The sequence below is a fragment of the Episyrphus balteatus genome, chromosome 1, assembly GCF_945859705.1.
Source record: "Episyrphus balteatus chromosome 1, idEpiBalt1.1, whole genome shotgun sequence".
Classification (NCBI taxonomy): Eukaryota; Metazoa; Arthropoda; class Insecta; order Diptera; family Syrphidae; genus Episyrphus; species Episyrphus balteatus.
In genome coordinates this window covers 134,681,242-134,791,999 of record NC_079134.1, presented here as the reverse complement: position 1 = coordinate 134,791,999, position 110,758 = coordinate 134,681,242, and the positions used below count along the sequence as shown (strand labels likewise).

General features: G+C 30.6%; 3 protein-coding genes across 5 annotated transcripts; 1 reads left to right on the top strand and 2 right to left on the bottom strand.

Moving 5' to 3' along the window:
• Positions 1-1,503: 1,503 nt before the first annotated feature.
• On the bottom strand, positions 1,504-83,980 carry LOC129921456 (SPARC-related modular calcium-binding protein 2). Of its 3 annotated transcripts, none has more exons than XM_056003289.1 (10): positions 83,496-83,978; positions 52,385-52,900; positions 14,116-14,272; positions 13,526-14,049; positions 13,256-13,370; positions 10,285-10,545; positions 9,399-9,771; positions 9,207-9,335; positions 9,008-9,147; positions 1,504-1,821 (listed from the first exon to the last, which is right to left on the bottom strand). In XM_056003289.1, exons 2-10 carry the CDS (start codon positions 52,469-52,471, stop codon positions 1,757-1,759), a joined length of 1,851 nt encoding a protein of 616 aa, XP_055859264.1. In that variant the 5' UTR covers positions 52,472-52,900; positions 83,496-83,978; the 3' UTR covers positions 1,504-1,756. The 3 variants fall into 3 exon arrangements, with proteins under 3 accessions (XP_055859264.1, XP_055859263.1, XP_055859265.1); XM_056003288.1 differs by lacking the exon at positions 1,504-1,821 and adding an exon at positions 2,055-2,442 and having other exon boundaries at positions 83,496-83,980; XM_056003290.1 differs by lacking the exons at positions 1,504-1,821; positions 10,285-10,545 and adding an exon at positions 2,056-2,442 and having other exon boundaries at positions 83,496-83,979.
• A 4,386-nt stretch (positions 83,981-88,366) lies between these two features.
• LOC129921237 (sulfhydryl oxidase 1) lies at positions 88,367-109,909 on the top strand. The gene is made up of 2 exons (XM_056002968.1): positions 88,367-90,118; positions 109,038-109,909. The coding sequence occupies exons 1-2, from the start codon at positions 88,679-88,681 to the stop codon at positions 109,518-109,520; spliced, it is 1,923 nt and encodes a 640-aa protein (XP_055858943.1). The 5' UTR covers positions 88,367-88,678; the 3' UTR covers positions 109,521-109,909.
• On the bottom strand, positions 95,440-96,328 carry LOC129921238 (uncharacterized). Its single transcript, XM_056002969.1, has 3 exons — positions 96,116-96,328; positions 95,834-95,996; positions 95,440-95,765 (listed from the first exon to the last, which is right to left on the bottom strand). The coding sequence occupies exons 1-3, from the start codon at positions 96,261-96,263 to the stop codon at positions 95,450-95,452; spliced, it is 627 nt and encodes a 208-aa protein (XP_055858944.1). The 5' UTR covers positions 96,264-96,328; the 3' UTR covers positions 95,440-95,449.
• Positions 109,910-110,758: the final 849 nt, after the last annotated feature.

Genomic DNA, 110,758 nt, shown 5'->3' with positions numbered 1-110,758 from the left:
TTTTTCACTTTGTGTACCAGGGGGTCGATTCCCGATTTCTGAAACTGTGAAGTGATAAGTTTTATCACGTTTTAATAATAAATTCTGGATTGATAAAAAATTAAAACAAACTTCAAAAATGTATTAAAGAATTTAAATCAAACTTCAAAAATTTTTCATATGAAAACTGAAATGATGAACTTTTTATCGCTTCATAGTTTCACAGATCGGGAATTAACCCCCACGTACCTTTAATTTAGGTCTTAGAATTTTTTTATTTTGGATCACAACTATCAAATTTGAAGATAACATTGATTTAGTTATTTAAGCTGAAGGCTGGAGTTCAAGATGAATACAGGCTGGCAAATAGATTGACCGATAGACAGGTAGTGCAAGTGCCAAATTGTCCGATTTAGACTATAAAACCAAGAAAGTTCAAAACAAGTCGAAATCGTCATATTTGACAGGACCTTGCCAAGGACTGTAAAAATTTAAATAATACATATAGGTAAGGTTCCTTTTAGTTAAATTTTGGGTGTGAGAAATAGCAAAAGCTTATTGGTATTTTTGAAAGGTCTTTAAATTGTCTTTATTGAGTGTACAAGTTTTGCAGTCGCTAGTGGGGGCATTTGGAAATTATACTGCATCAAAGATGGAGTTTTTCAAATAATAAAAGTAAACAAATGGCTGGCCCTTTCTTCTGCGATATCAAAGTTTTTTTTTTAGTTGTGAAAAATTTAAGTTAACAATTGCTCTAAATTGCTCCTTTCTGCACACAACAAAGGAAATTTAAACGTTTTTCTAGATCATTTGAAAATGTACCTACCAAGTTTTGTTTGCAGAATCGAAACCTGTCCCGATCTATTTTTTTGTTTAAAATATAAAGAGTTGGAGAGTTAAAGTTTATTCTATCGGACTTCTTGATCACATACCTACTATTATCAAAAGACTATTCACACAGTAAAGAAAAAAATAAACATTTGTTTTGTTTTAAATTATTTACATCATAAAGAGCTTAAAATTGGTTTTATTTTTTTTTGTTTTGTTTTAAATGTTGTTTTCTACACACAATTTTATAATCTTAAAATTAACATGGAAATGTGAACAAACATGTTGGACATATATAATTATTAAGTAAAATTATCGACTACAAATATTATAATATCTACAACATAAAATTTATAATGACTTAATATTTATAAACATTATATTTATATCTTATAAATAAAATTAATAAAATCACTGGTTATGAGTTCTCTCCCACTCTTGTTCTATCTCAATTTTTTTTTTGCAATTAAACATTTTTTCATTCCTTATCAATTTTAAATACTATTTTATAGCATAAATTAAAAAAAAAAAACATCAATCTTTTCATACAATTTATAAACTTCACTGACAGTTAAAAAAAAAAACATATAATAAACTTATAAAACTACGAGACCTATACTGTGCTTTACAAAATTAATTAATTTTGTTAAATTCGAAGATTAAAAATTGTTTTAAAAAAATTAAATATTTATAATATTATGAATGTATTATGTATAAATGTATAATTATAGTTATATTAATTTATTGTACAATAAACACAACAACAATAAAATGGCACAAAACGCACACGATGAGTCGAATAAAATACTTTTTTTTTCTCTTTATCATAATTTAAATTATAGATCAGAAATAGTTTTTGTGAGTGTCGGTGAAAGCAGTAAAAGCGGCCTTTGTCTGTCATGGTTATGAGTTGCTACAAATTACTTTATCTTCAGAATCCTTTTCGTTCTTATTGTAAGTATATTTCTAATGGATTCGATCCGCTTAGCTTTGATTTATTTGTTATCGCCTCGACTGTAAAAGAAAAAGAACAATATTTCATAAGTTTTTTTTCTGAAGAAAAAAATAACACGTATACGCCATAGTGAACCACAACCTTTTATTTTATAAGATTCAAGGATATACTTAAAACTTAATTTTGAAATATTAATGTAGAGATAATTGTATAGAACAAGGAAAGTTTTTAGAAAATGACAAATATAGATTTTTTAACTGTTGGAGTCTTTTTACCCTCCACATTTCTTTTGTACAAAAAGACAAAAAAGACGAATTCTGATTAAAGTGTTTTAGATTTTCTAAAACAGCAATTATTTATTTTTATAAATGAAAGGCAAAAACACGTTTTTTAAAAATCATTCAGGAACTCAATACAACATTTTTCAATTAGTTATCAAGCATAAGATTAATTTTATTAGAATTTGAATCCAACAGCTTCTTTCTAGGAGGCGTTTTAGAAGTACGGCATGTATGGGGGCGAGTCTCTCAGTTTTTCAATGGATGCGGACGATATAAAACCTGTATTGTACTTGAAAGATTTTGCATTTATCTTCGGATATTGTGACATGCTTTGGAATGATATATCATTATCCAACTTTATTTCCATGGTATTTGCTGTTTGCTCCTGAGAAACATCATCTGTAAAATGTGTTATATAGATGGTGTCCCAAAAATTAACGACAAGTCTAAAAAAAGGGAGGTAGATCAGGTTGTGACAGTTTCAGTTATGTACATATAAAAGTTATTCAAGGAAAATATTGTTAAACTTGGTACTTGATGATTTGTAAAAAAATACTGTGACCTATTTTCTGTTTTTGTTGTTTTAAAATAACTTTCCAAAGTAGAGAAAAATCTATTCGGTAAGGTTTGAGCCATAATAGCAGATACTTAATTTTCTAATATGATGATATTTTCTTTTGAACATTAAAAAATAAAAATGTATTATTCACAGATATATTATCTGACAGTTAAAGAAAAATGATAAAAAAAAAACAATACAAAAGAAATTTGATAACTGTCACAACGTGGGCTATCTCCCGTTTTTCACTTGTTATTGCTCGTTAGGACATCCTGTTATCTATAACGCGATAAATGTATGTAGAAGAAAACAATTAGACTTGTATACAATAATATAACTAGACACATGCACAATAATATAGCGAACAAGACAAACAACAAGAAGCAACACAAATATAAAGAAGTTTAACGTTGTTGTTTAACTTAAACTGGAGTTTAGCCAATGCGTCAAAAACTCGTTCCAAACGCGTCCCAAACGCGTCCAAAACTCGTCAAAAACGCGTCCAAAACATGTCCAAAACGCGTCTCAAACGCGTCCAAAACTCGTCAAAAACACGCCCAAAACACGCCCAAAACACGCCAAAAACTCGTCCCAAACGCGTCAAAAAAGCGTCCCAAACGCGTTCAAAACGCGCCAAAAATGCGTCCCAAATGCGTCCAAAACGTGTCTAAAACGCGTCCAAAACGCGTCCAGAACGCGTCCATAACGCGTCCAAAACGCGTTGAGTTTTTCTTAAAAGCAGCTTAAACAGTGTTTATGAATACGCCCCAATAAACTGTATACCATTGTCTTTATAAATATTATGCACATAGCCGTATTTAGGGGGGGGGGGGGGTTGGGTGTTTAACCCCCCCCCGAAATTTTTTTTCAGAAAATCAAAAGATACCTATATTATAAACATATACAAGTCTAATATGTGCAGTAGGGTGGTCCAATTTTTTGGTTTTTACATTTCCGTTGTTCCCCACTCAAAAATTGGTTGCATATGACGTGTTTTGTATTACACACGTGAAATTTCAGCTTTTTAGGTGAAGTGTAAGTGGGCGCTCAACAGGCTCAAAGTTTTTGCTCAGATGCTGGTATAGCTGGGTCCTCATTCCTAATAATGAACTCTTGTTTTGATTTATCAAGTGAATTAAGTTATGATGTGGCAAAGTTTTTCATAAAAAACCAATAGTTAAGTGATATTTTCACAGATAATAATTTTTGTTCATTTAAATTCGTCTGTAAGTATTTTTTGCTTAAAGTTATCAAAACAGAATTAATCAATGAAATACGAGCTAGTGACTCAAAACCAAAGAAACGTGAAAATCATTTACTTGGTTGTCGGGAACATGCGTGCTTATCATGTTTAATCCAAATTGCAACCTCAAGCCAAGTCCTAATACGATATAATCAGATATTAAGGGTAAGGTAAGGGTAACAAAGTCTAATATTATAAAGCTGATGAGCGCCCTCTTCCTTTTAGTTTTGAAGGCTAAAACTTTCAGCATATGTTGGTATTGATGTCTGTAGCAAAATAATGGGTGGGGAACTAATGAACTATATGGTTTATTTTTTTGCCTTATAACGTGGACCACACTAATGTGCAGCACTAAATGATTTGTTTTTGTATTTTAGTGATTTGATTACCTATATGAAAATCTCCCTTAAAATCACTACCAATTTTTCATCGTTGCAGAAGCTGTCGATGAAGTTTGTATAAAGGAAAACAAAAATTGTTTGGTCCATTACAAAGAGTTTTTATCTCTTTGACCATTTCCTTAAGCACTATGTACCTTAAAATGCTCTTTTAAGAACCCTTTAAATACCACAAGTACTTATGCAGGGTTTTTGGTGCCGGGACTAAACTATGCTTTTTCAAAGGGTTTCGGTGGCCGAACTCGAATCCAAAGACGGACTTATTCGATCACATCTCGTTTTTGAAATATTACCCTTAAATCTATTTAAATCTTTCAGACATCTTTTCTACTGTCCGAGATATCTTCAGTTGCTTATTACCCACTTTTGTTCTATGTTAACCTTAAATCCAGTATGTAAGGGAAAATAAATGTATCGATTTATTCAGAGACTGTAGTACCTACCAACGCTAGGAAATAACCTCGAAAACTGGTAAAAAGCGGGATTTTCGATTTTCTAACGGGAATATCTCAAAAACGCGATGTGATAGAATTTTTCTGAGTTCGGATTCGAGCTCAGCACATAAAAAACCTTTAGAAAAGTATATCTTGGTTTCTGTAACAAAAACCTTGTTGGCCATACTCAAAATAAAAAAAATGCGATTATACTTTTGCAATGGAAGAAAAACTTGTTTTTATTTCTAAAAATTATAAGAGAAAGTAACGGGACATTTTGTTCTTCTCAATATTCTTGTTTTTTTGATCCCCTTTAATAAAAAAAATAGTAGGGTGTCGCTGCAATACTCGGTTTTATATAAATAGCATTTTTATATGGTGCGATTATACTTTTGCAAAGCACTGTATTTACAACATTTCGTTATTCTTTTGTTTCAAATTATAAAACTAAACAATTTCAGTTTATTGTTAAATTTCAAAGTGAAGTATAACACTGGTCAACAAAATTAAACTTCTTTTTTGTTACAGAAACCAGGGTATACTCTTCTATAGATTTTTTGTGTGCTGAGCTCGAAACCGAAGTCAGAAAAATTCGATCACATCACGTTTTTGAGATATTCCCGTTAGAAAATCGAAAATGCCGCTTTTTACCAGTTTTCAGGGTTGTTTTTTAGCGTTTGCTTATTTTTTTTTTAATTGAATTTGTAACAGTTTCTAAAAGAATTAAGTTTTGTCTCTCTAAATCCGTTTAAATCTTTTAAATATCTATTTTCTTCCTCGAGAAATCATAACTTGAAATCAAAGTGTTGGGGGCATCTCATATTTATTTGCTTTTAATAGCAAATATCGAAAAGTTCTGTACCAATCGCTTTCAAAATTTGACACAATTCTTTTAGAAACTGTTACAAATTTAATTTAAAAAAAAATAAGTAAACGCTAAAAAATAACTTTGAAAACTGGTAAAAATCGGCATTTTCGATTTTCTAACGGGAATATTTCCAAAACGTGATGTGATAGAATTTTTCTGACTTCGCATTTGAGCTCAGCCTATAGAAAAGTATACCCTGGTTTCTGTAACAAAAACCTTGTTGACCAGTGTAATTAGCTCATGTCAAACAACTTGGATTATTTAAAATTTTGGTTTTTAAGTATTGCTAATTTCATTTAGAACTCAATAGATAGAATGTACCTGTCAATTTTCTGCTACAAAATTTCAGTGCAAGAAAAAGTCCATTTTTCAATGTTTTATATATTAAATTGTACGAAATAATTTTTTTTATAAAGCCTTAGAATGGTTAAAATTTGTTTCTTAAAAAAAATTTTCTTGCTCGCTAACGCTCGCAATTTATATCAACCAACTTATCACTCTTTGTACCTAAAACTAGAGATGCTGCTGAATATTCGGCCATTTTTAAATTCGTTTACCGTAAGCAGGGCTTTTTTAAACTTTTAACTACGAATTCCTCTCCTAAAAAATACTTAAAAAGGATATTGGCAAATTTTTCGCTTCTACACAGTTCAAATGACTATTTGATTTAGCGGGATTTAGAATCGACTGCAGTTACATATAGTTGATACAAAGTATTGTGATTTCTAAAAAAAAATTTTGTTTGGTCTGAGCTAACCCCCCCCCCGAAATGAAATCCTAGCTACGGCTATGATTATGCATATAATTATGTATTATAAATTTTAAATACTCGTATTATATATATGTTTTTATTCAGTAAATCTATGGCTTCTTGTACCTTCACAAAATTGATTAGGTAGTGTCTAATTTTAAAGAATATTGTATTGTCTTTCAATTTAACGAAAACCGAACCAACAACGAACCAAGATGTTGGTTCTTTCCAACTCTTTACGCACAGTAGATTGACTAATAAAAAAATTATTTTGAGACTTTTGAAAAAGATAATTGCAAAAACTTATGATATAAGTTTGTAAATCCAAGTATTCGTGCTTGAATTGATAAATATCGTATTTGCAGCCTAGAATGGGCTTCCTTATCAAAGCGACAAAAGGAACATTTTTTTAAAGTAAGGAAATTCTCTTGGATTTTGAATAAAATCGTTTTAAGTATAAAAAAAAAAAAAACAAACCGTTTAACTGCGGTTAATTTGAAAATAAACTTAATTTTTTTTTAAATGAATATATGACGATTTACAATATTCACATATTATAAACACAATTTGGGTCAAATACAATAGGTAAAACAAAAAATGCTTTGAAGGCAATTGTATAAATTTTATACTTCTACCATAACAAAAACTACAACAAATACAACTCTCTCCAAAATAAAATCCTGGACCCACCACTTCTGTGCTTCTATTCTTCTATTTATATCTAGTTATACAGGGTGTCCCAAAAGTAATGTATCAAACGAATTATGCTGATAGGCCAACCTTAGGGCTCTCAGAATTTGGTAACTTGTTCATTCCAAATCCTTACGGTTTTTGATTTAATGCAGTTTTTGTCAAATTTCGAAAAATACCGACTTTGCAACAGTATTTTGCTTCCTCCTTGCTTCAAAAAGAAATAAACAAACAACAGTCAAGAAAATGTGTTTATTTTTTATTTTTTTGTTATTTTTCTCTGAAAAGCCCTGTTTTGTGGCTTTTAAATTGTAATATCTTTAGTTCTAACTTCAATTTTGGAAATTTTTATACATTTTTGAAAACTGCAATAACCGCAAGTTTTTAAAATAATAAACCTGTACCACACCATACAAATTTTTTTTCAGGCTGTTGCTCTGAAATAAAAGTAAGAAATTGAGTTTTTATAAAACATGGAACTGTTAATTAATTTGCAGCAAAATGGCGTATGAAATAAAAAGTATTTTGATTAATTAATTCTTACTTACGATTAGGCAATGTTTTAGTGAAAGAATTGTAAAAAACAAAAATCAATTTATGAGCGGAGGAAGCAAAATACTGTTGCAAAGTCGGGATTTTTCAAAATTTCACAAAAACTGCATTAAATCGAAAACCGTAAGGATTTGGGATGAACAAGTTACCAAATTCTGAGTGCCCTAAGGTTGACCTATCAGCATATTTTGTTTGATCCATTACTTTTGGGACACCCTATATATTACATTCATATTTGGCCCTGCGATTTTTAAAGTTATAAATTTCATTTTAAATACACTCCTGCTCAAAATTAACGCACACTTTTTTCTTCTTTAGCTATACCCCTGCATCTTATTTAAAATGGCTTTAAAATTATTTGTTGCATTTTTTTGTGTTTGCTTATTGTTTAGCAAGTCAGAAAAATGCTAAACTGAAACAGTATTATCAACCAAAAAAAAAGATGAACCAAATTTAGCAATTCAAGGTCTGAAAACTGATATTAAAATAATTTTTGTTTTTTAAGAAAAAAAATGTTAAAAAATGGAAGCGCGTGACAGTTCTTTCCAATAATTTTATTCAATACTTGGCATTGACTCCTCTAGCGCATATGATAATTTGGAGTTGTCTATTCATTCCACAAATTAAATTTTGAAGGTTTTGTTGCAACTTTTTTTTACTGCAGTTTTCCGTTGATCAAGAATGCTTAGAGGTGGATTTCGGCCGCAAATGCATTTTTTTCAACATCTCCTAGACATGTTCTATTGAATTGAAATCCGAATATCTGTGTGGTCATTTCAAAGCTGGCATATTTTAACCTTGAAGATATTCACAAACCAATCTAGCATGCATTATCGTGCATCAGACTGAACTGTGGACCAAATCTAGGGGTGATTGGAACCGGATGCTGTTCGAGGATATCAGTCAAGTATCTTTGGGTACTTAAAGTAGGTCTAGGAGACCTCACTAACTCCGTAGGTGTTGTAAAGCAGAGTTTACTCCAATAAAATTTATGACTCATCTCTAAAAGGTTCGCGGGTTGACAGATAGACTTCAGCATACCGCTCCAAATCTTCCCCACAAACATTTTATTCCATACATTCAATTTAAGCTAACTCCTGTCTTATTTGAGAAAATAACCACGATACTGTGAGATAAAGTAATAGTAGGACTTTTTTGTAAAATAAATATGACGTGCGTTAAATTTGAGCAGGAGTGTATAAGAAAACTCAATCATTCAAAACTAATTAGTCAGATTAATACTGTCCATGCGAAAGAATACATTAACTATTGTATTTTTTGTAGAAAAAAGTTACGTATACACCACCGTGACCCACAATTTGTTCGATTTATCCCTTGAATGATATTCTTGGGGGAAATTTTCATCGAAACCTTACTGTTACCGAAAAATGATATAGGTACTAAAATTTATTTTCTAGATTGATTTTTTTATATATGTACCTAAATATATGTAAAGGACCGTTACTTACCCTTTTCAGTTGTAATTATCTGCCCATCGTCATCCAATCTTTGTGCATTTAGACAATTGAGCCATTCGGAAAGTGTTATTTTCTTATCGCTATTCACATCACAGTATCGTGGCATTTTCTTACCACATTTTCCAAGTGTCCTTAAAAAAAAAATAGAATATTGAATAAATAAGTTTTAATAATGTAATAGAATATTTACTTGTTAGCTGTAACAAGTTCTCGGAAAGTCTTCCATTCCTTTCGTTCCCATGACTTGTTTTTATTCTTATCCAGAAAGACAAAACTCAAAGTAGCAATTCGTTCATCTTCAGAAGTCCATTTTGTTGAGCTAGACATTGTTGATAATTTATATTCAACTGATAACTATTAAAGTGAATATAAGTCAACTTACCTTGTGATCGAATTTGAACCAATTTGTTCATTCAAAAAGTCTTTAAGATCCTTCAAAAATTCAGTTTTCCTTGGTTCCGGACATCCTTTCATTGGCCTTGAAGTTGGATATATCGAGTCACATTGTGGTCTCTTATCTTTCAACGAAGTTCCTGGAATATTCTTGCCCGTATCTTCATGGACACACCAACAATAGCCTGTCGAACGATAGCACTGTACTCGCTGATAACGTCCATCCGGCGTACATTCTGGAACATAAAGAGCAGTTCCACCATTTTGTTCATCTAATGCAACACGGCGATCAGCTTGGCAATCATAATCTCCATCTGAGTCACGAAGTGCTTGTTCTGAATCCTGAAGACTCGTTCGTAAAACTATAACGCAATCAAAAAAAGTTAAGTTTTTCTTTAGCTTTTAGCAAGATTTTTAAAGAATTTAAAAAAAAAAAGTCACATTCTATTTGAAAAGGTATTTTTGGTTATATTAGTAAAATCTAACAGGTGAAAATAAATTTTGAAATTTTGATGACATCGGTTAGTATTTGGATAAATTACAAATCTGATTATTATCAAGGCCAAAAGATTCTTCAGTCAATATAGAGAGGGCGTGTGTTAGTAGTTTTTGGTTCGATTTTGTTTTATTTTGAAAATGCAAAATGAATTTTGAGTAAAATAAATGAGCAATCCAAATTTTTGAGTTAGTACAAATTTTTTCTTTGTAACAAAAATTTTCTTTCATCTTTTTCAAGAAAGGAAGTAGAAAAAAAACTATATTTTTTTTTGTTTCTTTTTCACAAACACAAAACAAAAACAAACAAACAAGAACAAAAACAACAAAAAAGAGAAAAAAGAAAAAAAACAAAACAAAACTAACTATAATATACGTACTATCTTTTACTGTATCACTGATGTTATTATAAGTTGCATTGTCATCATCGCTATCGTATTCACCGGAATCGGGATAGTCATCAAATGGTTGACTACTTTCATTGTCATCCTCACTGATTGTTGGGCCTTCCAATGGAAATTTATGGATTTTGTGATTTTGATTTTGGATTTGATGGACAGTAGGATTATTTTTATTTTGAGCTTGTTGAGTATTGATAACAGATGGCGTTTGATATCCAAAACCACTGTTGTGGAGATGACCTGTGTATATTATAGTATATAGGAATAGTATCGGTGTGGTGTTGAGCAAAAAAAAAAAAACGACTAACCATATAAAACTTTTACATAAGAAAAAGAAACAACAACAACAAAAACAATGGAATGCCAAAAATTCAACTCAGCTTAACTACAATTTTTACTCTATATTTGTGTATAAATGTACATTGACTGAAAAGTGCTTGTTTTTTTTTTGTACAGGAAGTGTGTATAAAACATTAATAGTTTTTGAAATAATTTTTCTATAAATACCAGAAGAATATTTGATTGTGGTTTAAATGTATAGAGTGTAATAGCAAATAAATATTGTGAAGGAAATAAAAAGCAGAAAAAGTTATATTAGTGCAGTTGCAAGACAGCCAAAGAAAGTGTTCTATAAATACAATAAAAACCATGGAAAGTCACAAAACCTACCGTAAACAGTTAAATGTCGATAATGAAATATTTTTTTTTCTTTTTTGGGCAAATAGTGACTTTTCATAAAAAATTGTATATTTCCGTTTTCGCTGTATATAAACCTTTTGTTAAGAGTTGCTGGGCAAGTTGGGCACGAAGTTAACATTTTTTCCATGATGGAAGGAAGAAGGATCTCATTTTCTTTTTAGCCTACTTTATAAGTTTTTAACCGACTTCCAAAAAGAAAGAGGTTATATCGTTTTTTTTTTTTTTTTTTATGTTTGTTACCTCATAACTTTGGGTGAACCAATTTTTGATTAAAGGATTTTTTCGTACAGATCCTGTAGTTTTCCATAATTTATCTGAAGATGCTGTGATAATAATAAATATGGTCATAAATATGTCGCAATTCAAGCAAACGATGCCAAAGAATATTTGATTTAAAAAGTAATCAATCAATTTACAAGTTCGTGTGTTTGAGAGTTGCTGTTAATTTTTCGATTGACCATGACTTTGAAGGTCCGTTAAGAGTACACAAATTCGTTCCCTTCAATCAATCTTAAGAACCTCGCAACAATAGGCGTGTTTTTTCCACAACTCAGTAGCTACTCATTTTTTTATTTTATTCGAAAAAACAATAAAAACAAATACTTACTTGTGTAATTTTTATTATTGTTTTGCGAATAAAATGAAAAATGCGTAGCTACTGAGTATAAGAAAAAACACGCCTTATATATGTAATTTTGTATGCATTTTTACTTTAAGGCTATATTTAAATAAAATGCACGACTTGCTCTTGCAGTTCAAATCACTTTTATGTTAGTTTTCTGGTAGATTTTAAGAGCTGCCTCTATATAAATTGTAAAGAAATTTTGTTGATGTTGGGGAAGACATTCAGGGCAATTTTTTTTTATAATAAAATAATTTTGCAACCGCTTTTGAATATTACGTCTGCAAAGTTTAATCAAAATCGTTAGAGCCGTTTTTGAGTTATTTGGTATAAATTGAAAAATTTGTATGGGAGGTACACTTTCTAAGCGAGATATAAAAAAAAAAAACAACTTTCAGAATTTCATAAAAATCATCTGCACCAAATATGGCTGTGGAAATGTGTAGATACAGATGGACGCACAGGCGCACAGACGCAAGGACGAAATTGCAAGACCCACTTTTTTTGGAATTCTCCATCATCGTAATTTTGGTTTTGATAAAAACCTCAAATTTTTTTTTCGACACGAAACCAATACTTGCCCTGTTAAGCAAGTAAAAAATAACTTCATTAATCAACATAAATACGCTATTTCAAATGAGAAAAAAACTTTAACCATCATAGGGCGCCATCTAGCGTCAGGGTTTTTTTTTTCAAATGGAGAAAAACAATTCATTAAAAAAATTATCTTAGTAAAAATCATTTCGCACTGTCTTGAAGTCTTAAAAAAGATCTATAACGTTTATCGAGTTTTTTTTTCTCCTTGAACCCATAGAATGCATTCAAGGACATGCCCAGGAAAGGTTATAGCAAAAAAATCCATCTTTAAACACTATGGGGAAGGTTAAAGAGCAAAGTGGTTTTTATAATTTTTCTCCAAACAACTAAAATCATGTAAGCCCTCATCAAAAAAAGGAAGTTAGGTAATTTGATAAAACATAAAAAAAAAATTAATTTTTTGTCACCGTTCCGCTAATTTTGACGGCCAGTGCAGTTTTTCGAAATACTAATTTCGTTCTAAAATTGAGCATATTAATATCTTGCATTTAAAAATCTGGTACCTAAAAGGGGACAGTTTAGTTGTAAAATTCTTCATGAGACAGTCTTTCAAATGATGCCTAATAAAAATTGCTAATTGACTTGAACTTCAAAAATAAATACCTATTAGAACTTCCGTACTGAAATTCAAGGTTCATGATATAGCTGCCCTCTCAAATACATAATACATAGACTTAAACAATAATCTGTGAATTATTAATTACAAAAATTGTGTTCAGTAATAATTTTAAAGTGGATTTTAACTAAATTAAAAAAAAAAAATCCTTCTTATAATTAATTTTATTGTGAAACGTATTATATTAACCATTTTAATGTTTTACCAATGAGCAATGAAGTGTTATTAAACAGACAAACAGAAACAAACAAATTATATATTCCAATCCAACAACATAACAAATATATAAATAGCAAACCATAGAATTGCCCAGAACCTCAATTAATCAAAATTGATTTTGATCAATTTACAAAAAAAAAAAAAAATCACTAATACAAAACATTCAACATAAATAAATCAAAAAAGCTAACACTTACGATTAATGCCATCTTTGCTAATGCAATTGCTCCATTCCAGACGCGAAAGTTTATCATCATCATCGACATCACAGAATTTCCCAAAACCTCTGCTACAACGTCTTGGTTTGACAGCCTTCAGTTAAGAAAAAAAATAAAAACAAAAAGAAGATGTTTCAATATTAACATGTCAATCATATTCGGAGGAGATGCCCCATTGAATCAAGTTCAAGTGCATCTAACTTTTTTTTATCATCTCTCTATCTCTCAATAATATGTTTATAGACTCACCCTCTTGACAGCCTTTTTAAGTTCCCTATATTCACTCTTGTCCAAAACACTATTTCCATTTGTATCAAGATTAGTGAACTTCCAATCCATAACAGTTCGGTCGGATGGAGTGGAGGCATCTTTGTGCACACCCGATCGCAAATATTCATTTTGATACACTTTAAGTAGGTTAACATTGAAGAGGCTTCGATCTTCTGCAGAACATGGACGACGTCCTAATCCTCCACGTCCACCGCCACCACCTCCACCCATTAAACCAATACCACCTCCACCGCCACCATTAAGATGGCGTGAAGGTGAACGCCGAATGTTGGCTTTGTTGAATTCTCGACATCGTGGCTTGCCTATTCGCACGGAAGTATTTTCAATCGGCTTGCCTGTGATGTCAGAACACCAACAACCACTATCACCCAAACACTGAACGGGTGCATAAGTTCCATCACTTTTGCATCGTGGGATAAATTTTGGCGGACTCTTGCCGAAGGCTTTGTGTTTGAGAGCATATTCACGTGCTTCAATACAAGCTGAAAATTTCAAGATGTCTATATAGATACAAAAATTTGAATATATCAACTTATAAATGTACATACCTTTGCATGGTCCTCGATATTTTAAGCTGACTTGATGTCCACTGCATTGTACTCGAATCAAGTGACATCGAGTTGGGTATGTCTGATCATCGGTGCCACACACCGGTCGACCTTTCGTTTCATCACACTCGCCTCCCTTTGCTGCACATTCTGATATCTACAAAAAAAAAAAAAAGATACAAAAATATTTTCATCATCAGATTTCAATTTAGCTTTGTACATTTAGAGAAATAGTTTTTGTGCTAGGTTTTGACTAGACTAACAAGAAAATTTGATAAAACCTCTTATCCATCCAAAAGTTTCTCAAGTTCATTTAACTGCGTTGACGCACTTAGGATATGTTCAGTAGTTCAGTAACTAGGTACAAAGGTGACTAGCTCTAATATGAGATTTTTCCAAATTTTTGAAAAAATGCCTTTCGCTAAAAATCGTGTTTTTTAACAATTTCTGTCAGAAATTAAGAAATGTTAATTTAAAAAAGTTGAAGAAAATAAAAGATCTACAACTTTTACTCAAGTCATTTTTATATAACCTCAACAAAAGTAAGAAAAATGCAAAAATATGATTTTTTTGGATTTTTATTATTATTTTAAAAAAATAGTTGGTTTAGAAATAAAATTCACAAAAATTTTGTTTTTTGAAGTTCAAAATTCAATATCTCAATAACAGAGCAATTCTGATACTAGATTCGAATTCAGAAGTTCGAAGTCCATTTGAAAAGTATAATTTGGTTTCATGGCAATATCTGGCGGGCCAATATTAGTGTAATTTACGGAAAAATCGGTCGTTTTTTTTTTTTTTTTCAATTTTTCCCAATATTTTCTTAATAAAAGGCATAGTTTTTCTACAAAATGCAGTCTTAAATAAAAGGTTTTAATCTAAGACATCCAAAACTTGTTCAAATTTTTTTTGTTGACTTTTTTGATTAAACAATAGGCCAGTTTTTCAAATTAAATTCGTCAAAAATATAACAATTAATATTTTTAAAGAAAGGGAAGAATATAAAAAAGTAAGTTTTAACCAGGGTTTGCTAAAATCCGACTAAATTTTTGTAAGAGAAAAAAATAAAAAACCAACAAATCACATTTTTCCAATTGTCTCACTATTTTTGAGGTTATATAAAAAAAAATGATTTGAGTAAAAGTTGTATAATATATTTTTATAACAACAACTTTTGTATGTTTAACTCTTTTTGATAGGAGGTTGACTTTTGACAGAAATCAACTTTAACAAAAATTGTAAGAAACGCACGATTTTTTACACCCACCCCACTTTTTCGCCCATCCATCCTCTTTCCCAAAATTTGTTTGCGGGCTGTTTATTTTCTTCCTTTCACATACCATTTATCCTAAATTTTCCCACCACCCTAATGCTGCTCATAATTTTTTCAACTTTTGCCCCCTGAAAACCGGATTGCCACTGGTCTAATAGTACAATAACCTTATATAGATTGTGCGTCAAATCCAGTAGTTCTGATTTTTGCTACAGTTGTTCATAATACTGACTCAATGTACGTGCTAAGTTTTCGAATACGAGTGACAACGGAATGTTTCTAAAAATGCAAAAAAAAAGCTCAGAAAATATCCGAATTTTTTTTCCAGTATTTTGTTGATTTTAGCTCTTAAACATTTATTTTTGGAAAAAACTTTCAAGCACATAAAACTTTCAATAAGTTTGAGTCAAAAATCATCTCTTTAAGGCTAACTGTTTCCAAGATATTGGGTTCTAAAGGAGAATGGGCAAATTGGTCCAAAAAAAATAACGCTTTATACATTTTTGGAGTCCCTTGAACTAATAAATTGAATTTCTTTATTTGATTTCGCAAAGTGTTTTTCATTTTTGTTGGTTTTTTATTCTAAGCATCTCCCAGTGGATCAAACCAATGATCCTAAGATTATACACTCTCTATTACCTGCTTGTTTTCCTAGATGACATTTGTGTTGAGTTGTAACGAAATCTCTCAGCACCAGATCCATATAGTAACCATACCACTAGCTTTCGCTCGCTTTTTTTCGCCGTGAGTTTAAGCGATATTGTACACTTATATTTTGATTTTATGGTATCTTGGGCCCGACATCAAGTCGTGTTCATACCGCCAGCTTTCAACATGAATAACGTTATTCTTGATGATACTATAATTTAATATAATAAAACTCTACTTTGTTTATTCGATTTCGCAAAGTGCTTTTCATATTATTCGGTCGCTTATTTTATCCATCTCCCATTGTTCTCGACAAAAAAAATATTTGAATGTGGGTATACTCCAAAGCACTAAATTGTTTTCATAGGTGGCGTTTCTGTTCACTAGGTGGACCAGCTCCCATATATTTTTGCCCATTTTCCTTTTATAAAATTTTAACTTTCTCGCTGTAATTGTCTTGACCAATCAAAAAAAAAAAAACCCACACATTATTTTTGCCAAATTTTTACGAGGAGTATTTTTTTGGAAGAAAAATGGTGTATAATAAAATAAGCAGTGTTTTCGTGACAACTAAGCAAAATAAGGCACATTTTCTTCACGAAAACGCTTCAAAGCCCATCTAATTTTAAAATTCTTTTTGTATGGATGTTCCACATTGTCAACTTCTTCCAAAAGAATTTATCTCAACTCATTTTAAAAAGGTAGAAAAAGGGTATTGTAGTTCATAGTAAGTTATTGTTGCTGGGCTAGATTAAATTTTTACTGCCTAAACTTCGATTTAAACAAAGCAGAGAAAATCATGGTTAAAATTTTTCGGGTTATTCTTACATTTACCTGCTATATTTTTGCATTTGACAAAATTTAAAAATTTTTATCCTGTCTTCCCTAATGTTGCAAAGTTTTTTTGAAGTGAAAACTTCTTTAGCATCGTAGTGATTTGAAACAAGATGAAACGAAAACGCGACACGAACATTCAACTTGTTATAACTTTTGTTTTAAAAGACAGATGAATGAAATTCGTTAGGTAATTGAATAAACTATAAATGTACAAAATTTCAATTAATTTCATATTCAAAATTCTGAGATAACGGTAAAAAGATGTTCTTTTTCTACACACGTTATATCTTTTGATCTAGTGCACATACAAATTTGATTTAACTTTAATACGCATGCTAATAACATAACCTTTCATTTGATAAATCACAATTAACTGTACGAGCTCTACAAGTTACACAATCTTAAATTGAAAAACTTGAAAAATACCTCAAAACACCTGTGGAGATCTGTTGACAGTGACCAGTGTAGGAAGTACCGTAATATCAGCTTGAAATTTCGACATAGTTGGAAAAATTTTTTTTAAGGTTTCACTTCTATAACGTGTGAATTACACACAATTTTTTTTTTTTTTTTCTTAACGAGGGTTTTAAGAAACCTTTAACCTGATGAGGAACAGTGGCTCTTAAGTTGCTAGTATTACCAAATAAACTGACACTTTCCGTATGAACAAAATGCACTTCCTCACCATACTGCAATTAAAGTTTAAAAATAGGGTAGGGTTTTATTTTTACATAGAAACTGAAGTTTCTAGCATTGAAAATTTAACGAAATAATTTCGAACAAACAATTTTCTTTCAGTGTACTAAAAAATCTTACTGAGACTTTGCCAACTTACATCGAAGACAACAGCATTAAATTAAGTGTCGACATCGATTACTTGTTAAAGAGACACTTTGCATTTGACGTTTCTATTATGATGACCCCTGCTAGGTTTTTCTATAAAAGGTCGCCTACACACTATATACTACTTCAAGTGACTGGCATTTTTTTTTTTTTTTACCTGTTGGACATTTTTCTTTTGCAAAATAAGTTCATGGCTTGAGCTGATGGATAGCCAATCCTATCTGAAAATCTGTATTGTTATTATTCCTACAAGTTGTTCAAAGGTTTATCTATATTTTATGAGTCTATATCTCTATAGTAATTGCTGTCGCCGACTCGATGGGGGGTATCCTACCTGTCGACAGACTGTCACATTGTTAAATTATTATCCATCTATTTATCTTTAACCGTATATACATATATCTACTTTGGTGTAGATAATACAACAACATATTGCAAAAGGCATTAGTTGTTGATGAAAAACTTAAGCCATTAAAATGTAGTTATGTTTGTTTGTTGTTGTTGTTGTTATTTGTTTTTTTTTTTTTTTTTTTTGCAAACGTTCATTTACTCTCGTTAAGGAATCTTAATTGATCGCCCGCAATGTCTCTCTCTATGTGTTGGAATCTCCCCGAATGACATTTTAATGGATTTTTTCTTAAAAAAAAAAAAAAAAACAAAATAAAAATAAAAATGGAAAAAATTATTAAAATAGTGACAGATATCGATTAATATTTTATTTATGGCTTGAATAAATGCTACCATAGAAGATTAACGGGAGAAGTATTCAAGAGATTTTGACAACCTTGTTTTACAGAAATATTTTTTTTTTAATTTAATGCGTCTACCTTTATAAGAAAATGTTATTTACGAGCATGTGGCGCAACATTTAACACTTTATAAGCGCATTTGTGGTATTTCTTACAAGATTACATATTGCATATCCAGGTTGTTTTGGCACAGTTTTTTTATGAAGAGTGGAAGTTATGCATTTGGAATATAAATTGAAATAAAAATCATCGTTATCTGGAACAGAAGTTCGTAAAATGAGTTTTATTTTGTTAAAACGTTCTTCGACCAATATGTAATATACTATGTATTAGACTGATTTAAAAAAAAAAATTTTTTTTTTGTTCATAGTTATATCGAAAATATTGTTAGAAATGACGAAAAAAAATACTGTAAAAGTTACAGCCCTTAATATTAATATTAAGTACTGCCGCATCGCAAATTTCTATTTCCCATATGATTAACATGGAAAAGATTGTGTTTTTGAGTTTGGAATTTTATAACTTTTTAATGGCTCATCATTTTCTTGTATAAAATTGAACGTTCGACAAAAATGCATTTATAAAATTTTGAAAAATTAATAAAAATAATTTTTAGTTGGAAAAATGAATAAATTGAATTTATTGAAAAATTCTAATTTAATAGTATTAGGAGTTTGACAGTTAAATAAAAGGATTTTTGAAACCAAAAAACAACATAGAAAACAAAAAATTCGAAAAGTTTGCCAAATTTTTGGAAAAACCTAATAATTTTGTCAAAAATTTGAAAAAAATGAAGAAAAAATTACATTTTATATTTTAAAGTTGAATAACTTCGAGCGTTCACTTTTATACAAGAAAATGATTAGTTTTAGCCTTTTTGATGAACCATTAAAAAGTTATAAAATTCCAAACTCAAAAACACAATCCTTCCCATATGTTAATCATATGGGAAATAGAAATTTGCGATGCGGCAGTACTTAATATTAATATAAAGGGCTGTAACGTTTACAGTATTTTTTGTTCGCCATTTCCAATAATAATTTCGATATAACTATGAACAAAAAAAAAAAATTTTTAGGTCTACTATGTACCTATAGTGTATTATGTATATAATAAAATGCATGCCCTGACTAAGCCCCTAGGCCTAGACAAATGGTTTAAACCTGTTTGAAATGTAGATAACAGAGTTGGGAAGTAATGATTCGAAAAATTTTTAATTACAATTACTTGTAATTAAAATTTGCAAAATTTTTTTCAATTACATGTAATGGGTAATTGAAATTCTTTAATTACCCATTACATGTAATTGAAAATTGTCAATTACTTGTAATTCAATTACTTTTATGTAATTGAAAACAAAAGTAATTACCAAAAAAACAGTAATGATTACTTTTTTAAGTAATCACTACACGAAAATGTAATTAATTGTATGTTTTTTTCAATTACATTTCACGAGATAATTTGTAAATGGTACGGAATTAATCTGTTTTGTCATAAGATGTTATGAATAGTGTTAGAGTGGCTTCAAAATATCTTTAAGAGGTTATTACTTACTACTTGGGGCCTATTTCAGAGCTTAATTCATTGTTTACATCAGCTTCATCAATTACTTTAAAAATTAATTGCGGCGGCCTGTTGGACTTTTCGAAGCAATTTTTCAGACATTTGCACTATTTAGACCTTTACAAATATTTCCCGACTTTCAATCGGACTCAACTAATGATTTTCTAGGTTGCTGATGTAGTAAAAGTAGTTGAGGTAGTAAGCTCTGAAACACGCCCCTGGTAAGTGCTGAAGATTAATAAAAAACTGCACTGAAAGAAGATTCGAAGAAATTTTACATTTTTCAAAACTTAATTCATGGTATGAAATGACGACTCCAAATTGTCATATCGTCGCCAGAGAATTGTTTTGTCTTAATGGAATTCTTTGTCTTTTGGAATTCTGGAAAATCGCATTTTAAGGTTTTCGTTACTTAAAAACACAGCGAAGAAGTTTTTTTCAATGTATAATAGATTTTTTTGTTGGATATCTTATTTTTTTTTTTTTGTCAATACTCTCTTAGGTATTTGTTTTGGTGTTCAAATTATCTTAGTTTTCATTCAAAATGAGTCTGTCGTAAGTAAACTCATTTTTTACGAGAAATCAATACTAACATCAGTGTTCAGAGCATGTTTTGTTGAATTGTATTTGTTCTTTGTTGATAAAACAGAGTTTTATTTTTGTTTGTGTTGAAAATAAAATATGTAGTTCTTACAATGGAATGCATTTTATTTATTTAATAAAAATAATATAACACAACCCAACACACACAAAAATATTCCAGAACGTTGTCAACTTGTCAATCATTTCAAACTAAATGAAGTTTTTTTTTATTATTATTCAAAAATAAAAATGCATACAAATTGACAAATTTTTTTCAATTTTAGTACCTGAACCGAAATACATTACATTTGATAGAAATTTTTCCAGTACAACTTAAAAACATATGTGATTAAAAAAGGACAAAATATAAGAACTCCCTCAAAATGTGAAAAATTAAATAATATCTCCAAAATTAGAGCTCTTAGAAAGGAACCAATGTAAATTTTAAGCGCACTGAGTCCAAATACTTTAGGTTTGATATACATTTTTCTGGAACATTTTTATGAACGCCTAAAACACACGAAACTTAAGAACACGAATGAACATGTTCCCAAATGTGAAAAACTAAGTATTTCAACTGCTGGAAGAAAACCAATGCGAATTTTGGGGATTGTGAACCCAAATCCATAAAATTGTGTATAAATCTATGTGCAAAATAAACAAAAATTAAAAATGTTTGGCCAGTGTAATTAATAAAAACATGTAATGAATTACAATATAAGTAATTAATTACAGAAAAATGTAATTAAAACTGTTTTTCATTTCAATTACTTTCGAATCCATTACTTTTTTCAATTACATCTGTATAGTAATTGAACTTTTTCGATTACAAATACAAGTAATGGAAGTATGTTTTTTTTTTCAATTACAATTACCTGTAATTGTAATTGAAAAAAGTTCAATTACTAATTACATGTAATTGAAATGAAATCTGTAATTAATTACAAAAAGAAATCATTATTTCCCAACTCTGGTAGATAAGCACTTTTACTTTAAGGCTATATCTATTAAATCGCCTCAAAGCCCATTTCAAATATGAAAACACTTTAACCCTCTTGAGGCGCCATCCATCTAGCGCCAAATAAAAATTTTCGAAAATTAAGGGTTTTTTTTTATTATTTTGAAATAGTTTTTCCACTTGAATCTCGAAAACCCGTAAATAACGAACGCCCTAATATACATTGGAATGATAACCGTATTCATCTGTTTATTGTTACTGATAAATATTACTGGTTTACAAGGGTATTGTTGCCGAAACAAAAACATTACTCCTCAGGATCCAAGTTTTTGACTAATAAGATATATTGTTTTTTTCAATCTGCTTCATCATCTGAAGAAAAGATATACCTACTCGTATGTACAGATTTTCTTTTGAGTATTAAGTGGCTCTTCTAAGAATTCAAATAGCAAAATACAACAACTTCGTGTAATAATAATAAAGCTTTAATAATTTTCTCTAAAAGGGATTTTACGAAAGTTTCTATAAAAGAAAAGTAATTAAAAAAGCCATTCAACCCAATATTGCAGCATTATTGGCAATTTTTTAAGTTTAAAATTTCAATGCAGAAAAATGAAGCCATTAGGATCCATTTTTTGTTTTATACTTAATTGAAACTTATGGTATCTTTAAACTGTTCTTTTTTTTCAACAAGTACCTTTTTTTTTTTGACTTCAACTTAAAAGTTCCATTCAAAATTCAAAGGAAACTCAAGGTTGAATATGTTAAAGTTTTCTGTACTCTCTCATCATACCTACCAAAACCAAAAACCGCAACAAACTTCTTCATGGAAATTCATTAAATATCGTTTGGATAAGGTTCTTTTATGAATCTTTTTAAATTAAAAAGGGGAAGCATTTTTATAGCATCCCCCCCATCCATGTTTTCAACATAAAGTAGAGAGTTCGCGCGCTATCCTTATATCACATCTGAAGACTATGTTCCCATTTTACCTTTGTTTGCTTTCATGTTATCTATTTGCACCACCCGGTTCACGTTGTTCTCTTCTTTAGAGAAACATTTACGTCCAAGGTTAGTTCTTTCATCTCATTTATTAGACAAGTTTTTTTTTGTTTTTTTGTGCAAGAAAGAAAAATATAAAACAAAAAATACTTCAACTGCACAACACGAAATTCTCATAAAAATAGAATAAATACAGTTTTTCTCCCCTTTAAAAAAAAATATAAAGTACATTCTTCTGAGGAAAATGCACAAAACTGACTGCACTATTAAAAGAAAGTTAAAGAGAAGGGGGATTTTGTAAAGGCAACCCCTCTTGAAAACTCAAATTGCAGATAATGTAAAAAAATATATCTCTAACCATTCAAAGAAAGTGGTGGTTAAAAGTGAACCTTTTTAATAAGCACCTTCGAGAATTTAAAAATTAATGTCAAACATTTCAGCTGCTTGACTTCGGTTCAAGTTTTTGATAGTTGAATCTTTTAAACTTCTGTTGAAAAATCACTTAACTAGTTTTACCGTCGAGTAAATAGCACTTAAATGTTTAAGATTGGAAATTTGTGTGATGTTTTTTTTTTTTGTAAAATGTGCACTGGCGTGACGAGCTTATGAAAACCCGAGGAGATTTTTACAATTCTTAACTATTCCGTCAAACTGATTTGCAAAAATGGTTGAGACCTACAATTTTCTACCAAACTCTAGTGAGATTCACTTTTTCATGGCAATGATACTCTTCAAGACCTCGACAATCCCTCCCAAGAGGCAATCTAGGTGTTGGGGACTGAGTTTGAGCGCAGAAACTCTCGTGTGACAGCCCATCGAACTACCCATTATACCACTGAGTACAACTTTGTACCGCCTTGTTGTCCAGTAACAAAATTAGTTGTCTTGTAACTCCTCAGCCGATCTGACTGCCTGAAGTTTAATAGAAATATATAAAAATATAATATTTGTGCAATTCGTGTGGGATTTAGGGCCTAACCTTGTACTCAGATGGTCCTGTCTGTTTTTAATTCATGGATTTAAAGGGGTCTATCTTAAATTTAAAACCAAATTTGAACAAAGTGACCATTCTTTTCAGCGAAGTTAAAAAATTGCTTCAGTATGTCTTAGAACCAAAAGTATTATTGATCTATGAAAACAAACAGACCTAAAGTCTTCCTGTCAAATTGATATACTATTTTTAAAATGGCCACTTAAATGTTAACCCTCTGTAGGCACACCTCTTTTTTGTGACGTGATAGGCACACGTGTGCGAATTGGGTTTATATTTTTTCATGTCGCTAGAACTTTTTTCGGTCACAATATTTTATAGAGAATCAAGTATGAAATTGATGTAGAATATTCCGAGGAATTCGAATATTGTATTCACAATTCCGAAAAAAAATATTTTTACCCTTATAAAGAGACTTTTTTGTGACCGTTTTTTTTTGAAAAATCGTAATTTTTTTATTTTTGTAATGCCAAATTCGCACCCGTGTGCCGACAAAGGGTTAATTTAAGCCGCACACATAACACATATTTTTGTTTAAACTATTGGAAAGTAGAAATTTTAACGAACAAAATGCTCACCGATTTTTTGAAAAAATCTGATATTTTGACACGTGAATTGACGATTGAAAATTAGGGTGTTTTTTTGGTATTAAGTCAAAAAAAAGGTTAAAAAATAAATATTTTTAATCAAATAAATTACTGTGTATTCGAAACATAATAAAGTAAGTTTTTACCAAATTTCGTAGAAAAAAACATTTTTTTGGAAAAGATAAAAATAAAAAACCAAAAACTCGGTTTTTTGAATTTTTCACATAAGTTTTGAGGTTATGTGAAAAAATTGTCAATGCATAAGTTGTAGATCTTTTTATTACCTACATTCTTGCCATACAACTTTTTTCCATAGAACTTGTAGTTTTGCCGGAAATCGAGATATACCATTTTTTACCATTAAAAACCCAACCCTACCACTTCCCGAACTCGGCTCGCCCGTAATTTATTTTTCCCTTCATTTTTATCATATTCACCTCCTTTTGCAATGGGTTTCATCCAACTTTGATTTTTTCTTACTTTTTAACGTTTTTGAAGGCTTCGGCACTGGTCTATTATGATTCATAGTATTCCATACAAAAATTCAAAAATTTTGAAAACAAAGTCAAAACAGTGCCAAATTAGTAAAACCTATTTTATGACCTCTTATAACGGTATTTCATGGATTTTTAGCACAATTTTGGCATCGCTCATATTTATAGTTTATACAAAATTGAATATTTAGGGGTGTTGTGATTGCCAACTACATATGTTTAAAGTAAATATAAAAAAAACCTTATGTAATGAAAAATTTGGATTTACTGAAATCAACTAGAAAAAGCACGAAACATAAAATAAAACCCAAAAAAGCATGCATGTCCTGACTGAACCTCTGATCCTAGAAAAATAGTTTATACTATTTTGAAAAACGCTGTTTAATGTAGATAAGAACGTCATCTTTTTTCTTTCTTAAAAAATTACATAATAAGTCATCCTATACCTATTTCAAAATTTAACCATCGTGGGAAGCCGTCTACATCTAAATAAAAATCTGAAAAAATTAAGGTATTTTTATCAATAAATATTTTTTTGTTTAAACAAATAAGGAATAAATAATAACGGATCAAGTTGGGTTTTTTGTTTATAGAACTGTGTTATTATTTGGCAAACAACGAAAGTAATGGATATAGTCCTCTAAATTTTCTACAATACAAACAAAATTTAGCATGCATATGCATATATCCTAAAAAAAATTACTGCCTCAAATCAAAACGTCATACTACTTCAGGCTAACAAGGAACTTAAATCTAAATACTGTAACCTTATCCCATCTTAATGGTACTTAAGGACACTTATCGAGTTTTTTTTTGTTCTCTTCTGTTTCTTGTTTTACCTGTTTCTTCTACTTCTTTCACACTAAAGCAAATACAAAAAAAAAAAAGAAAAAACCGGAGCAAAAATTTAATCACACCTTTGGTTAAGCGGGAGATGTCTCAAAAGCCTTTAAGGTATTGGACGTCGTATTATGTAGAATTATTTATTCGTTCAGAAAAGTATGGTGTGTGTTGTTTTATGTTTCAAGATAAAAAAAAGTATCTTAACTTCGATTAACGAAGCATAAGAAAAGAAAGAACAAAAAAAAAAAAAGAAGCATAAGAAAACAAAATGTAAAACTAAAAAAAAAGAAATAAGAAAACCAAGATCAGACGTGTGCTTTGCCAGACAATTTGTAGCCATAATGAACGATAATACCAAGAATATTGAAGTGTTTTCTTAGGATTCAACACGACACTTCTTTTTCTTCTTCGCGTCTGGTTTTCTTGGATATATTCATTTTCAAGCAGATTGTTGTTTTTTTGTTTGCTCTTTTTGGATTGATTTAATGATGCTAGTGTTGCCATCTGTTCGATTTGAAACTTGAAAAATACATAATACTGGGTTATTATTTGGCAAAAACTAAGTTTTTTGATTTATTCTTTTTTTATTTATAAACTGAATGAATATGAGACTTAAGTGGAACTTAAGAAGTCAATATTGATAACTTCTTTGAAACACATAAATAGATCATTTCAAGATAGAATTAAGAGCTTCCTAAAAGGTTTAAAAATTAATCGAAATTATACTAACATCAAATACAAATACATTAGCTGCGCAAACAAACAATTTTTGATTTGAGTTCCATTTTCCATAATGTAGTTACACTCAATACTCATTAACAAAATAACTCAAAAATAGGTAAACATAATAAATTAAATAGGTGTATGCAAGTTCTCCAAACATAAATATCATAATCATTATCGTTAAATACCCATTTATCCATCCATTCCTCCTTGACAATCTTGTTTATTTATTTAACAAATGCATCGATTTCATATCTACACCAGTTTGATTGATTAATAAAAGTCAATTTTTTTTATACACAAAAAGTTAATTTTGATGTTTATTTGACATTAAATTGACATTTTGATCATTTGATCTAAGATCGACTCGAGTGTCTTTTGAGTATAAATAAACTTTTACCTTGATACTAGATACTTTTTTTTTTGTATTTATACTTATGTTGGGGGTTTTCTTTTATTTTCTTTCTAGATATTTATTAGTTTAAGTTGACTTCTTGAAAAACCAGTAGTCAAACTGCATTTATCAGTCATTATAAATTATGTAAACTGTCAAGACTTATAAGATTGATTGAATTGATAAGCTGTATAATGCAATACGAATTCGATGATGGTTTGCTTGCAGTTGTTTGTAGAGTTAAAAGAAACTTATATATGCGTTGAGAGTTTGGTAATGGGATATGTAGCATTCTATGATTGATTTTTAAATAAAGCTATAGAAATAGATACTTGAATATTATGTTATGTCATTTGGATATTCGAAATGTTAAGTTTTTCTTTTATGAAAATGGGTTTCGTTAATTTTTTTTTAACTACGCATTGATTTATGTATTTTTAACGATTACACGGAGACAAAAGGGTACCTTTAAACAATACGATTTTCACTTAAAATAAGTGGAATCCGCTTAAATTTTATTAATTTTAAGGTGGAATTTATTTCATTTTAATGTTAATTTTCATCTTAAAAACCGACAACAGTGCGATAGGAGTAGTTGTAGGATCGATTTCCAGTGACTGCAAGTAATTAAAATGTGTCCTCATAAATTAAGTGGATTTCGGTTAAATTTTCGCATTCAAGAAATTAAGAAGACTTTTCCGCTTAATTTAAGACAGTTTCACTGTGGAAAAAAAAGCATAAATTCGCTTATTTTAATACAGAATCCGCTTATTTTTAGATGAAACAATACGATTTCCGCTTAAAATAAGTAGAATCCGCTTGAATTCTTGGATGAAGATAGAAAAGATTTTGTTTGGGTTTACACGGAAAAGTCCTAGTCTGCTAGATAGCTGGGAGAAGTTTCACCTTATTGATAACACTAGTTTACAAAAAATAAACAATTTTTGGACACCAAGTGCCGTTATACTTTTCATATAGATTTGAGTCCAGGAAACTCGAAAATCTTATCTGCAAAAATGTTTATGGATAGGTTTTCGATAAATGATTTTTCAAAGTTCCTTGTCATTTTTTTTCAGCATACTTAGTATTCGAGATATGCCTTGAGTACTTAACAAGCAACCAACACTGGAATAATTTTTTTTGGGTCACTTCAGATATTTAAGTGCAAGGAAATTTTTGCCAAAAAAAAATTTCTTACTGAAATAAAAAATCTAAGTCTTTCGAATCCTCATAGTTTTATTTTTTTTATGTGTTGTGCACTTTCTGGCAAATATAACAAGATAATTTTCTTCAAAATATTTGGATAAGTTATAAAGATATGATAATTTTTGTAACGATCAATATTTTAGACTTTTTTTGTTACTTTTTGCGTTTTTGTCTATAACTTGAAAAGGAAGCCGAATTTGAAAATTTGTATTAAGTAATTTTTTGTAGATAATTAAATTTCCTATCGATGTTATATCCTTTTGAAATTTTTAAAAATTAAAATATTGTACAAAACTTAAGAAAAACTATTCAAAAAAGAGAAAAAAAATTACTTTTTTGATGTTTTTACTAAACACTCTAATTTTATCCTTTGAGCAGTCCAGTCTCTTTTTTATACGTAACTACATATCTGTATCTTTAAGTTCAGACGCAGCTGGTCTCATTCTTTAATGAATACCGCATTTTGAAACAAATCTGTTCACTTGACCTAAAAGTATTGAAAATAATAACAATAAAGCTGAATAGGATGTAAATACCTTTGGTTTTCAGGATTTACCGATTCAATTAGCATATAAAAAAATCCCCAGACAATTGTCGTTTAAAAACAATTCAGTGCAATAGTGCCATCATCGATCGGTGCTATGTGCGAGTGTCATCAAAATGGTCATAAAGTAATACTCGTGTAACAAAAGTTTTTTGTTTTTTTTTTTTTACGAGTAGATATATATCACTTTATCACACACCTAAGCCACTCCTTTTATAAAAGTCCATCCACACAAATAGATTATACTCGGAATATCAAAAAATGTCAATTAAAATTTCAGCATGCACACAGAGATGCCAATCACTTGATTTGGTTATATAAATTCCGCATTCATCAATGATTTTGTCGATAAATTATACCATCGTTTGGAGTGTTTTGCAACTATTTATCGATGGCTCTCTGTGTATAGGATAATAGTTGTATATTAAAAACAGGAGGCGCACTTTAAGATACAATATATTTTCTTGGAAAATATTATTACAAAAAAAAATGACAAATGTCCAACGTCACGTTGTTGTACTCGCGCGTATGGTTGTTGTCAATGCACTTTCAACAAAAGACCATGGATTTGATTTAGCAGTTTGCGTCTCATTATAGGAGTTTGTGCTAGATTAAGTTCTTAATGGCAAGTTAATAAGCCTTGAAAGTATATGTAGTAGTCAAAGATAGTTTTTTTTTTTATCTTCTGTCAGTCTTATTTCACTAAAAAAAAATTGTCTCAACTGTTTGCCTTTTATGTAACAAGTGTCTAGTTTGTGATGACTGTTTTTAAACAGGGTGCGCTAAAATATTTTAAGGTATTCAGTTGGTCTGAAATTAAAGTTTGTTAAGAATGGAAGGCAAAGGAATAAGAAAAGAGAAACAAAGTAACAAACTTTTTTCTATTTTTTTCATAATAATATCTACGCCAATCTTCTCTAACAACTCATTTGGCATATAGATACCTATCGAGTTTTCAATATATTAATTTGAAATCCAATTTGCTTTATCTTAGTTTTTCTTATCATATTTTAAACTTCCTCATAAAAAGAAGGTACAAAAAACATAATACGGAATGATTTTTCTTCTATTCCTGTTTCCAGTTACATATCTGTTTGCCCGCTTTTCAAGAGATTACCTACAGGATATCACGTTTTCTTTGAGCTCAAATAGGATCTCCTTGGTCATCAGAACTTCCGCCTGAAGACATTGAGGGAGAAACTAAAGTTTAAAATGAAAAATGTAAAAATGAACGTTCAAAAGTTTGTCATAATACCAAGTGAATATTTATTCATAGTTGGAGTGACAAAAAGTGGCATTGGTCAATGGGAAATAGTTCCAAGAGCAGTGATAATGAACGCGGACATTCTGCATCCTTTCACAATAATTTGTTACCAGGAGAATATTGCTAACTCTCTCTTATACCTACAGTTTTTTTTCAGATATTGTTTAAAAACAAACTTTGGCACTATATTCTCTTATTAACAGGAAAAAACTCAGGCCTTTTTCGATGCCCTGACTCACTGATAGATCATCAAAATTATGGACAACTTTCCGTAATCGTACAAGCTTGCAATTTGGCACAGTGATTAATTTTGTAGTATATACATATACAAAGGAAAATTCGAAAATTTGAGATTTTCCGTTCATAAGGTGGGATATCCACCAATTTCCAATGAATAATCATCAAATATTATATCGTACTTCTGACCATCGTAGAATCTTGAAATTTGATAGAACGGTAGAGCTCAAATCTCAACAAAAAAAATATATAAAAAGGTTCCAAGCTCTCCAATGTTGAAATTTAGTCATATCACACACAAAAACACTAAAATATTAAAATATATATTTTGAGTGTTTACTTGGCAAGTAAAAAATAAAATGAAAATTGGTAATACACGGAGAAAACAGACAACATACATAGAACTAAGCGGATCGCACCTTAATTTAAGAGGATTTCTCCATGTTTTTTTGCTAAGATGACTTGAACTTTCTCAGTGTTGGAAATAAGCATGATAAACTGCAACTTAAGCTAAAGTTTATTTTTGGTCGATTTTTTTAAGAAGAACATTCACATTAAAATAAGATGAAGTTAACGTTGAATTTAACTGAGTTTAAGTGGAATCACCTTATTTTAAGCACCTTATTTTAAGGTGGTGAGTGGTAATTTAAATTTAAAAAAATAATTTTTTGGTTTTTTGAAACAAATTTTATTTTTCTTTTTTTTTTTTGAAAATCAAGTTTTCGATTTTTGAATTTTTGAGTTTAGGTGTTTATGAATAGTTACTACAATACAACATACAAACTTCATGTGAAATTATAATTTAAAAAAAACTATCTATTAACCCTTTCGGACTCAGCGTTACTCTCATGTAACACATTTTTAAAAATTCGTAAGAAATATTTCATTAAATATTTTTTTTAGGTTTCGATGGCTTAATTGAAAGATAATAATGCCTAGTTACTGAATTATTACAAAAAGTTGGTCAAATATTATACTTTTAATTTTTTTACCGAAAAAGGTACTGAAATTCACATTTTTTTTTTTGCAAAAAAAATTATTTTTTGTCATAATTTTGAAAAAAAGATATAAAAAATGTTAATCCACAAAGTGTTTTGTTTTTTTTGGCTAAGAAGAAGTAGCATACATTATTGTTCCATAAAATGTTATTTTCTCAGTTGTCCGACTTTTTTTGGTTGTCATAAGCAGTGCAAGTTTCTTACATGTAACATGAGAGTAACACATTAGTTTTGCTGTTTATTATTTTGGAAAATAACTTTTTGCTATTTATACTTCTTAGTTGTGATGTTTTTGACACGATAATACTGAAAAAAACATTTTTTAATATTGATTTTCATAGCTTGGGTTCGAAAGGGTTAAAAGGGAGATTCTTGGGTTTTGTAACGTCAGTAGTCAACTTTGATATACCTACTTACCGAAGCTCAAATTATGAGTGGGCAGTGCAGACATCAAACGAAGTACTATGTTTTTAACCAATAATTTTATAGGTCTGCAGCTATGTTTTATTAATCTTAGGATGCTGTAGAATGAATCAAACAACATAGAGCAACAAACTTTCTAACACATGGCAACCAAGATATTTAAATTACATAGAATATTTGGAGAAGAATTTAAGAGAGCTTCAAAAATATATTTTTTTACAAGTTGCAAATTATTTCGGCAGACAAAATTTAAACTTTAGCTATACATATTTCTGGCTTTTTTTCTGTTTGCTTTGCTTCCAATATTTGAACACACTCTTTTACCAAACACCCTGTTAAATTCTTTTGAAAACATATATTTATCCATCTCAATTGAATTTTTGTATTATATTAGCAACCAAAGAATTTATAAATAAATAAGTCATAAATCTGCAACTAAACAAATCTACTAACCTATTATTTTGAAATTAGACTGGTTCTAAGGTTTAATTTAACACAAGACTTTCAAATTGATTGATTTGTAAGGTGAAATGTGAATTTCTCAAATATTATACAAAGTATATTAGTTAAATATCTTTAATCAGTCGATGCAGGCGCCATAGTTTCTAGACATCCAGTGACTTTTGAAAAAAAAAAAAAATGCAAAAAAAAAGACATATATAAATTAACCACTGCACAACCACCAAGTCCGTTGCATTTTGTAATCAGCAAGCTTCGATGAACTTGTTTTATTTTTTTTTTTTCGTTGTGGAAGTGGAAGCTTGGTTTGGTGCAATTGATATATAGCCTTAAGCGTGGGTCTTCTGATTTATGGCTGAAAGGAATACCGACTGTCATATTTGCATGATAAATTATTTATGTGAAATCCATAAACACCTCCAGAGAATTGCTCGCGCCAGGTTGAACGTGTCGTGTTATTCGATGAACCAATGATCTTTTTAATCGATGGTTTTGTTAATTTAAATATTTTAGTTCTAATATGTAGGTTATCCTTGTTATGAAATAGTTGATTTCTTCACCTACAGGCGCTTTACTGACGAAAAAGGCCACCTTATAGGAAGGTACTAACGAAGAGTTCGTTCAACTTTTTCTATAGATTCTAGAAGAAACATGTTTAAGAAAAATTGCACTATCCCCTCTAAGAAACAGAACATAAAATTAGACATATGCGATACCTTCCTAAGACCTTTCGAAAAAAGCCTTTTCAAAGCTAAGTCCTTATCAGTCTTATCCATCATAAAAGTAATCAGATTAAGTTTTAAATCTACTGTCTAGATGACTATTGTAAATCATGGGAAATCTCAAAACTTCTAGACGGCTTTTATTTATAAGAATCAAGAATCATAAAAGTCTTATTGAAACATTTGCGTGGGCATCATTCATTCCGCTCAATTAGCCTGTTGTTGACAATTAAATTAGTTTTGCCGCATACCACCAGTCATGGTTTGACTTAATTTGTCCGGAAATTTCAATGTTTTAACATTACACTGTCAGACGCGTTTATTCCTCAGTCATTCACTTAAACAAAAACAAAAAATCTCTTAACTATGTATATAAACTTCTTGATGCAGCAAGCCAGTTGGCGGCAGAGGCGAATAGTAGAACCTAAATCATCAAAGAGGCGTTAAATTCTTTGCAACTTTTGAGTGGCACACGTTATATACTCCTACTCAAGACAATAAAACAAAGCTAATCATAGAATGAGACACCGAGAAGGGGCGACTTTATAAGATTCATCCACGTCAAGATGCCCAGACCTATCAGACACTATTATTTATCTCTCAGAACTTCAACCGACACTGACTGCAACTTATCTGAATTTCTTATTAATGCGATTATCCAACTGCTGTTTATAATATTGAATGAGCTACTTGTTTGATTTCATGGCGCATATTCTTGGTCATTAATCACTTCATTTCATTTATAAATAGTTTTTGCTGCGGATTCGCAATGTGAGAGTTGACTAATTAGTCCGGATCGATTGATAGGGTTGTCGATGTCAAGAACTGGCGCTTGTTACACCGAAGTTTATATTCATAGATAGTGTATCTTACATATATTATATATATATAAAAAAAAAACGTATCTAAGTCACGATCTTCTTAGACGTTAAGGAATTTTTCGTGTAGGCATGCGTCGCGTCGTTGCTGTACGTCCATTGGTCGCCGTAAGTCTTCGTGTGGTTTGGACTTCTTTCTTTTTCCTCATTTGGTCCAGATGCACATCACAGCCTTTAGATTAGACAGGTCTGGTAGCTATTTTGCTAGTTAATTTATACGTTTTTTTTTTCTAAGAAATCATTAAATTAAATATATTTTAAATTTATAAAGTTTTGAAATTTTAGACACAATCTTGATTTTGGTGGGCAAATACTTGTATTAACACTCTGAAATATTTGATTATAATTGCATGGTTAAATGACAAATCACTTTGCAGAAAAGAAAAAAAAAATCAAACACTCAGTTCTACACTTTCATTATACACACTAACAGTTTTTATTGTTTCTTCCCAACCTTGATTTTCTTTTGAAGTTTTATATCATATATCCTCATCCTAACAGTAAATTTTAACTCTTCAATGCTTCCCCAATGCAATATTTATATTGCATTGGGGAAGATAAATATTATCTGGGATAATTCATAAAATTATTATTGTTTAACTAAACGATCTTAAATCATGTAAATAATAATAGTACGCATACGCCCGAGTGTACCTGTTAAAAAATTCAGTCATGAAATAGAATTTTTCGTGGAAGAACATTTTTTTTTTATAAAATATGTTTGGATATATGCGTATCTCCCCATTATAAAACACAATTTGTTGGGACGATGGGAGGACTCGTAACCTCAAAAAAGTGGATAGTTCGATTTTCATTGTACATTGAATTTCATTCAACGGCTTCGCTTAAAACAAAAATAATTTTCACTAGGTACTTTTAATTTGTTATTTAATTGTTTTCTTGACTAACGTCAAATATTTTTAGCGTAATTGTAGTTAGTAAGGACAAGGACAGCCGAAAACCTTTTTTAAGTTTGAAGTAGAAAAACATATACATTTTCTTCTGGCATATTTCATCCAATGTGAAAAGGTCCAATAGCATACGGGAGGGGAAATTATATTAAAAAACGACTAAAAATTAAAAAAAAATTATTCAATACTTTTTTTTTTAAATTTTAAGTCGTTTTTTAAACAAGGTGACCCAAAATTAATAGTTCTTTATGCTGATAAGCCAATTTAAGGGCTCATAGAATTGGGAACAAATAATAAAATTAATCAAAACATTTTTTATTTCCTTCGTCATTTCACTAATATTAGTTAACAATTCGAAGTTTTAATAAAATTCAATTTGTTACTATTATTTGAGAGCAAAACTTTGTATGTGTTTTCTCTATTGTAATAGTTTTCTAAGCTATTGTAATGGTCATTTTCACTATTTTCTGTTCAAAAATAGTCATTTTTTGAGTTGACTCGGGGTTAACTTTAACTCCACACTAAAAATTGGTTCCAATCTATTAAATATTATTAAAGTTTGGTTTTGTGTACGTTCGCTAACCGGCCACACCATCTGACTTATTTTCTTATTTTTTTTTTAATTCAAAGAGCCATAAGAGGAGATGGTTTAAGGCAAAACAAAATTTAATATTTTATAGGGTAAATAGGGGTAACACGACATTGAAAAAAGAGGCTATTTTCTAAACGGTAAGTCGTAAAGAGTTGAATTTTTCTTTAAATGATATTGAAAAAATTTAAAGAAAATTCAAAACCAAGTTATGAAGGTTTTTTTTGCAGTTATAGACCTTCGACAAAAGACTAATTACAGGCACGCAAAATTTTGCACAGAAATTTGAGTAACACCATTAGAAAGATATTAAAAAAAAAATTAGGGGTCTAATACGGATTTTTTTCATAGGCCCTGTATTTTAAAATACTAATTTTTGAAAAACAACTAATTTTGAGGGACATTTTTGAGTAGTCTTTTATTTTTCTGGAGTTTTTAAAAGTCTGCAAAAAATCTCAAACTTATAGGAAATATACATAGATTTTAATCATGCGCATGAATGAGTATTTGGCATAGGTGAATATTTTTAAACTCATTTTATGAACTTTTCAAGTTTTGATCCTCCTTATCATTTGAAAATTAACTAATTACAGAGTCGAAAATTAGAAATAAATACAAAAAATGGCGGAACGAAGTCCGCCGGGTCAGCTAGTATACCTATAAAATAAGTATGACATATACAACCTTAAAACTAAACTAAGCATTTTTACTGCATATAAGTACTATGCATTGCATATGCGTACATACATATTTTTTGTTTGCTTTCTCTATAACGGTTATTGGAATTAATTTTTTTTTTGCCAAAAATTACGTTCATCAATATATTTTTGGGAAAATTTACGTTAAACAAAAGGCACCCATGATTTTTATAGGTGTTGAATAGAATTGCCAATTCGTATCAGTTAACAATTTCAAATAGTCGAACCTCAAAACCACGAATTTTTGAAGAAAGCAAAAGCGGCGAAAAAGAAAACACTCAAACATTTTTGGGGAACAATTTATTAATTAAATATTTAATACTTTGGTGGTTGATTTATTGAAAATTTAAAATTTTTGGCAACTAGAAAAAATAACAAGATCAATATGCGAGAGATAAGAGTTTACCTACAGAAATTTTACCAAAAGGCAATTGACCGTTATTATTATAAAAGCAAAAGTTTGTCACAAGGGCACAAATATGATAAGAAACAATACGAAAGAAACGCTAGATTAAATACTTTATATTTGAAATAAGTATCTTTTTTGGTAACTTTAAAATTGAACTACTGCACTTAAAAAATATAATTAGAATTTTAGCTTTACGTTCGGTCTAATGACCGTATTTGTCGCTCTAGATAATCCTTTAAATGCTCTATAACATTTGAACCCCGTGTTGTTAGCTTTCTGAAGGTATAAGATTAAGCCATTTTTGAAAATAACTTGCTGAATAATAAATTAACACATAAGAAATCACTTATATTTACATACTTTCTCTTGAATGAATGCGTAGTTATTTAGTTTTTTAAGACACAATAACAACAGAACAAAGAAAACAAAGCTTCAATTTCATTATTAAGTTAGCGATAAAGTTAATCTTATTAGTATTTGGGGTTTTACGTAAAGGGTCACTGTGGTGTATGCGTAACTTTTTTTTTTTTAGAAAAAAGCTCAAAACAAAAAAACATTGAACAGTCTCTGGCTTCAATGGTTTTTTTTATCAGTTTTTCTGATTAAAATATATTATACAAAAAGTGACATTAATTAATTGATTCGAAGTGTTACTATAAGTTGATTATTTTATTGCAAGGTTTAGTCTTTGGCCTATAAATCTGACATGGAATGGAGCTTCTTGGCGCCTACTTTGAATTTCTGAGGAAAACCGCAAATATGTGCAAATGAAACCTGTAGAAATTTGTATTTTATTTTTTTTTTTAATTTGTTTTTGTTTTGTTTTTATTTTGAATACTACCCGGATTCTTGCAGTTCCAAGTTTTAACGTTGTCGTTGTCCAAACTAGTTAATTAATTAAACAAATTTTATTTAACACACAAACAAAATAAAAAAAAAGAAGATATTTATCCAAACGTATGAGTAAAAGAAGCAGGTTGATTGGACCAGACAACGACGTAATGTATGAAACTCGTGCTGTTAATCGATCCCGATGTAGTTTTTTTTTTAGCGGTTTCTACTCATAATTTTAATTTTTATATCTTTTCGTTTTTTTCTGTTTTTTGTTTTGTTGTTTTTTTGAAATTTTAAATTACCTACCTACCTACCCATATGTCTTTTTTATACTATAGTATGCCATCACCGTATATTTGTGATTAAACTAGTTGATTTGGTGGAGTCGTTTTAATTTGTCTTTTTTATTGCTAGCTAAATGAAATCGGACAGCGATCGTAAACAGTCGATAAAATATTAATTTACAAGTTTGGGAATAATTTGAGGTATTAGAATTGCTTTAAGTGAGACATCATAAAATTTTATTTTCATCTTAAAAAAAAAACACAAAACAAAGCATTTATTGGAATCAATAAAAATTAAAACATTTAAGTTTTGAAAATGATCTTAGACAAAAAATAAAAAGAAATTTCCAGGATATAAGAATGAGGAAATGGTTTTTATGTTAAAATATATTATAGAAAATATGAAAGTCGTTAATGCCCAAATAACTTTTGGAACTATTTTCGAATAATCTGATACACCTAGTACAAGAAATAAAAATTGGGTTTGGTCATGACGTCTGTCGTGCTTCGCGTCGCGTCGGCGTCCATCTATATTTTATGCTGTAATTTAATCGGCTTGTCAAATTTACTAGAAATTTGACACACATAATATAATTTTTTGACAATTTCCGAGGTTGTTTTTTTTTTGTTTTTAATATGGTATACCTTCCATATAACAGTTTTGAGTATAGTAAAATAGACCAGTGCCAATCCGGTTTTCAGAAGGCAAAAGTTGAACAAATTATTAGCAGCATAAGGGTGGTGGGAAAATTTAGGATAAATGGTATATGAAAGGGGAAAAATAAATTGCCCACAAAAATATTGGGGGAAAGGGGGTGGGTGTCAAAAATCATGTTTTTTACGATTTCTGTCAAAATTAGACGTCCTATCGAAAAAAGTCAAATACAAAAGTTGTAGGTAGTATAAATGTCTACAACTTTTACTCAAACAATTTTTTTCTATAACCTCAAAAATATTGAAAAAAATGAAAAAATACGATTTTATGATTTTTTATTTTTATCTTTTACAAAAATAGTTGAATTTTAACAAAACTTGGTTAAAAATTACTTAGTTATGTTTTCTATATATTAAAAATGTTTTTGATTTTTGAAGAATTTAATTTGAAAAAAATAGCTTATTTTTCAATCAAAAAAGTTACCGTAAAATTTTTGACTTTTGTAAAGTTTGAAGTGCAATTATTTAGCTTAAAACCGTTTTTTTAAAGATTGTGTGGAAAAACTATACTTTTGTTTTAGAAAATATTGAGAAAAATTGAAAAAAAAAAACGATTTTTAAGATTGATTTTTCCTTAAATGACAGTAATATTGGCGAGAAATAATTTTCCATAGAAACCAAATTATACTTTTCTAATGGTCATTGACCTTTTTAATTTGAATCGAGTACTAGAATAGCTCTAACGTGCAAAGTTTTTGAGATATTGAACGTCCCAAACACTATTTTTCTGATTTTTTGCATGATAATACATATGTCAAAAACGTGATGTGATAGAATTTTTCTGACTTCAGATACGAGCTCAGCTCACAAAAAACCATTAGAAAAATATACTTTGATTTCTATAAAAAAAAACTTTTTGACTAGTGAAATTGAACAAGGCATTCGATTTTTACCGACTTCCAAAAAGGAGGAGGTATTCAATTCGTCTATTTTTTTTTTTTTTTTTTTTTTTTTTTTTTATGTTTGTTACCGCATAACTTTGGACTGAGTCGAGTGAACCAATTTTGATAATTCTTTTTGTATTGGAAAGCTATTGAAAGCAGCAGTGTAGTCCCATTTCAATTTCGTTCACTTTAAGCCATAGGAACTATTTTAAAAACCATAAAACCCAGTTTGATCCATGGAAGTCGGTTTTGTTTTTTTTGCTAAAAATGATTATTTTATTTATTGAGTTCTACTTGAAAAATGAAATAAAAAATAAAAAAAAATCAAGTCTTTTATAACATAAAATAATATATTTTTCAAGACATCCGTCAAAGTCAACGGATTCGTTTGGTCACAAAATTCCTTATATTATTAAAATTGAGATTTCGTGAAATCAGCCTTTATTTCGTGTCATATTTATTTTCCATTTCTTCCCCTTTATAGGAGATATGTACAACCAATGCTTATTGAACTGCTCATCCTGATTCCATGAATTCTGTAATAGAAGATCCATGATTCATCTGAAGAAAATCCAAGGGGAACTTTCAATTGTTTTCAATTCTTAAAAATTGAGACCTATTATTTGATATAAGTCTTAAACTGCAACATGCACATTGTTACGATGACAAACTACAATTTGACAAAATTCTAAGTCATTCTCCCAGGTCAAAATTATATCTAATGACAATAACAAAAAATATAATGAAAATTCAGTTTAAGCGCCTCTGTGCTCATTCAAATGAACAATGTAATTAATTTCTTAATTGAAAACAACATCATTAATCAACAAACACACGATATGGCGGCATCTCCTGCATTGTAATTGAGCTTAAACAGTGTGGGGTTGATGCGGTGGTGGACCCGCCTGTGACGCTATCAGCGCTTTAAAATCTCTCGCAAAACCCCGACGACGACGATTACAACTACAACTACGACGACGCTAAACTAAACGCCAACCACGATACAACGACGGATGACTTAATTCACCGAACGGAATTCAAATCGGATCCGAGAGCGGTCAACCAGCAGCAGCAGCAGCGGTAGCTCCTTCTCAAGCAAAAGTTTAAGTATTTATGATGCGCAAACTATGTCTGATTGATTAATCTGGGGAAGTGGCGCCGTCGTCGGTGAACACATTTTTATCCTATTCCGAACTGAAACCGATTTGTATCTTATACAGAGTAGTTATATTATATAGTATAAATCGGCGCTTTATTAGAGGTGCGTGATGCTTGGAATTCTATTTTGATATTCACTGACGGAAGTACACAGCATAATAGTGTGGCACAAGTGTGCCGAGGTCTCTTGTCGTCATGTAGTCGCTTCGATCTTAATCGAGAGATGAGTTGTTGATGTTTTTTTTAGACTTAACATATTATTATATATTAGACTGATTCAAAAAAAATTTTTTTTTCTTTTGTTCAAAGCATTGTTGAAAATATTGTTGGAAATGACGACAAAAAAATACTGTAAAAGTTTCAGCCCTTAATGTTAACATTTAGTACCGCCGCATCGCAATTTTCTATTTCCCATACGATTTGTATGGGAAAGATTGTGTATTTGTGTTTAGAATTTTGTATCTTTTTAATGGTTCATCCAAAAGGCTTGACAAAATCATTTTCTTTTATAAAATTGTCCGCTCTACAAAAAAGCTCCTATTAATTTTTTTGATTTACCCCCGCGTTTCGAAGTTATTCAACTTTAAAATATAAAAAGTAATTTTTTCTCATTTTTTTCCGATTTTTTGACCAAATTGTTATGTTTTTTCAAAAAATTTGGCAAAATTTTCGAATATTTGTATTCTATGTTGTGTTTTGGTTTCACAGATCCTTTTATATGACTCTCAAACCCCTAAAACTATCATATTAGATTTCTTCAATAAATTCGAATTATTCATTTTTTCAACTAAAAATTATTTTAATTAATTTTTCGCGTCCGTTTTTTTTAAATTTCATAAATGCAATCTTGTAGAGCGTTCAATTTTATACAAGAAAATGATTAAATTTAGCCTTTTTGATGAACCATTAAAAAGATACAAAATTCTAAATACAAATACACAATCTTTCCCATACAAATCGTATGGGAAATAGAAAATTGCGATGCGGCGGTACTAAATGTTAACATTAAGAGCTGAAACTTTTACAGTATTTTTTTGTCGTCATTTCCAACAATATTTTCAACAATGCTTTGAACAAAATAAAAAAAAATTTTTTTTGAATCAGTCTATTATATATACGGGGTGCTTTAGTTTAGATAAATTCGATTAATAAATAATAAGCTTTGAGTGTTGATAGACATGAGAATTTTAATATTCATTTGTGATTACAGATAGTTGCATTTATAACATAACCAAAGTAATGCCGGCGATGATGAGATTACATTTGCATTTATTTAATACATATACAAAAAAAAAATAAAGACCCAATGAGTTTCGTGTTCGTGATGTACTTATAAATTATTATTATTGAGTATTTTTTTTTTGTGCAATTTGAATTATATGAAAGTTTGATGCCCTAATATAGACAGAAAAATAAATTAGATGTTAAATATACAGTGTGTGTCACTATAGCTCTAGGATTTGTTTCTGTTCAACTGACCACTGTTAAGAGCTTTCAAACTACCAACAAGCCAAAGAAATAATAATATAATATATAAATAAATATAAATATAAAAATAAATAATAAAGGAAATGATAAGCAGGAAGAAATTGTCTTTTAAGGATGTGTGAAAATGACATCAAAAGTCACCGCTAGAAATGGAATTCAGAAACTGCAAGAAAGAAGTGAAGAAATATGAGTGCGCCCAAATTCAATATGGTAAACTTGTACCAGGAGCTAAAAGAAATATCTACCTTAACTGGCCATGGTATAAAAAGACAAGGTATGATCATTAGAGCCGCCATCTTACAAAATGGGGTAATAAGGTTTTGACGTTTGGCATTTGGCAAAGTCAAAAGCAACAACAATTTCCAAGACAAATTTGTTTACAACAACAATTTCAATGGGCTGGGCTGTCAAAACCTTAAGTAGCCATAAGTTTTGACAGTTCTCGATACTGAGTTTTTTCTAATGATCATACCTTCTCTTTTTATACCATGTTAACTGGCGACTTTAGTCGCTATTAGCGACCTTTTTGAAGCCTTAGCGACCAAGCGACGACTTTTTATTTAAAGCGACCTTTTCACTAATTTCATAATAGCTACTTTTTTTTTTCTTTCTAAAAATTGTATTTCTTTTTTAATTCTGAACATTTAGAGCTTCAAATTTGTGTTTCTTTTTTCGTTCTGAACGTATTCTGAGCTAGTTCAGAGCACCATCGATGGACTCAGAATAAAATAACTGAGCAGACCGAGTTGAAGGCTGAACACAAGCATTTAGCAAGTGAAATTGAAAAAAATTTCAAACAAATAAAATAATGGCGCAAGAGTGCAGTAGTCGTTCTAGTTTTTTATTTTTATTTAACCCTTTTGGACCCAGCGTTACTCTCATGTAACATATTTTTAAAAATTCGTAAAAAATATTCCATTAAATATTTTTTTAGGTTTCTATGGCTTAATTGAAAGATAATAATGCCTATTTATTTATTTAATATATTAAATGCTTACATTAGAAATAAACTTAAATACTAACAATGGAATTATTAAACTACTGGATTATTACAAAAATTTAGTCAAATATCATACCTTTAATTTTTGTTAATCGAAAAAGGGACTGATATTCACATTTTTTTCTTTTTTTTGCAAACATTTTTTTTATATGGTCATAGTTTTGAAAAAAAGATATAGAAAATGTTAATGCAATGAAAAAAAAATGTTAATTTTCAATGAAAAAATTTAGTGAGCACAGCATTTTGAAGGCAATTTAATCTTCTTTTTTTCTTTGGAGCAATGTGTCTATCTCAACCCAAAAAAAATGTATAACTAAAAAAACAAAAAAACTCAAAAAATCGATTTTTTTGATATTTTTTTTATGATTGTTTCGACTATTGTGGTATGGAAATTTTTTTTTTTTCAATTTTTAAAAAACATTATTCCAATAGGAAATTTAATTCTCTATAAAAAGTTTTATATGCAATATATCAAAATTTTGCTTGGTTTACGAGGTATATTGAAAAAACCAAAAAGGGGGCTTTTGCACCCCTATCTTCAGTTTCCACCCTCTCATTTAATAGCACTCCGCGATTTTATCTTCTTTTATAACCCATTCAACGATTCCTGCAATAAAAACCCGTGAACGTCTTAGTTCCTTTCTAAACTACATAATCAATAGCCTATTAAGATCCTAAAATGAAGACTGTTTTTTTTTTAGTTTCTAATTTCGTTATTGTTAATGAAAACTTTGTTTCAAGACAACTTATGTTTATTTTTCTATGTAAAAACATATGAAAATGATTTAGCGACTTTTTTTTTTAAATAGCGACTTTTTCGACAAAAAAACGACTTTTTTTCAATTTTTCAGGTTAGCGACCTTTTTTTTCTGAAAGCGACTTTTTTAGCGACCTTTCAAAAATTTTCAACGGTAACGCTGACTGGTATTGGTATCAAGGGGCACGGTAGTGCCCAGCCAAGTTCTCTAGCAACTTTGGCACTACACCCTTATTTACAGGAAACAACTCAGGCCATTTTCGACCCCCCTCTAACTTCCACACCAAAGATGCTAGAAATTTCAAACTCACTACATTTGTTGAGCTCGTAAAAACCAAACTCCTCACAAAATTTCAGCCTCCTACGATGAGTAGTTTCTGAGATATAGGGCTTCAAAAATCGCAAAAACCGTAACTGACTCACTGACTCACTGACTCACTGACAGATCATCAAAATTATGGAGAACTTCCCGATATCGTAGAAACTTGAAATTTTACACGGTGATAGGACTTGTGGTGTATACAAAGGAAAAAATCGAAAATTTGAGATTTTCAATTCAGGGGGCGTGGCATCCGCCCATTTCCGCTGAATTTTCATCATATATTATAGAGCACTTCTGATTATCGTAGAATCTTGAAATTTGGTAGAATAGTAGAACTGGTAGTTAATACAAAGGAAAAAATTTAAAACTTGAGAATTTCAGCCAGGGGGCGTGGCAACCGCCCATTTCCGCTGAGTTTTCATAAATTATTATAGAGCACTTCTGATTGTCGTAGAATCTTGAAATTTGGTAGAATGGTAGAGCTGGTAGTTTATACAAAGGAAAAAATTTTAAATTTGAGAATTTCAGCCAGGGGGCGTGGCAACCGGCATTCCCGCTGAATTTTCATCAAATATTATAGAGCACTTCTGATTGTCGTAGAATCTTGAAATTTGGTAGAATGGTGGAGCTGGTAGTTTACACAAAGGAAAAAATTTAAAGTTTGAGAATTTCAGGCAGGGGGCGTGGCAACCACCCATTTTCACTGAATTTTCATCAAATATAGAGATTTTATATTCTACAGCCATACCTTGCAAAAAGTAGTGAAATCACAACAAAAACATTACTGTTAAAAAAAGAGCCAAGTTCTCTTATATTGAAATTATGCTGGCACAAAAAGTACTGAGATGTAAAAGTGTACCAAGTTCTAAAGTTTGGGTTCAAATTCGTATCAATAAAATTTTGATTGTTTACTTGGCAATTTTTGAAATAACTTTAAAAATCGATAATTAAGAAAAATTGTCAAGAGAACAATCAAAATTTTATTGATACGAATTTGAACCCAAACTTTAGAACTTGGTACACTTTTACATCTCAGTACTTTTTGTGCCAGCATAATTTCAATATAAGAGAACTTGGCTCTTTTTTTAACAGTAATGTTTTTGTTGTGATACTATTTACGGCCTACGACAAAAACATGAATAAGGCACAACTATTTCAAAATGTTCGCCCAAAGAAAGGAGAAGATTCGTTTGCTAGTGTTTATTCATTGCTTGAGGATAGCTTCTACATTTGAAAGTCAATGAAATTCTTCACTATATACATTCCACTAGCTTTACATTTGAAAAGATTGGAGATTTCAGGATTAAATGACGTAATCGAACATCTTTTCAGTGGATCCTAAATTGTTTTCTTTTTTCAAAAATAATCAACACAAGTCCTTTTAGTAATCACAAAGTTCTTGTCTCAAAGTGCAATATGCATTTAGTTTGTTTGATCATTATCTGCATCATCATTGAATTTTCGGCTAGTATTCCAGACAGACAATACATAATTGAGGAGTGACTTTTTATAAAAAGGTAAGTACAATTTTTTTTTTCAACTGAGTATGCAGTACCCATTTAAGCCACTTTAAACCTAAGAAAAGTGTACTTAATCCAAAAGAAATTGATCTTCGAAGAAACATTTTCTGATTTCGGATTCGAGTTCAGCACTCCAAAAACCTTCGGATTCGAGGTCAGCTCACTCGAATCATCTATAGACGCGATCTGATAGAAAAATTCTGACTTTGGACTCAAAGCATCTAGAAAAGTATTCTATTGTTCCCGAAACAAAACCACTTTAAGCTAGGCAAAGTAGCAACAAATCGATTATTGAGATTTTGTAATCTCGAAAATGTGAGATTATAGAAAATTTTTGCCTCTGGATTCAAATTCAGCACTCCAAAAACCTTCGGAAAAGTTCATCAATCTAAATAAAACAAAAGCCTTTTTGCCCAGCGTTATCTATCACATTTTAATAATCGTATTTCGTTGAATAGAGACAATAAGGGTATTCACGTAAAGAGATAATTTTCTACTTTGCAGAAAAATAGAAAATTTCGCAAAAGGTTTAAATGAACACCCCAGCAGAAAATAATTGCGTAAACAAGGGAAACAAACAGCTGTTTGTTAAACGTCAAATTGAACTTATATAAATCATTTTTATCAAAAAACAAAACCGACTTCCATGGCTTAAACTGGGTCAAGCTAATTTTGCAAATACTATGCAACAATTAAAGCTGCGTTCCTTTGAAAATATTTATCTACATTTTAGTACTTAAAGCTGCTTTGAACTACTTTTTCAGTATAGCAAAAGTAGTTCAAAGTAGTTTTAAGTACTAAAAAGTAGATAAATATTTCCAAAGGAACGCAGCTAGAAAAAAATGTAATTTGCTCAAATAAAATAATATTCTCTTTTCAATATTAACATATTTTATTTGTGGTTATCTGAATAATAAGACATAAATCGCATTCAAAAAGATATTCCAGATACGGGTATCCCAGATAGCCTATCCGATAGGTGATCGAACACACCTAAAGTTTATCAGATTTTTTTTTCTACGGTTTCTGCTTCAAATTTGTGAGATAAAATTCTATGATTTGCAAAATATTTTTCCCATACAAATTTTGACAGCTCATTTCTACCGATAGAAAATTCTACGGTTTCTACGGTTTCTATGGGTTTTCCGCGTTTACGTGAATACCCCTAATAAATGACACAAAGACAATAAATAATAAATAAACAATAAATAAAATAAACTGTCTAAATTAAGTTTTGCAAAAAACTATAATAAACCTTATAGGCTATTATGATTGCAAAAAAGGTGCAAAAGTCTAAAATCACTCGAAAATAATATAGCCTTACAAAGACTATTTAAATAAAAAAATTTACATAAACTTATGTTTTTAATAAAAACTTAAAACATTGGGGCATATTCATAGTTCTTGTTTAACTTAAACTGGGGTTTATCCAATGTAATTTAAATGGAATAAACTTGAGTTTTTCTTAAAAGCAGCTTAAATAGTGTCTATACTCCTCTTAGTGTATACTCCTCTTTAAAAACGTCACTTCTCAATAAGGGTCATCCAAGAAAACATTATTAGTTAAAAAAGTTATAAACGGATTTTTAATTTCAGTTTAAAATAATTGAATCATTTATTTGCAAAACATGATAAGTCCATGATTTTAAATTTTCCAGGAGAAGGAAAAAACGTTCTATTTTCTTTTGATATGCGTAGAAAAATTTATACAAAATATATTCTGTAGAACTCTTGCCTAGCTACAAAATACCGTTTCGTTTTTAATTTTTGGAGCGATAGCTCAAACGATAAAAAATAAAAACGCTTTTGGACTTATCATACTTTGAAAATAAACGGATGTGAAATTAGTTTTTAAATGGATATGCAATTTTGCTTTTAGCCCCAGTCTATCAAACAATTGTATTTGAGAATAAAATACAATGTCCGGACTGCTTATTTAACTTTAAAGTAGCTTAAAACTTAAGATTTTCAGCCATCAATCTAATATACCATTTACACAAAAAGAAGCTGTTGTTTATTTTCAAAAGATGATAAGTCCGGGACTTATTCTGTTTTTGATACTAAAAAAATATTTCGCGTAGCTGTAAAATCGGATATAGATGGAGTAGATACTTCATATTTTAAAGACAGACGTGGTTATCCCTGGAGTACAAATTTAGTAAAAAAAACGAATTTTGAAAAAAAGTGGACTTATCATGTTTTGCAAATAAATGATTCAATTATATCTTTCAACAGGAATATGTTTAATATAACAAAACCTATAATTGTCGTGTGCTCTCATATCATTCGCAGGTATAATGAAGCCAATGAAACACTCTATCCCCAATACAAATCTATTAATATCAAAGTCAGTAGTTTTCTTCAAGAATGATCAACAATAAAATCCCAATAACTCTTCTCACACAATTCCTTAACAAATTGTAACAAAACAAAAAAAGAATAAAAACAGAAATAAAATATCCTCCCCATCCATAATCAAATAAATTATTCTGTCAAGCCATCGAAAGAAGACAAAAAAAAAAAAAATTTCCAATCAAAATTGATTCAACCAAGAAAAAACATCGAAACCTCAAAAACAACCCAACCAAACACACCTGTGCACTTGATAAAGCAGAAACATTAAGAATCCCCAGCATAATGGCAAAGACCACTTAAAAAAACTAACCAAAAAAAACCACAGGAATACCCAAACGTTAAAAAAAAAATAATAAAAACTATCTCAACTGAAGCCACGATGTCTACGAAATTTCTTTAACTTTTTTCCAATACCAAAGATTCACCGAATGAATATAAAGAACAAAAAAAAAAAAAACCCCGAACAACTCTAACCGGATAAAGTGCCCTTGTTCAAAACCTTATAACACACAAAAAAATGACAACAAAATCCCAGAACAATCGAAAACGAACAAAAAACTATCTGAAGAACCACTTGAGAACAGAATGATGACCTGTGACCAAGAAAATTCCATTTAAATCCTTAATAGGTAAAGATGAACAAACACCGACAGCAATAATTAAGGTGAGAGATCTAAGCCGAGAAGGCTGACAGAATATCCCAACAAAGAAACCATGAACATGGTGATGGCGAACGATCAGAGAGGAAGTGAAGTGAAGAAGGAGAAGGAGAAGGAATCTTACTTAGACAGAAACCAGAAACCGGCAAAATCCTCAGCACTTTTATAAAAAGACTTCCAGTTGTTCGACATAAACCAAACGTGGGTAGGAGACTTGTGCGCGCGGTGGAAGACCTCTTGAGAGCCCATAAGCCCAGCCAGGCAGCCACAAGGTCTGCCACTGCCATGTCGCTGCCGAGTGTCGAGTCGAGTCTACTATATGGACTGATGCTGGTGAGAACCTGAGAATCTCTTGGGAATTCCGTTTCTTCTCACCACAAAGCACACACCTCTGCTGCCAGCAGCATCAGGATCATTTAACCATGAAAGAGTTGAGGTAGAAGTAGGTATATAACAGAGAGACGAACAATATAACTCTGTGGCTAAATGTTTTCGGACATTCGACTCCTCAGAGTCTTGAAAGTCCGATTTTTTTGATTTATCTTTCCCGGCTGGTTGTAGTCGTCGTCGCTGATCGTTCGGCAAGTTGCGACTTTGCAAGTAGGTATAGGAAAAGAAACGTGGTGTTCACAATACAAACCAACAATAGCATAGTCATTTGATATGGAATACCATATTGGATGGCGTGGTGCGATGTATAAAAGTTATAAGGCATATGTTTGCTGCACCTGAGAAACTTTAGTTATATGTGGAATGCACAGATGTTTTCTGATCGAATTTATGGATGTTTTATGGATTATTAACCAAAACGTATTGAATTCGAATTTATCTGATTTTACTGTTGGGCTATTAGTATGGCGATGGGGACTTTCGGGAGGAATAAGATGGGGGAAATATTTGCTTTTAAATGTGACGGTGAAGTGATTAATATCTTATTAGCTTTTATTTTGGCAAAAAAAAAAAAGGTATTTTACGTGTGAAAAGATTTTCGAAATTTGAGGTTTTTTTGCGTGTTATTTTGTTCGTTTTTTTTTCAGGTCTAGATAGGTTCGAAATTTTTTGCTTATGGGGTTAATTTTTGTTTTTATTGTGTAAAGTGAACTAAATAAAAATAAGGGAAAATAATAAAATGAATATTTGGTATACAGTATACTAGTTAATAAAAAAAAGTACAGGTAAAAAAATTAAATAAATAAAAAATTTATAAAAATAGCAGATTAATGTCGAAAAGAGCCTATTTTGCAAATTAAGGGAGCCTGTCGGAATATAATGATCTTTCGTTCAATAAAATCTTTTAAAAGTTTTTTTGGTACGAAAGATAAGCAAGTTCAGTCAAAAAGGTCCAAAATTATAAAAAACAGTTTTTATGACTTCGATGCAATAATGCATGTAAGGGACAGTGGGACACTTTAGGCCGGGGATTCCTTTGAACGAAGCCAACATAAGTACAAAAACGAATAGTTAGTACAAAATAGTGTTTTTTTTTTTTAGTTTCTTTAATTAAGTAGTATTTTTCGAAAATAAAATTCAACATCGTTAGAGACGTTTTTTAAAAAACAATTTTTTTGTGAATAAGTTTTTGAAAAATAAATAAATAAAGTTGGTATGCAATTTTGTATAGTAATATTATTAATCAATACTTTAAATCAAAATTTATATTTGTTTGTTTTGTTTTTAACAATGTTCTTTAGAGTGATCCCATAAAAGTACGACTGACTTAGATAGTAATTTGTAAACTGATTTTAGATATTCAATTGTTGTACCATAGGCAGAGGCGTACACACCATTGGGGCAAGTGGAGCGGTGCCCCGGGGCCCCCAACACGATAGGGCCCCGTAAGAAGACAATGCAGAGAAGGCAACTGGTTATAAAAGTATCGAATCAAAAAGATAATATATTTGACATGAATCACTTCGGAAACAAGGGAGACAAATTAAATTTTTCAGTGAATTGGTAGCCAGCCACATAATATTTCATCTAAAAAAAAATATTGCCTCAGCGGTCCCAAAAAAATAAATTGCATTTTTGGAAGAAAAATTACATATTATATTGGGGCCCCAAAAAATATTACTTGCATAATCTTAGCGACCAACAAATGATAGGTACATCAGGGTCCCAAGAAAAAAATTAGTGGACGTAAACGTACTTTTTTATTTTTTCTTATTTTCTATATCAAAGGGGCCCCAAAATTTAGTCTTGCCCCGGGGCCCCGACAACTCAACGTACGCCCCTGACGATAGGTGACTAATAAGGTGTGTGTTAACTAAAAGGAAGAGCCACTTTATGAAGTATTCTCTCAACCCATAAAATTATCTAGTCCTTGATGATCTAGGGACTAACAATTTCAAGCTAAATTACCTATTCCTACTGGGCTTTGTTATGAAGATGTGAAAAATCGACGTTGATATCGTGTCCGCGTTAAGAGTTATAAGGGTCAAAAGGTCACGAAAAGTTTTTCGCAAATATCTCGCGACCTATTGATCGGAGGTCATCAGAGGTCATCAGAGGTTATATAAAAATTGATGGTCGTGAAATTATCTACAAGATGAACCGTTTCGCGAGTAGAGCGCAGAGAAGGTGACTAGATTGCACTCACATACGAAAAAATACATATTTTTGGTTTATTTTGCTCGATTTTTGAAGTTTTTATCGAAGTAGCTCAAATTTTTTTAGTTTTATCAACTTATCTTATTACGTAAATACGGATTAACTAAAAAAAATAAAAATGTACACATTGGGATAAAAAATATTATGCTAAAGGGGGAACCACTTTTTTTGGAAATGTTGTATGTTTCCCTCTTTTTAACAATAAGCGCCTTCATTATTAAGAACACACTTTTTAAACATTGTTCAATTTTAGTTTTGAGCTTGGTATAAACCTTAAATTACCATTAAGCTTTTTCAGCAGCTAATTTTGTACTGTTATAAGGTATTCTGCAAGTTTTCTCTTGAGAAGCTCCAAACGACATTTTCTATGGAATTCATGTTTGGAAAATTGATAACAAGCTCAAAACTAAAATTGAACAATGTTTTAAAAGTGTGTTCTTAATAATGAAGGCGCTTATTGTTCAAAAAAGGGAAACATACAACATTTCCAAAAAAAACCCATATTTTTCCCATGTAGAAAAAAGGTAAAGTATAAAATAGCCTAAAACTGAAAACTTTCTAGTTCATATTTGAACTATTGTTTTTGTTTGAATGAATCTATATTTTTTAAATCGGATTCAGTTTGGCAAATATAGAGTATTTTTAAGGAGACGTATCGTCACCTAAAATCATAAAAAGCCCTATATCTTTCTTATAAGCTTCTCAAATGAGAATCATTTTTAGGAATCAATGATTTTCATCATCTGTTATATTGACTTGGACCATCCTGTATATTACATGCAATTCTTACCCTTAAGTTTATATTTCGCCACACAAAAAAGTTGCCTTGCCTTGTATTATAAGCGATGATCTTTAATCAAGAAGTCATCAGACAAAGGCCAAATTTTATGATTTGGCCTAATGCCACACACCGGCTTAAATGTACATAATTTTATCAATATCTCAAGCCTCACCATGCTTAAATTGTATGAATATTTTTAAATAAAATATAATTTTCTTTAAAGGTTATATTAATCGTAAAGTCACATAGAATTAGTCAAACCCCATTTAATTACCCACCAATAAAAGATTTTATATTGCATCTTTTTAATTTTTATGGGCTATATTTTCTTTAATGTGAAAACACTAAAATCCCTGTTTATATTGCATTGAAGTCTTAATTATTTGATATAATTCAAATTCGATGTTTGCTGAAATGGCGCTTGCACGATTTCTACATTTTTCACTATATTAAAAATACCTTGCAAGTATGTTAATTCTATGTAGATGAGTAAATACACTAGAGATATTTCTAAAGAAAAAAAACATTTAAATATTTCGTTATCAATATTCAGTTTCCAAGTTGAGCTGTGCCGTGCCTTGTCTTATACAGGTCAATCGTCTTTTTTTTTTATATGCATGTATATTTGAATTTTTCTGTATAGGTGGTATACAGAATTACCATGAAATAATTTGGAAATTTATTTCTTTTTATTTAAATTCTCAGCTTGGCGCCACAAAATTTTAATCTTAAGGTCCACAGTATAAATATTTTATTTATATTTTTTAAACATAATTTTTCTACTTTTGACATATAAATGCTTTCTTGATGGTAACTTTAAGGGGTAAGTAATGTATTCGTAAAAAAGTTAGAAAAACTAACTTTAAAATTTTTGAAAAACGTTTCAAAAAGCCTTATAGAAATGTTATATGAGTAATGTTATTTGGGAGCATATGCGCAGTTACATACGACCTTCTCGTAGGTATTACATTTTGTTTTTATTTATTGTCAATAAACCTTGATAAATTAGGAAAAACACCCAATATACATAAAACGACACATTTTAAAAAAATGTTTACGATAAAAAATTTTACAAACTTACCGTGGGTTCTTGTCTATCCTTGGCAGGTGTCGCTTGAAGTCCCGATATGATCAATAGCAGCAGAAAGAAACAACTTCTTAAAATCATATTTAAAGATTTTATGTTTGTTACTTTAATTTTATTTTTATATCCCCAACTTATCACTTAAGGAACTTTAAATTATTCAAAATATTTAACCGTTTGAATATTTAAAATAAATTTAAATAATCACACACTTTATTTTAAATATATTTTATATTTTATACTTTAAGCATTAGATAGCAATATTGAGCAGCGAAGATGCCCAAAAACCAAACAAACAAAAAAAAATACAGAAGAGTCACAAATTGAAATCAAATAACTAGACGGATGACCTTTTATTTTATTTTTATTCACGCTATCGGTTTTGTATTAAAACATGATTATGGTTGTTGTTTTGCTTTTTTTTATGGTTTTGACGGGAGTATAATTAATCTTTCGTCAGGAATTTTATCTGCTTTAGCTTTGGTGAAAGGTGTGTGGTATGTCAATGCGGATCTAAAAAAAAAAGAAAATAACAAAATTAAATTTATACAAAAATGTATATAAATATTATGACAGATATGAAAGACGTTAAATATAAAATTAATAAAAACAAAATATGGAGGAATTCGATAGGATGGATCAGAGAGCTCGTTATTGATAAATCGGGGTTTTTTTTTCTTTTCAAATGACAGATCCGGATTGATGTTCTCAATATTTTTTTGTTTTGTTGTTTAATAGCATTTGAATGCATTTTTGAAAAACAGTCTTTTGCAGTCGTGGAAGAATATTTTCAATCTCTTGTATTTGTTGCTTTAATATAGACAAACGGCTCCATCCGGTAACCGTGCGTCGTAGCGGGAAATTGTATGATTTCATAGGAATAATTTTTTTTTACTTCCTCTATAGGGCAAGTATTGGTTTCGTGTAGAAAAAAAAAAATCGAGGTTTTAATCAAAATCAACATTACGATTATAGAGAAGATAAAAAAGTGGTTTTCGTCATGCCGTCCGTTGGTCTGTGCGTCCATCTGTACATCGAGTTAGGGCTTAAACGGATGGATGGATTTGCTTGAAACTTGGTACAGATGGTTTTTGTTTAATTTCCAAGGTCAATTTTTTAAATTTTTTTAATATCTCCATTTTAACGGATATCTCCCACATAACGTTTTCGAGGTATTGCAATTTTCTCAAAAACGACTCTAACGATTTCCATTAAATTTGGTGTACGTAATAGTCTTATTGATTCTAACACAACTGCGTTTTTAGTTTTTCTCAAAAAATTCGGAGAACGGAAATATGGCGTTGCCGTTTTTTTCAAAAATTGGCATATTTTTAAGTTAATATATTTCATCAAAGCATAAGTAAATTTTATTCAAAATTTACAGAAATCATTTTGAAGTGTAAAATTAAAAAAAAAGTAAAAAAAAAATTTTTTAACTTTCGATTTTTTTTTTTTTTAATTTCCAATAGACATTTAAGATAAAAAAAAAAAAAAACTTTGAACTACAAGAGCACGTACGTGCGAACCAGTCGTGCATTTTATTTTAGGTGTGCTTCCGAATTGTATGATAAAATAATATAATTAAAAGAAGTGGTCCTAGGTTGCTTCCTTGCAGCAAATCTTATAAAAATAGAGTGAAAAAATGAATCAGACCATTGATTTATTTGCGAAACAATAATATTTGTTGTAAAGCTAATAAAAACAATGATCTCATCCGGATCACGAGGAAAATAAAACACAGCTAATATTATCAATTTTCGTTTGTAGCACTGTTGCAATCCTGCATTTTTGAACTCGCCCCATCTTTCACTTTCAATTTGAAATATTCTTAAGCTCGATGAGTACAGCAGTAAAAATGATAATTACACTGTCGTACGAAAAAAAATTTTACTCTGGGTCACTGAAACCGAATCTGAAGTTAATTTTTTATCAGGTTTTCTAGATGACCTCAAAAAAATTTCACAGACATTCTGAAACGAAAACCTTTTCTGAGGTTATGTTAAAAATCCGATATGATGGGATGAAATGAATTTTGGATTCGATTTCATCAGCGACTTCAGCTTCTGAAAAAGGCCTAATATCTGAACACTAAACTAGGCGAGCCCTCGAAAATTGAAAAAGCGAAGAAACATCGATGTTATTCAAAAAAGAAAATTTGTTCGGCGGTCTTTTTGGATTATGTAGTATCATCACAAGTTTTCAACATAGAGGCTTCAAATTCAAATGAATACAATCTATAATTCTTAAAGAAATCAAGAAAACAGAGTTTTGGGAGTATCTAAACATTGAAAAATTGGGACTAGGGTACAACAAGGTAGGGTTAAAAGTCCAATTTTCTAGCTTTTGCTAAACTCCTAATGAAAAATGTTATTATAACATAGAATATGCTTATAGAACGGTCACAATAATTCTGGACAAGACAAATTTATTGCGCGATTTTGAGTATAACCTTCCAATTCCATGAACTGCTTGATAATCATAGCATGATCAGAAATTTTCCAGGGAAAGCTTCAATATACAATATAAATTATACCTATATTAAATACGAGAATTATAAAAAATAGACTATCTAGTAGTAAGACGTGGTTTTAGCGACCTAACTTTCCTATGAACATGCATTTTACAGTGCCTTTTGAAGATTTTACAAATAGCCGTGGACAAAAATATATCCTTTATTTAATTTTGCTTGGAACAAACAAAAGCGCAGTTGTTTTAAAGTCTCTTTCAACTCAAATTACAACTAATAAAGTAGAAATTTGTATGAGTTTGTGTACCTATTTGTTGGAATTTTGTGTAGGTACCTACAACTTCATGAAAATCTAAATCAGTACCTAGACGTACCATTTAAAAAACATAATTTTCTTTTTTATTCATTTAACCCTCTACTGCATACGAAGCCAAATATGGTTTTGTCTGTTTGTATGCACTTTTCTCTTCTCTGTCACAAAAAAATGGTAAAGATTGAATACAATCCTCTTCTTTGTGTTTCTGAGAACCCATAGAGATAGTTTTTTCGTGTGTCCAAGGTGTATTTTATGATCACAGGTGAGTCGATCAGTCGTGTGCATTGAAATCGAAAGTGTAGAATATATTCATACTTTAAGTGTTAATTACTGCGTTTGTTTGGAAAGTAAAGTGGAATTAAAAATTTATTTTTGATCGATTGTCTAATTGTGTATGCTATGAACCAATTTTTATTGAAACAAAATTATTGGCCTGGTCTTGGGAGGGTAAAAAGTAAAATTTTGTTTTTTACATTGTTATTTTGCTTGGAAGCTATGTTTTACTTCAAAAATGGAACCCCTTCGCTTTTAGAGAAATTTTTCTCATGTTAACCCAATTTCCCAGCGGCGTAACCACAAAAATTTTAGGGGGAGGGGGCTCACCTATACACCCAGAGAAAAAACGCATAGTAATTTTTAATCCGTTCTACATTGAATCAATGGTGAAAAATATATTCATTAATTTTCTAAAAATCGTCCTATGCTTAAGTTACAGTTTGTCACATCAATTTTTATAAGTGAGATGGCACAGTGGTAAAGCACAAGCTTGTCAACCCAGGTATAGCTGGTTCGATCCCCAGCGGATGCCAGTTTTACTTTTTTTTATTTTTTTTTAATGTGTGAACAACTTAGATTTAAAGTGTGCTACTTTGATTCAATCATTTTCCACTTTAGGCTAAAAATTTAGTGATTTTCCATTGATTCAAAGTGTTTCGATTGATTTTACGTTGTTTTTTGGCTCAGTGTAATATTTTTCAATCATTTTATTACTTTTTAGTTTTTTTAAGGTCTGGGAGTGGGTGAAAATCAGGGGCGTACACTCCCTTGGGGCAAGCGGGGCGTTGCCCCGGGGCCCCCGACCAACCCCAGAGCCCCCACCGGAGACAATGCAGAGAAGAAAACTGTTAGCATAAATTGAGTTACGAAGTAACCAGGGAGACAAATTATGTCATTCAGTGTAATGTATAATGCATTGGTAGCCACACAATATATGTATATTGATTTTAAAAATAGTTTACCCCAGGGGCTCCAAAAAAATAAACTGCTTATTTAAAAGAAAAATTATAATTTTATCTTAGGGCCCCAAAAAATATTACTTGAAAAATCTTTGCCACCACAAATAATACAAAAATATTATTTGAGGATCCTCAAAAGGGGTTCAAAACAATCAAATGGAAAATTAAATATAAATTCAGGGGCCCCAACATAAATACATCAGGGCCCAAAATAAAAACATTACGTTATTGGTGGCATTCCGAATATTACTTCAGAACAAAGGCCCCAATACCCATTAATTCTTGGCTCCAAAAAAATGATATTATATTTAAGGGGCCTTAATTTTGAGGCTCTAAAAATAATTTTTCAGAGGCCCCAAAATAAAAAAAAATATGTGCGATGATGGAAAATAAAATATGTATTTATTACTTCAGAACAGAGGCCCCAAGAACTATCAATTCTTAGCTAAAAAAATTTTATTTTAGGGGTCTCTAAATATTTAATTTTGGGGGCCCCTAGTACAAGTGCTTACTACTTTTATGAGAGACATTTTAAGTAAGTATGGCAAAGTACATTACGAACATATTAAAACATTAAAATTAACCTAAAAATAAATAAGCCATACAAAAAAAAACGTATGGCGTATACGTAATTTTTTTTTGTAACTAAGGGGCCCCAAATATCAAAGGGGCCCGAAAATTTAGTCTTACCCCGGGGCCCCGGCGACTCAACGTACGCCACTGGTGAAAATGTTGGAGCAAGACTTACTTCGACAGTGGAAAGAATGTTAACCAGAAAAAATATATATAAAGGACAAAAACAAATTGCTTTTCTCGGTTCCATGTCTTAAAATGAGCTAAATTTGAATTAATTCTTAACCTTTTGTAATGCAATGTATTTATTTTACTTTATTTTGTTTTTAAATGATAAATATTTATCTTTTGATATTTTTAATCGAATTCTTTACATAATCTGAATAAATAAAATTAGTCAAATTTCTTACCCCTTAATGCATGCGAAGCCAAATTTGGCTTATAAACAAATTTTTTAAACAAATTAATTTAATTTTTTAATGAAAACCGTTTTGAATCAACCCAAAGAACCCATGTAAAGCATTTTTTTATTTTTTCGTCCGCTAATATTAATTCATGCAGTAGAGGGTAAGCAAGTTCTCAAAAAGATTTGAAATCAAGAAACAAAAGTTTTGTTTTAATTTCATAATTTCCTTTTTGGTATAAAATTTGTAAAAGTTTGATCAACTACTGCATTATTTAATCACCTACTTTTTTCAATGTTTGGGTGGAAATACAACCAAATAATGATAATGGTTATAAACTCCGCATACACTATTTTTAATCTTATTCCTACTCTTCATTTCTTCATCGACAATGTGTCATTTTAATTATAAAAATCAAGTTATTTCATTCGGTCTTTTCCAATACCACGTCATAAATTATTCAATTTAGTTGGGTAGGTAGGTATCTACCTTATGTTTCAAAAATTATTCAACAGCTAAATGAATTGAAAAAAGAAGAGAACAAAAGATAAATGATCATAATCATAAATAAACATCAAAACATACATTCTTATGTACATGTACCTGTACCTGAAAATTAAAAAAAAAATCTCTATCAATATTCTTTTTTCTTTTTCACTGCTCAAGAAGTGTAAAAGAATCTTTACACAAAAATACAGAAAAAAAAACAACGAAAGAACTATATTAAAATGAATTCGAATTATGTACATAAATATATGTAAAATCACTTATATATGTAAGAAAAAGAAATAAGAAAAACAAAAAAAATAAATAATTCACGAATGCCGTGTGATAAAATCCACACCAACACATCCCCATGTCCTTTTTCTCACTTTCAAACAAGACAACCATCAACAAAAAAAAAAGATAAACGTTCCACAAGATTGTTGCAGCAACGAGCGTAAAAAAAAATTAAAAGAATCATAATATCTTAGCTATACAAGAGGCATAGATAATGCTATCAGACATAATGACAACATGCCTTGAAGAAAAAAGGAAAAAACCTTCTTGAATGGATTCGGTAGATGGATGGATGGATCGGCATTGGATCCTCCTCTCATGTCTTCGCTTAAAAAAGTAAGTAGGTATTCCTATTCGGTATTCCTCATGTGTACCTCGATACAATGCGGTGAGCGGCTACTCCGGGATTCCGATTCCGATCTACAATTCTATTGACCAAGCCAGACAATCTGGCGTGAATGCGAGGAACAAGACGAGGCATCAAAGATAAAAGAATACAAAAAAAAACATAAAAACAAGTTAACAACAACAACAGCAACACATGCCCACTCTTCTTCTACACCAATTGATCCCCCAAATACCTGCCAGACAGAGTGACGCCAAAGATACCGCGTATATGTCTTGTATAGAGCTCTTGGCTGCAACGAAAGATATGATGAAGACACGCATCTCAGGGTGTTTACAGTCGAAAACAGACCAAAAAGTCAATATTTTTGAAAAAGAAAAGTAAATGTTCAAAAATAATATGACAAATTTTAGGAGTGTTTAACTAATAAATCAATACTTGAAAGATGGTGAAAACTGAAAATTAACGAGAATGAAGGTTTTGTATTTTGTTAAGAGGTTGAGATTAGCTTGTAGCCACCTAGGATTCTATACAACTGCCACATAAGCAGTACAGAATTAAGTATTCTAAAGTGCATCTAACATTCTTCTTTAAGAAAGATTTAAGTTCATTTTAAGAAGATGAAAGGGACAAGTGGGCGATCTGATAGAAGAAATTAAGTAAGAATACCAAATAAAGAAGGAATAAAGAAGTCATACACGAAAAACCTATTTAAGAAAAAATAAAGAATGAATTAAAAAGTGTCATACGGAAATTAAACTATCTGGGCAATGAGTTGTCAGGAGAGGCTTGAAGCTTGATTTTTTCTTTTTCGTTGTTTGCGCTGAAATTCTCTAAAAAAGGGTGGATCACACCAGAAAGATCATGAATTTCCTGCTTATCACTGGTTTGTGATTTTCTGAAGCACACAACTTGGATATGTTGATCCTGATACCCTTCCAGTTCCAGTGAGTGTCGAATTCAAGGGAAAGCAAAAGTCATCTGCTCCAGAGGAAATCAGCTCAATGGTTTTGGCGAAGATGAGGGACTCCGCTGAGACCATCAATTTGGGTAGAGAAACCTTCGAGCCCTTTCTAAAAATCGATGAATTTTCTTTGTTCGAAGTGAAGTCGGGAGCTAGTGAGATACACTTGGGATGTTAAGACTTCGATAATATAAGCTTAGTGAATCATTTCGCAGAAGAATCCAAGCGCAAATACAAGAACGGTCTGAAATCGATTACAAGAGCTCTTCGTCGCTTAAGGACAGGCACTGAAAGAATGAATACTACATTTGTTAGGAGGAATTGACTTTTACACTAAAATAAGCCGAGATCTTTTTTAAGACTCTGGAAAAAGCCTTGAAGAATGCTAAAATTGATATTGGTCAAAAGTCAAATCCACGATATTTTGTTTTTTAGGTAAGGTACATTCAACTTGACTGGCATTCCACCAGCAAACAATGCCGTCTTTACCATAAGGGCACAAGGGGCCCGTGCCCAGGGCCCCCATTCTCAGGGGGGCCCCGAAGGAACGCAAATTTCTCTCACACATTTATTCTCAAAGCATTTTTGTCGGGCAGACCATCTACCAAAAAATTTTAGTTTTTATATGGCAACCAAACAATCAAATTAAGTTTTTTCTACACCAATACTTAAAATGTATGTTTTCAAAAAGAAAACAAATTATGTGGCGTTGTATGCGGACAAAATTTTAAATTCAAACGCCCAAATCCAAATTCAATTTTCAAAAAAAAAATAAGACAATAATATTTTCAAAAAAAAAGAAAAATACCTATCTTTTTTTCCACTCTAGTTAAGATTATTTATTATTTATAATAAAAACAACGAATTCTCTTCCATTATTTTTTCCTTAAATAATAATTTCGTTTGAAGTTTGCAAAACTTTCAAATTTGTAGTGCGTGTTAAAATCAAAGAATCAATTCGTTGGCAAAAAAACATCAATACTTTTTTCGTTGGAAAACGTTTAAGAAAAAACTTTTGCCGGCTCGTCGACGGTACATCAATGTTTTGGTTCAATAGAAAACGCCATGGTACAATGGTTGGCACCCTTTTTACTTGCTCTATAGGGCAAGTATTGGTTTTGTGTAGAAAAAAAAATCGAGGTTTTAATCAAAACCAACATTACGATGACGGAGAAGATCAAAAAAGTGGTTTTCGTCATGCCGTCCGTCGGTCTGTGCGTCTGTGCGTCCATCTGTACATCGAGGTAGGGCTTAACGGATGGATGCATTAACTTGAAACTTGGTACAGATGATTTTTGCGTAATACCCTAGGTCCGTTTTTGTAGTTTTTCAATATCTCTTTTTTAACGCATACCTACCTCCCATATACCGCTTTCGAGGTATTGCAATTTTCTCGAAAACGACTCTAAAGATTTTGATGAAATTTGGTGTACCTGCGTTATACTCTTATTGATTCTAACAAAACTGCGTTTTTAGTTTTTCTCAAAAAATACGGAGAACGGAAATATGGCGTTGCCATTTTTCAAAAATTGACATTTTTTAAGTTCATATGCATATTTGATCAAAAAACAAGTCAATTTTAATCAAAATTTTAAGACATCATTTTGAAGTGTAAAATGTAAAAAACAAATTAAAAAAAAAAAAGTTTTTAAAATTTTTTTTAAATTTTGGATTTTTTTTAACTTTCTATTTTTTTAAATTTTTATCTATAGATATTTAAGATAAAGATACTTTGAACTACAAGAGCAAGTACGTGAGACCCAGTCGTGCATTTTATTTAATTTGCATTGCGAATTGCTCTTGTATTTAAAGACTGACACATAAAATTCATTAAATAACTTTAAGAGAATTGTTTTTCAAAAACAAAAAATAAATTTTTTTTTTTTAAATCCAAAAATCATTTTTTTTAAAGTTTTATATCAGTATAAAGGCTTGGCCACGCCGGAGGGTACGCGGTAGAGGTACGGGTAGCGGTAACGATATTTGTATGAAAAAAATTCCACATCTGAACGTTGATATGTCAGTTTGGAATTTTTTTCATACAAGTACCGTTACCTCTACCCGTACCGCTACCGCATACCCTCCGGTGTGGCCAAGCCTTAAACCTTGTTTTTGTCAAAATTTTCATTAAAATCGGTTGTGTCGTTTACATTAATAAATCGGTTCTATTGCAAGTAGGTACCGTTAATAACGGTCAAAAAAACTATTTTTCTTCTTTCAAAAGTGCGGCCTTATTTGCAGCATTACATGTTTTTTTTTCAAAGCAAAATCGTTATCCGTTTTTGAGAAAATTGCAATATCTCGAAAACTTTATATTGGAGATATCCGTTGAAAAAGAGAAATTAAAATTAAAAGACAAAAAAATAAAAAAACCGCTCTTGGAAATTACGTACAAATCGTCTGTACCGAGTTTTTAACAAATCTATCAATCCGTTTGAGCTCTTTTTTTCCAATTCTTCAAACTGAAACTTATAAAGGGTACAGGGTATAATTAAACTGTGCAAGTTTTTTGAAAAATTTTTTTGAGACAGGTGCGCGATTAACTGTTTTGCCCTATTTCGGACCCGAGAAATCGATTGGCGTCATTAGTTTTTCGATTTATCGGTACGACTTCGAACAAAATTTTTTATGAAAGTTTTTTCAATTATTTTGAGAGTTTCCCACTGTTTTTAGTCATTTTTCAACCAAAAACAATATTTATATTGCTAATAATTCTGCTCAAACGTTATTTGCTACCAGTAGAAAGACATTATAAACAATTTTGAATAATTTATTTGAAAATTTAGTGTTTTTTCATTTGAAAAAATTTTAAAAAATCGAAATTTTTTACATTGTTAATCGTTTTTTCGCTGTTTTTGTTCTCTTTTGCACAAATACATTGCATGTTTTCCATTAAAAATTAATTTAACTGTTAATTAAGTGTTGGTTAAACTTCGACAGTCTATCGATAGCATCGATAACCAAAAAATATCGAGTATATCGATACTTCACAAAACTATCGATAGTTTCAATACTTCCAAATTACTTTACCACAAGATTACCGATACTATCGATAGTTTTTTTCTCAAAACTATCGATACAATCGATAATGGAAACTATCGATATCTACCAAACACTATGTTAATTCGTTGTTTTTATCCAATGTCAAACGAAAACTCAACTTGTAGTTCAAATTGTGTTTAATTAATTTCAAAGCTATCGATAATATCGGTAGCCTTGTGGTAAAATAATTTGGAAGTATTGAAACTATCGATAGTTTTGTGAAGTATCAATATACTCGATATTTTTTTTGTTATCGATGCTATCGATAGACTGTCGAAGTTTAACCAACGCTAAATTAACAGTTAAATTAATTTTTAATGGAAAACATGCAATGTATTTGTGCAAAAGAGAACAAAACCAGCGAAAAAACGATTAACAATGTAAAATATTTCGATTTTTTTTTAATTTTTTCAAAAAAAATCTTTCTACTGGTAGCTAATAACGTTTGAGCAGAATTATTAGCAATATAAATATTGTTTTTGGTTGAAAAATGACTAAAAACAGTGGGAAACTCTCAAAATAATTGAAAAAACTTTCATAAAAAATTTTGTTCGAAGTCGTACCGATAAATCGAAAAACTAATGATGCCAATGGATTTCTCGGGTCCGAAATAGGGCGAAACAGTTATTCGCGCGCCTGTCAAGAATTTCGACTTGCACAGTGATTATTGGCAGTATAAAAAGTACAATTATTGGCAGTAGCAACGATTGATGTCTCAATGCACGTATTATTGGTACCCCCTGTCAATGATAAAGACACTACACTGATTGAAAAGCCACCATAAAACTACGTAAAATCAATGAAAACCACATTGATTTAACTATTATTGGGAATGATTTTGCGTTGAAGATGAACATTTTAAAATCAACGTGGAAAAAAGGTTAATTTTTGATGGTTTCGTATCTTAAAGTCACATAAATCAAAGTAGTTAATCTTTCAAACAAAGACGTTTCAACTTTTATTTATTTTTTCCCTCAGTGTAGGTACTTTATATGGAAATATATATTTGCACCCCTTTTTACCCATAACTATTGCCTTTAAGCCAACCGTTGTACTTATTTTACTTTCCAAAAGGGCCCCAAATTCTTGTGTGCCCAAGGGCCCCCGGATAGTTAAAGACGGCCCTGCCAGCAAATCGTGGTTTTAAATTTGAATTTGTTGTATACCTTCAAAAACGGTGTTTTGTCTTTGGTCGTAGTTGGTGTGGGAAAGCCTTTAAGCTCTATAGTTGAATGCTTTAGTTTGGAATAACAAATGTTTTCTGCCTTTTTTCCACTGAAAAATTGTTGGTCTTTCGGCTACGGACTTATGATAAGTGTAGAACCTAAACTACTATCTGCTGGTTATATAGTGTTTTAGCATTGAAATATGCTTTTCTCAAATCATCTGCCAATTTGTATGACTTTTACTTAGGCTCTTATTGATGCGCTATTTTCTTCGTGCATCACAATGCTGACTCGTTAAATCTATATTTTGAAGATTGTCAAAGGATTGTAGTCGATTCCGTGAAACGAATTGGGAAGCTGTAGGTGATGAGTCTTCCAAGTAGAAGGTCTTCCAATATTTTGCTAAGGTATCGGAGGAGAGGGACAGTGATTTTCGTTCTTTGGAATATAGACAATTTTTGAAAGTTTTGACAGTTTTTGAAAGTTCTTGATGTTGTCAAGACTATACCTACTCGAGTGTGAATGAAAGGGATTTGTTTTTTTCTCCTGGGGTGAAGCCACGTCTTTAGTGGTTGTGATGGCAATCAGCACTGAAATAAGAGCTGTGTCAATCGTGATTTATTCGGTCTTTTTGACCCGTTCACCGAAAATTCTGAGTGATTGCAATCACTATAAACCAAATCAATCAATCCTTATATCAATCTCGTTCATAAAATAAGAAAGTACGAGGTAGAAAAGTACGTTTCGTTCATCCAAATCGTTTACAATCAAAAACCACGAAGTGGAAAAAAACGTTTCGTTCATCCAAATCGTTCACAATCAAAAATCATCCAAAAAATCTCTCAGAACTCGGATTTCGTTCGTTTCATTCATTCTCAATCATCATTTCGATTCCATGCATACAACTGATACAAGTTTATATGAGCAGGTTCAGAGTTTGAATTGAATCGGATTCTATTGGGAATTTCTATCGAATATCTGAGCTTGACTTCTTTTTATTTTTAATGTATCTATTTCGACGTTTTGAACTTGGCGGAGACATAGGGCCTTACTAATAATCAAATTTACCATTAAAATTTTCCAAAAATATATTTTCAAAAAAAAAAAAGCGGAAATAATTAGATTTAAAAAAAACTCTCATAGAAAATATAAACGAAAAATTGTTTTATATGGTTGCATTGAAATGTTAATATTTCAGGTTATACGCGATTTTTGTTTCTTCTCTCATTTGTCAGAACGAAATGAGTGAAAAAGAAATGGTTTCGATTAAATGAACGAAAGAACGATTGATAGAAAAGACCGAATCATTGGTGAAATCAATCTTTGAACGATTCGATCTTTTGAAATGAACGATTTGCCCAGCTCTAACTGGTCCTGGTTGAATGAGAGTTCAGATCTTTCGGTTTTTCTGTATTCCAAAAGAGCTAAGAACTTGGACATAGAACTTAGTAGACATAGAATAAACTAACCAAATTTATTGAGTTTACTCGAGTATCGCACACTGAAAAATTAAGCCAGTTTTTCAGTGTAAAAAGTTCACTGTACATCAAAAACACAAACACTATCCAGAAAGGATCGAGCCGCCCCGATAGCCGATGGGTCTGCTGTGGCGTGTTATTTTGTTTTCCTTTCTTTTTCTTTTTTTTGTTTTATTCTGTCAGCCCATAAGTTGTGGCAACCATGCCTGAATGAACGTTCAAAGAAGGATACTTGCTTTTATGCTTTGATGGAGCAAGAATATTATAGCCAGCAGATCGGATTGTGTGCGGCAAGCGCAACGCAATGGCTTGAGAATAATCGATGGAGCGGCATCAGCCAAATGTGGTTTTAAGTCATCTTTGTCCTGAAGGATTTTAGCTTCGTAATTTTTTTTTTGTTAAATTTTTTTTTTTTTAATGTTTTTGTTGTTGTTTAATTTTTGCTGCAATTCTTCCTCTATATACCTTTTGATGGTTGTTGTCTGGAATTTTGAATCTTTGTTTCGTTCGTTTTGAATTTTTTTTTTTTTTAATCTTCGTGGTCTTGGTAGGTTTTTATCATTTTTAACAGACATTCTTCGGTGTTGTTCGTACTATCTCATAAATTGTACCTGGTAACTTGCAAACTTTGTGGGAGTGCAGTGTAAGAAGAGAAGACTAATGAAACCAGTTTTTGGAGGTAAATGCATTTTTGCATTCATTTTGAAAATATTCGTTTTTTTTTTTAGAGTGTTAAGTTGTATTTTTTTTTTTTTTTTTGAAACCAGAGGATTCTTATTCCTCGTTGGTTTTGAAGAAAAATTTGTCCTTAGAGAATTTTAAAGAGGCTTTGAAGAAGAAGAAAGGTGTCTGTGTGGATTGAAGACACCTGGTACGGTTGGATGGATCGAAGAAATATGCAACGACTAACAAGAACGACGATGCGGTGATCATAGAGGGGGGGAGGAGGAGAGAAAGACAATATAGGAATTGAAATGTTTGCATACATGCATGATGGGCAGGGCCATAGTAGTTGCATTGTGCATTGCTTGTAATACACGTTCTATGCAAATTAAACTTAGTGGAATGTCAACGGTGTGCCTATGGGAAATTATTTTTGTTCAAGCAGACATTTGAAGTAGGCGATAAAGTACAGTGTTGGTAGTCTAGGATTTGATGTTATAGCTTATTAGTGCCAATTTACTTTTCTTTAGATTTCGAACTCGAACTCAGTCCATTTTATCTGTCAAAAACTTGTCTAATTTTTATCATGTCAAATAATACCGATGTCGTTATGTAATTATGATTCTATCGAAGTTTCTAGGTTCAAGTCTTCTTGCGAGAAATTGGCAATTCCCCAAAGAATATCATTCTCATAAATTGCATTCAAAACTGAACCTAGATTCTTCGTCAGTTCGTCATGCCACAAACTTTTTTTTTATCGAATTTGAAACTTCAAAGTAGAACTTACTTGGTACTGTTAAACATTTCTTATTGGAAAAATAAAAAAAAATATTTCGGGTTTGTAACATGAACTCTCAGACTATAAGCCAAAAATAGCTTTTTCTTGATTTTAACCATGATGCATACATAAAATAAATTCTTTCAATAGTTAGTATTCAAGTAGTTAACAACATTACGAGTACCTAACCTATACAAGATAGCGAGCCAGAGTGGTAATGAAAATTGAATTGTTAGATTCTTATCAAAGAAGTTAAGAAAACATAAGCTATTCGATGTAAGTTTTTAATATGAAGACTTCGTATTTGAATTAATATGTATGTAAGTTACGAAACTTACAACCATAGAATATTCAAGTAGAAATCCAGGGCTAGGTAGCCATTTTAATAAAGATCTACACGATAAAGATTCTACACGATATTTTCCTGGCCTAATTATTTGACAGCTGCTCCATTAGATGTTTATTCCAAACTAAGTTTTAATTAAAATTTGTTTGTAACTTCACTTGGAGTAATTTTCAGCTCATGCTTAAATTAAAAAAAAAAACATTAAATTTACTATTGAGAAGAAACATTTCTTCATCAAAAAATCTGAAGTGCAAGAAGCTTAGTTTCAAGATCAAATGACCCGTACCGAAACATCACAAAACCAGTTTTTTTGGAAGTTCAAAATTCGATAGGTATATCAAAAATTTTGCATTTTAGAGCATAGATAGAATAGATTCGTATTCAGACGGTCAAAGTCTATTAGAAAAGTATGGTTTGGTTTCCATTTCAAAATTTGGCTACTAAATACTAGATACTACTGTCATTCATGGAAAAATCGTTTTATTTCAATTTTTTCAAGCACTTAACAGACATAGAAGAAAATTGACTCATGATATCGCACAGGTTGCTTCAGTTAACCTGTCGATTTAGGAAAAACTTCTGAACCCACGATGCTGGCTCTGCAGTCTACTAAAAATTAATATGTTTCTGAAGAAAAACATTAAAAATAATTTAAAAAAAAAACATAAAAATGTAGTTTTGTTAAAATCTAACAAGTTTTGTAAAAGATAAAAATAAAAAATAAAAAAAAAATCGGTATTTTGCATTTCTCAATATGAGTATGAAACAATTTATTTGAATAGAAAATTGTAGATCTTTTTACTACCTACAATTTTTGTATTTGAATTTTTTCGATAGGAGGTCTTCTTTAGATAGCAATCGTAAAAAAACAATGATTCACTCTACTTTTTCGTCCGCCCACCCACTTTCCCCAAATTTTTTTGTGGGCAACTTATTTTTCCCTCTCATATATGTACCATTTCTCTCAAATTTTCCCATCACCCATATTTTTTTTTTTTTTTTTTTTTTCAAAATTATTTGCACTGGTCCATTAGGTAACGCCCCTATATCACGAAAAACTTGGTATTACTCAATATCTTTTTAGAAGTAAGTTGATTGTCAATAGGTATCACTTGCAGCTTATTATAAAAGTGTTGCAAATTTAGCCTGCAGTTAAAGTTAAAGTTGACATTGCACCAATGTATTCAGAGAGTAGATATTGGCAAAAAGTAACTTTCCATTTTAATTTTAAAACCCTTACTGTGATCGATAAATCCAAATAATATAGGGGAAGTGGGGGCAAGACCGCCTATGGGGGCAAGACGGTTTTCGTACTATGTTGTATGAAAAAAAGTAAAATTGGCAACACTTGCAATATAAAATAGGTGCCCGTTGGTACGATCGATCACGTCTGTAAGTTTTAGCAATTTCGGTTAAGACCCCGAAGAGTTACCGTAAATTTTGTGATTTTTCATCAAATTGTTATCGTTCATGTGAAAAGCCAGTAGTTGTATTTTTGACACTGAAATAATTAAAATTTTTAACTTTTTCTTTTTGTATACCTAATAAAAAGTGAATATTAAAAAGTATTTTCTGCGAAAGAAGGAGTCATAAATATATAAAAAATAAATTAAAAAAAAAGGGTGTGTGTTTAATGTACACCCGACTGAAGTTATACTTCTCACTCAGTATATTAAATGAATTTCAGTTGATATTTTTAATTTTTATTATTTTTGTTTTATATTATTATGTATTAAAATAATCAAACAGCGTATTTTTTATGGTGGTATGGCTTATGGTGATCTAAGGAAATTTTTTGATGCTATCTCCGTACCTTAACCCAAGACAATCTGACTTCCCTGAATATAGTTATGCATGAAAATATCTTTATAATTGGAAATTAAGAATCTTCATACTAATTTCCAGGGCTAAATTTTTGAGAAAAAAAAAATTAATTTTATCTACGATTGATGGCCTTTATATCAACTTGCCACATGCTACTCGCCATATGCTACTTGCCACATACAACTTGCCCCATGCAACTTGCCACATGCTACTTGCCACATACAACTTGGCACATTTTGTATACTGAATACCACATGCCTCGTGCTACTTTCCACATGCCACATGCACTTGCACCATGTTTCATGCCACATAGTACTTGCCACATGCAACTTGCGACATGAAACATGCAACCTGCCACGTGTTGTGTGTTTTTTTTTTTACCCTACTGCGGCGTACTGCATTTTTAAATACTAAAATACTTCCAACTCTAAAGGTGGAACGGCAGCCCTGCTGCCCAATTGTCTCGAAGATGGCGATCGCGTCATAATCCCTTTGACATTCTTGTCAAAAAACAAATTTTCATACCCACCGTCCCATAAGAAGGATAACTTCAAAAAAATAATAATACAGAACATCAAATATGATATGACTGGGGCAAGACCGCCCATGGGCGAAATTGGAAGCTCTGGTAGCTTAAACAAAGTGAAAAAAAGAAATTCAATTCAGGGGCAAGACGGTTTTTTGTTAGATGTTTTTTCAAAACGTATTATCTTTTGTTCAGTATTTTTTTATTTTTTTCATAATAACGCGAGTTTCTGCAAAAAACATTAAATTTAATGAATAAAAACTTTATTCTATTTAAAAGATGTTTTTTTATTGTTTTTTAAGACAGTCAAACGCTAAGTGGGCCGTCTTGCCCCCACTTTCCCTATATTTCTTTATCAATATTAAAGATATCAGTAAAATTCGATCATATGACGTATGACTTTTACTTTTAATAAAAGTAAAAGACATAAATAAACCTTAATATCCGCTTCGAATGCATGGTAACTTGAAGATTTATTCTCAGAAATCTTATACAAATCTAGGTTATTCAACTTTTTAAAAGTCGCATTTTCCAAGAATATCAATTCTTTAAACAAAATTACAATGTATCGTGAAGTACAAAGTAAACACCTATGCGTCCCCTTGGATTCTTTTGAAGTTTTTGTGTATATATATTTTTTTTTTCACTATGCAAGGGTCAAGTTATGGTTTTATGAAAGAAATGATAATTTATGATAGCTTGGGTCATACTTTGGTTGATTCATTTATTTAATCATTCCATAAGAATTTGTTCAAAATTGGTTATAATTTACTTTGCAGGTTAAAATGGTTGATCACAATTCTATAAGATTGACTTTTATTTGATAAAAATTGTAGTAGTTTCAAGGAAAAAGCAAGGGTTTTTTTTAAATCGGTAGGAATACTATTTAATCTGTTTAAACCCTCAAAATAATCGCCTCTAAACGCTTTTTATTGATTGAACTACATCTTCATTCCACACATGCTCTTTTACCCGAATAGATTAGATATGTAAAATGCATTATTTCATAGATTTTCATTTTTCAATTATTTTGTAATCATTGATGAAATTTTTGTATTCTTCCGCCTCCTGAATGAACTATTACATACGACCTAGAAGTAATGTATTTCAATTCATTTATCACAAAGTTCAGGACAGCTGCACTTCTTACTCATCATCATTGACTCAGTAAAGATACGCGATTCTATGCAAATATAAATCAACAACTCATCGTCGATGGTAAATACAGATGTTTGTATAATTCTTTCGACTGCGGATTAACTTTACATCCAACAACAAGTTTTGTATAGCTATGTCATTCTTGGCACGAGTATAAGTTAAGTACCTACATCACCCGCACTACAAAACGAGTATATGACAGAAATAAGTTGTTTTTTTTTTTTTGTTTTCAAATATAAACAATTATATTGTTATGAAATTGAATAACGCAAGTCAATTAAAGTTAATCACTTGTCAGATCTGATAGATCAATCAATTTATTAGTATTATTAAGATGGAACTTCTTAAACGATGTAAACATTTTTTGTTATAGGCGTTATTTGAACTTTCTTGTACCTTATGTGTCTTGAAAGAAAGCTATTTAAGGCATCAATTGAATTTTTAATCTTTGACCTCTCCTTTTAATTGTAGTGTTGAGGTTTTGAGCAAATATGTACAAGTGGGGGATAAGTTAACCAGGAATTAATAGAAGTTGTTGACAGTTGTAATGTAAATAGTGTACCACATTTTTTGAAATTATGTACTGGTACGTGATTCGCAATTGAGGCTTCTGAAACTAGTATATACAAAATAATTTTATCAGCAGTCAGAAATCAAGAATACCGTTCAATGGCAGGTACCTTTAATAATGATCCCAAAAAAAAAATCGCCAAAAATTGCGACCTCAAAATTTTGTAACCAAACTGGTATAATTCGTTTGTCCACCTTTTTTTCATGTTTTTCCACTCAAAATTTTCGTTTGTCCACCCTCCAAAAAAATTACAACAAATTCTTTTTTTTGTATAGGAAGTCTGAAAAATTGCAGGTATAAAACCTGCAACCGTTTGTCCACCTGAAGTTCTATTGACACACCAAATTTGATCGTTCTTCAACCCTCCGTTTAGAAGATATTCAAAAAGTAAATTTTGCACTGAAAAAATGAAATTGCCCTAAAATCCCATAAAATTACTTTTTTTTCAAACGGCCATCGTTTGTCCACCTCGAGAAATGGATACAAACCAAAAATCATCGTTTGCTTACCCTAAGTTTTAAAGATATTCAAATTTTTTTTTATTAAATTCCCAAAAAAATAATACGTATACACCACAGTGTACCTACTGAAAATTACAAAGTCCCTAAAACCCCTGAAAATAACTTTTTTTCAAAATTTCAAACGGCAATCGTTTGTCCACATCGAGAAATGGATGCAAGCCAAAAATCATCGTTTGTACACCGTACGTTTAGGATATACAATTTTCTTACTGAAAAATTCAAAGTCCCATTAAATCCACAAAAATTACTTTTTTTCAAAAAGTTCTTTACGTATACCAAAAATCGTTTTCAGTCTAAAATTTGTTTTTTTGAATATTTCCTAAACGGCGAGTTGAAGAACGATAAAATTTGGTATATCAATAGAACTCGAGATGGACAAATGATTACAGTTGGTTTTATACGTCCATCTCAAAATTTGAGCATTTTAAACGATTCTAAAAAAAATATACGTATAAAAACAAATTAGCTCAAAAATTTTTTTGAAGGGTGGACAAACGAAAATTTTTTCATGGACAAATGAAATAGAAAAGTTTGGTTCAAAAATTTTGAGGTCACAGTTTTGGCTTCACGGAGCTTATTTTTTTCATCAAGATCGTTAGAACCGTTTTTAAGAAAAATAACCTTTTTTCCATTTTAGTCAGATGGCAAGTAGCGTTAATTTTATTCCAAAAAAGAGCAGTTTACCCTCTAAATAATTACCAAAAACTCTTAACTTCAGCTCGAGATGGAGACTGAAAAACAGAATGACCGATAGAATTGCGAAACCCATTTTTTTCGTATTCTTTATCATCGTAATGTGATGTCCAATTGTTAACTCGAGTTAGACGTTTTTGTACGAATACAAAACTTGCCCTATAGTTCTTACTTTTAGACCAGTGCCGATGCCTTCAAAAACATTAAAAAGTACAAAAAAATCATAGTTGGATGAAACCCATTGGAAAAGGAGGTGAGTATGATAAAAATTAAAGGAAAAATAAATTACGGGCGAACCAAGTTCGGGAAGTGGGTGGGTTGAGTTTTGAATGGTAAAAAATGGTATATCTCGATTTCCGGCAAAACTACAAATCCTACAGAAAAAAATTGTATGGCAAAGTTGTAGGTAATAAAAAGATCTACAACTTTTGTATCAACAATTTTTTCACATAACCTCAAAATTTATGTGAAAAATTCAAAAAACCGAGTTTTTGGTTTTTTATTTTTATCTTTTTCAAAAAGAAAAATTTTTCTACGAAATTTGGTGAAAACTTACCTTATTATGTCCCAAATACACTGTAATTTATTTGATTTATAATATTAATTTGTTTACCTTATTTTGACTTAAAACCAAAAAAACACCCTAATTTTCAATCGAAAATTCACGTGTCAAAATATCAGCTTTTTTCAAAAAGTCGGTGGGCATTTCGTTCGTTAAAATGTCTATTTTCTGTTGGTGTAAAAAAAAATTTACATTAGTATACTATAGAACATGTTCTCGTAAAATTCAAAAAATGAAAAAAGCTTCAATTCGAAAAAAATTTTTTATCATTGTTTACAATTTTGGCCTATTTATTCAAATTTACAGTTTAATTACTCAAAAAAAGTAAGATTTATCAATGTTACATGAAATCTTACGTTTTTTGAGTAATTAAACTGTAAATTTGAATAAATAGGCCAAAATTGTAAACAATGATAAAAAATTTTTTTCGAATTGAAGCTTTTTTCATTTTTTGAATTTTACGAGAACATGTTCTATAGTATACTAATGTAAATTTTTTTTTACACCAACAGAAAATAGACATTTTAACGAACGAAATGCCCACCGACTTTTTGAAAAAAGCTGATATTTTGACACGTGAATTTTCGATTGAAAATTAGGGTGTTTTTTTGGTTTTAAGTCAAAATAAGGTAAACAAATTAATATTATAAATCAAATAAATTACAGTGTATTTGGGACATAATAAGGTAAGTTTTTACCAAATTTCGTAGAAAAATTTTTCTTTTTGAAAAAGATAAAAATAAAAAACCAAAAACTCGGTTTTTTGAATTTTTCACATAAATTTTGAGGTTATGTGAAAAAATTGTTGATACAAAAGTTGTAGATCTTTTTATTACCTACAACTTTGCCATACAATTTTTTTCTGTAGGATTTGTAGTATTGCCGCAAATCGAGATATACCATTTTTTACCATTAAAAACTCAACCCATCCACTTCCCGAACTCGGCTCGCCCGTAATTTATTTTTCCTTTAATTTTCATCATATTCACCTCCTTTTCCAATGGGTTTCATTCTACTATGATTTTTTTTGGTTTCAAAAATTATCGACCCTGGTCTATTTTTCCGCCTTATTTTGAAAACTCTTCCAAGTTAAATTCAAATTTCGACATAATTCGCAATCGAAAATAGGAGATTTTTCAAGGTGAGGCTCTTCAAACATTGGGTATTTTTAAAACTAGATGAAAGGTGCGGACAGTGAGACAGTGCAAACAGTGAGACAATCCATTTTTCTCTTTTCTGAAAATAAGCACAGTAACACTAGTTTGGGTCAAAACGTTTATTTCCCCGTCTGCGTCTTTTAATTTTGTCCCGACTTAATTAAAGCTGTCCATTTCCCTACACCGTAAAATATCACACAAAATCAGGTGAAAGTAGTTTTTGGAGTGTTATCAAAAGAGTGTATAACACAAAAAAATCTAGTTAGTGCAGAGAACTTTTTTTACATATGTATTATATTTATATGTTCTTTCATAAAAAAATATCATGTAATTAGAATTCCTTCTCGTTTTTTATAATTTTATATTTTTCCGAAAAATGACAAAAAGTAAACAGTGAGACATTATGTAAAAGCAAACAGTGAGACATAAGATTTTTAAAAAGCAAACAGTGAGACATATAGTTTTTAAAAAAATCTATTATTTTAGAATGTTCAATATGATTTCGAAGTGTTTTTTCTTTCGTTTTTTTTTTTGGGCTTTTTGTTATTTTTATTTGAAAAAATGGGTTAAAGTAACATAAATTAATTATATACTTGTCAATTACCTAATTATTTGACGTTTTCGTAAATTTTTTGTTTCACCTAAGAATGTCTCACTGATCGCACTCTCATTCATTCTTTAACTACAAGTTTTTTTGCAACATTAAGATAAAATGTATCTTAAACTGTCTTCAAAGTTTTGTTAAGCTATCTTGAAAATATTCTAAGATATACCAATTTAAAAAAAGGGTGTCTCACTGTCCGCACCTCTCTCCTATGTCATTTTTATTATGCAACAATGTTTTAGCTTTGTTTTAAAAGTTTGTTGAAACGATTTTAAAATTTAGATTCTCTAATTTTTCTAATGTAGGTAAACTAGAATATAATAATTTCTACTTGAGGATATTAAAAAAAGAAGACTGATATTATGAAATCTGCCCGTAGGATCATAAATTTTCTGACGCATACAAAGTTATTTGAATTGCTTAAATTTTATTTCGGTAAATTGAACATAATGTATAGCCTTTTATGACTGGTCTATTAGCATTAGGAGATATCTAAACTCATAAATCTGTCCTAACTAGAAATATAAGTCAGCAATTCATTCCGTTTTTGCCAATGACAGCAAAAGATATAAACAACTTAAACCTACTATAAACTACCTCCAAAATCCTGCTACATTGTAAAATCATGTAGTAGCTTCCATCGGCAGCTTTATATTTGACATAAGGCTTGTTTAATATGTTTATGTTTTAGAAAGTTGGCTTCGAATCAAAACCCAAAACCCGAATGTCATTTATCATTTTACCTCTCTTAAACTGTCAACTATAATGTGCACGATCGCCACCACCAGCCACCACCACCGCCTAAATCTCCGTCATCATTATTCAATCTTAAAGTGATCATAAATTTTCCTTTGACTAAGTGTCAGCGCATTCGCTGATGTTGAATAAAATCCAAATTGAAAAAAAAAAACATCAAATCACTATTATCAGAGCGCTCTTTTTCAGCGCGCTTGATATACAAATGAAGAAATATAAATAAACAATCTCCATGCGTGTAGCAGCAAGCTCCTTTAGAGCTTACTTCGAATGAGTGACAAAGTAGCGGCGATATTGACCTTTCTGAGACTATTATAGAGATGTCATAAAACCTTAAGCCCGATAAGATGATGAAGAAGATGAACCTCTCTTGAGCTTGTAACAATTAATGAAGAATTGTATAGATAAGCTAAAGACGAATGTGAGTCAATAAACCCGTTGGATTATTTATTTGTCGAGGTCTATAAAGGTAACATCTTCAAAAAGCGGAAGTTCGATTTGATCAAAGCATCACGAGGCTTGATGATGCTTGAATCTTGGATTGAATCTTTTCTGTGAAGTACCATTATGAGTAATTTGTTATATTTTTAGATGCATTTTTTTACTTTTTTTTTGTAATTATCGACAAAACGATAGGCTTAATAGGTCGTCAAGTACGTGGTCTACATTCAAGAAATATATTACACACAGATAGAATTCTAGTAGTAGTTATAAGAAAAAAAGAGCTTAAAATATGGTTCATATAGATTGTATGAATAATACAATATTCACAGACATTCATGATGTTTCTTTAGGAAACTACTATTGAATGTTGAAGTGATAAGATAATTTTGCTATTATACGCAGTTTAATGTACGAGAATTCTTGAACTACAAATTGATGAACGAGATTCTGAAGAAGCAGTTTTTAGGTTCTTCAGAAGAAGCAGTTGTATTAGTTGATAGCGTTGTTGATTGAATATGATTCAATTTTGCAGAGAAATAATTAACAAACTGACAAGGTAGAAGTTGAAAAGAAAATGAAGATTTTGAAGTTAAATCGTACTACAAAACAACTTGAGTATGACTTTTGATTCCTTTAATTTAGGTTTTGGAAAGTAAATGTGAAAAAGGGCTGCGAGCGTGAAAAATTCTGCTCTTTTGGTGGACTTTTTTTTCTAACAGTTACGCTTCCCGAAAAGACTAATGTTACAAGAGTGATTTAAAAGTTAAATGAATGATTGAAATTGACTCAAATTGTTATAGACTAAGCCCCAATTTATTCACACTTCATTAAATTTAAATGTACCAAAAAATAATTACATTAATGAAGAAAGACTGCTATTTAACAATGTGTTTTCTATTCAGAAGAACGAAATTATAAAGAACACAACTGATTTAAGCCTTATCGTAGTCGTAAATCTTTCTCCTAAATTTAATTGTGCAATCGTGAACTTATTGCCTTGAAATTTATTTGCAGTGAACAAAAAATCTTATGAAGTGACAACTAAATTCTCCTGGAAAATTGGTTGCCGTGCCGATATTAATAAATTCCGAGAAATATCTACTGTCCCATGTTTGAAATAATTTTAGTATTTTCTTAGCCTTTTGAGACTAAACCAAAACAACACTTTTTTTTTGGATTTAAACTGGAGCAGGTTTTCCGAAGTATATCATATAATGTATCTATGATTTTTCTGTTAAACTTGTGAATGAGTTTTTTGTTTATCATGAGCAAGAAAAAATGAACAGCCTTTATAAAAATTAATGTCTGAAAACCGAAAAAAGAAATCAACATTATTTTAAACGCAGTTACAAAGAATATCAATTTTTCGAAGGTATATGCCAAACTAATTGCTTTCTAAAATCATCGCTAAATTTTTTCTTAGAATATACCTAACAGCTACCCCTTAAATTTTCCTCTTATTATTGCGGGACAACCTGAAAGTTCGCACGCTACGATGTAGTATCGGCCCAGCAAAAAGTTTGAACGGCAGAAAAAGAAAACTTCACTATAGCCTACAAACTAAAATATTTTCTAAGGATCCGACTATACACGGACTAAATAGTTAAAATACTTTACTTCATTTTCTTGTTGTATTTCTTCAATTTTTTATTTCATTTAGTCTAAGAGAGCAGTTTTAAAGCTTTCTGCGTCCTGTGCTGCGTCTGTAACTTTTATAACTGGAGATACAATATTTGAATGACTTTATAATCAATTTTATCTCATCAAAATAAAAGAAATTTCGTTCAAATTCATAATTTCGAAATTGAATAATTCTGAATTTCGGCTATTCCATTTGCATTTTTAGTATATTTTCATGCTTATTATCCAGTTTATCTCGTTGAAGAAGCAATATTTTTCTTGAAATTTGTTGGGGGGTTAAGGGGCTCATGATAAAGTTGAGGTTCTGGAAGTTTCAAGAAAAACTAATTCAAAATATGTAGCTAAATTGTTAACAGACAAAGACGGTAACGGAGAAGATTTGTACGCGTCTTCTCCGTTACCGCTTTATCTGAGAATACAATTTTTATTAAATTTTTGTGAAACTTCTATGTAGAACATCAACTTTATCATGAGCCCTTAAGACCTACCAAGTTTAAAGAAAAAAGATTGCTTCTTCAACGAGTTAAACTGGAAACAAGGTCAATATGTCTTCTCCGTTACTTTGGAATGGCCGATTTGAAAAAAAAAAAATTTTATTTTTGGAAAAAAATGGATTAAAGAGCCATTCAAAAACGGTTATCGCCAGTGATAAAGTTACAGAACAGAGGTACTGATCTCGAATTGAAAAATCTAGCAGAGTTCAAGAAATTAGAGATTCTTCAGTTCTTGTCAAATCAGAATAACTTAAGTACTTTTGAGTCAATTCCACAGCTAATTTATACTTATTCATTAATTTTATGAAAAATGAAGCTTTTCCGAAAAATCATGCCTTATCAATTTGAGTTATGGTGTTACTTTTCAAATTGGAAAATTTCCAGTTTACAATAATTAGTACAAAATTACTTAAAGAAGTTGTTAAGAGTTCTTAAGCACTTCTGGAATCCTTTTTCAATAAGGATTAAAATTCATATTAAGTAGGGTGTGGGGTGTTTGAAACTAAGAAGAGAAATAGCTATAATACACAATAATGAATGAATTTAGAAGTGTCATACCTAATTTGAGGACCTTGCATCAAAAGGGGTACAAGTCCATAATTTTTTATGAAGGCAGATCCAAACTTTAAGATTTTTAATTTACTTTTCGTTTCTTGCGTAAAAACTGCTACTACATCAATCGCATGATCTTTTAAACATTTCTGTCTTATCTATCTCAAAATCCCCAAATACTTCTATGAGCACAATAATGACGTAAGCCAATTTTCAGTTTTGAGCTACGAAAGATCTAAGAAACAGGGTTTTTTAAAACAACACTTTTTTGTGTGTCATCTAGTTTTGAGTGTAGCTAGCTGCATACATTTATTTTTTGTATTAAAATAGGAGGTCTCTTAATAATCCATTTTTATGAAAAACTCATTTTTGAAAAAAAAAGTGGGTTATGATGCCACTATTGTTCTCATAGCCTCATTTATTCTAATTCATTCGATTACACTGGTCGGCAACGAAAATGGAGCTTGAACCAAACCATACTTTTCTACAGGACTTTTGTGTGCTGATTCCGAATCTGAAGTCAAAATTTCACTGGCACGTCAAGTTTTCGAAATATTTAAATATTAACAAGTCAAAAACGCGTTTTTGTGGTACTTTTCGCGTTGAATTTCATCACCGTTATTTTTTTTTTCGCAAAACTACATATGCAATATTCAAAAGCAATATTTTATCGTCTTAAATACGTTTATTTTTATTTTCAAAATTATGTTTTTCTAAAAGATATTTGGTATAGAAAGGTATGATATCTCAAAATCTGGGTGGTTAAGGTAACTTATGGTTTTTGAAGCAGATTTGAAGTAAATCTCAGTTTTCGACTCCTGATTCGGTTGAAAAAACAGCAAAATATTACGGAAAAATAATATTTATAGATAAAATGTCAAAAAACATTTCAATTAAAAATAGTTTTTTGGACTTTATAGCATGCGCGTAGGAAGGGGGGGTCCTGGGTGGGCCAGGCCCACCCTAGAAAATCAATGGCCCACCCTAGAAAAACCGACAGTTCTACGGAACCTTTAGTCTGGTATTAGCTCCCACTAACATTTTTTTTTAATATCGCTTGCTGAGAATTATAAGGCTGTATGTATGTTTAATAATTTAATTAATTTTTAAATTAAAATTAATTTTTAAATTAAATTTAATTTTTTACAAAATTAAGATTTTTGGACGTCAAAAATATCTTTTAAACGGTTATATAAACGAAAATGGTGTCCAAGGCCTTTTTTGTAGAGCGTTCAATTTCATACAAGAATATGTAAAGAAACCTGCTAAAAAGCCGATTTATAAAATCATGATTTTTTTTAGTAGAAGGATAATCGGCCCTAGCGAGGTAATCCGTCGGAGCGGAAATTGTCCGATTTCGTACAAAATATGCTTCGAGGTGTGTTTCCGACAGGTAAAAACTGTCCGATTCGGATGAAATCGGACAAAATCCGCTCCGACGGATTACCTCGCTATGACCGAATATAAAAAATGGAAAATTGCGAAGCGAAGGACCTTTCCATTAATACAAAGATTTTATATTTGGTGAGTATATTCTAGAGATGTCTGGCAATCTATCGGAGTATAAAATCAAAAAAAAATTTGATTTTTTTGAACCAGCCTTGTGTTTATGTATATTTTTCTTAGTCAGCGATATGTATAAATACCCCGTTTATATGAGCAGTCTAAAAGGTCGGATTCAATAATTAGCTTTTTCAATTTAGGCCGTGTGTGAATTGCGTTAAATAATTAACAGCATGTAAAATTTTTGACACTATTGAGGTTAATAAAAAAATTTTCAGCTGTTAAAAATTTATTGGGTTAAATTTGAGTTAAATTTTTTTTGCAGATGCTTTTGTTTTGTTTTTTTTTTTTTATTCAAAAGGAGTATCATGGCAGAAAAAAGGCAGACAAAATTCTAAACAATAATCCTTACAGCTGAAATTTTTTTTATTAACCTCAATAGTGTCAAAAATTTTACACGGTGTTAACTATCTAACGCAATTCACACACGGCCTTAGACCGTGTGTGAATCGGGTTAAATACTAAGCCGATAATATATTTTTGACACTTTTGAGGTGAAAGGATAATTTCATTAATTTTTTCGATTTGCAGAAAAAAAATATTTATGTACGTTAAAAATGTATCCAAATTCACACAGCTAAATTAAGCCAAAGATAATTTTTTATTCACCAGGCATTCAAATGTCAAAAATGTATCCTCTGCTAAATATTTAACATACGGCCTTAGAGTCACCCGCATACAACAACTTTTATTTACAAATTTTTATTTTTATATGTACCTACACTTCTGGCTTAAGTTTCAAGAGCACCTTAAACAAAAAAATAAAGCAAATTAAATTGAAAACTTGGTAAGGTCAGTTTTTAAAGCCAATCGCTGTCATAAATTGCGACTGAATTCAACTTTTGTGTAGCTCAAAATAAAAGTGATGTAACTCCATCCAATTGCATTTCGATATATCAAGCTTTTAAAAAACGGAATACCATATTACACTACACAATATAAAAAGAAAAACCAGTAACTTTTTATATTGAAAGATATTAACAAAATACGATACCATTGAGCAAAAAACACACATTTAAAAAAAAAAAAATTAGTTACACCACTATTATTTTGAAAAACACATTTACCGATCGAATATATTATTAAAAATAAACTTTTGGCAAATTTTAAGTTATTAAAAACAGCAGAGAGTGGCGAATTATTTGCCAATTAAAGGCGCAAAGTAAATAAAATGCTAGACTGTGTCACGTAGTTCCTGTAAACTAACACTTATGTTAGTTTACAGATTTAAATTTCAAAGAAATTTTGTTGATGTTGGGGAAGAGCCGACATTTTTGAGAAAAACTAAAAATGCAGTTTTACGCCTGCAAAGTTTAATCAAAATCGTTAGAGCCGTTTTCAAGTTATTTGGTATAACTTGAAGAATTTGTATGGGGGTACACTTTCTAATAGAAAAAGAACAAAAAAAAACAACTTTCAGAATTCTATAAAAATCATCTGTACCAAATTTGAAGAAAATCAGTCCACTGGTTTATGGCTGTGGAAATGTGTACAGATGGACGTACAGACGCACGGACAGAATTCCTAGATCCACTTTTTCTTAATTCTCCACCATCGTAATGTTGGTTTTGATTAACACCTCAAATTTTTTTTTAGACACGAAACCAATACTTGCCTTATATAGACCTAGTAAAAAAAAATTGCACACTCATGGTTATGGCTTCAGGTCCATGATAACATCTGGCCCACCCTAGATGAATTCTTTAGCTACGCCCATGCTTTATAGCTGAAATTATGATGAGCAGAGCTCAAAAACTAGACGTGATGGAAAAAATCTGCAAACTGTTTTGAATTCAGCACACTCAAGTTTATTAAAATCAACTTACAGAGTTCTTGCTCCCTACTTTTTTTGTTTTTTTTGCCGACCAGTGTTATTAGAAACTACTTTTCTTCTGCAATCAATTCAATGGAAAATTTAGTAGAAGGTAGGTACTATAAATAAGAATAAGTAAATATGAAGGATTTTAATATCATCATTATTTCGAGTTTTGCTACAAACAGTCTTCGCAAAATCAAGATTTCACACTAAGATTTAATATCTTAAATTCTACAAGTTCCTTTTATACATTGTAGTACTTCGCTTAGGTTAACGAGTTCTATAAAACATGTTTCAGACCATAACCCAACCAATTTCTGAGCATGCAAATAGAAAGAAGAAAAGTTAAGAAGAAGGTAATTATTTAAAGCAACAAAATGAACAAAATTCGGATATTGGACGCAAACTTTTTTTTCTGAATGTTTTATTTGTACTGCAACTAAGACCGTCGGTCGGTCGCCTGCGTTAAAAATTAGGTTAACATTTTTAACTAAGTTAAATTTTTACACCTACAAACGTGGTGAATAAAAAAGGTTAATATTTATTTTATTGCTGAGCATATTAAAATTGTAACCAAGTTGAAATTCAAAAATTCAAATTTTAACACAATTGACACACGGCCTAAGTAGATAGATAATTAAAAATGTGTAGTTAAGATCGACTGATAAAAACTTTTATTTTACTTCTTAAATCTTTCAAGAAGTGAATTTGGTTTTAAGATGTCAGAAAATTAATATTCTTAACCAAATAAATAAAAATAAGAAGATGAAAGTTAAACAAGTATTATTTCCAAAAACAGAAGCAACATTCTTTCTTACCTTAATTATTTTCTATATATTTTTTTCTAATCCTCCAAAATATTTCTGCTGCATCAACAAAATATTTTAAGCTGAAGATCAACCCAAAAAAACAACACAAATTGTATATATTTAAAATATTCACCAAATTATTTTTATAAAACACCACACAAACACAATTTAAATTTTACCACAAATATTTATATATATTTTTTTCTAATTAAGAAAAAAATGTGTTAATATCTGAAAGGTTTGCGTATGACACCTTTTAATTTGTATTTTTAATTAATCAAAGACCATAAAATATTCAAAACACTTTTATTGAAATTCAAAACATATACAACAAAAATAAAATTAAATTTATAATTTTAATAATAATAAACAGAGAGACGACACGCGAGTTGAGATGTTCCAAAAGTGGTTAAGTTGTGTTACTCGTAAATATTTGAATATTCAACACGTATAAATTCCAATCGAAACACTAATATACACGAAGAAATTCATAAAAAATTTATTATAATCGTTATGAGAATTCAGTAAAAACAAAAGGAGTATCTATTACTAACTACCTCCAAAAGATACTTTATCCTTTCTATATGCCAACACCTGTTTGAATGTTTTAATATTGGGTCAGATAAACTATCTCAATCTTCTGTTTTTTGATAAATTTTCAAAATAAAAAAAAAAAATTACTTTGAGTTAAAATCTTTGAAAGAAAAAAAAAAAAAAAAAAAAATCACACCAATCTCTCAAATCTAAAGAATTTAATTAAAATCTTTCAAATCTTCGCAAGTATATCTCTAGACTTTCTTTTCAAAACCTTTTAAGATAGTTTATCATGAATCGGTATAATAGGCGGGATCGAATTCACCTTTAATCAACCGTTAACGTTGACCGCTTATGTGAGACTAAATTTCTAGTTGCGTTTAGTCTAGAGTTTTAAGCTTGAGCTTTTCTTCTTCGTTTATTTTGTTTTGTAGCCGTAGCCGGTCCTTAAAGATACTCAAATGAGAATACCGTGGGGCAACACCATCGGAGACCGCAACAATGACGACACGATGGACGAAAGATAGATAGCCGGTTGTTTGATTTTTTTTTTTTTTTTGGTTAGCGATGAATTTTCGGGTTTTGAATTTATACGTCATCAATGCATTTCAACTTTTTTGTTTTCTATCTTTTACTGAATTCGATAAAGAGAAATCAAAAGATGATAAAATGTAAAATTCAAAAATTCAAAAACGAAACAAAATAGAAGTTGAGAATTTCAAATTGCGATAAATGGTAACGTACACAATATTTAAATGTATTTGCTTCTTCTTCGCACAACAATCTCGCATGAGAGACGGACGAACTCTGACTAAAAGATGCAACTTCCATCGATAGTATCTTGAAGTTGAGCCATCGTTTTGTTGCTGGAATAAGTAAACGTATTTATATACATCGACCTGACAACGACATGGACATCAGCAACCAAACAAAACCAATAATACTGAGAGCTGAGACTGACCGTCCGTGGACGTCCATGGATGTGCATGTGAGCAAACAACTACTCTGATGAAATGTATCTACACTTTTACTACTTTGATTTTGGTGGTGCAGGCACGGTTGCCAATCAAATAATATAAGAACGAAAATTAAAAAAAAAAAACTTTAGAAAGATTGTCAAATAGCCAAGTATAAACGAGACGAGATAGGAGAGATTTTGCATAGAAAAAATCTTTAGGAATTCAAAATTGGATGGACTGTTTAATGATTTGAAGCCATTTAACCATTACAAAACCTACAAGAATTTTGAAATATCTTTTGGACACTTAGTATAGTTTTTCATTGAATTTGATTCATATTTCATAGTTATTGAACTGAAAACTATGATATAGTGCCATTTACTGGTCATGGTCACGCCCGTAACACTTTAAAAAATATGATTTTATACCTATAACAGAATTTGAGGTAACTACACAATTTGTAATTGTAAGAAGCATGTTGCTATATAAGGAAAAAGAATACAATATAGGGGTATTCACGATCCGGTGTAACAAAAAGGTGTAAAAATGCAAAATTTTGTTTTCTACTACTACAACTACAATAGACAAATTTTGCACCATTGTATTTTATTTTTGCAATAGGGTTGGGGTATAGCAAAAGTGTAAAAGTGTAAAAAAATTTTAGTCTGTATATTTGGTTGTTTTATTTTAAGAAAATGTTACACTTTTGCACTTTTACAACGATACAAGACCATTTGCATCGAATCGTGAATACCCCTAATGCGTTGTTTACATTCTTCAACTTGCATTCCACACTTTGAATAATCGGTGAAAAATTCAGAAAATAATGAAAGAATAAACTTGTCACACTCGTAACAACACAAGCATCCATAACGAATTTAAAAAAACGAAAACTGATTTGTTTTTTTTTTTCAACAAGTAGGGTAAGTACATTAAATTAGTAAATTAGCATGTCATTACCGTGATAGAGAATATAAGAAGAAAGTATTTTCATACCTAAGATATTATATTTATATTTTGAAATGGGTTTTGTAGTACAGGTAAAATACGCATGAAAAATTGTTACACTCATGATACTTGGCAAAAAGTTTTCTTTTTGGATAAGAACCAAGGATAAAAAAGTGTATACAAAAAAGTTGGGTGGAAGGGTGTTTTTTCGCGGACAGAAGGCTTTTTGGGACCTAAATTTTTTTTTTATAAAAATTCTTTATTCTTGCTTTCTATTACAAATTCAATGTTTTTACCAAATTTCATTAGGGTGACCCATCATTTTTGTTTTCACTCAAAAAAACACCCTTTTAACCATGATATTTTTGTATAGATACTTTAGATTTTTGTTTCTAATCTTAAAAGTAACATAACTGCTGAATTTTAATAGGGTACAACTATTATTGTTCTAGTATTACCGATTTATTCAAATATACCCATATTTGCACTAAAACTAAAGACAAACACCCTTTCCCATGAAAAAAAATCTTATAAATAAACATATTTAAAGAATTTCATAAGGGTACCTTTTAAACCATTGATTTTATGGGACTTATAGCGGATTTTCCCTATTTCCCAAAAAAAAAATACCCTTTCGCCTAAAATATTTGTATAGACTGTTTGCGTTCTTGGTTTCTCTTATAAATGAAACATTTTTACCAATTTTCATTGGTGTAACAATTTTTTCTCAGTTTTTGTGGACTAGTTCCGAATTTCCTCATTTCTTAAAAAAAAAAACACTCTTCCACTCGAGATAATTTTGTACACTTTATAGATTCTTAATTCTTATACTAACCAATACCTTTTCACCAAGTTGTAAAAATTAGTAAAATTTAAGTCAGCTGTTATGATACCTTTCTCACACATAGCTCAACCCATCAAAAATACACCCTTTCACCAAAAATATTTTTAAGAAATTTTGAATCCTTTGGTCCTGCTTTATCTAAAACTTTCATCCATAATTTCATCAGTGTAGCATGTTTTTCACATGTTTTTCACCCCCTCCCTCTTGACCGCGAAAAAACACCCTTCCAACCAATTTTTTTTTATAGACTTTTTATCCTTGGTTCTTATCCAATAACCAAACTTTTTGCGAAATTGGACGTTGAAGTAATCCGGTAGGTGCAAGGTGCACATTATAAAATATTTATGTATTTTGGCGTATCCCAAGCATGCAATGAATTTTAAATACCTACCTAAAAAGATTCCAAAATCGTATACTTACCAAGGTGTCCGGTAAGGAATGGATAAGTCTGAAATGGCTGATAGCTACACTTATTTTAGAAAGGTCTAAAAAGTTCTATTCTTGCACTGAAAAAGAAATAATTTCACATACCATTTTATATTTGTTGTTACTTTTGGAAAATATTTGGATAGATTTTACTAAACATGAAGCTTTTCTAGGTGCTTATATAGCAAACCAAAAAAATCAATGATTTTTACATTATTTGAAAAAATATTTGTAGTTATATGTTGTGGTTTTTAAGGTGAAATGAAACAAATCAACTTAAGCTTCTTAACTTAACAGGAATGTTGTGTGGACTACATTCAATCAAGTAATATTTCTAAGTCAAGTTGAGGTGCGAAATACCCACACCAGTGGATTTACTTTTTCTAAATTATAAATTAATAGGTCACTGTGGTGTATGCGTACTTTTTTTGTGGTGAATAAAAAGTAATACTTCTATAATTTTTAAACTAAGCATAGGATAGTGAAAATAAAAATTGGGCTATCCTGGGCCAATCTTTGGCAAACAAACCACGGTTGTAAACTAACGATTTTTTCACAGGAAAAAAAATCACAATTTTTTCGGTTTCTGATATGAAAAAAAGTTTTTCTTGTATCTTTTGAAAATAAAAATTAAAAAAAAGAAAAAAAAATTGGGCTATCCTAGACTAACGTTGTGCAAACGAACGATAGTGCAAAATCAACAATTTTTACACTGAATAAAAATATTTTTTGTGATTTTTGAGGTGAAAAAAATAATTCCGTTATAATTTTAGAACTAAGGATGGACTAACGAAAAAAAATCTTGGGCTATCTTTGACTAAGCTTCGGCAATCAAACCAGGCAGGTTTGAAAAAAAAAATTAGCATTAGGGGTACCAACTTCACATAGCCAATATTTAGCCGAGGCTAAATTGTTGACACTATTGACGTGAATAAAAAATCTTCAGCTCTGGAGCCCCTGTTAATTTTTTATCTTCAAGCCTAGTACGCAGCTGAAGCGAAACGAAAAATGTTTAAGTCTCCAAAGTCGACAACGAAAATGCTAACGAAAAAATATCATCGAGTATTCTGTCAAAGAGAAAATAAAAAAATTCAAAATTTAATTTAAAGTGAAAAAACCGTCAACACCGCTCTTGGAGTCAAGGAAAAAGCAGAGGACAGTAAAAAGTAAGAAAAAAATTAGTGAAAACTCTACAATTTTTCACTAGAGCTGCATACTGAAAAACAAAAAGAAATTTTTCGTTCAAGATTTCGTTATCACATTTTTGTATGGAAAACTTCGTTTCGCTTCAGCTGCGTACCAGGCTTCAGAGGAAAAATTTTTGACAGATGGTTTTGTGTTTTTTTTTTCAATTAATAATAATCAAGAACTGAAAATAAAGAATGAAAATTTGGAAAGTAATAGGTAGCCCTACTAACAATTTTGCTTCTATAATACTTTACAGAAGCATCAATTGCATCTGTTAAGCTTTATAGAACCAAAATTGTTTGTCGGGAGGTACAACATTTTGAGTGTGTATAAGGGGAAAATTAATATTTTTCACTTAATTAATGATGAAAAAAAGTTGTTAGTGAGTGTAAACGCCAAAATAAAATTCATAGGACATTGGTGGAAGTTTGTAGATTATTGTAAATACATTATGTATATATTTAAATGTTTTAAACACCATTAATTCTTTTGTCTTACAACTAAAAAATATATTTAGCCACTTCAAAAATGTATCCCAATTCACACAGCCAAATTAAGCCCAAGATATGTACATTTTTTTTATTCAACAAACATACAAATTTCAAAAATGTATCCTCCACTAAATATTTTTTAACCCAATTCACACACTGTCTAAACACCATGATTATTTTCCAATACCAGTCAAACAACTATATTCCATTTGTTTCCACCCTAAACCATCCAAATGCGATCCACATTATGCATTCAGCAAAAAATTCCTCTACTGTATACGTTCATTCTCTAACAGCTGTTTATCTGTCAAAAAATATCAAATGTCAACCAAACGTCAGCGCAAAAAATAAAGAGAAAACAGAAAATTGCAAAAAAACCTTCCACCTTGCAGGCAAATTATCTATTCTTCGTCATAAAATTTGTTTTCACCACTCAATTCGTTATCTCCGTGTATGCCATTATTTCCAACTTCTTTAAAAAAAATCATAAAAGTAAGCAATCAATTAATTTTATTCCTCAGTTCTAAACTGCAATTGTATTCGTGTCGTTCGGAGGCAGTGAGTGATTCTCTTCAACGCAACCGTTCGCCGTGAAATGTTTCCTCGTCTTCCAATATCAAGCCAAATATAATTACAAATTTATTAAATCAATATGAAGCAACATTTAGTAAGTTCCACTATTCTAATAGTTGTAGTATTTGCATTTATTCCACTTACTCATTCGGGTGTTCCACAAAGTCGCTATGAAGCTATTATGAAACGGGAAGCTATTTCCACTCTTGGTCTATACAATTCCACTGACAAAGTCAATGTTCTTAATGACACCAACTTCAAATCGAATGTTGTTGGTCAGAATCATGCTTCTTTGGTTGAGTTTTATAATTCGTATTGTGGACATTGCAAACGTTTTGCTCCCGTCTACAAAGAACTTGCAGAAGATTGTTACAAGTGGAGAGATTTTCTTAAGGTTCAAGCTATTGATTGTGCCGCTGAAGAAAACAATGATATTTGTAGAGAGTATGAAGTAATGGCTTATCCAACAATGAGATATTTTGGTCCCAAATATGAACCAAGTGAAGGCAATTATGGAACTCCAATTGAGACTCAAAATCCTGACGAAATTAAGAAAAAAGTTTCGGATTTGGTGATGAATGAGACAGCTCCAACTGACAATTGGCCTAACTTCTCTAATCTAACAGAGGAAGAGGCTCCAAATGTATTCCAAGAGCTTCCACAACAAGTTTATTATGTTGTTCTTATTTTGACCACAGACGATGATTTGTCCAATATTGCCGCTCAGACAATTTTGAATTTCAATCGTTATCCCCAGATGCAAATCCGGCGGATAACCGATGAGAAGTTGGGTGAGCAATTTCATATTAATCAGACAAGTCGAATGTGTGCTTTGGATCGGAATATGAATATGGAAGCGATTCCAGTTCAGGAAAACACTCCCAAGGCTTATAAAGAGTCTGTGGAGCATTTTGCCAAGATGAAAAAGCTGGTCGAGAAACCAGATGCTCCTACACCGAGTCCCGAAAAACAGAACACTCTGATTGATGAAGAGATTAAAGAGGAACAACAACAAGATAAAGAAATCATTGACGAAGTCAAGCGAAACAAGCACATGACTTACCAAGCTGATTTAGAACAAGCTATTCGTCACATATTGAATAACGAAATTCCTAGAATCAATGAAATCTCTGGGGAACGTCTATTAGCCTTGCAACGCATAATGAATGTCCTTCAACGATACAATCCTCTTGGTCGTTCTGGACAAACTATGGTCAATAAGCTTCAGGAATACGTAGCTGAAAATAACCAAGGAATAGCTGGCAAAGATTTCGAAAATATGGTTCATAAGCTTGAGATTGAATTGCCACCAGTTTATTCATCAAGTCGATATGTCGGCTGTACTGGATCGAAACCAAATTTGCGAGGATTTACTTGCAGTTTGTGGAAATTATTCCACTACTTGACGGCACAAGCCGCCGCCAATGAAAAATCATCAGATCCCCTTGAAGTATTGTCGGCGATTCATGGCGTTGTTAAGTATTTCTTTGGCTGCACAGATTGTTCGGAACATTTTCAGGTGAGTGGTGGAAGCCTTTCAAATTTTTTATTTAACACTTTTCTTTCTCGGCCTTGAAAAAATGTATGCATTTTTTTTTTTTTGTTGCAATAAAATGCTATTAGGTATGCTTTGTTTAACAAATCCAGTGCCAAGAGCGGGGTTATTTCGTGCAAGATGCAAGTTATTTATATTGTTTTTGGTTGCATTGTTTGTAAATGGCAATAATAACAGGGGCAGGCTAACTCTTAAACAAAAAAACAAAAAAAAACCGGTTGAATGACCAGTGCCACTTGTTTGACATAAATTTTTTATTTTATTTTATTTTATTTTTTCTCATAATTATTTCTGGTATGAGAAAGTGTAGTTAGTGTTGGTGTTGTTGCAACACAAAAGAATAAATAGGAGAAGTGAGAAACTATACAAAAATGAGTCAAAATGTTGTTGGTTGTATTTATTTTGCATGGAATAAATGATTCAAGTGCGTTGTACCATACCATTAAAGTCGTTCTCCCAGGGTTGCAACTTGTAAGAATAACTTAATAAAATTAACAGTGATTTTGTTATTCTTGTTTATTTTTTTTTTTTTTAATATGAATATAATGGGTTTTGAAGAATAATAATAGTTGAGGGTTGGGCGATGAGGTTTATGGGAATGATTACAGGGTGTTAAATATAGAACTGTATTTTTTTGGTGTTAAGAATACTGTCTTCTTTCCGTTAGAAGATATTGTGCGAAAATTAGTTAAAGTCAAGAATGATGAAATCCCACGCAGCATCACCTGACTAAGACATCAATCGAACCATTAAGTTGCGCAGGATACAAGGGAAATATGTTAAAAAAATAAGTGGGCAGGGTTTGAAAGTTTGTTACCTATCACCACTACTTATTATTTTATTAAGAACAGCCCAAGTGTCTGGAAACTTTTCTAGAGATCTGTTTTTGTTTGCATTGAAAAAAGAGATCGAGTCTCTGATCTTTGTTTCTGAGTGCTTATCTATGTCACTCGAGTGTTTGCTCCCCACAAGAAGTGCCACATATAGACATTAGGAGTGAAAATAAACACCCGTCACCGTGACTATGACAGTACATATTGTATGGTATATCGAGTTTTCCAGATTCATGAGTTATACCATGCATACTGCAACAATATTGGCTATATTCGTCCTTTGGAGAGTAAATCATTTTGTTCCGCACATATTATAGTTTGCCAAAATGTTCCATAGTTATAGGCTAGCTACCCAAGCCATACCCTTTTGCTATTGTTCGATAACTACATATATAAATATTTCCCTTCACAATTCCGATGGAAATGTTTACTCTTTCCGCAAGTGAAACAAGGAAAAACGATCCTTGCTCGCCATTACAACAAAACCATTTTGACCTAAAGTTCCTCTTTCGACGGTTCAACCAATTTGCAAGATGACGTGGTCGAGGCTTAAATAGTAGCCTGACTAACTGTTCGTATAATATGTACAGTTGAGTTTTGATGGGGACTCAGACTAAGTATTAGGAGCGGGTCATAATTGCACTTTATTGCACGTTTTCTCATTCGCCCAGGTACGACAGTGGGCTCATCACTGTGATTTGACAAATTTTAAATTTTTAATGGCGTCTTTAAACTTAATGGATAGTGAATACATTGGGCCTTATCCATAAAAAATCATCAAAATTGATGTAACTTTTAATAAATGTAGATAAAAATCCCAAATTTCCATTAAATTTAACGTCGCCTTTTAAAAAAAGAAATTTAAAAAATTTTATGCGATTTGCAAGTTTTTTATTATTTGAGAGTTAATAAATTGATGCTTAAAGCTGTTTATGCTTGAAATTTTAACACACAACAGATAGTCAAAAAAAAATTGGACCAAACATTTTACTTAATACGTGTTTATAATAAAAAAAGTATGTATATTTAAAAAAAAAAAAAGAAAAAGCAATACTTAACATGCTGCAAATGTTCCTAGTAAGGACATATTCATTCATATAGCACTCACTTTAATTTTTTTCCCAAAGTTTTTAAACGGAATGTCGGGACAAAATCGGGACAGATATCGGGACAGGGTCCAAATGTCGGGACTGTCCCGCCGAAATCGGAACGTCTGGCAGCCCTACACCTAGACTGTTCTTTCCAGCAGCAAGTTTTAGCTTCTATCTTCAGACTAGCTGTGTTTTTTTTTTGTCATTGCTATCCGTATACAAAGTTGGAGTTTACATTTATTACAAAAACAACACGCAGCTTCCGATAACACTGTGCAAGTCGAAAGTTGGAGTTTACATTTATTACAAAAACAACACGCAGCTTCCGATAACACTGTGCAAGTCGAAATCTTTGACAAGTGCGCTGTTGACTTTTTCCCCCTATTTCGGACCTGAGAAATCGATTGGCATCATTGGTTTTTCGATTTATCGGTACGACTTCGAACAAAATTTTTTTCGCAAGTTTTTTCAATAATTTTAAGCATTTTGCCAGGTTTAAAGTAATTTTTCTTGTTTATATTTCTATTTATTCTGCTCAAACGTTATTTACTACCAGCATAAACTACTGGCTTTGTGAAAATGTATATCTTAGTAACGAATGTGTTGCCGTTGTGTTTTTATACATTTTTTTTTTACATTTGAAGCCGATTTGTGAGAAAATTGCTCCTACCGCCTAAACGATTTAATCTTATTCTTCACTCCCATATAATTTTTTTCTTTAAATAATCTAAATAATCCTTTTACATCATTTTATATATGAAATAAAAAAAAAAGTTTTGAAAAAAATGTATTTTTAGTTAAAAAAAAAAAACGGCAACACCGGCAATTTTTAATACATAGATTTAAAAGAATTTTTCATTGCCGACGTTTTAAAACAGAAATTATCAAAATTGGATCTGTAATTTGCTTTAGTTACTCCACTAAAACATAATAAAACGATAACAATGCAAATAAATCCAAAATTTTTGAAGTTTTTCAACAAAAACTTGCTAAATTGTTAAATAAATTGCATAAAATTGTTTATTTGTTTAATGCTGGTAGTAAATAAAGTATAGCAATATAAACAAGAAAAATGACTTTAAGCCGGGAAAAATGCTTAAAATTATTGAAAAAACTTCCGAAAAAAATTTAGTTTGAAATCGTACCGATAAATCAAAAAACTAATGATGCCAATCGATTTCTCAGGTGCGAAATATTCAACAGAGCACTTGTCTCAAAAATTTTTTTGAAAAAACTTGCACAGTGTAATAAATAATTAATTTTTGTTCATTGTTGATATTTGAAAAATCCTACTGCAGATAACTTTGCCCAAAAAAAAAAAACACACCTACTGTGTCCGGGTTGGTCTCTCATTTTCTTCATTGTTCATTTACTTGAATACGGAAATCACGAATTTTGAGTTATTAATGTAGAAGTTATTAGAATAAAGTAATCTTTAACCCTGCAGAAAGTAATTTCTTAGCTCAATTTTAAAGTTCAAGTGACCTCAACTCCAAATTTATAAAGCGTTTCGCCCAGGTACGACAGTGGGCTCATCAGTTAGATCTGTCGTACCCTTACTAAGACGCCTTATTTTGGTCGATGTTTACCGACACTATATAAAACACACAGCATGAAACGCTTTATAAATTTAGAGTTGAGGTCACTTGAACTTTAAAATTGAATTATATTCAATCGCTCCACTTAAAAATAAAAATAATTTTTATTATTTTTGTTATTTTTTCTACGTAAGTAATTTCTTAGCTTTAAAAAACGATGGAGAAGGAGCACTAGTTTTCTTTTAGAAACTAGCTTTTTACCTACAAAAATAGATTCATGCAGTGTTGCTAGAGAATTTTAGAGGCAAGGAGCCGAATTTTAGAAGTGGCCAAAAATCGCCAATTTCAAAAATTTTTCATAAAAACTCAAAATAATGCATTTTGTACCATTTTTTTTTTGTTTTTTTTTATCATTTTTTTTTCAACTTCAAATTAACTTAGATATATGATAACATAAACAAAAATTTAAAAAAGAAATATACTAGATACCTATGTACATAAATGCTGTTGCTTTTTTTTTTTTGTTCTGTATTTTTAACGTTCTATAATTTTCTTCTTTTGTAACCAATTTTTTGTATTACTTGGGTGCAGTCTAACGCTCCTATACATGATGGAAATTTGTATTTCAAAAGCCAATCCTGTTTAGCTTCCAATTGTTGTGGGTAATCCGAAGGAAACTTAATCCAAAGAGAAGATTTGTCCACTATATGTTTTGCTACAGAGTGTACAGTTCTGCAAACAGTACTCTGATGCATGCCCGTGTCTTCCCCAACGCCAACTTGAAAGCCTGGATCTCCAACATATCTCAAGAAAATTCTCATCTTTTCTTCAGCGGACGTTGCTCCTCCCCTTCTTTCAAATTGAGAACCTTGAGATTTTTTATTGTAAAAAGGTTAAATAAATTTAAAAGATTCAATTAATTCCAAATAAAATATCTTACCCATAAAATATTCGCTTAGCCACTCAACGTTATCTTTCTCAAAACGGTAGAGCATTTTAAAATTATTATTCTTAAATTGAAAAAAGCTGCCATTTTTATATTCGAAATAAATCCTCTGCAAACCGATTGCTTTGAAAGTAAGGTCGCGACTCATGATGTCGGCATTTAACATGAGAAAGTTTTTACTAGTAAATGTTCAAGTTGGTATTTAGAAACTTAAATAGCAGTAAATACTAGAAAGTAAAAGTTCGTACTAGTTTTTTATGCATACCAAAACCAGTATTAACTATAAAAATTCATCCAAAACTAGTAAATACTATTTTTCTAGTAATTACAACCTTTCCAGCATTTACTATGTTTTTTTATGCATATGGAAAGTAGTAAATACTATTAAAATTTACTAGTAAAAGCATAGGCTACCTTTTATGCATACGGCTCATTAAAACATCCAACCTAAAGAGAAGTGGACTTGATCCATTATAATTCTGAACGCCTCATATATGAATAGAAATGGAAGTAGGTACATTTACAATTGCGCTTTTCAGCAAGACGTCAGATTCTACATACTTCGAAGACTTTTAATTCGTGATCATAATAATCAAGTTCTTTTATTATAAAAGTTTTAAATATTGAAGGAGCCAAAAATCGCCAAATTGAAAACTTAAGGAGCCAAATTTTGATAAATCGGAAATCAGAATTTGAAGGAGCCGGAGGAAACTTGAAGGAGCCGGTTTGGCTATAAATAGCCGGTCCTGGCAACACTGGATCCATGCTAAATTTAAAATTCGTTTCATGTAAAACCAATTTTTTTTGGAATTATGACAGTGTTCACGTAAATGAGCGATTTAACAAAATGAAATAATAAGACTTTTTTTTACACAAAATAATTAGTTTTATAAAAAACTATTAACATCATCAGTTTCACTGTGCAACTTATTTTCAACGGAATTTAAAAACCGAAGCATTTCGAGTTTTGCATCATTCTTCAAGGATAATGGAAATTTCTTAATCTTTTTTATAAGAGATTGGCAAAATAAATCATCTTCATCATCCGAAGTTGATTTACTAGGTTTGTCCTGATGAGGTCTCTTCAGGGACTCTTGCACGGTTTTCATAGTTGACAGGAATGTTGTCTCTAGCGTTGTTGTCTTTGGTTTTCCATTCCAGATGCGAGTTGGACTTGGTTTTTTGGAATCTGTTGTTTGAAAACTTAACAAAAGAAATAGGCAACTCTCAAAGTGATTGTTTAATTCTTCTTGGTTTTATAAATAACTTACATTGACATTTTCGGTTTGATAAAATCCCTAACAAATTCCATGTGTTCACGATATTTCCATGCAGCTTCTGACTCTTCTCCACTCTGATTAGGATCTGTTTTTTTATTTAAATCTCTGCAACAACAATCTCTTAAACTTTTCCATTTTCTCTTGCAAGTCTCAGCTATAAATAAGTTTTAAAAAGGGAAATGTTTAAACAAATTCTCTGTTTGTTTATAATCTCTCTGGAAAGTAGTCTTTCTGGTGAATGAAAAGTTAATGATACACATTAGAAGTACATACGTGGTAAACCAAATTCTTGAGATATTTTCCTCCAAACTACAGCTTTCTTTTTTATATTTTTATAATCGGGATTTGTTAAATCCCACAAAATGTTGTTACTTTTTACGATTTCGATAAAATTTTCTATTGACTGATGTTGTTCTGCCATTTTTTGTTTTGCTTTTTATTTTCTCTTTCTTGGTGTGGTGTTGCCGATGCTGTTGGCAGAGATGTCAAATAAATGGTTGCGTTCAGTGTATTCAATTTGTAACAATGAATGAGTTCAAGGTATTTATTTTTTGCTATTTTAGGGTAATGCAGTTCACCCAACTGCCATTTCAGAATAAAGGTATAACTGCAATGGCCATCTTAGAGCATGGTATAAAAAGAGAAGGTATGATCATTAGAAAAAACTCAGTATCGAGAACTGTCAAAACTTATGGCTACTTAAGGTTTTGACAGCCCAACCCATTGAAATTGTTGTTGTAAACAAATTTGTCTTGGAAATTGTTCTTGCTTTTGACATTGCCAAATGCCAAACGTCAAAACCTTATTACCCCATTTTGTAAGATGGCGGCTCTAATGATCATACCTTGTCTTTTTATACCATGATCTTAGAGGATATAATATATGGAGTGCTTGTGCTGTTAGTTCCGTGAAGCTTTTATAGAGGGCTCTAGTTTCTTTAAGTTTTTCGATGAGTGCATGCCTCCATTTTATTTTCATTTGATGGCTGTCATCAACAAGCGTGTTTATTTACAGCTGCAGAACCGGACTCTCATTGAAAAACGAAGGCAGCGACCCCTATCCATGCATATGGCGTTACAATGTATTAGGTATAGGAACTAGCACTCCATATATTATATCCGCTAAGATGGCCATGTCCACTTTTTGCAAAGAGGTGGGAAAACTGTAAAAGTTAAAATTTAGTTTCCTAGGGAAGACATTTTTGTTATCGGAAAAAGCTACGAAATTTGGGCCATATTCCTTTTTCTTTCATAATCTGTAACTTTCTTGCTTCTTAGATAGACAATTTAGATCCATTTCTAAATCATTTTTCTATGGAAAAGAGCTGCTTCTAACCTGGGTAAGAACTTTAGAATCTAGTCTAAGTTAGAATCGCTTTTAAAATATGAATATGAATATGGCCCATTGTTTTTGAGAACAAGATATAAGCTTTTTGCATTATTGCTTTAAATTTTCCAAGCGGAAGAACTATCATTAAATTTGTTTTAAAATGTTCACATTTTGACATTTTTGAAAGTGGCCGTTATAGATAGAACTTAAAGCCTTACCTTCATTGGTGTAGAAAGTACTAAACTAAAAATTTTCAATCGTATTTGTTTGTATAGTTTTTTTCATCTTTTGTACTTTTGCAAAAAGAAGCCAAGGTTATTAACGGCCATATTATTCGCTCTGGATTAAGTTTGGATTAAAGTTAATTTTAAATCCAATTACTTAAATCTGGATTTAATAAATCCAAGGATTTAATTTGTTGTTCAAATTATTCACTGAAAAAAAAAATTATGTTTATTATTCAATAATTTTGTATAATTTGCATTTATCTTTATTTTTCCTTCACAAAATACTTGACAAAAAAACTGTACACTACAAAAATGAATTTTACATCTGGATTTAAAAAGTTAATCAGACCTCCAGAGAGCAGTTTAAATTTGTTTGGATTAAGGGGTAATAACACCTTGTAAACCACGAAATCGAGCGTCATTTTCATCGCCGTATTAAACAATGAAGAAATATTATTTTCTTTTGGTGTTTGTTTATTTTAATTAAGTATATTAATAGGTAACAGAATAGGCTAATGTTAATTTTTTTAATGATGTGAAATTTTTTAAATGGCGGTGTAGTTCAAAATGATAGTAAAAACCTGTGCTCCCATCGGGCGACCAACTAACTCCTACAGTTTTTAACCGATTGGGCTGAAATTTTGTGTGGAGCTTAAAAATACTATTTTCTAGTGAAGTGCGTAGGATTTTTTTGAAATATTAATTTTTAAAGAAATGGCATTAGTTTGAAAAAATTATTTCATTCCAAAAACAAAATTCGTTGAAAAAAAAAACCATAAAATCGTTAAATTTTAATATTTCAAAAAAATCCTACGTACTTCACTAGAGAATAGTATTTTTAAGCTCCACACAAAATTTCAGCCCAATCGGTTAAAAACTGTAGGAGTTAGTTGGTCGCCCGATGGGAGCACAGAATTTTACTATCATCCTGAACTACACCGCCATTTAAAAATTTCACATCATTAAAAAATTTAACATTAGCCTATTCTGTTACCTATTAATATACTTAATTAAACTAAACAAACACCAAAAGAAAATAATATTTCTTCTTTGTTTTAAACGCTGATGAATATGACGCTCGATTTCATGGTTTACAAGGTGTTATTACCCCTTAAACGAGATTGGATTTAAAAAAATTGGATTTAAGTAGTGAATATTATGGATTTGTATTCACTTTTTACATTTGACATTTCTTTACATCCATTTGTATTTTTAAACAAGTAGTTTATTTTTTTATATACCTGAATCTAAAAATTAAAACAATAATTAGGATTTTTTTAATAAAAGATGCTAAAAATTAACATTCTAAAAGTTTTCAAAGCAAGCTTAATTTTAAAAACACTAAAATAAAATGTATTGACCATTGGCGTACATTTTTATCCAAATTGGTCAAAAATATAACGAGTCAATTATTTTGATGCATACTGAGATTCTGAATCTCTAATAATATATTTATTTGTGTAAAAAGTGCTTAAATATTTGAAATTTGTAGTTATTGATTTTTTCTTTAATGTTTATGTATTTTATAAATACATTTTTTCTTACAGTGTCACACCCGTTACAAAAATATGTAACACCCGTTACATTTTTGAATTGTTATAAAAACACATTGTTTTTATCAATTCCCTTGATATATAAATAATGCTAAACGAAAATGTAATTAAATCTCCTTTCATGTTGAATACGATATCAACGACTTTTCATTCAAAAATCCACAATATGACTTCCAAAAGTCACAGAAGTGACCAAATCGATTTTCTAGCGTTACACCCGTTAAATCGTATCTTAAAAGTTTGAGACGTTGAAAGGCAGGTTAACAAAATGTTATTTTAAACATATATTAAAATCTAAATATATTTGGTGTTGAAGCTGTTAAATTACTTAGTTTAGTGAATAGTACAAAGCCAGGAAAAAAAATGGAGTAACTGTGTCATACCCTTAAAGTGAAAATTTAAAATTATGTATTTTGTCCTTAAAATGATGTTAAAATATCAACATTCTTGGTTCAATCTCAGTTAAAATTGTAGAATTCGTATGCTCTTTTGATGTGCGGTCGAAGTGTGATTTAATAAGAGTAAAGTGCTGGATTAACGCGCATTAAATAAATTTAAGCTACGGATAAAGAAATTGGAAATGAGCAAAGCAACGATTGAGCCACTATTATACAACGGATGTCTTGTTACTATGCATAGTACCTTACTACTTTTATCATGAATGCAAAGTACCAATTCAAAAGAAAGTCGATAGCAGAAATGTATTTGCAAATTGAAACATTAAAAACTTTGTAATAGATAATTATTTAATTTTGTTAGAAATTGTTTCGCTAATTAACGAAACTTTTTAAAGTGATGTTATCTAACATCATTAAAAATGTTATCTTACATGCATTTTTTTTTTTTTTTTAATTAACAACATTTGGTTTTTTTTTCCTGAAGGTAGACATTTGTTTTCACAATGATAAGTTCTAGGTTGAAACAAGAGGTTCCCTAAACCAATAAAACATTAAACTATTCAAAGGAGAATGGGCAAGTTTGTATGAAACGTGGACGTTACGCGGCCAGGAATGAATTTGTTATTTTTTGATGTAATTAAGGTTTAAATATATTGTGCAGAAGTTTTATCCCTGTGACGTATTTCAATAACGCATAAAATGCATTTTTGCATTTAACACTTTATATATGTCTCAATGTTATAACTCAATTGTGTATTTAAAGTGCAAAATATTATTTTCTCTCATTTTCCCTGAGTCTGAAGACCTTTATCTTGAATATCCAACCACTAAAACCCAAACTATAAGCATTTTAAAACAACAAATTCAAGCCTATTTTTAGAGTTTTGTTGTTCAATTTTTTGTTACTTTGAATTGTTTGAAAACTTTCGAACCTGAAATGGTTGTCTTAAAAATCTTATATTATGAGTTCTATTGGTCGGATTTTCAAGATTAATGTCTTCATGCTCAGGGAAAATGACAGAGCATCATATTTTATATTCCATATAAAAATATAAATCAGTTTGTCCTTCATACATTGAACAATGCATTAACAATACTAATACTGCATTATCTTGCATTCTTAACGCAATACAGCGAAACGTCCATAGTAAAAGTTTTTCCTGGGCTATAATTCTTTCATTTGATACCAATTTTATTGATGGCCGCTCAACGTCCAAAATGCCCATTCTCCTTTGTCTCTTATTTTAGTAGGTAAAATAGACAAGGAATTAAGAATTACAAATATTTGGAATATTAAAGTTTTTTTTTATCAAGAATTTACTTTTTAATTCCGGTTTTTAAGACTTAAGATAAATAGAACTTATTCAAGATAAAAAAAATGATTACTACTTAATCGCTTGAAATCTCAGCGTTATTTAAGTATGGAACCAACGTTTAAAATTTGATGCTAAGAAAATACAGAGTACAAGTACATAATGTACCTACAACTTTTGACATTTATCTCTAACAGGTTACCTATTAACTTTTGTTTTTAACCCTCTGTAGGCACACCTCTTTTTTGCGAACTTGGTTTATACTTTTTCATGTCGTTAGAACTTTTTTCGGTCTCACTATTTTATAGAGAATCATATATGAAATTGATATAGAATATTTCGAAGAATTTGAATATTGTATTCACAATTCAAAAAAATGTATTTTCACCTTTATAAAGACACTTTTTTGTGACCACTTTTAATTTTTGTCCTGCCAATTTCGCACCCGTGTGCCGATAGAGGGTTAATCTACTTTCTCAATTTTAAGTTAATTCTGTACCATCTGCATCAAAAATTAATCATAAGTGGGATGGAAAAACACCATAGTCCTCTGTGTCCCAATACAAATGATTTTTAAAAAGTTTAATCAAATTGTTTTAATATTATTTCTCTGGATATCACAATAAACAGCAACAAAACGAAGAGATAGATGGACATGCTCATTATTGCATTTAAATTTTAAGTGCAAAGTTTCTTATCCTTCGTTTTAAAAAGGAAGTCCCATAGCTCCCTAGTCCTCTGTGCCCTGTGCCCCTACATATAATTGGTTTTGCAATAATTATTACATTGTATAATTAATTAAAAAAAAGTCTACTCAAGTGAAGATATATAAAAAAAAAACTTAACTAGTGTTAGCCATAATGTTAGTTAATACTTTCTGTTTCGTGACCAGTTGTGACAATTAACGATTAAACAATACAATCGTTAATCAATATGAAGACAGCTTCATAAAAAATTCAGAAAAAAATAGTCTTATAAGAACTATGTATTACGTTTCCCTTGATATACACATAATTCTGTTCATTGTTTCTGTATGGTAGATAAAAATTTATATAAGAATTTTACTAATGATAATAACCTTATTAACGATTCGTTACAAATGGTTAAAAGTAAAGAAAAACATTATAATTAGTTGAAAAAAAAAAAATAATTTTCAAAGCATTTCTTATTTCCAGTATTTACATTGCTCAATTTTGTCATGAATCATGATAAATAACTCGAACTTTCAAGATCTATTTCTATATAAATGAATTTGTTAATAAACCAAAAAAAAAAAAAAAAAATCACTGCCATAAAAATTCCCCAATTCCACTTATTGATTCATGAAATTGACAAAGTATACTGGTTGTACCAAATTACCGTCTTTATAGGTATTTTGTATTAAAAAAAAATTATAATCCTTAAATAAGTAAACTTTTCTATGAAAATGACCACAATTCTGATAAGAATCATTTGTTGTGTTTATTAATTTGTATTAGCAATGATTTTCTCAGAAGATGTTATACCTAAGCTATTTAAATCTAAAAGAAAAATAATTAAATATCGATAAAATTGTTTGAATAATGAAACCTAATAGAGTCACGATAAAAATGTATGCATAATATTATAACAGACTTATTGTTTAGATAGAAGATAAAAAAGTTGCACGATTATCACGTTTATCAGCAACTGGTCTCAACAAGTGACGTTAACATTTCCATATGAAGAAAGAAGCTATAAGTTTGAACTTCTGATTTAATTCGACATTAGTACGTACACTTCAAACCGAATGATTTATTGTTTTGTTTGGTTTTGTTTAAAGAATATTTAAAAAAAATAATATGGTATAGTCAAATAGAAAAAGCTGAATAAAAAAAAAAAACGAAAATAAAAAATATGGCGTTTATTGGGCAGCTTTTCGTCGCGCAGGCAACCATCAAACCAATTTAATCCACTCACAAACTCTTTTTTGTAGCAGTCGTCGTTGATATAGTAGATCTTTTGTGCAAAAACCTTATGCCTCAAACAAAATTTGACCAGCTTCAAATAAAAACCCTCAAAAGAGCTGTTATCTCTTAACAGACTATTAGTAAGGGTCAAAACAGGACGCTGCCTCATGTCATGAACAAGCAGACTCTCCGGTTTGGCGTATTCTCTTATGGTTTCAGCGGAATTTATATGGACGAAAAGAAAAAGGAAACGATTCCATAGCTTCTTTTGTACATGTGCTGCTCTTTTCTCAAAGCGAAACATTTATTTGGATCAGACTTATTACACTAGTCCAAAGAATTCAACTTTTTACAGAGACTTTTTTTTGTATCTTTGTTAAAAGAAGTTATTAATGTTATCGTTAACTCTAGCCATAAACACTTGGTGATAGCACCTTCAAAATGTTGTTGTTGTTCAACAATTGACGGAAAACAGCAGCCTAACTGCAAGTATGAAAACAAACGAAAAATTAACCTGTTTTTTTTTAAACTATTTTTGACTTTATTCTTTCATGTGAAGAAATTAAATCGTAATGGTCTCTATAAAAACTGTTTTCCTTCTTTCAATACCTGTTTAAATCTTTGCGATGTGTTTTTTATTTCCCGAGATATCTTAAGATGAAGTTAGTGTGTTTTAACATAATAATATTATATCGGTATGATACATAAAACAACACAAAAAAACAAACGGAAGATATCTCGGACAGTAAAAAAGATATCAGGTAGATTTAAACAGTTCTTCACATTAAAGCATAACCTCAAAAGTAGTAAAAAAACGTATTTTTGTTTGCATTTCCTTACGGTAATTTTACTCCGAATTCGAGCTCAACACACTGAGGACTTTGGAAAAGAAGGTATACCTCGGCAGCAAAAACCTTGTAGACTTTTGTTATAATATCTGTATCTGATGACATCGCAGCCGTCCGTCACTTATTATACCTAACATAACCTTGTTTCAAATTTTGTCTGCAAATTCTCCTTTATGTGAAAATGTGACGTTTTAGCAAATGCGAATTACACGCGTAAACCAATTTGAATATGACGTATTTACCAGGCACCTACATTGCTGACCTATTTATGCTTTTGAAAAAAAAAAATTCTTATTCAGCTTATCATCAGAACGATTATTTATTTATAAATCAAACTTCGGTCTATATTTGGTAGAGTCACCCCCAAACCAAAATTTATTATTACCAAATAATCAGATTGTGGATATAATTTATAAAAAAAAAATGTCTATATACTTAAACGAAAATGATGGCAAAAACAGACCAAAACAATTCAACCACAGTGCGATTTAATTGACTAATATTTTGTTTTATCTCTTTGCTTTATTTGTCGCAATATGACTGGCTATAGCAAAAAGGCTTAGTTAATACAACCAAAATTATGAAACTCATCATTATTTTCTTTTCTTATTATCATCCAATTTGTCACAAAAATGTTTATAAAATAAATATACTATCTATCATCATCAGCAAAAAAAAAAAAATATGCAACAATCAATATTGCTAGTGTTTTGCATGTTTCTTTGATTTTTTTATACCTTTTGTGCCTCATTTGTGTAAATAAATAACACCAGTTTGAGAGTGACACTGTTTCAATATATATGTTTTTTTTTTCATTAAAAGAAGAATAAAAAAAAAATCTCTTTAATTAAATTGACTACTGTCAACACCAACCCCCTTAAGGATCAAACCAACTGAATCAATATTATTTATTTTATTAAAAGTTCTGTTTATATAAACGCTCGTATTTTGTAATTTTTTTCTTTATTTTTATAATAAATAGACCAAAAGTACTAACATCACATCTTTTGTTGAGTCAGTCATCTTTCACTACACACTTTGTCTGTTTTCATATTTAACTTTTTGTTAGTTTAATTAAAGGCTTTAGATGCCATAAATAGATAACTTAAATAAAAAATAAACAAACAAATAGATAAACAAGTTAAAAAATTTTGAGAAATTTTTCTCCAAATTTATCTATCGTGTTTTCGAAAAGGTAAATAAAATAATTTTATAGTTCAATTCACAATGCAAAAAGTTCAGGCTCTTCAAATATCTTTATCTTTTAAGTTGTAGGTTGTAGCAGATCATGTTCTTCGAGAAATTTGTCGGTTTCATTAATGACCTTAAACCTTAAAGAATTTGAGTTACACATTTTCAAATGAAAACCAGTATGTAGACTAGGTAAAAAAAAAAAGAACACAAATTACACTGGTTTACAAGGGTTTTGTTGCCGAAACAAAAATATACTTTTCTGAAGGTTTTTGGTGTGCTCAACTCGAATCCGAAGTCAGAAACAACTAATCAGCTCCCGTTTTTGAGATATTACCGTTAGAAAACGCAAAAATACGTTTTTTTTTAATTCTTCGGACCTTATTCTTTTGTATAAAAAAAATTGTTTGAGTATATTTAGTAACCGTTTCTATAAGAACTGTTTTCTATCTTTCGACACCTGTTTAAATCTTTTCAATATCTTTTATATTGCCCGAGATATCTCAAACTGAAGTAAGTGGGTTTGGCTTCATATATCATAAAGAAGATAATGACGTTATAAAATTTATAAAAATACCAAACAACTTAGGATATCTCGGGCAGTAAAAAAGATATCGGAAAGATTTAAACAGATTTAAAAAGGTGGTAAATAGTACTTATGAAAACCGTTACTAAATATGCTCAAAAAATTTTCCTTATACAGTGTTAAACAAAGAATTAGCACATTCATAGGAGAAAAAATTAAATTGTATTTAGAAAACTTGTTTCTATTTCCATATCGTCGGTGAAACCAGAAAAGTGTGTAACTCCATTTTAGCTAATTTTATAGGAGAGCAAAAAAACAAAATCGGTTTGAAGGCATTTGTATGAGTTTTCATTTTCTAATTTGCTAATAAAATAAAAACTATGAACTTTAAGAGGATTCTGAGTTTAAGAAACGGTAGATATTAGGTTTGTCTAACAGATGGCATTCAAATCTAATTTTCAGAAAATTTGGAGTTACACACTTTTCTGGTTTCACCGACGATATGTACATTTTTCTGTTAAAAACATTACTGACACATATAAGTATATTTTCCCAAAAAAACAATCTTATAATTTTAATATTTGAAAGAAAAAAATTAAAAAAATACTAAAAATATCCATTTTTGTGTGGACACGCAATTAGCACATTTCAATAAAATTGCTTATTTAGGATACTAAGCGTTACTAAAACTATATTTTTTTAATATACTTTGTTGGAAATCCGTTATTCATTAAAACTGAGTTGAGTCTTCTTGGCAAGCTCTCGACTTAGGCCTCACTGCGTTGCTTAGGTATTGAATAACAAGCATTCTGTATCTCTTGCCACAAATCTGTTAAAATTTTCGGTTTTTGTTTTTCAATGCGTTCCTTAGCGTCATCCCATAAATTTTCTATCGGATTGGGTGATTGAGCAGGCCACTTTGAAACATTTACTATATTGACCTCTAAGGCACTTTTCGCTAATTTTGAAGTGTGCTTAGGGTCATTTTCGTGCATGAAGCGCCATTAAAGCGGCGAATTTTCTTCGGCATGTGTAACGCTCTCGTGTGAAGGTTCAGGATAATATCTTTGTACAAGTTCTGATCCATTTTGGGGTTTATCTTCACTATTGGACCAACACCGTGCCAAGAAAAGGCAGCCCACACCATCGCGTTTCCACCACCTTGCTTAACTTCTTTAAAAAAATCTTAAATCAAGGCAATCTGACAAACTTATGTCAAAAATCTAAAAAAATCTCATGTCCGCAAAACCTAGTTTTGGAATCAGCGGTAAAAAATACCTTGAAATCATATGGATTATGTTAGTATATCTACATATGTATAAGAATCTAAAGTGTTCTAATGATTTTTTTTAAATCTGCACCTAACTTTAGTTTTACCTGGAAAATTAGAACTTTTTGGAATCAGCATTAAAAAATACCTTGGAATCATGTATCATATGTGTATATAATACCATGGTCTATTTTTGCTAAATTTGAAAACCCCATTTCGCACATTGACCTTGAAAATCGCGACTTGCGGACATGAGATTTTTCTAGACTTTTGAGGTATGTTATAGAATGCCAAAACGAAGGTATTCAGCAAAAAAAAAATTCTATTAGCATTCATTCCGAGATTTACCCCTTTTTTCACCTTATTACATTACATTACATATTAATCTAATCCGAAGATAAATCTACGGACTAGACACACACTACAGCTTCGGAAACTTAGTCCATTTTGCTGATACAGCACAACGCACAAGACATTAATACAACAAAGAGAAAGACAAAGAAAGAAAGAACAACAGAAACACATATAACACATAACTACGTGGCACAGAGGGGGAGACATCGTTGACAATTGTCTCATGTTATCGCACAGGTGGCTTCAGTTAAGCTGGCGATTTAGAAAAAACTTCTGAGTCGACCGTTGGGTTCGAACCCACGATGTCTGGCTCTGAAGTCATCTACTCATTCCTCTGTGCCATGGCCACCTGCTTTTTCACCTTATTTGACTGTATTATCTACTTTTATTTCTTTTTGTTAGATTTAAATTTTGTATGCATGTATCAATGTTATTATTTTCAAAAAAGGAAATAAATTGAGGCTGAATTTACAAACGTATCAGTGCTTTTGTATCACAACTTTTTGTATGAAAAGAAAACACTACCTTACCTACAAAGCATCACGTTTGCACCAGAAATATTTTTCATGCAAATTTTTGATGCGTTAATGAACTCAGCCTGAATAATTCTGCTATTGTCAAATGATTCATTGGACCAAATCAGAAACTTTAGTTCTTCGCAAACGGCGTACTAAATTTGTCTTGTCGTGAATTTCAAATATTCACCCGTATTGTTAAATGGGAGTTTGTAATTAGATTTCATTTAAAAACGGTTAGGACCATTCTCAGCTTTCAAAACTTTTTTAAATTAAGTTATAAGATATCGAAATTTAATTTTTATCAACTATCAATTGATATTTGTAAATCGCAATAAGGCTGTAAGTATTGGTCTATTGGTTTGGTCGACTAACCCTTTTCTATGTACAATAGAGTGTCCGTTATTTTCCAAAGTGATGTTTTCGGGGGTGACACCCCCCAGATCGAAAGTTTAGGGCCTAAATACGGGGAATTTAGCAAAAACAAATTTTTTGGAGGTCATTAACCCGTGCCTCTAAGGCCATACACCCCCCATACAAATTTGTATGGGAAATTTTTAACTCATACATAAAATTTTTTTTCTCTCGAGTTAAATCAACTATTTTAAAAATGTTTGTTGATTCTGGTTGGAAAATAGTTCCTTTAAAAGATTACATTCAAAATTTCCCGTTAAAAAAATTTTTTATATTTTATTTCGGTTTTTGAAATTATTAGCTGTTTTCGTAGTTTTTGCTTTCATTTATCACATAATTTGAAATGCAGTTTTATTGGTTTTTAATTCTTTTCAAATATTGCATTCAAAAATTTGTGTATAAATCAAAAATTTTAATTTTTTTAAATTTCTATTTGAAATTTTTGCCATTTTTATATTAAATAAATATTATTAAATACTTTACCCTTTCTTGTTTGCAACTTTTTTGATATAATTTTTTAGGTGAATAATTTTTAAACAAAATTCAATAAAAATATTGTAAACATATCTTTTGTAGTTCGAGAAAAATAAATTTAAACGTATAAAAACGGCAAAAATTTCAAATAAAAATTTAAAAAAATTAAAATTTCCCCTTATTTGGGCCCTAAACTTTCGATCTGGGGGGTGTCACCCCCGAAAACATCACTTTGGGAAATAACGGACACCCTAATGCACATATGTTTTTTCGCAAAAAATTTTATTTTTTTTCACAAAATGTGGGGATTCCAAGATCCCTGTGAAGATATTCGTTTCTGATATACTACGGTACATTTATAAATTATTTTAAACATTTATTTTCTAAAGTTTGTAGGTAAACTTTTTGAATTTGTATCACGAGAACAACCCAAAAGTTGTATTTTATACCATTATATTGCTTTCCACACAAAATTGTTCTAAAGCCATAGGATTTGTTAAGGACTTTTTGCTTTCCGCCTACGATATGTCTAGACAGTCGTTTTTACTTGCTTGTAAACTAACAATTTACAATTTGTTATTGAATGTTTAAGTTTTTCTATATATACAAAAATATGTCACGCATACGCCCCAGTGACTTATTTTTACATAACAATTAACTCAATAAGTTACTTAATAGATTTCGCAAAAAAATTTTGACATGATGGGTTCTTAGTAATATTATTGCTGCATAGCCGCTACCCACTTTTTAATTTTTAATCATATAGATTAATTCATAAAACTTATACATTATGTATTTACAAAACCTTTTCAACATTTTGTTTTATTTAAAAAAAAAATCTTGTTTTCTTTCCAGGATATGGCCAAGCGAAGAAAAATATGGAGTACTCCATCCAAAGACGAAGCCGTTCTTTGGCTATGGGATGCTCATAACGAAGTCAATGCCCGCCTAGCTGGCGATGACACCGAAGATCCTCAATTCCCAAAACTTCAATTTCCCACTAAAGAAAGTTGTCAACTGTGCCAAAAGAATGCCTCCAGCTCCAATTCTCAACCTCCGGTATGGGATAGAGCAGCTGTATTAAATTTCCTTAAAAATATCAACAACCCAGCCTATGTTAGTCGCTTCGGTTTAGACGACCCGAATATTCTTCAAGCAAGTCTTGAAAACCTTCGTCAGAAGCGTATGGTTGGCAATGTCTTCTCAGACATGGATATGCGAATGGGAATGCTGTTGTATGGTTTCTGTATTGTCATGATGATTGCTGCATTTAAATTATTTGCCTTTAAGGGTTACCGGAAAAAGGCATACGCTCATGACTTTCTAGGAAAAGTTTAACATTAAATTTATGAACATTCTGTAGGATTAAGTCAAAAGTGTAAAGCTGAAAAAAGACAGTCTCTATTTCCATTTTTTAAATAAAACAAATTAAAGCTCAGTCGAAAATGATGTAAAAATTATAATTTATTTTGTAAATCCGAAGACAAATGATAATTTTTTTTTGTTTCTGTCCTGTGTGTTTTTAAATGTAAATTGTAACATCATATCTTATTGTGTTTTTATATACTTTAATGTTTTACTATACAACCGAAATGATATTCCATAATTTTTAATAAAAAAAACTGTATTAAACAAAAAAAATTCATGTTAAGAAAATAAGACGGCTCGGTTAAGACTCATAAGAATCGAAACATTTTACAAAATAAAAAAAGGTTTATTTACTAATATCGGCTTTTGTTTTCATTTTTTACAAAGAGATTTAAGAATATACGAGTACACCCACACAACCCTATTTTGCTATTCGATTTACTAGCATCATTTGTCCTTTTGGGTTTCATTTATGAACAAAGCTTGTAAGGACATTTCTTTTAGATGTCTCACTCAATCGATTTGGAGGAACATTTTAAAAATTATTTTTTTCGACGAGGGATCTAAATGTGTAGGTCTGTGATCTGTGAACTCATTACTTTTAACCAAAATTTATTTCGAAGCTTTCATTCAAAGATATCTGCTTTCGAAGCAAGAAAAAAAAAATGTTTCGATTGCAAATAACTGAGAAACCCGACCCCAAATAAACTTCTGAATTTTTTAAAAACCATTTTTTTCGACAAGGGGTTAACCTAGGATTTTTGTCGAAAATTTCAAATAAATAGATTTTTAATTTTTGTACCTAAATTGATAGTCCTGTTCGTTATGAACTCTTACCTATAAACCAAAACTTGTTTTGAGACTTTTATCCGAAAATATCCTCTTCCGAATTGTGAAAAAAAAAATAAATATTTCGTTTGCGACTCCTCTTTCTGCCATGTCATTTACGACTTTAAGTGTTTTCACTTTCTTAAAGCCTTCTTTAAAATGGGGGTTTTCGGGCCAAAGATTTGGAGGTTCTTTGAGAAAACTTGTGTCTATTTTCAATCGGCCGAAAAAGTTCAATGTTTCTTTGTTCACAATATTTTTTAACCCTGCTGTGACAAATTGTTCAATTTCATGTGGATGTAGCTTTGGATTTACTATTCTGTTGGTTTCTGTTTCGCTGTTTTTTAAAATTATGTTGGCCATTTCTGATTTTTCGCCAT

Coding starts and splice junctions, on each gene's coding strand:
- LOC129921456 (XM_056003288.1), bottom strand. CDS start 52,471: ATGATTTTAAGAAGTTGTTTCTTTCTGCTGCTATTGATCATATCGGGA. Junction 14,273..52,384: donor AGGATAGACAAGAACCCACG/GTAAGTTTGTAA, acceptor TTTTTTTTGTAG/ATATCAGAATGTGCAGCAAA. Junction 2,443..9,007: donor GATAATTACAACTGAAAAGG/GTAAGTAACGGT, acceptor CACATTTTACAG/ATGATGTTTCTCAGGAGCAA.
- LOC129921237 (XM_056002968.1), top strand. CDS start 88,679: ATGAAGCAACATTTAGTAAGTTCCACTATTCTAATAGTTGTAGTATTT. Junction 90,119..109,037: donor ATTGTTCGGAACATTTTCAG/GTGAGTGGTGGA, acceptor TTTTCTTTCCAG/GATATGGCCAAGCGAAGAAA.
- LOC129921238 (XM_056002969.1), bottom strand. CDS start 96,263: ATGGCAGAACAACATCAGTCAATAGAAAATTTTATCGAAATCGTAAAA. Junction 95,997..96,115: donor TCAAGAATTTGGTTTACCAC/GTATGTACTTCT, acceptor ACTTATTTATAG/CTGAGACTTGCAAGAGAAAA. Junction 95,766..95,833: donor ATCAAACCGAAAATGTCAAT/GTAAGTTATTTA, acceptor TCTTTTGTTAAG/TTTTCAAACAACAGATTCCA.